Genomic DNA, 144,179 nt, shown 5'->3' with positions numbered 1-144,179 from the left:
CTTCTAAACAGTCTCAGAAAAAGAATGGGAAAAGTGACACACATTGGGAAGGTTTCAAATGGAATCCATGTTCATCATATCCTTCATAAAATTTGAGGAATGAGGCAAGGCAATTGAGTCTAGAACAGTGGTTCTCAACCTTTTTAATGCCGCGACCCCCAACCGGTCATAAGTCGAGGACTACTCAACCGGTCGTAAGTTGAGGACTACTCAACTGGTGCAGCACCGTTTGCAGCATGGGACTTTTGGCGGGCTCAGCAGGGCAGAGACAGCCTGGACAATTCCTATTGGCTTTTGAAAGCCAATAGAATTAGACTCTATTCTATTGGCTTTCAGAAGCCAATAGAATAAAAGGGAGTAGCACAGCTAAGGAAAAGGGGGGAAAAATGGCAGACTGCGTTGTTTGGCGACCCCCGTGAAATGGTCGTTCGACCCCAAATGGGGTCCCGACCCACAGGTTGAGAACCACTGGTCTAGAAGGCATCAGGTTAGAACCAGGAGATACTCAGTTCTAATCCTGCCTTAGAAAGCCAGTTGGGTGATTTTGGGCCAGTCATTCTCTCTCAGCCCAAGGAAGAAGACAATACAAACCAATTCATAAAATGAAAATTGCATGGATTTGTCCAGGCAGTTGCTAGGATTCCAGACAGACACCCATGTATGTATGTAATAAACATATTTGGAAACTCTCTGCCCTCCCCTCCAAACTCCAGGTCCAGGTACTTCTCATGCTATCTGTGCTAGACTGCTTTGCTAGATATGTCTGATAAATACATATTTTTGTAGCTATTTTGCCCTCCTAAAAAATTCTATTTTGCCCTCCTAAAAAAAAGAAAAACATTTGCTTTGTAAGAAAACAAAAAGAATCAGAAGGATCAGAGCATGAAGAAAGAGAAAGGAGAGAAAGGAGAAAGCTAACATCATCTGAACCACTCTAACATATTGTAATAGGGAGAGAATAAAAGCCTACTCTGGAAGCAATCTGTATTTTCAATTATGTGTAAATGCGCAAATTGTGAGATCAGGCTCAGTCTTCCATTCGAGGCACACACTAGGTATTGTCTGGGATTAATATGAATGAAGGTGAATATGCACGTTCCAGGATAATGTTGCAGGATCCAATCTGGGTTGGTCACTGGGACCAGAGGTTTAGTCTTCTAAGCTTTTGGACTCGGAAAGCTTGGAAGACAAAACCTCTGGTCCCACTGACCAACCTAGATTGGATCCTGCAGAATTAATATGGATCACAGGGAAGCTGTTATAGGAAAGGTGGCCAAAAGAGCGGCAGTGCTAGCATCCAAGTTTGACATCTGCTGGTGCCCCTGTTGTCAATCTTCCCTCTGGCCTTGCTGCTGTTGTGTTATTGCTTGCTCTCCCTCAGCACATAAGTAAAGAAACTGAGGCACTACATAGTTCGGAGTTGGTGGAGATTAGTTCTGAAGAAAAGGGAAAGCAGATCAGCAGTAACCATAAAGAGAAGCAAGGAGGCTTCTGCAAGGATTGTTTCCTACATTAGAACAAAACCACAATCATTTCCTGAAGAAAGGGTGGGGCAAACCAAGTGGGGGAAGTGGGCCAATGGGATTGGTGCAGTCAAAGATGATTTCCCACAATAAGGGTGGGTCTCTCCTCCTGCTCATTTCTCTGGGAGATCTGAGGCAACACCCAATCCATTGCCAAGCATCTTGTGCAAGGCTGTGCTCCTGACCTTTTACTATTCTAAGTGCACCAGCCTATATTATGCCAAAGGCCAAGCAGAGAGGCAGCCGGAATAAACCAGTTGAGACACCTGGTTCTCAGAACCATGGCTTCTGCCCTTCCATCCCCACATTTCTGTGTGTGTGCAGCATGGGACAAATAGATTATCACAATTATGGTGTATTGCTTTGGAAACGGTACCTGTGCTGTATTATTTACAACATGACTGCCAAGCTGCAAAAATCCAGACAATCAGTACAAGGTAAGAAGTTATTCAAGGCTTTGTATCGTTTTGCTGCCGTCTAGTGCTGGCTTACGATTGTAGCTCAGACCTATAGCATTAATTTCTGGAGCATTTCCTGCTCCAAAGAAAAACCTGATTGGTTTGAACTGAATTCAACTTATATTCAGTGTATATATAGGAATCTTAATTCAGAGTGAGATATCTTGAAGCCCTCGTACTAGGGCATTCATTATTTAAAATCACACATGTTAAATCATACTTTTAAATTCATGCTTCATTCAATAAGCAACAAGTGATAGGATTGACATTAAACCATAATCTATGGACTATAACCTACAATTGCTGGATTCATACCTTTCAAAAACCCCATTATGATTTTGTACAATATATGCATCCAATTAGTATGTTAGCAATGCTGATTCTTTCTCATGATATGGTTATTAGAAGGCTCCAGCAAGATTACAAAATGAAAATATGAGGCCACCCATGATTTCCTAACTGCTAATTTTCAGGTTCATTTATCTTTGGGGAGTGCGAGAAACTGCTAATTACACCAAAGAATCAAGATGGCAGCCCACTCCCACTCTATTCTTCCCATGGGTGCAGGAGTAGCAATATAGTAGGGGCACAAAAAAGGAAAGCTGATCTTTTTGGCGCCAGTTCTCCCAATATTAAAACAATTGTCTCCTTCCCACCCCAACCACATAAGTGTTTAGCCACTTGTCCCACTTCTTCTTTCAAAGGGAAAGAGAAATTGGGTGGAGGTAGTCCCAAGAAAACTGGTGCCTCCTCTCTCTCTCTCCCATTTCTCCTGCCACCTGTCAGAAAGGAAAAGGGATGAGAAGTAGAGGAACTGATCTCTCCCCCCCCTTTTTTTTTTTTGAGTAGCAAAAGATGCAGAGCAAAAGGAAACTTCATACCAGTTTCCATTCCATGGAGCAATGATTCCAAGGGAAAGAAAACTAATAGCAATGTACCCCTTCCTTTTTCTCTTCCCCCTGTAATCTTGCAACCCACTGCCTAGGATGCAGGAAGGGGAGAGAAGCAGAGAAGGACCATCCGCCAGAATGATCTCAGGGTGGAGTCAGTAAAACTATGGATCTTCAGCTTCCAATAACTGGCATGCAGTGGGGTCAGAGGAGCTGTCCCTGGGCTGCAGACACCACTTTTCCAGCAGGCACTTCAGTCTGTGGACATGCAAAGGAACTGCCAATTTATGATTTAAAGACTGAATTTATTTACACATCTCCAAAACTTTCAGCAGACTTCACTATGGAAATAAAGAATTAAAAATATTATAACAAAAATATTAATAAATATTTTTGATATCTACTCAGTAGCTGGAAATATTGAATTTATCAGACCAAACACCATAATTTTATAAAAACCCACCTGTTTGGAACTGCCTATATTCTTAGACACTACAGTAATAATTCTTAGATCCTTGGTTAGGATTTGCATTATTAAGTTTCCACCAATCTTAGACGGTGAATCTAACTGTAGATTACCCACACATAACAATATTTCCAATATATTTCTACCCAGTTCTACTCAGAGTTATTTGCCATGACCCAGGACTTTTGCCACGTGGGAGAGAACTGCGATCCCTAAAGATCAGCAAATGATAACTGACTTGTGTCGTTACTAGATTATTGTTGACAGCGAGTGGTAATCTCTGCCCGATGACCAGCCTTGGCAGGGAAACAAGTATCTCCAGGCATTTGTGCAAAATTCACTCTTTAAAAAATAAAAATCATTAAACCATTCCGGGGGTTGTAAATCCATAAACATCCAGGCATGTAATAAAAATATTTAGAAATTCCACACAGTTCCAAACAGTCCAGGTATTTCTCATGCTACCTGTGCTAGACTGGTTTCCTAGATATGTCTGACGAATACATATTTACGCAGCTAAATTCTATCTTGCCCTTCTAAAAAATTTTTGCTTAATTTTGACAGCGGGCGGGAATCCTTGCCCGGTGACCAGCGTTGGCGGGGAGAGAAATATCTCCAGGCATTTGTGCAAAAACCACTCGTTAGAAAATAAAACTATCCCGGGGTTGTAAACTCCACTCGGCCGCCTGCTCCTCTCATTAACGGTCCTCGCGACCGCTTCATTTCGAACGTCAACGAGGGAACCCGTCCGTCACGTCACGCAGCCGTCAAGTTCCACCGCCCCTTACTTTGGATTCACGCGGCGCTCGTAGCCCGGCAACCGGGCGGAAGTGGCGTCACATGGAGCCGCTGCATTCAAACTCTCGGAAGCCGCGTTCGAGAGGCCGTCAGTTCGAAGCGGAGCGGTTCTGCCGTTGTTTCCTGCTCGCCGCTCCGGGCCGTCCCGACCCTTCCTTCTGTGGAAGGGAGGGCGCGGTGCTGTCAGCGCCGCCGCCGCCGCCGCGTCTTGCCATCTTAAAGCGCTCTTCTCCGCCAGGCTGTGTCACCTAGCGCTCCAGAGACTTTGCTGAGGTGTGTAGGGGGAAAGCGGGGGGGGGGGGAAGGGGTCAGGAGCTGCGTTCTTCCGCCCTAGCATGTCGGTCCTCTTGAGCCTTTGTGGAAAGAAAGAAGATCTGCCTTGGAAGCGGGTCTCAACAGGTGTTGGCCCTTGACCGATGTCTATGGAGTTTCTCATTCCCCCGGTCATGGTAGTCCCAAAGGTGCTTTTTCAAGAGGCAACTGGATTTTCTTGTTTTTCTCTTTGAAGACGTTTCGATTTTCATCCAAGAAGCTTCTTCAACTCTGACTGGATGGTGGTGAATGGAAGGATGTATATTCCTTGTAGACAGCTGGTCATTTGCATTCTTTTAGAGAGTCATTGAAGGGGATACGCCATCATCTATCACCAATCTACAACGCAGTCCTTTCAACAGTTCCAAGAAGGCTCCATACCCATTTGCACTACTCAGGTGACCCTGAAGACACAGATAAGCCTCCAACTGACGTCAGCGACTTTTTAAAAGAATGCAAATGACCAGCTTTTTTCAAAAATTGAAAAAAAAAAGCGCCTTTGGGACAACCATGACTGGATAACTGAGCATCTCTGTAGACATCTCTCTGGCATAGGCTTCCTCCTTGGGATATAATTTAATATGGCTAGCTGAAGACAATTATTACCTGCGTATTGCAGTGTGTCTGTTTCCTTTAAGTTCCTCATAATGCCCATTTTTAAGGTTTAATGTTCTATTTGGAAAGAAGTTTTGCTATTTTACAAAAATATTCAGAGGGTTTTGAAAGGAATTTTTATTTTTCATAGTACTTACGATGGGGCAGAAGCTGACAAGTTTTTATTTGTCGGTTGTAAAATGCTGTGTTTGTATACACTGAAACTATGAATAAACGGATTAGTTGTAATTGTAATATATATTAGAAAATAATTTCCATAAACTTGTACTATTTGTGGATTTGGAATTAGAGGGATTTTTTAAAAAAAAAAATCTTGCAGATGAAGTGGCTGCTTTTTGAATAGTGCCTGATGATTTTTTGGGAGAACCTCAAGTATGACATCAAAGAAGTGGGGATTCAAGTCTGGTGATTCCAAATCTGAATCAGAATTGCAGGTGTACAAGAAAGAAAATGCAGCTCTGAAAAAGTCTTTGGAAGAAATCATTAAGGAGAAAAGCAAAATGACACCCGAAGAAAGGAAGAGGCTTCTGGAGGTGATATAAATTAAAATAATCTAACAAAACAATATTTGTTTTGCATCTAAATTAAAACCTGGATATTAAGTTTGTGACAAAGCATTTTGTAAAGCAAAGGCTTCACATTTCATCTAAATACAAAAGAAACTAATTGATAATGGGAAGCTAATCTTTACTGCAGGGGTGGGGAACAATGGCCCTTTTATGACTTGTGGACTTCAACTCCTAGAATTCCTGAGCCAGTCATTCTACCTTACTGTAATGCAGGCATGTCAAATTGCCGGCCCATGGGCTGGATGCATCATACTAAAACTGTGCGCACCCCATTGCCAGCAATGGGGGAAAGTCGCAATACGTCGTGCAATGTCTTGTGACATCACAAGTTTGACATGCCTGCTGTAATGTAATGTCTTACCAGGGGTGATAGATACCCCTGTTTTTTCTTTGTGCTCTATTGTGTAGCCTGTTAGCATTGCTTCTAGATTTCTGCAACTACAACCACATCTGACAATGGGGTGGCAAGTTACCTTCCCTAAGACGTGCTAAATGTTTGCTTTATTCATTCATATATTAGTTCCTCTTGTTCTAATGCATATGAAGTACTCAGGACAAGTAGTGTGGCTCTTTCACTGTTGCTTTTGTGACTGTTAACATAAGCATAGTAACTTTTTAAAATGATTTATTTCTTTATATTTCAGAGAAGAAATGCGTAGTTTTATGCATTTCTTTCCAAAGGTTTAGTTACCCTTCCTTTTCTTCTCATAAAGTCTGTATATTTGAAAGCCCATATGAATTAGTGTAATTTACATAGTTGAAGTGTTTTGAACTATTTAAATTCAAATTTAATTGTAAATAGCGGACAATTGATAAAGCATCATCTGAGCTGTTTATGTACCGTACATAGAAGTTATTTATATTGTGCTTTCTTGTTGAGACTTCTTTTTATGGTTAGTTAAAGTGGTGGAGCCTCTTTTATTTTTGTTTCGCTTTCATATTAACATTAAATCCCTGATTTCATAAGAATTACCTGTAGCTTTTTTTTTTAGTTCTTTGGAAGGTTTTTTTGTCTCTGCTTTGGCATCCTGGACGTAATATTATGGTAAAATGTAAACAATTTAATGAGACTATACCTACAATTAAATGGACAATTTCTAGGCAGAATAGTACAATCATATTCCAAATCCTGTGCATAAGCTTAATTTTACTATCTTTCTAATAGATTAATATTTGACAACATGATTAGCCACTTCTACTCAATCAGGCATTTGTAGCTTGGAAACTGACCTTTTTTTCCTGTTAAATGCTTGCTTGTACTTCATATAGAAAATACTTGCCCTTGAAACAGAAACAGAAGAATATAAAAATAAACTTGGAAAGAAAGATCAAGAAATCCAGGTCCTGAAAGATGAGTTAAGGAGTAGAAGCAAAAGTACAGATGCTGCTTCTCTGCAGGGGCAGCTAGAAGAGAAAACAAAAGAAGTGGCTAAGCGGGAACAGCTACTAAATTCACTCTCGGAAGAGGTAGAATGGCAGAAAAATCACATATCTGCAGTTTCTGCAAGATGTACAGATCTTGAAAGCAGAGCCAGTAATGTCCAGATCGCTCAGGTGAGTTTATAAAAAAGGTGTGTAATGTTATTTAACTCTTTTCCTCATAGTGCTATTTGGAAGTTATTTGGGACTGAACTCCTTTTGGGTAGCATTTGCCCATTAAGAGTGATATGTAATCTGGGGGGGTCTACCTGAGCTCACAGCTCATGCTGAGTAAGGAATGCCTTTGCACAACTTTATTTGGTCTACACATTATGCCAGGCATGTCAAACTCGCGCCGTCACATGACTTTTTCCCCATTGCCAGCAATGGGGTGGGCGCAGTTTGACATGCCTGCATTATGCCCTTTCCTAGATCAGAATGCCCTTCACTTTGTAGCTTGATTACTGCAACACGCTCTACATTGGGCTGCCTTTGAAGACTACCTGGAAACTTCAGCTGCTGTGCCTATGTGATTCATGAGCAAATTCCAAATGTAATTCAACATACGGTTTTTCACCTAAAAGCCATTTGTTGACTAGAGCCCGATTTCCCATCGTATCAATCTATATGGCTTGATCTGACAGGGTTGATGTACTTCAGGTCAGGGGTCCCCAATCCCCAGGCTGTGGCCCATTAATGGGCTGTGGCCTGTTTGAAACCAGGCTGCGGGAGAGATTGGCAAGTGCATGCGTGTGAAGCTCCACTTGCGCAAGTGGAGAGCACTTGTGCTTGCGCGTGAAACTCCATTCACACAAAGGAGCTTTGCACGCGAGCACTGTCCACTCTTGTGAGTGGTGCATGAGCACAAGCACCCTCCACTCCAGCGCCCTCATTGCAAATGGAGCATAGTGCGCAAGCACAAAGCACCCTCCACTTGCAAAGCTCCATTTACGCGACTGGAGGGCGCGCCTGTCCGCTGCTCTCACAATAGAACTGTGAGTGTGAGTGTGCGCCTGCCATTCACATGCCAGGCCCCCCTCCATCCCCACACCAGGCCGGACTGCCAGGCTGGAAAGGTTGGGGACTCCTGCTCTAGGTTCCCTATATCAAGCAGTGCTATCTATCATAGCACTGCTTAATATAGGGAAGAAGATATACAGTACAAAGAAATGTGCATTCTCTGTCATAGTACCTACCCTCTGGAATGAGGTTCCCCCAAGATTGGGTGGCTCTTGGCCTAATGATGTTCCAGGGAGTCTTAAAGACCTGGCTTGTAGGATGTATGCATGATGCTATTGGCGAAAGTCACCATCCTGTCCATTTTACTTGGATTGCGTATTGCTGTTTGCTTTTTATGCTGAGAGCCACTCAGAGTCAACAAGTTGGGAAAGCTCTGAACTAAATTAAATAAATACGAAAAAAATGAGTTGTTGCAACGTAATAATAGAGAAGTGGAACAAGATGGCTTAGTGATTTGCATGCTTGAAAGCTCAAAGTGACAACCACCATTTTCTAATTCACCACCCACAACAGTAATAGGCACGTCGTCACCACAATTGAAATCTTCAGAGCTAAGGTCCCGTAGTATGCTATCTGCTTCATGATGCAGTGGTCTGCAGCTATTGCAGTACCAATCTCTGGAAACGGTTTGGTCAAAATTTCTAAGTGCCCTTCTGTATGTGTCCAGTTAATTCTTTATTATTAGATGTAAGCCTGACTGCATTAAAGCCCAAATTTGACACTGCGTTCTGAGAGGTTGACTCAAACTAATCTCTGAAAGCTCTTTGGTTGCCTTAACTTCACAAGATACTATTTCCTCATGGCTAACTGAAATAAATCAAAGATAAATCAATAACTGATCTTGATTTGCTATGAAAAAGCTCTTCAGAAATAAAACAGCTGATTCTGAACTTAGACTTAAAAAGGACCTAAGTTTTACTGCAAAACCCTGTAACTTAAGCATGTTAGGGAGACCATTCACAGGTGGCATACACCCACCAGCATTTTGTGCTGAACAAAGAGAAGAGCTTTTGCATTAGCCAGACTCAGGGCTTTGCTTTCAGCTCATCTGGAAGACAGATACAATCGCACACCCGGGCAAGACTCTTTATGCCTGTGTCTCATAGAGGAAGTTGAATCAACTGCACATGTCCTTTGTTGCCCCTTTTATTTAAACTGGAATAATTTTATTCACATCTCCCTTAACAATCAGACATAGCAAAACAGATATTGTTCTTATTGTTTCCCTCCCAGTAGATATTTCAGAAATGATTTTCAGGAGAACAGTTAAATTAATAAAATAGTACTCGCATGTTCCTTCAGGATAAATTTTAAATTTGACATTTCATGATTCTAAAATCTTAATTAACAGTCAGGTACTGCTAATAAATTCATATTTATGTCTGCCTCTACAGTTGTTTGAATTTAAGATATTACTCACTATTTATGTATTTTGTTGCTTTTGTTTTTAGTAATTTCTATATATTTTGATGCTTTATTTTATTTTTATAATGCTCCATTTTTAAACTGAAATTCTGTTAAAATTGTATTTTGTGTAAGTGTTCATAATAATGAAAGTTAACAAATTATTGTCTTTAGCATCCTTAATTTAAACTTACTAGACGGATACAGTGGTCCACACAGAATATTTTAACTTTGAATTATTTTGCTGAGCGAGGTACTAGAATAAATGTCCTAGAATTTCTCCAGGGCCTCTTGTTATTTCTAATGGGAGATCAGGTTTTCATAGCATTTGAGCATTGTGGTGGCTTCTGAGTAAAAGTTAACTCATAATTATCAGTGTAACTAAGTCAACCATAAGGATAGATGAAAAATGGGCATAATTTTTATATTTACACTCCTACTAGATGCTGAAAATTACTTATGTGGATATCACTCTGTTAAAACTCAAGTTAAACAGATTATAAATTTGATTCCACTGATCTGATTAACTAAGACAGGGGTGTCAAACTGCCGGCCCGCAGACCAGTTGCATCATTCAGAGGCTGCGCTCACCCCAGCTCCAGCAATACAAAAAAAGTCACAATACGTCGCAACACGTCATATGACGTGACGAGTTTGACACCCGTGAGCTAAGAGATATTATAGAAAAGGATTACAGAAGTACCACTTATTGAAAGTAGATGGCAGTATAGTATCAATCCTATAGAATTTGAAAATTAAAATACCAAATGCCACAGTGATAAGTCAGGTGCTTGTCCAAATCAGGAAGGATGTTTATAGATATTGGGTAATTGAAATATATCAGCCATTATGCAAAACAATAAACACAGTTAAATTCAAATATATACATGCTGGCTGTATAGAATTGGGACATATTACTCTCTTATCCTGAAGCTATAATATACAAAGTTTTAAAATAATAGATTCTAGTCCAGATAATCTGTCACGTATCCAAATACTTTTAGAATTTCTGTTATCTTTTGCCAAATACATGAAACTTTCCTACTTGTAGGTAGCTCAGTAGATTCTGTTCTGGAATTTATTAAAGTCTCCTTTGAGTAACTCAACTCATAATATTTACATAAAAAAGTGTTGGTGTTGGTACAGAAACAGTTTACCATTGCCCCTTCCTTCCTTCCTTCCTTCCTTCCTTCCTTCCTTCCTTCCTTCCTTCCTTCCTTCCTTCCTTCCTTCCTTCCTTCCTTCCTTCCTTCCCCTCCTCTCCCCTCCCCTCCCAAGATGTGAGCCATAGGATTTTATGGTGGTCTCCCATCTAAATATAATTAGGTTCCATCCAGTTTAGTATTTTTAAATTTGCCAAGCCCTTTTATTTTGCAGAAGGAAATATTTATAGAAATACGATATGTGGAATCTTGAATATTTCAACAGTTTGAAAAATTACAGAAGCCCAGTGCTTGCAAGGCTTAGCGTAGCAGTACCTGCTCCTATCTTCAACACACAGACATCTGCTTTCAGTTAATGGAATTGAACTGTTTCACTATTCTGTTTTTTAACAGGAAAAAGCTGTGCACTGTGCTGGAATGCCAGTCGACATACATGAAGTTGAAATTCAACTGAAAGACGTAAGGCATTTTATCAAATACGTTATATGTTTTATTTAAAGAATAAAATTAAATTACATAAATACAGATAATGTAGAATTATCCTATATTAGCCTGTTTGTAGCTAATTGTCACTGGTTTCCCAACAAAGAGTATATGGTAACATAGCAGTAATAGGGAGATTAGGATCAAATATAAAATTTCATTTTTCTTAGTAAGCAATCAGATCTGTAGCTTCCCACAATCTTCTGACCATGGGAGTACTGGGAATGGCCAGAATTTGAGGCATAGTTGGAAATACTATTCACTGTACTTGTAATACCACCCTTGTAACTTTGAATGGTTGCCTAATTGATTGTTAACCATGGACAACCTGCATAAGATTATATTCCCATTTAAAACAGTGTTTTGCATCAGTTCAAATATTGGGTTGAGACAGATTTAAATCTGGGCCCCATTTTTTCATTCAGGGAGGAGGCAGGAATTGAATTTAGTTCCACGGACTTCATGAAAGTGAACTAATTCTAAAATGCTATGCAACAAAAGCTAATAACTTGCTGGTTTATGCCATAAACTTTACACCATAAACTTTATAAGCTCAACATTATACTATATATGAGTCGCTATCAGTAAAATTTAAAATACCTTAGTCTGAAAAGGTGCTGTCGGACTCCTTAGTTTTTGCTATGTAGGAAAACATAGATCTCCGGTGTCATGAGTAAATTATGCTTTTAGCTTCACTGTTTTGGAGTATATCCATTCATAAAGCAGCACATTACCTCATTCAAACCTCATGCAATAAATAAGTTAAATTGTAATTTCTCCATTCAAATATTTGTGTATTTGTTTGTAGGCAGAACCCTGATCTGATGTGATGTCTCCCCCACTTTATTAACTGCTGCTATAGTTCAGTCACAAAATAGCATCTGGTCAGCAGTTAAGTCTGTGCACCTGACACACATCTGAAGATTTATAATACTTCTCTGCTTTTCTGAATAAAACAAACAAATTGGAGGTATGGCAGGCCACCAATATTTCACTTCCCAGCTGGAAAAGAGGGTCAAATCATATTGAAAGTCAAACGTAGGCTTTCTGTTTATGCATTGGTCTCTTTTGCTATGGCACATCCAGTTCCAGTAACGATTAAGAATGGATGATTAAACAAAAATGCAGTTCAATCTGCTTTCTTCAAACAAGGCCATGAACTGAAAGCCTTTGACATTGTTAGATTACATGTGCTAAATATTGCTATCTTGTCCTTATCTCTGTATTCTCATTTAAGAAAAATATAAAGAGGAACGTGGAAACAATACTCTGAGCTAGGAAGAAAGTGCCTTAAATTCCATTAACAGTAACCTTTATGTCTCATGAAAACTATTCTTAAATTCAAAAACTTCTTTAATATGATAGCTATTTAAAAAATAGCTTTTTTTGAGCTATTGAAAGTCTTATGTATGGATTCAAATAAAGTTTAAAAATTAAATTATTGTTTGATCTGCCTGTTATAAGCTTTTTATTTGTAAAGAAATAAGGAATTTCTTATCAAGATCTTTTAATTTCCTACACATTAATACATATTAAATGCATTGTTTTGTGAAAATTTTATTTCGAACAATGAGCATCCAATTTTTAAAAAACCAAGCAATCACTTGTTGATACGATGGTATCATTCTTTATGCATTTATATGGCATCTTTTTGAATGCCATCTTTCACAGGTAACAACAATATATAACACTCAAAATTAAAGGAATACATTAATAAAACAATGTAATTAACATTAATAAAAATAAATAAGATGTTCTTCTTGTATATTGCAGCATAATAATGTAGTGAAGTCATTTTTGATTCCATTTTAAAGATGTGTGGTTTTGGAATCCATTGCCATAACTCTGAAGGGAACAAATAGATTCCTTGGGAGTTACATTAGGCTAGGTTTGCTGCTGAAAAGGCCCTGCCCCTAATTTTATCATTCTGTTCATTAAAACAAATATTTCAGCAATAATCAGCTTCTGGAATGTATGTTTAAAGAAGATTACAGTTCTATACACACTTCCAAGTGTCTTCAGTTGAAAATACATAAGTAGGCATATATCAATTATAATGGAATATTTTTCTGAGATTTTTTATAATCCAAATCATTTGTTTAGTATTGTTAATTAATTGAAAAATTACAAAACAAAATAAGTACCACTTAAACAGCTTTCAAAAACCTCTTAGTAGGGAATTATTCAAAATAGGCATACCTTATAAAAGATGGCATGCGTACGTTTACCATATTCTTCCATTGATCTTAAAGAAAAGTACACTTTAGGCTTTAGTTACAGTTCCTTATTTGTATTTTCTTTTTCCTGTATGCTACACCATTCATGCATAGTAACACCTTTTTACACATTGTGTATATTATTTTCACATTCAATAAAGAGGGCTGGACAGAGATCTCTATCTTTGCTCTGAAAATTACTAGTTTTAAACTTGTACTTTTGTTTGTAGGGTAGTTTTTGTATACTAAAGTTTAGAATAACCTGAAAGTAAAGGTTTCATATCCTTTTTGGAACTGGATCAGTCCTTTAGTCCAGGTTTCTAGGCAAAGCTAATATCACAAGCCAACAAATTGCAGATACTTCAATGTAATGTGTGCAGTTGCTCTAGTTTTATTTACTCTAGAGCAGACATGTCAAACACAAGGCCCGGGGGCCGGATGCGGCCCGCAAAGTGGTTTCATGTGGCCCGCGAAGCCATCCTGGAAACAGTGAGGGAACGGTCCCCGCTGGCTTGGCCCTGGCCCAGGCCAGCTGGGAGCCAATGTACAATTTTGTGGTGGCCATCTTGGCACTTGCCCTGATGGACCATGCCTTGGCACTTGCCTCGGTCCCACCCCCTTCTGCCAGAGACCTTCAGATCTCTCCACTCCTGCCGAGGCCCCCATAGGCACCCTTGATGCGAATGATGTAGAACTGACCACGCCCACCCAGTAGACACCCACTCCATTCACGCCCACCCAGTAGGCTGCACCCACTCTGGCCACACCCACCCAGGGCCCCCAGGGCAACCACAATGCTGATGCGGCCCTCAGTAAAATGGAGTTTGACACCCCTGCTCTAGAGCAAGTACAATGGGCTGATCAAGATTAGGATCAAAATATGGGACAAAGTAAGAGCCAGTTGTAGTGGTTAAGGCATTTGGTTAGGAAGCATGAGAAGGTGAGTTCTACTCCTGCCTTAAGCACAAGGCCAACCTGGTGACCTTGGGCCAGTCCATCTTTCTTAGCCCTAGGAAGAAGGTTACATCAAACCTTTTCTGCAAATCTTAACCAAGAAAACTGCAGAGACAATCCAGGTAGTCACCAGGCATCAACAATGACTTGAAGACAATCAATCAACCAATCAATATAAGGGTGAGGAAAACAAAGCAGAATAATTATTCATCCCCAGGGCTCTAACTATAGACAACAATCATACAGTCCATATGTGAAATGAGTAATAATTTTAAAAATTTCCAGTGGCACCATAGAAATAATACTCATAGAAAATTGTGTAAAACAATTGTCCTTTACCATTACATTTCCCTTCTACCAAATTAGCTACTACACTCGTATACTACAGAAAATAAAATATATGGGATAACCATATATTGAATTCATTGTGTACTTTGGCCCTAAATTCTATGTATGAAGGAATGAAAAATTATAAACTCTTTAAACATTAAGCTGTATATCTTGGGAAGATATAAAAACACTTATTTTAAATGTTTCTTTTTTGATTCTCTCTCAAGCCATCTCTCTTTTTCACTTCTCTTCTTTACCTTCCCTCATTTTTAGCAATCGTTCCTTCCCAACTTATACGTTATTTTACTAACAACTATCTTGTATGTGTGTACGACTGTACTGGCATAGGCACCCAGTTCATCTAAAAGGTGCTAGAATAGTTGAATGAGAATGTATTTGTCATGTGATAGGGCACAGTTTAATTCTAAATGTGGCCTGCACACAAGAAAGCATGATTTGGAGCCTGTGATAAATGAGTTTGTTCCATCCGGTTCTTCAAACTCATTGCCACTGTCCCACTTTTATGTGACTCATAGTTTGAACAAGCTAAGGAACAACATGTAACAAATGTACTGGGAAACCATTGGATATCTGCATGAAGCCTTGTTGATTAAATCTAGAATTCACATTTGAGTATGTATGCATATTTACTTGGAAATTGTATGATTTAATCTGTTTCCTTTCAAGTTACATTAAAAGTGGTTTTCAAATACAGTTGTGGCTAGGTACCACTGCATATTGAACCACATCAGTTTATGATCATTTGCAACAGCAGAATATGCTGGCAATGAAGAAAAAGTAATTTTTCACTGGTTTTGTGTTTGCTTCTGCTGTGGTATACTGAAATGTCATGCTAACAGGACTCATGCAAAAGAGGATGCATTTCAAATACTTGATTTACAGGAAAAGAGGATATGAAGATAATTGGTTTTTTTCTCATAGAAATTTCACTCACTTTCAAATCTCTTTACAGGCTTTGGAGAAAAACCAGCAGTGGATAATATATGACCAGCAACGGGAGGCTTATGTTCAGAGTCTCTTAGCAAGGATTTTTGATCTGGAACAGCAGCTAAAAACTGTCATCCAAGAGCAAGCAAAGGAAGCTAGGGCAGAAGGTATAGACTGATTATTCTCCAAATTGCATAGGATCAAAAAATTAACTTATATTGGTCTGATTTCCATGTTCAAAATATTGAAGCTGTGAGAAGAGCTCTTCTGAAATCTGTATTTGTGCCACTCAGTGGTGGGATTCAAATATGTGAACAAACAGTTCTCCATGTGGATGCAGCTTCCGGAAGTGCATTCTGGGCCTGGGCAACAAAAAATTAGCTACCGATTCTGTCGAAATGGTGCGAACCAGCTGAATCCCACCACTGGTGCCACCTGTAATTTTTAGGAGGGAGGGTGGGAGAGAAAATACATTCTGGTCATTGCTTAGAACCCAGACTCCCAATTTTATACATAGAAAAACAGCATTTGTTGATCTGGTCTGGCATGTAACACTCGCTTTTTAGAAGTTGATTTAAACATTCCTACTGAGTTTACAATATTTCTGAGAACAACTTCCATAGTACAGAGATGCAGGCAAGACTTCTTGATAACAAGAATTTTGGAAATTTTTCTGCTATTTATTTGTGCCTGAATAATTATTAGCATTATATTTCTTATCTATGCGATGTTTGATTAAGCATTTGTATGCCATGAGACATATTGGCATTGTGACATTAAGTACCCATTCCCTAAAATTGTCCAGAAAGATTAAAGGTGATAAAATACTAAACTTAAGTCCAGAAACATAAGGATGAGAATTCTAGAGCCGTATCTCCCAGTAATTTTTTCCCTATTCCTGTTGAAAGTAGTTGCTCTAGAATCAAGTTCTTTCTGCTCCAAGACTTATTTATTTATTTATTTATGAGACTTATATACCGCTTTAAGTACAAGCACTCTCTAAGCAGTGTACACCAGTAAGCAATGTATATATATATTTACATTGCCCCCAACAATCTGGGTCCTCATTTTACCTACCCCAGAAGGATGGAAGGCTGAGTCAACCTTGAGCCGGTGAGATTTGAACCGCTGACCTGCTGAACACAGTCAGCTAAAGTGGCCTGCAGTACTGCACTCTAATTGCTGCGCCACCTCAGCTCTTCTCCTGCATCCCTCTGTAATCACAGATTACAGAAGAATAGTGGTAATTTTCTCCTCCCCACCTTGCCATACCACTACTGGTTTTATTTTCCCAAGCTCTGCCATTAGTTTTTAAAGATGCTTTATTGTATAGAGAAGAGGAAGGGGTTAGATTAGATAGAACATCTCTCTGTGCCTGCATGCCTAAATTCTCTCTTCCTCTTGAATGATGGTAGAAATATGGGTGTGGACTAGAGTGTGTAGCCTTGTACTTTCACTGCAATGTCCAAGATACATTTTACAAATCTCATATCATCATAATGTATAATTAGTGAAGGAAGGACTCTTGATAGTCAAAAATAGCATATTAGTAGGACTTTTCACTAGAACTAGAAAAGTTGTAATAATAACATATTCAAAGATGGAATGGCAGCATGAAGGAAAATGGCAACATTGGATCTTCATCACTGACATATTGAGAGGAATATTTAAAAAGTTCGTAATCTATTTGCGCTTGTTGGCTTTAAAGGTCACTAAATGAACCTTATTAGGGATTTGAACATGTTTCCAGAGGTACATCAAGCACCGTAATACCCTTGGAATGTGCTGTAGAATTTCAGTAATATAAAGTGCCACATGGAAAGCTATAAGAAGTGTCTATATCAGAATACATTTAAATAAAGTTTCCCATTTTATATACTTATATTCGTACAAAAAGAGCAGATTGTCATGCAAAACCATATTGGTTTAGAACTATAGGTACTTTATAAACAGCAGATAAAGTGATATTCTTGTTTATTTAAAGTACTGTAAGATAATTTATGTTCATTTTAGAACATTTTACAAAACAATTGCTTAATGTTGCTAGTATCTGAAATATCCTGCAGTTTTTAGTTAAATTTTCATATTTAGATTATTGAATGTTTTTGTTTTCAATTTTAATATTCTGTAAGCAAGAAACAAGAACATAAGATGGCGTTCCAAAACAGCAAATCTCAAAATTCAATCATTTGAAGTAACTAAATAGTATTATAGTATGGGTGGTAAATTTAAAAAAAAAATCCTCAAAATCTACCATGATTATGGTTTCTGGGCTCACTATGAGGAGATGCCAACATGTGAGATACTATGATGCCATAATTCAGTGCTTACAACTAAAGTGCAACATGCTGTTTTGCTTCATATTTTCACATATTTGCTTCATTTTTTTCTTTTGTTCTGCTCTGTGTCCCTTTGCCTTTTGGTGGAATCCTAAAAGGAGACAAGCAGAGATATTATGAACAGATGTTGGCCACAGCAGAAAAGAATCTGGAAGCAGAAAGGCAAATAGTCTCCCAGCTACATGCTGACCGTAATGAATTGCAAAGGAAGTATGATGAAATTAAGCAAGAGGCAATAAATGCAGACGGTCTACTGAAGCTGCAGAAGCAAACTGATATTAAGGCTCTTCAGGATGAAAACCACCTCAAAGGACAGCTCTTGCAAAGAGTTACACATGAGCATGAAATGACCAGGAAAAAGCTGGATGAAGAAAGGAAGCGTGCACAAGCCCTCTCAGTTCAGGTCTTTGTACTGTTGCCTAGACTCTTTTTATTACAGACTTCCCAAATTGATCCTGCAGATTGGGAAATCAGGCATTGCAGGTTCATTCCATGTGGGTGGTGGAAGGTAGCGTTGGGATTAGTTGCATCTGTCTAAAGACACTTTCAAGATTAAACCCCTTTAAACGGTTCTGCTAATGTGGTTAATAGCCGGTAACAACCTGGGTGCATATCTTAACCCTGATTTTGGCAGTGAGTGAAATAAATCAGGTGGAAGGGAATTTTACAGTAGTCCTTGATTTACAGCAGTTTGTTTAGTGACCATTCAAAGTTACGATAGCACTGAAAAAATGTGACTTATGACCATTTTTCACAGTTACAACACATCCCCCCATTATCATGTGATCCAAATTCAGATGCTTGGCAACTGGTTCGTACTGATGACCATTGCTGTGTCCTGAGATCATGTGATCACCTTTTGCAATCTTCTGACAAGCAAGGTCAATGGGGAAGTCAGATTCCCTTAACAATTGTGTTAAAAATTTATCAACTGTGGTGATTCACTTAACAACTGAGGCAAGGAAGGTTGTAAACAAAGTGGGGAAAACCTCACTTAACAAATGTCTCACTTAACAACAGAAAATTTGAACTTGATTGTGGTTGTAAGTCAAGGACTACCTGTATTTGTAGCATGCACGTCTTCAACCCTTCAACCCTCTAAATATATTCATCTAATATTGCTTTAAATATCACCAAAGGTGATAACGGCATGGATACATCTGCATATTGTCTAGGCTGGCCATTGAAGACTATCTCTGTATTTGGACAAGTATAACTGAGAAGAAATTGGGAGGCATAAGGTTTAAGAAAAGGAGACATTGCTCCTCTTCATGCTGTCATTACAGTAGTAGTAAAAGTGTAGCAGAGGAAGAGCAAAATAAATCCATGAAAGTGTCTTGTATTTATTATTTAAAGTTAGAATATTTCGGACATGTGATGCAACACCCAGAAAAATATGGCATACTCCATTTAATCCTCCAGGGAAAGATTGAGGGGAAACAAAGTCCGGGAAGAAGAAGAACATCATGGTTTCAAAATCTAAGGGACTGGTTTGAACAAAATTCAGCAGCATTTTTTCATGCGGGTGCTGATAAAAACAGGATCGCCAACATGATCACCAACGTCCGATAACGGATATGGCACAACAACAAGAAGAAGATTTATTATTTGGAAGCTTTTTATGTATTGATTGTCACATAATCTCCTCTTCATATTTTACAGGTTGAAGTGCTCCACAAGTCTTTAATAAAACAGCAGGAAGAACAGTCAAGAATAGCAGCTTTGGAACAACAGGTACTAAATTATGCTCTCTCACACGTAGCATAGATCTTTGTGACTAATATCCCCCACTCTAATCTTCATTTTAATATCAAAAATTTGTCCTAATTTAGAAATAGTCTACATTTCTATGGGCCAGAAATCATAATGTTATTAATGTAATTTGTCATAGTGTCTGCTCATATTTAAGCTTTGAACAGAATATGAATTTGAAATTCATTCAGGATTAATTGTATCCTCTTTATAGTCTTTACAAGTCTTTACTTCTTTTATCAAACTATTCTTTTTATCTATAAAAAGGTAACATTTATTTTGTATATAGGCAGATATTTAAATGGAATGTGTAAAAAACAGGAGATCATTTCATTTTTCATCCAGTTCTTTTCTTCTAGATACAGTCATGCACATCAGACTTTGAGAATGAAAAACTAGATCGTCAGAACCTGCAAATCCAGTTGAACAAAGTTCTTAAGGAACTACGGAAGGCAAGAGACCAAATTACTCGTCTTGAGCCCTCAGTAAGTATTGATGGATTAAGACTGAATCTTTAGTAGAGTTGTGCAGAGAGCCAGCATGAAAGGCAAAATAACAGTTACCCTGTGATAAAATGGGCGGCCAATAAATTGGATGGATGGGAAAAGAAAGGAAGATTTGCAGCAGGTATACATGTACTTCTAGCATCTGTCAGGAATACCATAACCCAAATGAGTCTTTTTCTGAGATATGATAGTTGTTCAGTCTTGAGGAAAGGCTGAACATGACTCTGAATCATATTTCGCTCTTCAAATCTAGACCTGCACAATCCTAAGACATCCTTTTCATTTTCCACATATAACATGTGTACTGAACTACAATTGTTGTTGAGTTTGTATTTTATTTGCCAGGTGTATTGTTTTTATAACAATTTCACACAAGCTGTTGCAACTATTTGATGCTGTACAGACTCCTCTGAGAACCTTGGCCTTTAAAACAGCATCTTATGGAGAATTTAGAAACATGGTAGATAATATCAAAACAGACTTTTCCTGATATAAAACTTCAATGTCTTTTTTTTCTTTATACATCACTAGATTCTGTTACAATCCAGTCAGATATATCTTTTTAAAATTCAATTATATTTAGATATTTGACTCCTAAAAGAAATACTGTTGGTACGCATTATAAATTATATACTATCTTATTTAAATGCAACAGTTTTTTTTCCAGAAGCTTCCAGAACATGGTGGATGTTTAGAAGTCTTAGACAACTTCCATGCTGCTTTTGAAGACAAGTTGATGATACAAGATAAACGTTCTTTACCAAAACGTATAAGCCTTCTGGATGAAAGTTTCCTGGAGTGTCCAAAATGTAAAACCCAATATCCTACAAGCCAGCATAGGGAATTACTAGCTCACATTGATTTCTGTACAGTATAAGTCCTAGAGTAGGCCTGTAGCTCTGTCTCCATACACCCATGCAATTTAACAGAAAATAATAGCTTTTTAAAAACAACTCATGAAGATGTTAAAGAACTACAGCTCATATTTCAACCAAATATTTGTGCTGTAATTTAATGTTTATGAAGGACCAGAAAGTAAACAGCTTTGTGCATGGCATCTTCAGTTCTGAACTACTATCCCAAATTTAGCACATTGGGGCGTGTCTTGACTATTGCTTCCATTTTGTTTAAGATATGCTGTCATTTGCACTTGTTATCCCTGAGCTGAAAGCTTAGGGATATAACTTATCAGGGAACCTGTATAAGGAAATGCTTTTTAAAATAATAAAGTGGAATCGGCTAGGCCACCAATCCTCTACATATGTCTTTTTTAATATTAGCAATGACTGTACATGAAGTTGCTTGTTATTCCCTCTTGAATTTACTATATCCCCTCTGCCATTCTTTTGTTTGTAGCTTCTACTGTACTATTTCTTCAGTGTGGTTTGAGCTGTAATCAAGCTTCCCAGAATATGATTGGATTGTATCCCCTTCTTTAGGAAACACTGTGTCTTGGAAGCTTGTAAAACTATTACTAAACGAGATAAGAACAATATTTTGTAATCACCACACAGATATTTCACATCAATTTGAAAGCAGTTACTGTTACCATAATCATGGGGTGCAGGTAGCCCTTGACTTACGACTGTCCATCAAAATTGTAAGTCGTAATGGTCATAAAGTAGATTTTATGACCTTTTTTGGGGTGGTTGCTCCAGGCACATTAAATGACTGCTGTGGTCGTTAAGTGAACCAATGGTTCGTTATGAGTGCGGTTTTCCCCCAAAACCAGGAGTGAATGCTGGTTTTCTGCAAAACTGTCGTAAAATGCAGCTCTGTGACCCTGTGGCACTGCAAGTGGCCATAAAGGCGACCCGGTTGCTGAACTCCCAAAGTCTGATCATGTGGCTGCAGAGGGACTTGATCATTGGACTTTGAATCTGGAATTATAAGTAGCTCCCGAGGTAGGTCTATCATAACTGAACAGTTGCAAGTTGAGGACTACCTATAATTATGCAAATTTTGTGGAAAGTTCCTGTATGCCAAGGAGACATGGATAAAATGAAAAGGAGAAAGTGGTCTTGGGTCTTAGTTCTCTCTGTGCAATAGAATAATTATGAACATCAGAGAGTCAGGATCACACCTGAAAACTACTCTGTTCTGAATTAATCATCTGCTATGGAAAATATGTTTTTCTATAAATTCCACCACATTATCCTGCTAGTGGAGGGGAAAAGATTAATGAAATTAATGTTTCATAAAGGAAGACAATGATAAATAACAATGATAATTAACCATTTAATTCCATTTTTCTGAAACTTTTACCCACAATTTCTGAAAATTGAGGTTACTGTTGCCTTTTGGGAAGGAGGCACAGGATCCCTTTGAGTCAATCTTAATTCCTGGCAAGGTTTTTTGGAAGTTAGAAGGGATCTTGGAGGTCTTCTAGTCCAACCCCCTTCTCTAGCAGAAGACAATCTGTTCGATTGGTTGATGCTCTCACCATTAGGAAATTTCTCCTAAGTTCTAAATTCCTTCTCTCCTTGGTTAGTTTCCATCCATTGTTTCTAGTTTTGCCTTTTGGTGCTTTGGAAAATAGTTTTACCCCCTTTACCTCACCCCGCAAATATTGGAACTCTGCTATCACATCTCCTCTAGTCCTTTTCATATCCTTAGACTAGACATATCCAATTCCTATAATCATTCTTCATATGTTTTAGTTTCCAGCCACCTAATCATTCTCATTGCTCTTCTTTGCATTCTTTCCAGAGTCTCAATCTCTTTTTTATATTGTGATGACCAGAACTGGAGGCAGTATTCCAAGTGTGGTCTTACTAAGGCTTTGTAAAGCGGTACTAGAACTTCGCGTGATCTTGATTCTATCCCTCTATTAATGCAGCTTAGGTTTCATTGGCTTTTTTGGTTGCTGCTGCACACTGTTGTTCATATTTAAGTGATTGTCCACTGGGACTCCAAGATCCCTCTCACAGTTACTGGCATTAAGCTAAGTTTCACCTAGCCCATACCTATAGAGTTGTTTTTTCTTGACTAAGTGTAAAACCTTACTTTTATCTACACTGAATTTCATTTTGTTAGATAGGGCCCAGTGTTCAAGTCTGTCAAGATCTTTTTGGATCTTCAGCTTCTCTTCTAGGGTGTTGGCTATTCCTGCCAGCATAGTGTCATTTGCAAATTTGATGAATTCCCCTTCTATTCCCTCATCCAGATTGTTTATGAAGATATTGAAGAGTACTGGGCCCCAAACAGAACCTTGTGGTAGCCCCCTGCTTACTTCCCTCCATGTAGATGTAGTTCCATTGAGGAGTACATGTTGAGTACAATTTGTCAGCCAGTTACAAACCCGTCTGATGGTGTTGCTGTCTATTCCACATTTTTCTAGCTTGCCAAGAAGTAGGTTGTAGTCTACTTTATCGAATGTTTTACTAAAACAAAAGTATACTATGTCCACAGCATTTCGCTGATCCACTAATTTAGTCACGTTGTCGAAGAATGAAAAAAGATTTGTTTGGCATGATCTGCTTTTGACAAATCCATGTTGGCTTCTGGTTTTAACTTTGTTTGCTTCTAGGTGTTCACAGATTTGTTGCTTGATTATCTTTTTCAAGATCTTCTCAGGTATTGATGTCGGGCTGATTGGTCTGTAATTTCCTGGATCTGTTCCCCCCCCCCTTTTTTTTTTTTTTTTTGATGAAGGGAACTACATCATCTCTTTTCCAGTCCTCAGGTAGTTCCCTGGTGCTCCAAAAACTTTGAAAGATATATTTCAATGATTCTGAAATTGCATCTGCCAGTACTTTCAGAACTCTGGGGTGTAGTCCATCAGGACCTGGTGATTTCAATCTGTCCAGAGCCAAAAGATGTTCTCTTGTATCTCCATATTTGAATTTGCATTTCTAACCCACCATTTATGGTTCTGTTTTTGATAAGTTGTGTAGTGTTTTCTTTTTTCATGAAGACAGATGCAAAGTATGAATTAAGTACCTCTGCTTTCTCTCTGCTGCCTGTTACTTTTTTACTATCTCTTATTAGTGGATCGATTGTTTCAGGTGTTGCTGAGAATAGTTGGAATGTAAATTTCCCTCCCAAGATTCCAGGGCAAGAAAGGCTGGTTTGGAGAAGATTTCATTTTAATCCATGGTGATCCAATAGACAAGTTTCCTATTTCTTTGCTAATCTAAACATTCTGAATGGTAAGAGAATGATTCCTGTGAACGCCATTCTGATGCTGCAGCAGGTTTTGATAGGCAAACAAGCGTTGCCATTGCCAGCTGGTGATTACTCATCTGAAGGCGGGGAAAAGGGACAGATCTTCCTGGAAAGCAAAGAATGTTTGATGGTTGAGAATTGTGCACACAGGTCATAATGGGCAAGGTGTTCTGGAAATGGACTGGAGAAGCAAGACCATATTGATTACTTATGGACTTCTCAGCAGCTTTTGATTTCATAGTTTGTTAAGTTGTTCTAGATAGGTTTCCTAGACCAGATATTCAGGACAGGATCTTTTAAGGGGCTGTTTTATTGGGGGGGAGGGGGGGAGGACCAGGCAATTTCAGAATATAAGGTAGAAAGCTTGGTTTGTTCAGTATTCAACATTCATGCAATTGCTGAGAGACATCTGAAGGTTTATACCTGAGTCCTCAGCTTGCTAACCTACCTCTATTTCTTCTTGATAGGTAATACAACACAAGTATTAGATTTGGGTCCAAAATCAGTATTATGCTGGATGAGGGCCAATAAACTTGAATTCAAACAAAATAAAACTACTCTTGATGAAGCAATAGTTTGTTCAAAGAGTGTTCGGGTCTTCTGGATGCAGGGTAACCCCCTCCCTGAAGGATCAGTCTTACGGTCTGAAAGTGCACATCCATCTGGCTTTGCCAGTAGACAGCCAAGCATCATTAGGGATATGGAGCCTCTTAGCCCCCGAGGTCACCCCTTCATAGGGATCAGCAAGAGTGAAAGCAATGAGCTGAACCATAAAATATGCATAGTCTCATGCAAATGCCATGACTTATGTATTTATATTAGACACTGAGATGCAGGTACATTATCGCAGCATTTATGTGATGATGTAACCATCTCCAGAAGGAGTACTTTGAAGCATACAAAAATGGGCGTGAGTTGAAAAAGGTAGTACTGTGATTATAAAACAGGCTCTGGGAAAATCTTTGCTTGTCCTTAAACAACATCATTAGCTTCCAAGCGATTACAAAGAGAATTCTGCAGTTACCTCTAAAGCCTTCCAAGTATTCTGCCAGAAGCAGCGATTCACTCTTCCATTAGGTTGCCTAATGGGCACCAAGGACCAGTTCCGTAGAGAGAGGTTTTTCCATGGACCGGAGAGTGTGTGGTTTTGTGTGCTGCCTGCATCCCACGGATGGGGCCTTGCTTGTTTGTGCGGACCGGTTGCTGGCATGCTGCACCCCCTGATATAGCCCATCTTCTGAGTCCTTCTCAGTCCTCTCTCTGAAATGAGCTGTGAAGTAATTTGAGCAGCAATTTTGTCATTTATGAAATCCCTTTAGGCAATTTCCATCACAGGAGGCCTGCATATTTGAACATCTGTCCTGGGTCAAACAAAGCCTTTTAATCACTGCTGATGATTTCAGTGCGTGATTTCAATATCTTTTATTACTCTATTTTTACATAGGCAAGATATTCTGAGGATATGTCTACTTTAGGCATCTACATTTTTAGAACAAGAATACAGCCGAGTGGGAAATCACTTAATCCTTAATGGGAAGATTAAGTAGGGCAGTGAGGTAAACATATCTCTCTTAATACTAAAGTCATTCTGCAAGTAATTGTTGATTCAGCTTGACTGAACAACTGAGTCTCATAAATTTATTGCTCATTACTTTTTAAAGATACATAATTGAATGTATCTCTCTATTAGAACATTCCGCCCATCAGCATTATCCATTACAGATCCCAATTTAAATCTAGTTGAACCAGTTTATAGTTGTTAATGTTTTTCCCTCACCCACACAGGGAATTACTAAAATGTGTCCTTGCTGAATTTAGTTAAACTGAAGTCCTCAAAATCATCAACTGTTAGGCTTCAAAGGTAAGCTGTTCCTTACCTCTTCTGCAAAAACAACGCAAGGACTTTGAAGAAGAGTAGAACATAATCCAATGATAAGGGAAAAATAGTGACTTGTCTTCCAGGTAAACTTACTGTAGCTGAAACACCTGTTTTTTAGAAATATAAATTAGCCTGTGTTATAATTTGCTAAATCAAAAGCGGTTCTGTTAACAAATTATTAATTAGAGAAGTATGCAGGCCTCCAGTGTTTGGGTTGAACTTCACATATTTCCATCAAAGTGTGGGTTGAAGAAAAATACAGTTTCTATCAAGTAACTGTAGGAGGTGGCAGAATTATTTTTCCTCCTGTGTGACTGAACTCTTTATTCCTGCACAACTATTTTCAAACACTGCCGGCCTACCTCAGTCACCATGTCAACTGCAATCCATCTGCTTCTCTGTATAAAACCTCTGCCATCTGTTTGCTTTAATGTGAAAAAAAGAACTGAGCCAGCCTATTTTTATTTGCCATCTACAAATACAGGAATACATACTCTGGTACAAGAAATGCAATAAACAATCTCTTGACTCTAACTGGTCACTTGAGAGCACCTGAAAACCACCTCAGTTTCCTAATCAAACTAATAATAATGCCCATGGAACTTCACAAATATTTAAAGATGATATGTCAACACTCATCAATAAAGAATATAAAACACAAGGACATCATGTTTTCAAGGCTCCAAGAATACTTCAGCCAATGGATAAAAATATACATTTCCAGTAAAATGTTAAACCTGAGATGAGAATCTTTCCTTTCCTCCGTTTTTTGTTCGCTTGGCAAATGATTGGAGGCCGCAGGCTTATAGTTAATGAGGACTGTTCCCTTTTTTCCCAGGGCTTCCTAATCTCCAGCTAAAAATTAGATAGAAAGAAAAAGCTGAAAACAAACCAAATGCCATCATTTGTCCATCTTTGACAGGCAACAATTCAGTTCAAATGAGGGGTCCTTGGTGCTCTCTGAGCTTGATTGTTTTTTTGCAGACATTTCATTACCCAAACTAGGTAACATCATCATCACCAAGGACCCTTCATTTCAATCCTGAGCTACAAATATTCTCCTTTATTAATTTGGTTCAACTCTATGGGGTACATATGAGTAGATATGTTTATGACTGCACTGCTGGATTGTGTGATAATGTTTCTTTTCTGTTCACCCACCATACATGGTCATGGGGAACCGTCATCCCTGCAGCTCCAGCAGACACAGCCAATAAGGGATAATGAAGGATGCTGACAATATTTCTCAGCTGCCTCTACTACTAATGCCCAAATGTGTACTTCAGCAATATCTGGAGGCCACAAACTTCTTCATCTGAACCTCTGAAATCTACCATCAATTAAAGTAATTACTTAATCTAATATCTTTTAGATGTGAGGGGTCCTTGATGCTCTCAGATGATAGTTCTCTTGCAGATGTTTCATTACCCAAACTAGGCAACATCATCAGTGTTAGGTCTGCAACATCTGCAAGAAAACAACCAAGCTCAGAGAGTACCAAGGACCCTTCATTTCAGTCCTGAGCTACAAATATTTTCCTTTATTGGTGCCTTCTAGAAGAGTTGGACGTAACTCCTGACATTCTTGTTACCAAAACTACTGGTTGATCTGACTGGCAATGCGAATTTGTCTGGAAATTTCCAGAGAACACCAGGTTAGAAAAAAGAGCTAGACAATACCAATTTGCCTAGACTGTTTCTATTTCGGTATTACTCCAGTATTTAAAAGATAATGTTTCATTTCCTGTTTCTTGAAACTAAACTTTTAATGTTAAATCACTTTCTGAGCAAGCTCTTAGTTGGTGACTAAAAATCAACAGCACAAATTCAGTCTCTTTGCAAACATTAAACAGCACAACACAGTACACCTGTTTAGATGATGAATATCATGTCAACCCATTACGATAAAGATACACAGAATGGAAGTTTAATCACCGAGGGTTGGGTTCAATAAAAGTGTAATTCCAATCCCCAAATGACAGAACAGAGTAACACCTTAGGATATAGAAACTAATTACTATTTCTCTAGAGTATTTTTTCTTTTAAATGATACTATGATAAACGGCCCTCTAATGTTATATAAGAGGAAAACATGTTGTGACAATCATGCAAACAAACCAATTTCTGTGTCAGCATGTAAAATAATCCCTTTTTTGCTGTTTGAGTTCTATATACTTTTCATGAAAATGATTTTAGGGTCTCAGTCTCATTTCAACATTCTAAACTGCCTAGGGGCCAGGGGTTCTCAACCTTGGCAACTTTAAGACTTATAAAGTTGCCAAGGTTGAGAACCCCTGGAGGACATCTGAATTGCATTGTCTCAGAATTAGATGATTGCTGGAAAGCTTGATAGTGCAGTATTCAGGATCAAGCCCAGTTGATCATGTAGCTTCAAACTGTTTCTCATGTCAGTCTTAAATGAGGTGATAGTTTACATCAGTGTTCCTCAGTCAGGGCAACCTTACCACCTATGGATTTCAACTTGCAGAATTCCCCAGCCAGCCTTGCTGGTAATTATGAGAGTTGAACTCCACAGGTCTTTAAATTGTCAGAGCGAAGAAACATTGGTTTAGATTAAAGCATTCTGCAAAGTAAATATTGAGAGGTTCAATAATGAATTCAGATTAGGTTTCTCATCCTAGGCAACCTCAGGTCAACAAAGCAAAGCACATTGAATTGCAAGTAGGTGATTGTAATACAACCCTTTCAGTGCCACTTTGCATACTAGACTGTTTGTTAATCTGGATTTTGAAACAAGCAATTTATCATATGCTTAAAAGTCATCTGAATGACTGTACAGACCCTGATATTAAATCCTAAACACAATACTTGAATTTTACTTGGAGGTACTCAAGATATAACAGAAAGACATGGCTGTCCAGCGAGAACCATTCTCCCATCATGGGAAATAAAGGAAGATGGCAACTGTGGGATCAATGAAGGACATGTATGCATTTTAAGAAAGTGGAATAATACATGTCCTCTAATTAATTTCCAGTATGCTGTCCAGACACCAAGTAAGAGAGGTTGATAAATTGAATGATTCCTGAAGGCAGTTTAGCATGATTTCAATTCTGAATGGAAAGGTAAGGGAAGTCAGCGGAATACCTGGCAGTAGGAACCAATTAAGTGGTGAGACGTAATATAGGCAATCAGATCAGTGAAGTAATTGAAGGGGTAACTGTAATCTAGGTGAACATCAAAGGAAACCCACAGACTTCCTGCAGTCAGAAAAGCTGCACTCTCTTCTCCTGCAGCAAAAATAAGCAGGCCACGTGTCTATGGAGATTCTCATTCCTCCAGACCAGGGGTCTTCAAACTTGGCCCTTCTACGACTTGTGGACTTCCAACTCCCCGAATTCCTCAGCCAGGCACGCTGGCTGAGGAATTCTGGGAGTGAAGTCCACAAGTCATAAACGGGCCAAGTTTGAAGACCCCTGCTCCAGACCATGGTTGTCCCGAAGGTGCTTTTTCAAAAGGCAACTTCTCATCCAACAAGCTTCTTGAGTTCTGACTTCTTGGATGAGAAGCGAAAGGCCTTCGAGGAAAAACAAAGTCCAGTTGCCTTTTGAAAAAGCACCTTTGGGACTGCAAGCCACATCTTAGGATGGAATGGGACAACTTACCTCAGTCAACTTGCCACAGCCAACTCGCCATGGCCAACTTGCCATGAGGCAACTTACTGCAGGACAATTCAATTTAATTATTTTAAAGTAATTAAAAATATTTTAATTGTTGTCACTTGCAATTCATTTTGTCCTTCCTTTGGCATCTTTAATGATTTTATTTCACTATTTCTTCATATTAGTGTAAGTCTTGCCCCATGGAGACTTGTCACAGACTAATCTACATTCTTGCCTAGCATTAAATCATGCTCCTTTCTAAACGGGACTTAGGATATTCCCTTCTCGATCCTGCTCCTTCCTTTTTTCTCCCTACTTGCGAGCGAGCCAACTCTTACTTGTTCCTCAATCAGCTCCCCTCGCGTCCCCTGTCGCTTTCGGGGTGTGGGTGGGGATGGAAACTAACTCGGCTGGGACGCATTTTCGCTTCCGCTTTTTTTTCGACGGCCCGTTCATAAGTCCCATCGGAGGAGGAGGAGGAAGAAGAGGAGGAAGAAAACCTGTTTTAGAACTTGCGGATGGCAGACGGAAGGCAGCGATGCTCGCTACTCTGTGCCACTCACTACTCCTCGTAAAGTCCTGGCTTCCCCTCCCTGCGGCGGGACAGCGCTGCAAGCTCTCCTCCGCCTCCCGCCACTTCCTCGTTGCACAAGCCGCAGCGAGCCTCCCAGGTGCTCAGTTCACCCCAAGCTCGCCCTGAAGGAAGAGGACGGCCGATCGGGGGCCCCAATCCGGGCCCGGGTGCGGGGCTAACAGGACTGGACCGGGAACCGCTGCTACTGCTGCTGCTGCTCTTCCGCCGATGCCCCGGGCTCCCGCCTCTCCATGCCCGGAGCCGGGGCTGGCGGGAACGACACGCTCTTCCCCTTCTTTTCGGACTTCAAGGACGCGGCCGTCCGCCTGGGGCTGAGCATCGTGGAGACGGTGGTGCTGGCCTCGATCTTCGGCCTGGCCTTGGTGGCCAACGCGGGCGCCATCCGGCTGGTGCTGCGCCGCAAGGGCCGGCCGGGCGCCGCCAGCTGCCTGGTGCTCAACCTCTTCTGCGCCGACCTGCTCTTCATCAGCGCCATCCCGGTCATCGCGGTGGTGCGCTGGACCGAGAGCTGGACGCTGGGCGAGGCCGTCTGCCACCTGCTCTTCTACCTGATGAGCCTGAGCGGCAGCGTCACCATCCTCTCGCTGGCCGCCGTCAGCTTGGAGCGGGTGGTCAGCATCGTCCGCCTCAAGCCCTCCAAGCCCTGGAAGGGCCGGCTGGTGGCCGCCTGCCTGCTGTCCATTTGGGTCTTGGCGGCTCTGGCCACCCTCCCGCTCAGCCTCTTCTTCAGCGTCCAGCCGCTGCCCACCAGGGGCCAGGTGAGTTGATCCTGGTGGTGGCCGGCAACCTTGCACGACCAGCTTGGGGCCTGCAGGACCCTGATGTGGCAAGAAATGTGGTGGCAGGTGTACAAAGGCACAACTTTACTACCCACGTCCTAAGCACCACTTACTTACACTCAGGCATTTAACAGAATAACAGCCTTGGAAGGGACCTGGGAGGTCTTCTAGTCCAACCCCCTGCTCAGGCAGGAAACCCTACATACCAAATGGTTGTCCAAGCTCTTCTTCTTAAGAACTTCTAGTGTTGGAAGTTTTATTTATTTCTGATTTTCTTTAGTTAGCTTCTCTGCTCCAATAGGGTTATTTTCTTTGCTCTCCTCCATTTCCCCACATGTCAGTTAAGTTAATGACAAGTCAAGATTGCTTAGTGAATCTCAGGGCTGAGGGTGGATTAGAACTGGGATTTCCCTGTGTTAGGCCAGGCTGGAACCAAATTGTTAAACAGCAACATTCCACATGGCTCAGAGTGCAATTTAGCAGATTTCACTTCGAGTTCAGGCCCATCTTAGAGATATTTAAGCAGAGGCTGAGGGGCGCTGTCCGTTTGTCAGATGAGCTGTAATTTCATCTTGTGTTGTGGTTCACAAAGCTAATTCAACAGCCTCCAATTTCTCTTCCAAATCATTTTATCATTAGAATAAGGCTGCACATCGCATTCTGTATTACATGCGACATTGCACAAAATTCTAAAGATTCTGATGAGCAAGAATATTCAACAGATTTCAGGATGTTGGATGCTCAGGGTGTACTTTGAGAACATGCTACAGCTAAATTGGGGTCTCAAGCTGCTTTGCCTGGATCATTCTGTCCCTAGATCACCAACCCGCCATGTGTCTATCTTAGATCTTGCCAGACATCCTGCGTGTTGAGCACAGAAACCAGGCTTGGCAGAGGGATGATCTTCTCTATACATCTACTGCCAATTTATTGTGTTTCTTTGCTGAATATATAGAAGGTGAAGTCCTTTGCATGTGCAGCAAAGAAATAAACAGGAGATGGAAGAATGGTTCAGTCCATCTATTCCTAACCAGCCTGAATTTCTGCATTAGCTATACAGGGAGATTCATCAGCTTCCCTTTATCATCAGGCCTGTGATAAAGAACACAAAGAATGTTCTTTTCTTTCATTGCAGACTTTTTTGTTTCTTTTCTGGCCTCTCATAACTTCTCCATGGGATGCTTGGGCTTCTGAAGGAAGAGTTAAAGTCTCCATGTTTTTTAAAATAGTCTGCTTTATGTTGACCTTGCTGGGGAAAAGAGGTTTCTTACCATAGCTTATTATAGAGGAACAGTGAATTGATAAACAAGCCAAAACATGCACCTCTTTTCTTGTACTTTTTTCTTGCAAAATGGTCACTTACCTACTAGAAATTCTTAGTCCCCTGTGGTAGCCAAAACTAGCTTTTCATAATGAACGAGCAAATGATCTGTTTCTTGCTAGATCAGGATGTAGGGATCTCTGCATTTTGATCTTATAGGTTTCCTACTATGGAGATTCCAGATACCAATTTTAAACAGGAGAACAGTGTGGAGGATACTGAAACAAGAGTAAAAATCTCAGTAAAGGAAACTTCTAAGATAAATTTTACAAACCTCAGTCTCTTCTGTGGGAGTACAAATAACATTATGGATTAGCATGAGTCTCAAGTGAACTATCACTTGATTGCTTTTCCTTCTATTCCTTCTTGTGTGGCCAGGAAGAGAAAAAAGCCTACTTATGTGCCAATCACAAGCTCCAGTCCAGGTTTGATTTAATGATTTTCAAAAACAGAGTAATGAGCATGAGAAAGACACAAGGGATCAATTTTATTTTCTAATAGAAGGGGGTGAAATTTGCAGACCCAGACTTGTTTCTGAGGGGATAAACCCTGTCTAGGTTCTATGACATACATGCTGGAGATTTGGAGGCAATATGTTAAATTCTGCTTTTTTATAATGAGCCTTGTCTTTACCTGTGAGTTTGGGAGATAATTGTATTACATTTGCAGACATGGGTGCTTCTCCTCAGCAGATAAAAACTGCTATGCACCAGGAATGCAAAGGATAATTCTCTGCCCTCAGTCCATGTATTGATTTATCTATTTGGTAAATAATATCTACAAATAATGTCAATATTTTCAGGGAGGAAACCTGCCAAATTATAGGTTACAAATTACAAATAGGGATGCAGAGAGCATAAAGCTAGATAACTTTCTATGTTGTTTTCTAAGACAGGTAATTCTGTAATTATTGTTTTTGAATAGAATTAGAGAACCAAAGGCAAATGCCTTTTTCAAGATAGTGTGATTGGAAAACCTCTGGTAAATCAGTCCATAAGATTTGAAAGTAGACTTGTCAGTTGCTTAACTTCAGCCATCTTCCTTCCATCTCTTCCCATCTTCCCATTTTAAATGTAATGTTTCCCCCCCCCCAAACCTCTATGATTTTGTAGGACAATGTAAATGCCAGTATATATACAGAAGTGCCCTGGATGTTTTGATTTAGTTTGGTTTGCTTAATAGAGATTACAATTTATCTCTGAAGTGTGATGTAGCTGAATTCAATTCAGAGTGAATTCAGTGCATGTATTTCATCTATCTTTCTCTCCTATCTATCTATCTATCTATCTATCTATCTATCTATCTATCTATCTATCTATCTATCTATCTAGTCTCTATCTGTCTATATAGCTATTTATATTGAACCGAGGTGGCACAGTGGTTAGAATGCAGTACTGCAGCTACTTCTGCTCACCGGCTCAAAATTGACTCAGCCTTCCATCCTTCTGAGGTCGATTAAAATGACCAATATGCTGACTCTGTAAACCACTTAGAGAGGGCTGTAAAGCATTGCGAAGTAATATATAAGTCAAAATGCTATTGCTGTTATCCATCTATCTATCTACCTATCTATCTATCTATCTATCTATCTATCTATCTATCTATCTATCTACCTACCTACCTACCTACCTACCTACCTACCTACCTACCTACCTATCTATCTCTGTCAATTTCTATCTATCTATCTATCTATCTATCTATCTATCTATCTATCTATCTATCTATCTATCTATCTACCTACCTACCTACCTACCTATCTATCTATCTATCTATTTCTGTCTGTCATCTATCTGTCTATTTATCTGTCCATTGTGTATTTATTTCAGTTGTGCTTCCCCTGAAATATATTAAAAGTCCTGTAGCATAGAGACCAAGATTGTAATCTATTCTACATTCAGATCTTGCTATAAAACAAGGCCAATTACTTAGTTCCCTACTCAACTCTATTTGTTTGGAAGAATTGGTGAGATTATTAATTTTAAATACCTTGAAAAGTTTGTAAAGATGAGATACTGTGATTATGAATTGTCAGGAAAGTCATCTGAGGTTGTCTTTGCTTTCATTTTTGGAATTGATTAAAAAGATTTCACATGACAAAACTATTTGCCATGTGTGTCTGTATGTCCACAGCATGCAATACCAAACTGTTTATCAGCTGCTGTGTTATATTTTTTGTTTGTTTATGCTTATTGCATTTTATTGTTCCGATCATAATCTGCTTTGATATGTTGTCTGGAGAGCAGTTAAAGAATGATTTAAATCATAAATGCCTTCAATATCATAATGGGGTTAATGATCTTCCAGCAATTATAGTAAATGAAGGAAAGCTCCATGACAGAAAGAAGTGTGACAGTTGGGGAGATTCATCCACAGTGACCAGATCCCTTCTGTCTTTTTCTTGTTCAGATCCATGCACAATATTACATATTGGACAAAAAGTAAAATAAAATGTAGCATTGCAAATTGGAGAGCTCAACTTTGTTCACCCCAAAGTACGACTAATGTTAGCTGCCTATTACCAGGTTCACTGAGTACTTTACAGTCCTAAGAATACATAGTGTAGGCGTATCAAAGAGATTGCGTAGGCTTTGATTTAGGGATTTCAAGTTATGCAAGTATCTTGATTATCTTGCAATGAGTGAGCAAACAAAGACCAAGAAGAAAGAAATCTTTCTTTGACTTGATAATTGAGGCATTAAACAGGAAGAAATGGATAAGCATTTCCTCAAGAAAAGCAGGATTGAGGTGGACATTCTTCAGCCTCTGAATCTCACAGTTTTAACTTGCTGGAGCTCCCATCAGCCAGGTTGTTAAACAGGCTTCAAATAAAATGGCCCTTGAGTTGAGCTTGACTTCTGCTGACTTCAAGAACACCATTGTACAGTTTTCCTGGCAACAGTATCTACATGATTTGCCATTTCTTTCCTAGGCATTGCTTATGGACCTGGGCTTAGTTTACAGCCCGCAGTTCTGCAATTTCTTGGTGGCCTCCATTCAGGATCTATCTAGGTCCAGTCCTGATTAGCTTCATGTGACATCTCTCACCCAGCTGTGCATATAGGTTTAATGATGATCAGAAGCAAATAGTCTTCCCAGACACACTGTTCTTCCTTTAAAACACATAAAATGTCAACTCCAGACATTCAAAGGTGGCTGCCTCAGCTGGATACTGAGAGGGGTAGAGTTTGAAAAATTAAGTTTTTTGAAACAAAATAAAAATGTAAGAGCCTTTAGATATTTCTATATGCAAAAATACCCCAAGATTTAGATAGGGACTGATTTTATATTAAGGAATAAAGAATTTTCCCTACAAGAGCTTCTCGCTCTGTGTATGGGGTGAGTGGGAGAATCCAGACTTCACATGTTTAGAGCAGACATATTGACATTCCTAACTAATTTGATCCATTGATTTTAGTATATCTGCTTTATACCTGTCCACTAATAGATGCCAAAAGTTGACATCATTTTGTTTCTCCTTTGGTGACCAATATTCCTGTTGTTGTGATTATTTTATTGGCAAAATAAAAGAGAGAAAATACTTTTATGTTGTACTTAGCCAATTTTATTTGACAGTAAAGAACTTTTACATGCAGTAGGGAGAACAGAATGAGTTTTCTTAACCATTAAATAAAATAAGTAGAGTGAAGCTATTTTTAATTTCTGTTTTATAGAATATATGTACCCCTATAATTCCTTCATTTTTAGACCTGATAAAAAATAAAAGCAATTCTAATTTTTCAGGTCCATTTCTTGATTTTATGTTGGATTAAAATTGAAAATGTTCGTGATTGCAAGCCACCTATGCTAGTTAAATTCTCCAAAAGCCATAGAGAGCAAAAAGGACAAAATATGATAAAGTGTCTTATAGTACACTGTAACGTAAAAGGTAAACAGGGACAAAGCTTAATAAAAGTGGGGCTATTGGATCAGAGCTGATTCTAGATGACCAACAGATGGCAGCAGAGTCCAAACCTTTAGGGTTTTCTGTGTCTCTTTGCTGACATCTAGGACTCATCTATATTTTTGCAGGGAACAGAACAGTTGAGGACTAGTTTACATGGGTGGAGGAACCAGTCCAATAGAAGTGGGTTTCATGGACCTATAGTCAACTTGTTGATCTTGAAATGGGTTTCTCTGAAATGTTGGGTGACATTGCCCATGAATGCTGCCACTGCCAAGGTTCCTACAGATGTTACTGAATCGCAAATCCCACAGCTCTTCATTGTTAGCTTAGGTAGCTGGGATTGCTGGGAATTGTAGTTCATCAGTACTTTAACTGCACTTTTTCTTTTTTAAAAAAACCCCTCTCCCTCATGTTTTAAACTTTGGCAATTATAAGAAAATATGGCATAGAGAGAAATGTGCAGAAATATAAGTGTTATGATGAATTTATAATTAGAGTTTATAAAAATCTTTGTTTCCCATGCTTGAGCAACATTCCTGCCTCTTATATCATATCTAGCATGCAGAAACCAGATGAGAAATCACTTGATGGCAACAAAGTATTAGAGCTTTCTGTCTATGGAGATTCTCAGTCATACAGGTCATAGTTGTCCCAAAGATGCTTTTTCAGGAGGCAACTGGACTTTCTTGTTTTTCTTTGAAGATGTTTTACTTCTCATCCAAGAAGCTTCTTCAGCTGTGACTGCATGGTGGAGAATGGAAGGATTTATACTCCTTGCAAACAGCTGGTCATTTACATTTTTTTAGAGAGTCACTGAGGCCACCTGAACTTTTATCTGTGTCCTCAGGATCACCTGAGTAGTGTAAATGGGTATGGAGCCTTCTTGGAATGGTTGAAAGGACTATGTTGTAGACTGGAGATAGATGATGTCGTATCCCCCTCTGTTGATGTTCTGTTGAGGGAGGGATACGACATCATCTAACTCCAGTCTATAACACAGTCCTTTCAACAGTTCCAAGAAGGCTCCAACCCAATTTGCACCACTCAGGTGACCTTGAAGACACAGATAAACTTCCAAATGACCTCAATGACTTGGATGTAATGAATACAAATGACCAGCTGTCTGCAAGGAGTATAAATCCTTCCATTCCCCACATCCAGTCAGAGCTGAAGAAGTTTCTTGGATGAGAAGTGAAACATCTTCAAAAAAAAAAAAAAAAAAAACCCAAGAAAATCCAGTTGCCTCTTGAAAAGGCATCTTTGGGTTAGAGTTTTCTGTTTCTCTTTGCAGTCATCAAATGGTCGTCTAGATTTTTGCTGCCAGATATAGCAGCCTTGTTTCTTTTGAAGATTTGGTGTTCTTGCATAAAGAAGCAGGCTTCCCTAGAGAACTGCAAGATGGATGTGTAGACCAGGGGTCCTCAACCTTGACAACTTTAAGACTTGTGCAAAGCTGGCTGAGGAATTCTGGGAGTTGAAGTTCACAAATCTTAAAGTTGCCAAGGTTGAGGATCCCTGGTGTAGACCAGTGGTTCTTAACCTTTTTGAACAAATCACCCCCTTGAGCCAATGAGGAAGTTGTGATTGCCCCCCTCCCCCAACATAACCTCTCAATCACAACATAGGAAATAATTCTTCAATTTATGCAAACACTTTTTTTGTCTTCTTTAAAATTGTCATCAGGACATATGATGCAAATAATTTGTTTCCAGTCTTTTTCTCATATCTCAACTGTGTGAAAAATTTTGGTGCCACCCGTCACTTTATTCCCAAACTTCGTGATACATGTATTTCATTATTATCTTATTTATTCAAGACACTTAAATGTAATGACCACTGAAACAAAATTCAATTGCAAGAAAGTGAAATGCCCGAAAAGAAAAACAGTAACATTTAATGATTGAATTACAAGTGAAATTTAAGATGCAAAAAGAAATATAAAAAGGGCATACAAACAAATCACAATGCAGGAACTAAGAATTTCAAGACGAAAACTCTGAAACTAAATTAAGATTTGAGGAAAGTATATATAGTCACGCACACTGTAAAAAGGATTAAAAAGACACAAAGAAAATATAATATCGAACTGGAGTGCATGCTAAAAAAGTACAATACAAAGAGACACACAAAACAGCATGTGATGTTTCGAAAGAAGCACTCCCCCCTCCATCACTGCCCATTCTGGCCAATGGCGCGCCACTGTATGGGTAGAGCAGGGGTAAGCAACCCAAAACACTCAAAGAGCCACTTGGACCTGTTTCCCACCAAAAACAAAACACTGGGAGCCGCAAAACCCTTTTGACATCTAAAATGAAGATAACACTGCATATATCCTTTTTTACCTATATATATATATATATATATATATATATATATATATATCTTCAGTGTTATCTTCATTTTAGATGTCAAAAGGGTCTCTCTCTATCTCTATCTCCCTCCCTCCCTCTCTCTCCCTCTTTCTGCCCTTGGTCAGTCCTCTTCCCCCACTCAGTCCTCTTCCCCCACTCAGTGTGTGTGTGTGTGTGTGTGTGTGTGTGTGTGTGTGTATGTGTGTGTGTGTGTGTGTGTGAGAGAGAGAGAGAGAGAGAGAGGAGAGAGAAGCACTTGCACTTCCTCTCTCTCTCTTTCCTCACTCATTTTCTCTCTCTTTTTCTCCCTCTCCCTCTCTCTTTCCTCTCACTCCCTCCCCCCTTCTTTCTCCAGGTGAGGAGAAAGAGAAAGAGAGCGAAAAGCAGAGGGCACCAAAGGGGTAGGAGGGAGGCAGCAGAAGACCCCCTGTCACCACTGGAGGCACCCAGCTCCGCTGCCCACTGGGCCTGCGGGGACGCCCCAGCTCATGGTCACGTTGGCATGACCGCAGATGCCGCTGGGGTCCCCGGGCTCAAGTCGGGGCCACAAGGCATCTGCGGAATGCCCCGCCTATCAGCTGCATCGCCAAGCCTCCCCTCATACCACCGGTGTCCCCAGGCTTAAGTCGCAGGGCATCCGCGAAATGCCCCCATCAGCTGCATAGCCAAACCTTCTCCTGCGCCACCGGCGTCCTCGGTTGGAACCAGAGCAACAATCCACCTCCTGCCAGGACTAACGCTGAAGCCTCCCGTGCTGCCGGTAGGTCCGTCATGCTGGAGGAGCTGGGGCCGCTCCGCACTGCGTGGCGCCCATGGCAATCCACAACCCACCAGCGTCGCCCAGGGAGCGATGCCCCTGCCAGCCGCTGCCCCTGCGGTCCGCCGCCCCAGGGGGCAGCAGGAGGAAGAAGGGGAGGAGGAGGAGGGCAAGGAAGCCAGCGCAGGGCCCCAGGAGAAGGCGCTCCCGTGGTCCGGCCAGGGCTCTTCTGCTGCTGGTTGGAAAATGCCTCCCCCCTCCCTTTCTCTCCCCCCCATCTTCTGCTCACCTCACATTCTTCGCCGACAAAGCAGCCAGGATTCCAGCTTGCCTTCCCGGCCGGCTGGGCCAACGGTCCCGCAGCTGGGGATCGCAGGGGCTGCTCTCCCTCGGGGCCGCGGCTTGCAGGAAGGCTGGCCCGTTCAGTTGAGGCTCTAGCAGGCTGCTCCCAGCGGGGATCCCGGGGCTTCCCCATCAGTTCCCCGGCCACGTGCACCTTGGATGGGGCCAGCCAGGGAAAGGGACTTCCTGGCCACGCTTCTCCCAGGGGGGCGGGGCACCCGGGTGCAGGGCCAATCAGGAGTCCTACGAGAGGGCAAATCCGTATGAGAGAGAGAGAGAGAAGCACAAGTGCCTCTCTCTGCAAATGGCGGAGGAGGCTCGGAGCCGCAGGGGAAGGCTCAAAAGTGTCCCCGAAACTTCTTGTTCCATCGCCCCCATATCACCCCCTTTTTGTTCCTTCGCCCCTGCGTCGCCCCTTTTTATTCCATCGCCCCCCTGAAAAACAAAATTGCCCCCTGGAGGACGATATCGGCCAGGTTAAGAACCACTGGTGTAGACCATAAGAAGAAACAGGAAACAATAATCTTCAGAGAAGATCTTATAATCTTCATTTATAACCTGCAGCTGTTATTAATGTAGAAAGATTGAGGTCATAACTTCCAATGTTTGCCAAGCTATTCAGTTGCACTGATGCGATACTTTGGTTTGATTTTTGCTTTTCAAATCCTCAGAGTTGATACACCTTTATTTGGATACACACCATTATTTACAATAACAGATAATGTAATTGTTAGCTATTTCATAGCTTATGTTTGGTAAGTAATTACATCATGCGGAAGAATGGGATGAATTTTTCTGAAAGGTTATGTTGAAATCCAATGAAGTGCTTACAGAGGTTTTGTTCTTTGCTTTCAGGAAGTGTATATCTGCACCTTGGTTTGGCCGACCATTGCAGGAGAAATCGCTTGGGATGTGTCCTTTGTCACTGTGATCTTCCTAATACCAGGACTGGTCATTGTAATTAGTTATTCAAAGATTTTACAGGTATTTCTCATGGTTTTGCTTTTTTAAACAAAAATACAATGCTAAGAGTTGCCTACTGTTAAAACTCAGGCAGTGGTATTTCAAATGGATTGTCATTTTAGCAGACCACAAGAACATACCGAAGGAAGTTGATAATGCAATAAGCAACACACAACTGACTTTTTAATATTCTTAATAATCTCAGTCTTTTATTGTTAAAACCTAAGAACATAAGCATTGCCCTGCTGAATCAAACCCCTGCCCTATCTATATCTAATAATAGAGTTGGAAGGGAACTTGGAGATCTTCTAGTCCAACCCCCTGCTCAGGCAGAAACCCTATACTATTTCAGACAAATGGTTGTCCAATCTCTTCTTAAAAACTTCCAGTGTTGGAGCATCCACAACTTCTGGAGACAAGTAGTTCCACTGATTTTTTGTTCTGACTGTCAGGATATAAGTCTAACAGTCTGTTCTCACAGTGGCCAACCAACTGCACAAGGAGGTCTGTTGGTCACCCAGCAGGTGGCCTTCAGAGGCAGTCACATTGCCATTGAGGCTAATAACCTTTGATCCTCCTGACTTGGTGAATCAACCCAACTCTTTTTCTGAAGCCAGCCAAGCTGGTACCCCACTCCACATCTCAAGGGAGCCAATTCCAAAGTGATAAATGGGAGTTACAATTATTTATTCAATCTAACAAGCTTATTGCAATGGAACTCAAAATACAGCATACATTTAAAACTATAATGTAAAAAAAAGCTCAAGGCATGAGCTTATAAATATAAAAATCTATCAGAATGGGAGAAAATATCAGCTAAATCTGGGAAAGGTAAGTGTTCAGCTTCTACCTGAAAGCAGAGAGAGCAGGAGTTAGGTGCATTTGGGGCGATAACAGAATTGCTATGTAGGAACTGAAATTGAAACAAAGCTGCTTAATCTGTGTTTGTAAGCTAGGTAGATTTATGAGTAAGCAGGAAATCTTTTAACCCATAGTTTGATTCCAAGCCAGATCTGGGTTGCAGAAATCAGACAGCTGGTAGATGGCAGCAAAGTGATATAGAAAACACTCAAATCAAATTTTAATACATTCATAGACCAGCGCAATAGAAAAGCAGTTGTTCTCTGCTATCAGTTACTGATTTCTGAAATCCCAGATCTGGTGGCCAACATTTGGCCTTTAAAGGTCATAATATACATTTTAAATTAAGTCCAAAGCAGGCTGGTAATCAGTGCAGCTGAATTAATCATTGCTATAGGCCTGACCCAGTTTAGAAATGTTGATGCTCCAACATGTCTATGAGGTGGCAGCTTAAAAAAGGCTATTATAACTGAATGCTCCAAGTGGATTTTTTTTTATTTAAAGTGAGCCATTTAAACATGTCTTTAGGATGTTCTGGTTTTTTTGTCCAAATAAAGGAGTAGCCAAAATGAGAGACCATCCTGGCTGGATTTGCTGGAACTATAGTTCAGCAATTCATGGAACATCACAGCTTTCTGACTTAGAATGTACAGCATCTTTAGTGATTGTAGCATTGAGAAGGAACCTCTTTTCCCTTTTCTGTCATAGCAAATATTTTCCTATGCAGTGTAAACATTCTTCAAATGCTGGGAACTTCATGCCCTGCCTGCTTAGAATGGAAGTTTTCTTATTGTCTCTAAAGGAAAAAATTATGACCAGAAGCTAGCATTGCATCATCATACAGGTAGTCCAAAACTTACAGCCATCCATTTAACAGTCATTCAAAGTTACATCAGTGAAAAATGTGACTTGCTACTGCTGCTCGCACTTGTGACTGTTGCAGCATCCCACAATCCATGGTCACCATTTGGGCACTTGCAGCATCCTGGGGTCATGTGATTGCTGTTTGTGAACTTCCCAGCAGGTTTCTGACAAGCAAAGTCAACAGGGGAAGTCAGATTTACTTAATGGCAGCATGATTCGGTTAACAACTGTGGTGATTTGCCTAACTTTGGCAACAATGGTCATAAAATCAGATGCAACTCATGTAACAACCGTCTTGCTTAGTAACAAAAATTCTGGCCCCAATTTTTGTTGTAGAAATAGCAATGGCGCTTAGACTTATATACCACTTCATAATGCTTTATAGCCCTCTCTGGGCAGTTCACAATATCAGCATATTGCCCCCAACAATCTGGGTCCTCATTTTACCGACCTTGGAAGAATGGAAGGCTGAGTCAACCTTGAGCTCATGAGAATTGAACTCCAGGCTGTGGGCAGAATTTGCCTGCAATACTGCATTCTAACCACTGCACTATCACACTTGTAAGTTGAGGACTTACCTCTTAAGGAATGGACTTCTTTGACAGGACTTTCATATCTGACTGGCAGAAATCCAGACAATCACTAAATGGCACAGTGATGCAAAAAAAACCCCTAACAATTTGCTGTCAGCTATGGTCACTTCAGTGTTTGCAGCCCAGATATGGTAGCTCTATCAGAGTCTCACAAATACATTTAATTCCTAATTAAATGTATAAAGCTAAATCTTTTTGTTGATACCAGTACAGCATAGTATGTCTCAATTCTTTCATATTGACTTTGTTAATATCAGGGACTGGATCTAAAGTCCCCTGTGTGGAATGACTTTGTGAACTATAATACTATGTTGATATAAGTTTGATAGGTATGATAATACCTATTTAATGCTACATTATTGCCATGGCTGCAGTAGTATGAACATGAATTCTTTGCTGTTCCACATTCCATCAAGATTCCTCAGCCACAATAATTTGAGCTTCAGGGTAACAAGAAACAGAAATGGTGAGATTGATCCACCAGGCAGCAGAAGTTGAGAGACCACATGGCAGGACCCCACCCCATCTATTTACTCTTTGATGCCTCAACAGCGTTTTCTCAGTTGCAGTTTTGCTGCTCTAGCTGCTCTTAAATGATCTACTGCGCTTAGCATAAGAGAGGCTCCTTTCCCATCAACTCTAGTGAAATAACATTTACTTCAGATGCTGGTCCAGTCAGCTTCCATACTTTCAATCAGAATAGAGCTGGAAGGGACCCTGGAGGTCTTCTAGTCTAACCCCCTCTCAGGCAGGAAACCCTATACCATTTCAGACAAATGGTTGTCCAATTTCTTCTTAAAAACCTCCAGTGATGGAGCACCACAACTTCTGGAGGCAAGTTGTTTCACTGATTAATCGTTCTAACTGTCAGGAAATTTCTCCTTAGTTCTAGGTTGCTTCTCTCCTGGGTTAGTTTCCATCCATTGTTTCTTGTCTTGCCTTCTGGTGCTTTGGAAAATAAGATGAGCCCCTCTTCTTTGTGGCAGCTCCTCAAATACTGGAATACTGCTATCATGTCGCCCCTAGTCCTTCTTATCTCTAGACTAGTCATACCCAGTTCCTGCAACCGTTCTTCATATGTTTTCGTCTCCAGGCCTTTAATCATCTTAGTTGCTCTTCTTTGTACTTTTTTTTTCAAAGTCTCAACATCTTTTTTGTAATGTGGTGATGCAGTATTCCCGGTGTGGCCTTATCTTGGGCCAATTCTCACCTTTCCCTTTTTTGTCATCTTGGGCTCACCTCACAAAGTTCTGTGAGCTTGCAGAAAAATATAATTTTTTAAAAGATTAAGAAATCCTAAGCATGAAATTTTTGAAACCTTCTCAAAGAGAAGAAAGATAATTCTCAAGGCTTAACTTTCCACTGTGGAATGCCTGAAAAGATATTCTATGTTTCAATTTCAGATTGCCAAGGCCTCAAGGAAACGCCTGCAGGTGGGCCTGGCCTACTCGGAGAGGCATCACATTCGCATTTCCCAGCAAGATTTCAAATTATTTCGGACCCTGTTTCTCCTGATGATTTCGTTCTTTGTCATGTGGAGCCCCATCATCATCACCATTCTCCTCATTTTAGTACAGAAGTTCAAACCAGATGTGAACATTGCATCCTTTGTTTTCTTCTGGATAATGGCATTTACATTTTCCAATTCAATCGTCAACCCAGTTTTATACAATATAGTCCAATTTAGACATGGTTGGAGGCAAATCTTTTTCTGTTGCCAAAATCTTCTTGGGAAAAAAGAGACTACAACGGACACTTCCTTGAAGCAACAAAATGGAAAACATTTCACAGTATCTGTTATCACCAGATAACTGTGTGGTATTCCTCATAAGAAGAAGGTCAACAGTTTTTAAGAATTGAAGTAAATAGTTGAGAAAACAATCAATTTGTAGAGACTGCTGTGGTTTCGTTTACCTTGGTAAGAAACATGGATGAATAAACCTGATAGCAATAAACTTGCATTAAAACAATTTAACTGGGAGGATCTCCATATTATACCATCCTAATCTAATTAAAATGATGATTTCTTCAGGATCTCCTTGCATATATCCATGACCTAACAACAGGTTCACACAAACTGTTGATTTCATAAGGACAAGAAGGCATGCTGGCTGAGGAATTCTGGGAGTTGAAGTCCACAAGTCATAAAAGGGTCAAGTTAGAAGACACTGGTCTAGCATCTGACTCAGTGTGAGGGAGCGTCTCCTGTTCCTATTGTGGATCAAAGGACCCTGACAAATCATGTTCACATAAAATGTATGAAAAATATAAAATACTCAATAGCATACCTTCAAGAAAAATGTTCACACATATCTTGTGAAAAGATGCAACATGTGCACAACTTGCAATAATGCTTTTATGTTTCAGCTTCTCCTTCCTCAAGAAAAGTAGTGTAGTTGGTCAAGATGAGGGTATACTTTACCTGCCCATGAGATGAAATTCTGCCAGCACAGTAATACAGTATTTGTGGATCATTTGTAGAATGAGAAACAACACATAATTAGCTCTGAAAATTTAGATTTATAATTTTTAATTACTGCAAATACAACATACTAGTTCTATACCCCAAATGCATAAATACACATTCACAACACAATCATGGTACTATTGCACTGATTTTAGTTTATTAACTAGTGAAAGGATGAATTATGTAATTCAGTGTACTTAAAATCCAAATGAATCCATGAATGAATTGAAATGAAATGAAGGACGTCTCTCAAAACTACATTTTAAAATCTTTTAACTATTGGGAATATGCTTTCCTGCTTTCCATAGAATATGTTGTCTTTACTCGCAGAATCCTAAGAAAGAAAAAGATAAAAAAAAATCTGCTAAAATTCCCAGAATGCATTACAAAATAAAGGGAACTGGTTTGATTTAATATGGTATAGTAAGTTTCCACAGCTGGCAGATGGGTACAAACCAACCTGCTAAATTACCAGAGTGTGAGTGTCTGTTTAATTTCACTCTTGATGACTCAAAGAATAATACATACATATTAAAATCGACAAGTCTGAGAAATACTGGTATAGACAAACCGTCCATGTGTAATATGTTAAAGCTTTTTTTAGGATGGGTAATATTGTGTGAATGACTATAATGACAGCTGCTATAATGTTAACTGAACTAAGGAAGTGGGGAAAAGACATGAATTTCAAGATGGAAAAACAGATATTCTGTGGGTTGCAGAACTGCAGGAAGAGATTTCCTAACAAAAAGGGAGAATAATCCAAATTTAAATTAACAAGCCAGATTGCCTCTATTTGCAAAAGGACTGTAGAGGAAATCATATTTGAGAAAACTGGTAAATATTGAATTAATATGGAATAGCAGAAATCCCTCTAGGCCTCCTTTTTTCAACTCCATCATTTATTAAAAAAACACCTGGTGTTTAACTCCTGGCCACGTTTTATTTAATGCCTTTCATGAGTTTTCTCTTGCCCAATTTGCCTTCCATTTCCATCTCCCTGGTCCCCTGAGATTTTGGCCTAGGTAGACTTGAGATCACAGCAACTGGAACCTTGTATGAAACAGTGGCATTCAGGATGGATAAGTAGGTTTATACAGTAAGTTTGTTTCTAGTATGAAAAGCTCCTCAAATCTGATCATTTCATCAGATGCACCTCTTAAACTTTATGTATTAGAGTTTGCCATGAATATAACTTGAAGCAGATGCAACAAATGTGTTGGATTTACAAATTTCCCAGCCTTAAGGTCGTACTGGTTAGAAATTCTAAGAATAATAGCCCAACATATCAGATTGGTGAAAGCTAGTCTTAAAGCATATGATGATCCAGACCATTATTTCTCAAACTCACAACTTTAAGATGTTGCCTGGTGAATTCTGGGAGTTGAAGTCCATACAACTCAAAGGTTGGATGATGTTAAGAAACACTGATCTAGACAAATATATTAGGAACTTAATTTTTGCCCATTCAAGGAGATACATAATGTAATGTATTCTCCATCTTTCACTCATAGTGCTATTTTCTTCCATAATCTGTCTGGAAGACCAGTCCTGTTTGTATCAAGGATTTTAGGATGATTGTGGCATCTGTGTGCCACTAAGAATTCTAATCTCATTAGAATGAGCACTTTTCTTGTTCTTACTCTATCCTGTCCTTAGCCAGATTTCCTGTAAATTCTAATAAAATATTCCTTACCATCATGTACAATACGCCTGTATTGCTTGTCTAGGCAGAGTTCCACCTGCTTTTGCCTGACAATTTTTTGTGCTTCGGGTGCTAGCCCATCTAGAGTCCGGGAAAACAAAAACGAGTAGCTATCATCACAAGTTCCATCTTCAGTAATATTACGGCAGGAGTAGTGTAGAGCATATGTATCGTAATCCGTGGCCATAACCCAGTGATCATCATCTAGGATAAAGTATAGTGAAAATTCAGTATGTGTCCTTTCCCAGCCTATGTGAGTCCTTGTTAACTCACAAGGACAAACCCCTCTTTTAACGTAGGCTGGAAATGCAGGAAAAACAAATCCCTTTTATTAATTAGGTACAGACTTGCAAAATGTCGCAAAAGCAAAGGCAAACAAAACACAATGCAAACGGAGAATTGTCCAAGGCAAACAGAACATGATTCAAACGGAGAATTGTTCACAAGCAAGGCAAACAAAACAGGATTCCATGAAACTTGATTCCTTTGCAAATGGTTGCCTTCAGCAACCAGCATTGCCCACACCTTCCCTTTTTATTATGCAGTCTCAAGGCTTCTCAATGCCTTCTCCTCCTCCCTTGGAGTCACCCCATTGCCTCCCTCTGTCCTGCTCTTGTTGCCTGTCTGCGTTTGCAAGCGTCTATGATGTCTTCCAGCTGTGAGTCCTCAGAGTCTGACTCAGCTTCCCCACTCATTCTCAGCCTGAACACGATTGGAGGGACCTGGCTCTTCATCAGATTGTAAGTCCTGGAGTTCATCAGAGCCTTCCTCCGACTCTGATGGCTCTCCAGGTCCCTCCTCCTCCTCCTCTGATTCCCCAGATTCAGCTGCCGGGTCCACAGACTGGCACAGACTCACAACAATATGTAGACCTCAACATATATGACAATTGGGATCAGAATTTATGATGCTAAGCAAGGTGGTTATTGAGTCATGCTTGATTTTATGACCTTTTTTGCCTGGATTGTTAAGTGAATCACTACAGTTGTTAAGTCCAAATTAATAACGTTTCACAAGACCCCAAGATGCTGTAAGTGTTATATATTCATGCTGGTGGCCAAGCTCCCAAATTTTGATCACGTAATTGTGGAGATGCTATGATATTTTTAAGTGAGAGGACTGGTTGCAAATCACTTTTTTCAGTTGTAACTTTGAATGGTCACTAAACAAATAGTTGTAAGATGAGGATTACCTGCATTTTTTATTCCACCAAGCCCATTAGTTCATCACATATTGATCCACTGTCACTCACTTTAAAAAGCTATTTCACACAATCTTTCTTCTTGAGCAAAACTTATTTTGTAGGCATCTGCTTAATAATGTAAAAAGCATTGCTGTTCAGGTACTGAACTTTATCAGATAAGAGATTTATTTTGGTATTAGAAAATGCTAGTTATTCAAAACTGATTCTGAAATGTTTAAATACACAGGCAATTTAGTTGCTCACATACATGTTAATGCTGTATGTAGAAAAATTATGAATAGAAATTAGATTTTAAAACATTATTTCAGAGGCAAATGGCAAGTCAAACTGGTGAACACAACTGGGAGAATGGTTTTCAGAAAAGTTGCTAATGGTGTTTTGGTGCTGAAGAAGCCAAAAGTTTAACATCCATGGAATGGATAGGCTTAAGTGATAAAAGTCCTGAAATTTACATAGGAATCAACACTAGGAGCACATTATCTTTTAAGTTATCAAATAACTTTAGGAGGGGAAAGAACTTCTAACAGCTTCCTTTCTAAAAGACTGGAGCCAGCTTTTGATAAGATACAAAGCAGGGGATGCGCCAAATTCAGTGTTTAACATGACCAGACAAGGACACCAGCCTTTGGACTCCAGAGCTTTTAGGAAGCAGAATGTTGTGATTTCGTGGCAGACCAAAGGTTAAATATCTGTTGAAAGTGGAGATGAAAAAAGAAAACTAGAGACAAATAGCCAGTAATATCTGATGATTTCTGGAGTTAGTCTGTTCTAGCCAAAAAAAAAAAAAAAAAAAAACCCTGAAAAAAGCAGGCAATTCCATCTGCCTTTTCTGAAGACTTCAAGGGATCACTAAAACCAGATTTTCAGCAACTTAAGTAACAAAATCATTCAAATGATATGTGAGTCTATTCTGAGCAACTTCCTTAAATGTAGCTGGAGCTTCAGTGGCCAGGCGTAGGAGATTTTCTTCTGCTTTCATCTACTGTATTTAATGTTTATAGATTTGACCAACATCTCTTCACAAAGTAAAGGAGACTAGATCATAACTTCCCCCCTCCCCAACCTGGCACTTTCTAGTTGTATTGAATTTTGCACTTTGAGCAGTCCAAGATAGCAAGGGCTCTGAGTAGCAAGCTCTCTTCCTGGTATACTCACTTCCTTTCTGAAGATATGAGGCCACACCCCAATATTTCATTTTAAACTTGGCAGGGTCCTCTGTCTCGGTGAAGGTGCCAATCATATCAGCACAAATATTCCAACTACTGAAAAGAAGGAGAGATGGATGTAAGGTCATATTTGTAAATCTGTAGCTACTTGTGCTTACCAGCAAGGAATAAAGGAAGGTAAGCAGGTGGAAGAGAGGCAAAAACTATAATAGGCTGGATCACATCATTTTCTAACTTGAGTAATAACCATTTTAGTTCTTGTGTTGCACCTACCAACACAAGTCAAGGTATTTAATAATCAAGGCCAAACATGATGTTTGGCATAAGACGGAAACTAACACCACCATCACCACTGGAGTGTCCCCTGTCTTGTCCTTCTTTATTGCAGTAGTAAAACATTCTAAAACCTACCAGTTTGATGTCCCAAGGTAGCTAAGAGAGCAACCTGATCCTCCCTAATGATACCACTGGACCTTCTGTGAAGGAAGCTTGATTTCAAGACTTACCGGAAGAGCTCAACTCGGCCTCTGGCAGTGGCAGTCATTTTATCATTCTCATCCACAAAAAAGGTGGCCACCACATTATCCTGAAGAAACAGTCCTTCAGGGTCTTTCTTGGCTATGGCATACCAGGTGCCAGCATACTGCCAAAAAGAGGGAGGGAAAGTCCTTAGCAAACCTGTCTATATGAGGAAATGCAATGCAAATATGAAGAAATGAAATGCCAATGAAGACAGTTTCAATTGCAGCAGTGTTCATCTGTCATTAACATTTGTAACAAAAATGAAATTCCAAACACGTTATGCAAGGATGAACTTCAATATTTCAAGAAACCCCAAAACATTTTGAGTGGAACTAAACAAACCTTGATTCTCAGCTAATTTTGCTTAAAATAAAATTCCAGATTAAGTTGGTGAGTGCCACTTGCAAGCCATATTTTGAGACTTCTGATTATAGACCTAAAGATTACCCATGTAGTAGGGCTGTTGATATTATCCTTCTCATCTTCACATCTTTCTCATTTTCACATCTTCTCTTCTTTCCTACTACCTTCTCCTATTAGTATCTATGATTTATCACTTGTTGTTGTATTTTGTGATTAATGATTGTAACCATGATCTATTAAATAAGCCATATCAGTTGTTGTATGTACAGTGAGAGGTTATGCACCAGAGACAAATTCCTTGTGTGTCTAATCACACTTGGCCAATAAAGAATTCTATTCTATTCTATTCTATTCTATTCTATTCTATTCTATTCTATTCTATTCTATTCCATTCCATTCCATTCCATTCTATTCTATTCTATTCCTTTGAAAGAGGGGTGAACCAAATACAATAACTCTGCAAAACGTAATAACTAATCTTTGTTTTATTTACCAGATAGTTCCTACATTATTATGAAACCAGTGGGAAGGTATAAATATATACCATTCCAGGGATGACACAGATTATCCACTGATTATGAGCCAATAGTAAAGGAAAACACTAGATCCAACATAGCCATACTTTTTCCTTACATATCTAATTTTGATTTCCTTACTACACCAGGAAAAGTGATAGAGAAAGTTGCCTGCTAGTAAAAAACATCCAATGTCAGATTTGTCTTTCCCAGAAAAATCAAAGTTGAAATATTCTCTGTAATCTTAGAAAAGGAAGTCTAAAATATTTGATGACTGTTGGCTTTCAGTCCTAAAGACCTGTGCCTTATATTTCATGAAATGTGCTCTTCTACATATAAAGTAACCTCTCTATTTTATTTTTACTGATTTTTAGATTGCATCCCACACCTTTATACAATGCTTAAGGCAGCTTACAGCACTGAAAAGACCCATTACAAAATGTAAGAGTAAAAACTATATCGTTGAAGTCAAGCCAAAATTAAGATTAGTATCAAAAATAATTGCTATCCATTGGAAGTGATCTAGAAAGCTTTTCCTTTTCCTGTCATCTCTAACACGGATAAAGCAGAGATAAACTGGGTTAGATAACTGAGCCTTCTAGGATTAACACATGAATAATTTGGATGATGAAGTAGTGCCAATTCTCTTCGCCTTGTCTCAGTCTGTCAATAAGAAAATCTGGGATCTAGCCTTTATAATAGAAGATGACTCACTTGGAGTTTACATACAGGTGAAATATCTACATACATAGGCTGTCCTAGAGAAACAATAATTCCAAGAAAGAAATTCCGGTAAAACCAAGTTACTGTTGTTACTTGAAATGTAAACACATGTAATACAATTCCCAAATGCGATTTCTCTAACAGAGTGACACCCTTTAAAATTTATTTCTGAAAATAAATGGGAAGAGTTGAACAGTTTGCTGAGAAATCAACACAACTAACTGCCTTTCTCTGTTTCAAAGAGAGATAACCATGAATTAGCTTCATGCAATGTTAATACTCTTATCCATTTAGCAGCAGTAGAACACATGACATAGAAGATTACACCTCCTGCCTAAAGGATTTTACTGTTTTTTACATTTGGCAACCCAAGAAGCAGTAGAGTTATATTTAGGTATTGTTATGAATTCGAGGATAGAGATTCTATGTCCCTCTAAATGGTTTCAGACTGCACAAAAGTGTAGTTCAGCACATTCAGAATCCCATGGGTTTCTCAGTCCTGGTGTAGGGCAGGAAATTAAAGTGACAAAGTAGATTTTAGAGAAGAAACTGAAAGCAGTAAGAATAATGGTTACTTGGAAGGGATCATTTAATTCAGTTTAATTCAGAATAGAGCTGGAAGGGACCTTGGAGGTCTTCTAGTCCAACCCCCTGCTCAAGCAGCAGACCCTATACCATTTCAGACAAGTAAGTGGCTGTTCAGTCTCTTCTTAAAAATTTCCAGTGATGAAGCACCCACAATTTCTGAAGGCAAGTTGGTTAATTGTTCTTACTATTAGAAAGCTTCTCCTTAATTCCAGGTTGCTTCCCTCTATGATTAGTTTCCATCCATTGTGTCTTGTCCTGCCTCTGGTGCTTTGAAAAATAAGATGATCCTCTCTTCTTTGGGGCAGCCCTTCAAATACTGGAATACCGCTATCATGTCACCTCTAATCCTTCTTTTCTCTAGACTAGCCATACCCTATCAGGCTTACTATACAGGCAATTAAGATTCTTTCATGTAACTGGGGAAAATTTTGGAAAGTTGGAGCAGCAAAAAAAAAAAAAGCAGGGATGGGCTGTAGGGGAGCAAACTAGAATATCTGAAGAAGGAAAAGATGAGGGCAGGATACTTACTCGATATTTATCAAAGTTTTCCTGTACTATGAAGTTGCTCACTTGGCAGTCCCGCTGAGCTTGACATCTGCTATCCAATAATGCCAAGAACCCCACTAGCATCAACCAGGCAAGACTTGGATTCCTGCACGACATCTTGCTCCTTTGTCCCTGTAACAAAAATCAAATACCAATCATAATGGGGAAGAAAAGGAAGACTGTGCAGAATAACCAGAAGGAAAGATGAAGAACAGACTCTTTTAGGCATATGGCAGATGAAATGATAAATCCAGTGCTTTTTTTGTAAAAAAAAAAAAAAAAGGTGCCGGAACTCACACACGTCATACAACCCGCCTTGCCTACCCTACAAGGTTCCATCCAAAAAAGGTGCCGGAACTCCGTTCTGGGCCTTCTATGACAAAAAAAAGCCCTGGATAAATCTTATGAAGCCCCCCTAAATAGAGTACTAGAATTCTTCTAAAAGGATCTTTCTGAATCAGGATAGTATTGGGACCTTTTGAGGTCATCTTCTGTATATCATAATCACCAGAGAAAGAGGCTCCAATAATTAAAGAAGTTACTTGTCTGTGGAAGAGAAATGCAGACCCAGCAGCTAAGTTCTAAAGCAAACAGGAAGAAGACAGGCGCTTTATAACCTTGGGTGAGGTTGGTGAAGCAGTTCTTTGCTTAAACCCCCTCCCATGCAGCAGAATTGGGAGGGGGAAGCAAGCAGAGACCAGGCAGTTAGATTAATTCCAGCTGCTGGCCAAGCTCTCCTAACAAAGATCTTGCATAACTCTACAGCAGGAGGCTGGGGAAGCAAACAGCAATGACAGCAATGATCTTTGATCCCCAGCCACACATACTCTTCTTTGGATTCTAGAACAACAGGGGTCTCTCCTGTTTATGTAACATCCTTTGAGTAAAAGCCAAGTCAAGAAAGCAAGATTCACCCAGCAAGCTCTGGTTATGGTTCAGAAGAGGGCTTGGTGGCTGCAAGTGTCTCTGAGAACTGTTCTTATTTTCATGCTCATTTGGGCATGGTTAGAAACACTTCATGATATCACTGGCAAAAAGGATTCTCATTCATTCAGTGTTGTCACTGATCCTTCGAGCCTTTCTGAATGTTAAAGGATTTTTTTAAAATAGAATTGTGGTAGGAAAGAAGACCCAATATCCATTGTACAACAATATCTTTTGCTATAGTATGGTGATTGGATTGGTTTCCCCCCATGGGCAGGCCTAGTTATCTTTTTTTAAAGGGAGAATAGGTGTCTTATATGTGAATGTGAGACAGAGCAGAAGATGATCTTCCTGGGGATGAGCTGCCTTTCACGTAAGATGTATCAGCAACAAGATAGTTCTGGAGAATGATTGATTTTTGAGACTCCATCTTCTCTGTGGTCAACACAGAGGATATATAAAGAGTACAAATGAAGCAGTCGTATCAATAGATATAGCTACCAAAGCAGTTATAGAAACTGAAGTTGGCTATGGGATTAATAAATATTTCACATTCAATAATTCAGTAGTTCCTCCAGGAAATCCCAAATCCAGGGCACTTTCATATTTTTTTTTTTAATCAAATTTGTTTGCTGTCCATCCTGTATTTCGAAGGAACTCTGAGCAGCTGGGGTTTCATCCCCAAATCTTTCCCAGCCACTTTATGGACATCCACATTGGGTAGATGGGGAAGTGGGGCAGGGAAGTAACTCATGCAAATTGTGATACCAAGATGCCACTGACACATTATGCACAGGTAGTCCTCAACTTACAACCACAATTGAGCCCAAAATTTCTGTTGCTAAGTGAGACAATAAAGTGAATTTTACCCCATTTTACAACCTTTCAATTGTTAAGTGAATCACTGCAGTTGTTAAGTTACTAAAATGATTGTTAAGTGAATCTGGCTTCCTCATTGACTTTGCTTGTCACAAGGTCGCAAAAGGGGATCACATGACTCCGGGACACTGCTACCGTCATAAATATGAGTCAGTTGCCAAGCGTCTGAATTTTGATCACGTGACCATGGGGAAGCTGCAACAGTTGTATTTTGTAGTGGGAACAGTGAAGCATTGAAGACACGAGGTGCAATTAACAGCTCTTTACTAGGTTCTCACAGAAGCAAACTCTAGCAGCTGCCTGACTTATATTTATACAGACCGCCACTAGGCGGTGGCCAATCAGTTTAAATTATTCATTCGCGCCAAAAACAACTAGCTTAAAGTTATACAGTCTATCATTCAAATAATGCAATCAGTTAACCGTTTCTTTATAACAGACCCATTGAATTGCTTAATATATAACAACCCTTTCCCCTGAATCAAAACATATCCAAGAACTGTACAAATTCATTTAGGTAAGCAGGCGGTTTCTGCATTCGATTCGACTGCCTCACTTCTGCCTGAGGTTCCCGGTCTTCCCTCGGTTGGCTGGATAGACCAGAGTCTTTCTGACAACTTTGGTTGGGAAGACCAGTCTCTTTGTCTTTGGTGACCAGGTAGACCGGTCTCCCCTCGGCTGGTCTGTTCCGGTAGACCAGTATGGATGTCCGAGAGCGGAGCAGTCTCTGAAAAGGCTGGGAAATAAATCTTCCAGCATACTTTGATCTGCAGACACAGTTTCTTCGGTCGGAAGCGACCGACCCATGACTGAGTCGTCCAGCCTGTCTCTTGGAGTCGCACCAGACTCTGGAGATTGAGATGCACTGCCGCAGTCAGGGAATTCTCGGCTCGCCTCTTGGTCAGCAACGAAGGTTAGATTAGCCTGCCGCAATGCAGATGATCAATGTGGCAGCACAAAAAGAGTCCATGTTCTAGGACCATTTTAACTCCTTTTCAAAACAAATATTAACAAATTAAAAACAAAAATAATAATATAATTAAACCATAATACTAAAAATAATATAAATTTAACCATATTGAACTATTAAAAATAATCTAAAATCTACTCCTAAGCAAGATAATACTTTTCAGTCTCATATTTCTTTTGAATATAATCAATCCATCTTCTCCAAACCGAAATATATTTTTCTTGTGAATGGTCCTTCAAATAGGCATAGATTTTTGCCATTTCTGCTAAATTAGACACCTTAACTATCCATTCTTCCATAGTAGGCAAAGAGTTTTTCTTCCAATATTGCTCCACAAGTAATCTTGCAGCTGTTATAAGATTCAGCATCAAATCAATTTCTTTGACATCAAAATCTACAATAATACCCAGCAAAAATAATTGCGGAGTAAACTTTATCTTTCTCTTAAAAATCTTTTGAATATTCCACCAAATCTTAATCCAAAAAGCTTTTATATCTCTACAAGTCTCAGCTTTATCAGGATTGGCTTCTGTGGTTGTGAAGTTGGACTCCAGAGTGGAAGAAGTTGCAGAGAAAGTAGATTTCCTTGAGTATAAATTCCAAGATATGGAAAAAAAGATGGAAACATCACAAGATGACATTCTCATGTCTCAGTATAGACAAATGGAATATGCTTTGAGAATCAGGGGTCTTAAAGAAGATAAGAATCAAGATTTGATGGAGATGGTGATTAATGATTTAGCTGTTGTTTTGAATACAGATAAAGATGAATTACGTAGAGAAGTGGAAAAAATTTACAGAGTTAACTCCTGGATTGCGAAACAAAAGAATCTGCCAAGAGATGTGGTGATTTACTTCGCCAAGAAGTCTCTGCGTAATGAGATTATACAAGCTTTTTATAATAAGAGGTTCCAGATTGCTGCCCAAGATGTTATTATTCTAAAGGAAATCCCATCAAAAATTTTAAGAAATAGAAAAGATTTTGCTTTTTTAGCTAATGAACTTAAAACAAGATTGATGCCATTCAGATGGGAGATTCCGATGGGTATTGTTTTGAGCCATGCGGGGACACGATACAGACTTAATACGGTTGCCAAAGCTAAAGAATTCTATAACACGGTCCTGGGAGCAGGCTCATCTTCATCTATGACCCAGCAAGCTTTGGGCAGCAAGGAGGTGGAACAGCAGTCTGAAGGAAAATTACAGGTGGAATGGCTGCGTCAAACAGAGGTCAAAGAGCAGAGAATGACCAGTGCAGCACATAAACGTAAGGAAAAGGAACACAGAAGAAAGAAGCTAAAGAATCTTCTCATGAGAGTGTTTCAATGCCGGTGGGAGGAACAAGACCCAAGAGCTCTGCAACACACTGTTCAGTGGCAGATCTTCAGGCAGTCTTCTCCAGGCTCCTGGTTGAGGGAGATGGCAAAGTTCCTGACCTGGAATGCTAATGGTCTTAATTCCCTGCAGAAAAGAAAGAAAATCTTTCATTATCTAAAGCAACATAATAATGATATTATCTGCTTGCAGGAAACTCATATTTTACTTAAAGATCAAAAATATTTAGCTAATGCTCGCTTGGGGTCTCATTTTGTATCTCCTGCCCCTGGAAAAAAGGGGGTGTGGTTATTTATTTTAAGCAAAGTCTACCAGCTTGTCTGGTAGAATCAGATCCTCAAGGAAGATATGTTATGATTGAACTTGGCTTATATGGTAAGAAAATACTTATAGTGGGTTTGTACGCACCAAACCAGCAACAGGAACAATTTTATAGATTATTACATCAGAAAATAACTTTGCTGGACTATAGGTCTGTGATATTAATGGGAGACTGGAATGGTGTTTTAGACACACAAAAGGATAAAAAAGGTTCTTCTACTTTTTTTAAACAGGCTAAATTACCTAAAGCTTTTTTTGATTTGAAAGAGGACTGGGAGCTGAGAGACTATTGGCGTGAATGTAACCAAGAGGAAAGAGACTTCACCTTTTTCTCAGATAGACACCAATCTTTCTCAAGGATTGATTTCTTCTTGATTACAACTGATTTATATAATAGGGTGAAGAACGTAAAAATTTTTCCTAGGTCATTGACGGATCATAGTCCAGTCTGGATGGAATTGGCTGCTGAAAAAGAGGAGAGGAGATCCTGGAGGTTGAATGAGAACTTATTTAAACAAGAAAAAAATGTTCAAAAATTAAAGGAATGCTTAAAGGACTATTTTGCTTTAAATATGTATAAGGGAACATCAATGTCAATGGTATGGGATGCAGGTAAAGCCTTTATGCGTGGGATTTTGATAAAAATGAATAATGTTCATAGACAAAAGCAGACCCAGAAACGTAAAGAATTAGAAGAGGAGATTAAGCTAAAAGAGAAGTTTTTTGATTTTAAACCCTTCAGATGAAAAGGTTAAAGAAGCTATAAAGTTGTTAAAAACACAATTTAATATGTTGATGGCTGACCAAGCTGCAACTAATTTAATGTTTATGAAACAAAATACATTCTGTAATGCTAATAAACCAGGGAGATGGTTGGCCTATCAATTAAGAAAGAAACAGAGACAGAGAATTATAGATAAAATAAATTATAATGGTAAATTGGTCTACCAGAAAGAGTTGATTAAGAAATCTTTTCTAGATTATTATCAGAAATTAAATAAGAGCACCAATGTACAAACTTTAGATATAAATAACTATTTAAGTAAGGCTAATTTTCCTAAACTAACAGAAGATCAGAAACAAGAAATTGATGGTTTAATTACTAATGAGGAAATTGTGACAGCCATTAAGCAATTAAAATTAGGTAAAGCGCCGGGTACGGATGGTTTGACATCTATTTATTATAAAACCTTAGTAGAAGAAATGACTCAACCTTTATGCGAGCTTTTTAATATTACAGGGTTTAGAGATTCCTCCGTCATGGCGCAGTGCTTTTATATCTTTGATTCCAAAAGAGGATCAAGATCTTACCTTACCAAAGAATTATAGGCCTATATCTCTCTTAAATGTGGATTATAAGATCTTTGCAAAAATTTTAGCTAATAGGTTTATAAGGGTTCTGCAGCAGCTTATACATAAGGATCAATCGGGTTTTATAACTGGAAGGTATATGAAAAATAATGTCAGACAAATTATTAATTTATTAGAATTTCTAGATAAGAACAACCAAATCTCTGCAGGGCTGATATTTTTAGATGCTGAAAAAGCCTTTGACCAACTGAATTGGCAGTTTATGTTAAGATTAATTAAGGAGATGAATTTTGGAGAAAAAATATCACAAGCTTTAGGTGCTATATGTCAAAAACAAACTGCTCAACTCATTGTTAATGGGGGTTTGTCAGAGGTTTTTACAATAGAAAAAGGCACAAGACAGGGATGTCCATTATCACTGTTATTGTTTGTTTTAACATTGGAAATCTTGTTGATCAAAATTCGGGAGTCCCAAGAAATAAAAGGAATAGTAGTTAATAAAAAAGAATATAAGTTAAGAGCTTTTGCAGATGATTTGGTGGTTACTCTATCTCATCCTACTTACTCTGTAGTAAAATTATTACAATTGATTCACCAATATGGATGTGTTTCAGGTTTTAAAATTAATAATAATAAGACTAAAATATTACCTAAAAATATGACTAACCGTGATAAGCAGATTTTGGTTAATCTAACAGATTTTGAAGTTGTTGATAAGGTAAAATATTTGGGGGTCACTTTATCTGTTTCTAATGCAAAACTGTATAAGAATAATTATGAAAAGTTGTGGATCAGGGTACAGAAAGATCTGAAGAACTGGGATAAGTTACAGCTATCTCTTATGGGTAGAATTGCAGTGATTAAAGTGAATGTTTTACCAAAATTTCTTTTTTTGTTTCAAATGTTACCTATCTTAAAGAATGAGCTTATTTTAAATGAATGGCAGAAAGGTATTAATAAATTTATTTGGGCAGGGAAAAAACCAAGGGTAAAGCTTAAAATTATGCAAGATTTCCGTGAGAGAGGTGGACTCAAGGTACCGAACTTGAAATTATATTATGATGCTGTGGTTTTAACTTTGATTAGTGATTGGGTAAACTTAACAAATGTAGATATACTCCATCTGGAGGGTTGGGACTTACTTTTTGGATGGCATGCCTATTTAATTTTTAATAAAAAAGTGGATAGAGCTTTTAAATCACATATTATAAGGATTTCCTTACTTAGGGTTTGGAGGAAGTAGTATAAGAGTGATTTTAAAATACCCTTATGGGCCATACCTTGACATGCGATAGAGGGGATAAGGAAAGGAGTTAAAATGGATAGGGTTTCTTATACACAATTACTTAGATGGGATGGTCAGAGTTGGCAGTTAAAATCTTTGGAAGATTTAACACATGAAGATATTACCTATTCATGGTTTCAATATAGACAAATAGTGGACAGATGGAAGACAGATTGTAATGTGGGCTGGCTTAGAGAAGATGAAAATCTTATCAAACAAGTAAAGGACCAAAGACAAACTCACATTAAGAGGGTTTATGGGATCCTAGTGGAATTGGATTCAGAATCTGAATTAATTAAAGATTGTATGATTAAATGGGCACAAAATTTTGGTGAACCAATCCCACTGGATACCTGGGAAATTATTTGGGTGAGGAATGTTAAATTTACACAAGCCCAGAATTTAAGGGAGAATTTTTATAAGATGTTTTATAGATGGCACCTTGATCCACAAAAAATGTCTATTATGTACCCTGATTTACAGCCTAAGTGTTGGAGATGTGGCTGTTTGGATGCCACTTATTATCATACTTGGTGGACGTGTAAAAACATAAAAGCTTTTTGGATCAAGATATGGTGGAATATTCAAAGAATTTTTAGAAGGAGGGTAAAATTCACTCCGCAGTTATTTTTGTTAGGTATTGTTACTGATTGTGATGCTAAGGAGATTATTTTAATGTTAAATTTGATTACAGCCGCAAGGCTGTTAGTAGGGCAATATTGGAAGAAGGAATCTTTGCCTACTTTGCAAGAGTGGTTTTTAAAAGTTTCTTATTTGGCAGAAATGGCAAAGATTTCGGCTTTCTTAAAGGAGCAATCGCAAGAGAAGTTTTTTGCCGTATGGGAAAAATGGATAAGTTTTACACAATATAAATTGGATTTAAAAAAATATTATTTAGCTTTTTTGTAACTTGTACGTAATTTTTGATATTTTATAGATTGTTTTCTCTTTTTTTTCTTTCTTTCTTTCTTTCTTTTTTCTTTTTTTTATTTCTTTTTCATTTTCTTCCTTTTCTTTTTTTCTCTTTCTTTTTAAATATTTTTTTTCTTAATGTTTACGTTATATATATCCTATTATTAATTATTTTATAAATTGTTAAAATTTGTTTAGTTTTCTTAAAATTTTAATTAAGCCTATATTCAGTTCTGGGAAGCTCGGGGGGGGGGGGATGGAGGGGGTGGTTGGGGAGGGGTTGGGTGAGGGTTGTTTTGTTTTGGTTTTTTTGTGTTGTTATTTGTAAAAACTTTTAAAAATTTTCAATAAAAAAAAAAAAAGATTCAGCATCAAATCAATTTCTTTGACATCAAAATCTACAATAATACCCAGCAAAAATAATTGCGGAGTAAACTTTATCTTTCTCTTAAAAATCTTTTGAATATTCCACCAAATCTTAATCCAAAAAGGTTTTATATCTCTACAAGTCCACCAAATATGAAAATAGGTTGCGTCTAAGCTTCCACATCTCCAACATTTGGGCTGTAAATTAGGATACATGCGGGACAACCTTTGGGGATCCAAATGCCATCTATAAAACATTTTATAAAAATTTTCTCTTAAATTTTGCGCTTGGGTAAATTTTACATTTCTAACCCAAATTGTCTCCCATGTATCCAATAAAATGAGCCCATTTAACTATACAATCTTTAACTAACTCCGTTTCAGAATCCAATTCTATTAAAACATTATAAATTCTTTTTATATGAGCTCCTCTGTTGCAATTCTGTCTGGATGGAGACGGTCCAGCTTCATGGTCAGTCAACGTCCCCATCTCAGCTCTGCTGGGCTACAATCCATTGATGTGCATGGAATAGTGTGTTGGCAGAGCAAAAGGTCTGCCAACTTGTGATGCCAATCACTCCTGGTTAGTCTTTTGAGTGCTTCTTTGGTCATCCTGACTATCCTTTCAGCTTGGCCGTTAGAAGATGGGTGAAATGGGGCAGAGGTGGCATGTCTAATCATATTAGTCCTTAGAAATGACTGAAATTCTGCAGCAGTAAATTGTGCCCCATTATCTGATACAATTACATCAGATAAGCCATGTGTGGAGAAGATTCTGCACAGTTCCTGGATGGTCCTGGCAGTAGTCATAGAAGGGACAGGGCTACCTCAAGCCACTTTTAGTGCCTGTCTACTACACTGAGGAACACCTGTCCTTGAAAGGGTCCTACGTAGTCTATGTGAATCCTAGACTAAGAAGTTTGCGTAGTTTTCCAGTGATGTACTGGGGCTTGAGGCATTTCAGGTCTGGACAAACCTGGCATTCTTTAACTTGAGCCTCGATATCTTTATCCAACCCTGGCCACCAGAGGTAGCTTCTCGCGACTGCCTTCATCCTGACTATTCCAGGATGACTCTCATGCAGAGATTCTAAGACTCTTTCCCTGAGCATTTGTGGGACTACAACCCTGTTCCCCCATAGAATAATCCCTTATGCGCAGACAGCTTGTCCTGTCTTCTACTAAAACTTTGAAACTCTGTTCCAGGACTGGTTCTTAGCCATCCCCTCAGCACCCAGTTCAAAACTCTGCTGAGAGTTTTGTCGGAAGCTGTCTCAGCAGCCACATCTACTGCATGAAGAGGAGATTCTGGCAAGTCCTGAATTGACAGGATGCATGCAGCTGGTGCAGGGTCAGGTTCTGAGTTGGGCAGGGGCAGTTTACTGAGCACGTCAGCGTGGCTCATTTCCTTGCCCAGTTTGTGAATTAGACTGTAACTATAAGCAGCAAGAAATATGGACCATCTCAGCATCCTCGGAGATAGGATCTGAGGATTTGTTTGTCCGTTGTGAACAGACCAAGTAGTGGCTTGTGGTCGATGAATACTGTGAATGGGCAACCATAAAGGAAATCATGAAATTTCTTGATGCTGGCCATGATGGCCAGTGCCTCTTTATCTATTTGGGCGTAGTTACGTTCTGCCAGTGACAGTGCCTTAAATAATAAGCTAGGGGAGCTTGGCTCCCATCGGCCATTAAATGGCTCAACACAGCTCCTATTCTGTATGGAGATGCATCACATGCAATGCTGATAGGCAGCTTTTCATTAAAATGAGATAAGACAGAGTCTGATGACAGCAGTGATTTGACTGCTTTGAAACTGTTTTCAGGGGCGCTAGTCCAGTGCCATGGTGCCCTTTCATCTAAGAGCCTGTGCAGAGGCTCTGCTAATGCAGCCTTGTGAGGTAGAAAGGCATGATAAAAGTTAAGTAACCCCAGGAATGCTTGCAGCTCCCCTTTTGACTTTGGTCTGGGAGCCTGCAAGATAGCTTTGAACTTTGAATCAGCTGGGTGTATTCCAGCAGCGTCGATGCGGAACCCCAGGAATTCTGTGGAGTTGACTCCAATTTGACATTTTTCTCTTTTTAGCTTCAGCCCCGCTTCGCGGAAGCGCTGAAAAACAGCCCTTAAGCGTTCAGCAAGTATCTCTGCTGACTCCCCAGCAATTAAAACATCATCGAAATAAGGGCATACCCCTGGAATGTTTTTTAATGTGCATTCCATCACACTCTGAAAGAGCCTGGGGGCTGCACTGACCCCAAACTGCAGGTGGCGAAACTTGAACGCCCCTCTATGGGTAACTATTGTTTGAGCCTCAGCAGAGGTGTCATTCACAGGCAGTTGCTGGTAAGCCTGTGCCAGGTCCAGCTTTGCAAATAAGCAACCTCCTTGTAAGGATGCCAGAATGTGGCTGACTACAGGTACCGGATACACATGCTGCTGCAGTGCCTTATTAACAGTGCACTTATAATCAGCGCAGATGTGCACCTCTCCGTTAGGCTTGACCGGTGTAACTATGGGGGTTTCCCACACACAGTTGTCAATGGGTTGCAAGACTCCCTGTTGGATGAGCTTGTCTAACTCTGTATCGATTTTGGACTTAAGGGCAAAAGGCACTCTACCGTTGGATCAAGGTGGAGAGCAATTGGTGCTCCTTTGTACTTCCCTAAAGCGGGACTGAATATGTCTGCAAACTCCTGGCAGACGGCTGCCAAATCCGTTGTTTTGGTTCTGTTGATGCCAGTCACATGGGCATCAAATCAGTCTAAGCCAATCAGGCTTGTTTGCTGACCTTCCACCACCACGAGACTGAGGGGACCCTCAAACTCTTTGAATGTCACTTTTATCATAGCTTCTCATTTAACCACTATGCGGCAGTTTTGAAAATCTGTCAAAACTAAATCTGATGGCTTGAGTCTGACTCGTTTTCCGCCGTTTCTGCAGATGAAGTTAAAAGTCTTATAGGAGGTTATAGACACAGCTGATCCAGTGTCCAGTTCCATGATGTATGGAACTCCTTGCATCTTGACTTTTAGTCTAAGCTTTTCTTTTGGGGAGCGACGGGCTCCAGTTCTGAGGATGCTCCTTCTCCCAGAGCAAAACCCAACTCTATTCTGCCCCTGGGCCCCATTACCTTTCCTTGGGAATTCTTCGTGTGGCGATCCCCTCTGGCGACCCTTATAGACGGTGGAGATGTGGCCTTGTTTGCCACATTCCCGGCACACAACTGTGCGGAACCGGCATTCTGAGCGTTGGTGTTGTCCGCCACAACCAAGACAGCTAAGGAAGGGAACTGCCTTGTCAAATGATGGCTGCCTTCTTTCTGGGATCTTCTGCACCCGGTCGATCTCAATGTCAACATCTGGGTTTTCTATTCTTTCTGATTCTTCATGATGCACAGTTGACTGGCTGGGAAGATTCTTTGAGGGACGTAAAGCCTTTATGGTTCCACCTGCGGCTTCTTCTGCCATTACCTCTTTTAGTGCATCCTGGAATGTCGGGGTGTCTTTAGCGAACAGCCTTTGCTGTAAGTCTCTGCTTCACAAGCCACAAACTCGTCAGTTCCAGAGCCTGTCTTCTAGGTCAGGAAACTCGCAGAGCCAGGACGCTTGGTGTAGGGCGGCCACAAATTCAGCAATGGTTTCACAAATTCAGGGCGGCCACAAATTCAGCTGCTGCTCTCTCATCTCGAATGCATGTCTGTATGCGATAATGGACAAACGTGGCTCGAAGTGCTCTTTGAGTCTATGTTTTAAGTCAGCGAAAGTGACTGACTCCAAGGGAGCAGGAGCAACTATATCCGCTATATCAAAGGTGGCTTGGCCACACACGCACAACAAGGTTGCAGCTTTTAAGTTATCTTCTCTGACCTGATTCGCTCTGAAGTAGTTTTCTACTCTTGAGATGTACGAACTCCATCATTCAGGGTGCGTTATGTCAAACTCTGATAGCTTACCGACTTTGGCCATGGTTTGGCTGTTTTGGCGTTTCCAATGCCTTATGCTGCTAGGGCTTCTGTGAGTTTCCTAGGGACAGGTCCCTTAGGAAGGCAATACCTTCCAGCCTTTGCATACTGGCAGGTAGAAGGGGGGAACACTGTTCCAACCAGGGCACTGAAGCCTGGTCTTACCCCTTCAGTGACTTAGCTCTCTTCTTCCTAGCAGCATAATCCCACCTTCGTCGCCACTATTGTATAGTTATAACAGCGAGGCATTGAAGACACGAGGTTGAATTAACAGCTCTTTATTAGTTGTCACAGAAGCAAACTCTAGCAGCTGCCTGACTTATATTTATACGGACCACCACTAGGCGGCAGCCAATCAGTTTAAAGTATTCATTCGTGCCAAAAACAACTAGCTTAAAGTTATACAGACAGAAAGTCTATCATTCAAATAATGCAATCAGTTAACCATTTCTTTATAACAGACCCATTGAATTGCTTAATACATAACAGGTTGTGTGAAAAATAGTCATAAGTCACTATTTTTAGTGCTGAGGTAACTTTAGTCACTAAATGAACTGTCGTAAGTTAAGGACATTGTGCAATGACATTATGATGCATTAGAGCTGCATGACAAGGGGGTGTGGATTCTGGGAATTGAAGTCCACACATATTTCAAATTGCCAAAATTGAGAAATACTGGATTAGACATTACTGCAGTTTCTAGCAAAAGCCTGGGGTAGGCACAACATATATATCATAATGTTTGAAGCTTGCCAAAGTATTTCTACCTCAGCAACAAGTAGGAATCTATGCCAGTGGTGGCGAACCTATGGCACGCGTGCCAGAAGTGGCACTCACATGCCTTCACCCAGCTCCACCTCCCCCATGGCCCCCTCCTCACCAGTAGCCCCCCAGAGGAAAGTCGCCCCCAGACAGTCGCTGGGATCAGACTCTGCCCTTATGCCCCGTCGCACGCAGATGATACTGCAGGGCACCGGTGGAGGGTGTGGCCGCCATGGCCTGGGCAATCTGCAGTGGGCCGTGGAGGTAGTGAGTGGCCCTGCAGGCGGATGGGGCAGGGGGTGGGGCCGGGGGCGGGGGGCGGGGGGTGGGGGCAGGATGCGGGGTCAGGGCAGTCAGGGCAGGGGCAGAGCAGGCAGGATGGGGGCAGGGCGGAGGTGATTTTTGAGCACTCGGTCTCTAAAAGGTTCACCATCACTTATCTATGCTAGGAAACCATCAGCAGAACAAACACAATCGCATAAGGCAGCTTTTGCTCATGATCCATACCTCCTACACATACCTCTTCCTATGGCAGCTGAAATGTTGAGGTCAGTGTGAAGGGCTTACTCAATAATAAATGAGGTCTCTCTTGTGAACAAAACAACAATCATTGCACTTGATTGTGTAAGGATCTTTCCTAATTTGATACACTGAGGTTTTCTCCAGTCACCTCAGAGTTCACCCAGCAGCAGCTCTTAGAAAATATTTCACATCTAACCCCAATACTATAGTCTGCTGTACTCATAAATTCAAGATAATAAGGTAACACAATAAAAAGGCTCCTGAGTGGTTAAAATGGATTATATCAATGCCTGTGGGATATATGGATTTTGTTTTAAACTGTTTTGTTACATACAGTATGAGATGAATGCCATGTTACCAGCTCTTGATATGCCATGCTTTCAAGATGGTATCCATTGCTATGGAGGTACAATCAGAATACTGCTTTTGGTTTTAACAGACACAAGAAAAATATTAAAAGGCATGTCAAATATAGAAGGTGGTCATGGAGATCAGCAAATCAAAGTCTTTAGAATTCATGATACACCCCCTTCCCTGTCTTGTTGATAGTTTTCTTTCATTATTATATCAAAGAGTTTTTTCCTCCTTTTCAAACAGTTGGCGTTTCCTCACAGTCAATATTTATTCTGAAGTTTCAACATGTCTGTAATCATTTAGAAGAGCCTGTTAAATATTCTTTAAACAGGTAGCCTCAGTTGAACAGAATAACAACGCAGAACAAGCTGAAACTAGATAAGGCTCTATATTTGGATGGAATGACAATTCTAGCGACAATGGTGAAAATGGTTGGAAACAAAAATATCCAGGTTCTGTAGTTAATCAATTCCTTCCTCTTTCTTTCATTAAAAATTCTAAACCCTGGACAGGAAACAGATACATATTTGTTGCTCGGATCAATGTTTTTAGTCGAATCAAATAAGTTTAAAGAACAGTATCAGGATCAAGAGGAAAGCCAATTTAACTTCTTGAAAAACATGTCAGAACTCTTTATAGTTGACTCATTCGACATGCAATGCCATGATTTGCTTTAACCATGGTTTCTCGAGCAAGCCAATATGTCTTTATGCATTCATCATTTTAAACCATTTTAGCCATTATTGAGTGTTCTCAGTGGTTGTGCTCTAACAGTATGCTCAGTCAACATGAAGCAAATCATACTAAGCTCAGCAATAAGTGAATCATTAGTTTTCAGATGAATTGAATGACTGTATATAAAGTCCAAAGCTATTTTGTTCTAACAGAAACAACTTGACGTCTGATATGCTGGATCTTATTATACACGTAGCCCTTGATTAACAATTACTTGTTCAGCAACCATTCAAACTTATGACAGCATTGAACTAGTCATCTTTATGATTGGTCCTTGAAGTTCCATCCGTCCCAGCACCCTGTCATCCGATTGTTATCACTTAATAACAGAAGTTCCAGTTATCACCAGTATATTGGGTCTGTAGCCATTAAAAAAGTGACAGTGCTTAACTATGGAAATTTTGACTTGCTGCTTATTGCAGTTGAAATGTAACTATTTTTTTTAAAAAAAACACCTATATTTGGAATATGATATAACACCATAATTCCAACTAAACTATGGAGTTTATGCCCCAATTTAAAATTTTCCTACCTTAATATACTATCTGGCAAAAACTGACAAAGTCAGTCAGTAAAGGAAGGACTAGGGCTGACATGAGAGCAGTGTTCCAATATCTCAGGAGTTGCCAAAAAGAAGAGGGAGTCAAGCTATTCAAAGTATCTGAACAGGTTGGACTAGAAGACCTCCAGGTTCCTTTCCAATTCTGTTATTCTGTTAACGGTTGCAGGATTTGGGTGTGACTAGTCTAGAGAAAAGAAGGATTAGGGGGTGACATGGTAGCAGTAATCCAGTATTTGAGAGGCTGCCACAAAGAGGATGGATCAACTAATTTTCCAAGCACCAGAAGGCAACACAAGAAACAATGGATGGAAATAATCAAGGAGAGAAGCAACCTGGAATTAAGGAGAAACAGTGAGGACAATTAACCAGTGGAACAGCTTGCCTTCAGAAGTTGTGGGTGCTCCATACTAGAGGTTTTTAAGAAGAGACTAGACAGTCACTTGTTTGAAATGGTATAGGGTCTCCTGCTTAAGCAGGGGGTTGGGCTAGATGACCTCCAAGGTCCCTTCCAGCTCTGTTCTGATGGATTGATTGACTACAAATTTTATCAGAAATAAAATTGTATTTGAAGTTGATCTAGTTTGAGTATTTAAATGGTAATTAAAAATCCTTTTCCAATGCTCTGGATTGGTATCACTACTTTTTTAAAAAGCTGGATCTTTTCTTCATTCCAAATGCAAACGTTCATACAGCATAAAAGATAAAATGCAAAAGGAAATTTAAGAAGCTCTTCCTTTTCAAATGCCAGGTGCTGTAAAAGCAGTGAATGAAGTATTCATCACTTCTCGGTTGATCAAATTAACCGTAAATATCTTGTCAAGGGTTGCACTGATAATATTACAAAACCAGGGTTTTTTCTTTTCTTTTCTTTTCTTTTCTTTTTAAAAAACTGAGCCATTGAAGATAAGCGGGAGAACTTGTTGCTATTGCTATGGTTACAGTGTTTAAAAGTAAATACTGGATGAACCACTAGAACTTCATAAATACCTTTGGTATTTCCCTGGCACCTGAAACTATTTAAATAATCACTTGCTCATCTTTTATCCTTCTTAGACTATCCACGTACTACAGAAGCTCAAGGCTGAGGCATCACTAAGAATGATTCCATAAATAGTTGCATTTGCTATAGTAACCACAAACATCAAAGACAAAAAGCAACATATGTTGCTCTGGGAATGCCAAAATTGGCATTCAATAACAAGCTCTAGGAATGCCAAAATTGCCTGAAAATCATAACAAAAAGTTATGTTAGTTAGTTAGTTAGTTCTTCATTAAAATTCAAATTTAATCATGATGATGGTGGTGTTGGTGTTGCGGTGATGTAACGTCTCCCCTGAAAACAGAATCAAGACACACGAATCTCCATCTTCTCCTTAAGAATGAATTGTTATCAATTTTTTTGATTAAGAAAGTCAATAAATGGATAAAGGGATCAACACTCATTTGGAATATGAATATTTTGGCAAACATGTTTTTGGTGCTACTTGGAATTATCTGAATAAATAGACCAGAAAATAGATAATGAACTGTTATGAACATTCCTCTTATAAATACCATGTTAATAAAATAATTCTTCACTACTGATGTTCACTGGTTATTTATTTATTTCCATTGCTGTTACCTATGGGTTATTTATTTTTATTTTTTAAAATAGATTGCCTAGATTTGTTATTTTGGTTTGTTGTTGTTTTTTATTGAAAAGTGCCCTAGTTATCTTGGGCAAAAGGCTGTACAAATATGTATTTAAAAACAAATAAATATTTGAAATTGGTCTTATTACATTCTAAGAGACTTAGATCTCCGTAAACATGCATAACTCTTAAGGCTTTTTCCACTGTGGCCTTAAGCAGCTTGGCTCCCTTGCGTAAATAGGCTGGAAATGAAGTCAGCTTAAGAAACCTCTTTCCAGACTTCAGCCCCTTCCTGTGCTTTGCCTCCCAGGGATAGCCTGGGATTCTCTCTTTACCCCTCCCACTGTTCTAGGAAGGCAATCACCAATTACATTCCTTTTCACGTATGGGTCTTTGAGGACATGTGGCTTTCATTGATAAGCCTTTACGTCAGGCCTCCTCTGTTGACGCTGCCTTCTACTTGGCACTTCCCCTGTAATGTGTTCGTCAGTGGCATGGTCTCTAAGCCACAACAAAAACAAGCATGTTTTATTCTCTTTCCTGTCCCTTGTGTTAGAAAGTGAAATTAGCAGAACTCTAGTCAATTTCGCCTGCTTTTAAAACTGCATTTCATTAAACTTCAATGATGTTTTGGTGAAAATTTAAGTGAAATAAAAATTCAGTGAACTTGATTTTGATCACATTCTGTGATTTTTTTTTTTTTTAATTTAGTGTTTCACCAATTCCAACAGTCCAATTCTTTCTTCTTGGTCTTTGGTTTCTTTTCTACAAAACTCATAACTGATCTCTGGTCACTGAATGGAACAGAAACAAGGGAAAGAGAAAAGAGCTGAGCAGTGCATATCCAGCCATTTTGCTTAGTTTGTTGTCCCCCCCCCCGCCCCCGTGAAAGAATTACAAGCACTAAGATTCATTGGTTAATAGTCTACTGTGAAAACAAAGGAAAATAGAGAGATTCACTGGTCAAAGTTCCTTCAGCCCAAGTTCCAAAAGTTCCTGGCAGCCCAAGACAAAATAACTTTGGAAGGCAACATCCAGAGAGGAGGGAAACTTTCCTATCACATTCACCTTGGAGTGGAAATAGTCATCTTCAATTAAGTGAAATGAAGCAGGTGAACCAAACAGTGCAATCTCTACCAGCTGGTATACTTAGAACTGGAAAAGACTATTGGAAGTTGGCCTCCAGGTGGACTGAAGACACAAAGATAAGATAACATAAGATAATCTTTATTGTCATTTTTTTTACTGTGGGCACAACGGCACACATCAAAAATGAAATTTAGTTGCCCGCTCTCAAAGTGAAACACATACATGACACACACCTAAACATACTATGAACAACATATGTATAGACCCACACTCCTACATATACATAGCAAATAAATATTAAATACTGTCCATCTTGAATATATAACGGAAGGAGAAAGCTTGGCGAGATGGCTAGTGGCCCATATGGACATATGGACATACTTGTGCTTGATCAAACAGATCATATAGAGTAACCCTTAGTGTTAATATATCATGAGAGATACAAGAGAATATAGAAGAATTTCTAAAATCGTGTGCATGTCAAGCCATTTCAGCATCTTAAATCAATCTTGCGCATTCAGACTAGCTTTGGGGCTTCAATATGCCTGGAATTCTTTCAGAGGGGAAAACAAATTAAATAAAATGGCTGGGCATGCACATGTGTGTTGAGAAAACAGGGAGCAGCTTCCAAAAGCAGCCACATCAACCCAGGAAAAGATGTGTTTAAGTATTGTTTAAAAATATTCATACAGCATTTCACATATTCCTAAGCAACTGTTTTGAGGGATTTGCCCAGCTTCAAATTTCATTCTCTGCCAATTCGCCTGTAACAGTCATCTATCTTCTATTAGATATTTTCTAGCTCCTTTTTTGTTATTTACTATGAGTGAATAATTTGACAGAGGAGAAAAATGACCTAAAATTCTTGATGAAAGTTTGAAGATTTTTATTAATTTTCAAAGAAAATGTAATACCCCAAATCCTGACTTTAAAATAGATAAAAGTTAATATTTCATTTTGCTCACATATTATATCACAGTAAATGATACAATGCATTGGGAATTTTGTTGTACTGATATAGATCATATATGATGCATTTTATGAAATGATCATAGTTTGATTTTTGGCTTTAGTTCTAGTAATAATATAAGGCCAACCATAAGTAACAATAATAGCAAAATGTTTAGGTAAGTTTAAGCAGGAGTTGGGGTCAAAGGTCAACTGAATCATTTCAGTCAATCAGAATTTTCCACCTAACTTAAATCTAGTTTATTTTAATCTTATAATGATGCTGTATATAAATGTAATGTATTGAGTTAAAATCTGAGAATTGAGTTGCTTAAAACTGTGTAATAATGGTTAGCAGGCCACGTGGCCAACAAGCCAGACTTTCTGTCTACAGACTACTTAGTATGCATTTAAGTGGGAGAATACTGTGTTCCTATTGGCTGCCGCTTTTAGGCTGAGTGTATAAGTATGGGTGGAGCATGTGCTTGTTTAGTTTCTGTTTTGACCTTCAATAAAGAACTTCTACGGGCAGAAGCCCAGCTGAATTAAGATGGGGGTGGCGCTTGATCACAAAGCTGAATCGCTTACATCCAGACAGGATTGCTTCACAGGCACAGCAGCCAAAGGCTCCAAGGCACTTGCAAGTTGGCGACCCGGTGTGGGCGCAAAACTATGGGCAAGGGACACTGTGGGTGGTAGCTGTGGTTGGTAAGATATCAGGGCCACTCTCATACGAAGTGGTCCTGGAATACGGTCGTGTGCTTCGTAGGCACATTGACCAGCTGTGACGGAGAATAGCAGCCCAGCCACTAACTCATGACTCTGCTCAGGGGGAGGGGGAACACGATTGCGATCGTGCATCCAAGTCCCCAAGCGAGGGCGAGACTTTTTGATTGCCAAACGGGGAGTTTGCAAACAGTGAGGCCGCTCTGAACTCTGGCACTTTGGCCTCGGAACAATGCCGACAATCGGTTCCACATGTCGGTCCAGTGGGCTCTACTCCACTGCAGAACTCTGGTTCAGGTCTACTGAAACAAGCCAGCCATAGAGAGATGGACATAGGCTTGGGTCTACCAGGTCAGACCAGCCTCCAAGAATCGGCTCAACCCGTGATGAACGGAACACGCAGCCCCAGTCTACCAAGCCTGGAAGGCGAGCTCATAGACCAGGACAAACAGCAGCTCTGAGATGATCGGAACGGGCAAAGAGGCCACCAAAATACTTAAATGACTACATAAGATTTCTGGCATTGCAAAAGTGAATGCTTATGTATTTTCTTGCAAACTTGAATGTTATGTAATTTCTTACTATTGGAACAGTGTAATGTCATGCTCAAGTATATGCCATTTTTGCCTTTGTAACAATTGTAATATTTGGCACAAACATAAAAGGTTCTGTAAGTGTAAATGATCCAGGGGGAAGGGGTGTAATGTATTGCATTAAAAGCTGAGAATTGAGTTGCTTAAAACTGTGTAATAAGGTTAGCAGGCCATGTGGCCAACAAGCCAGACTTTCTGTCTGCAGACTACTTAGTATGCATTTAAGTGGGAGAATACTGTGTTCCTATTGGTTGCCGCCTTTAGGCTGAGTATATAAGTATGGGTGGAGAATGTGCTTGTTAGTTTTCTGTTTTGACATTCAATAAAGAAAGTACTGGTAGTTTTTCACCTGCTGCCTCTTCAATGCCGCATTGAACAGTAAACATAACAATAAAGTCACATAATACACTTTTAAATCATATTTCCATATTTACTAAAATAAGAAAATACAGTCAATTGTACCAATACAAGAGAATATTTATAGCTTAGGGTTGACTGTGGGGTCCTCGGTACTCTCTGAGCTTGGTTGTTTTCTTGTAGATGTTGCATTACCCACCTAGGTAATATCATCAATACTAGAAGGGAATGAGATTTGCAAAACAAAAAACAATCAAGTTCAAAGAGCACCAAGGACAGCCAATTTTTACAAGTTCCCTTAATTCTAATAGTAGAATACTATTATACTATGTGGAATGGTAACCTAAAATATTTTATTGCCCCATCCTATATATTTCAGCTTATCAGCAGATAGCAATTCCTCTCTTTTCAGAGCTGGATAGCTGGATGTTTTTTTGTTTTTGTTTTTATTTTGTTTGGGTGCCTTTGAATGAGCATTGACTCCTGGTGACTGTCTGAATTAACTCCTGCAGGTTTCTTGCCAAGGTTTTTCAAAAATAGTTTGTTTCCTTCCCAGGGCTGAGAGAGAGTGACTGGCACAAGGACACCTAGCTGGTTTCATGCCCAAGGTGGAACTAGAACTCATGACCTCCCATCTTCTAGTCCAGTGGTTCTCAACCTTTTTAATGCCGCGCCCCCCAAATGGTCGTAAGTCGAGGGCTACTCAACTGGTCGTAAGTCGAGGACTACTCAACTGGTGCAGCACCATTTGCAGAATGGGACTTTTGGCGGGCTCAGCAGGGCAGAGACAGCCTGGACAATTCCTATTGGCTTTTGAAAGCCAATAGAATTAGACTCTATTCAAGAGAGTCTATTCTATTGGCTTTCAAAAGCCAATAGAATAAAAGGGAGTAGCACAGCTAAGGAAAAGGGGGAAAAAACGGTGGACTGCGTTGTTTGGCGACCCCCGTGAAATGGTCATTCGACCCCAAATGGGGTCCCGACCCACAGGTTGAGAACCACTATTCTAGTCTGATGCCTTAACTATTGCACAAACTGGATCTCTTATTTGGTATATTAATTCCATACTATGTTTTTTAGCACTACATACTTCCTTCCATGGAGAGGGCAGTATCAATCCTTTAAAAGCATCCTAGCTTGCTTTATGTATCCAAGATCTATGAATCATTTATACTGAAAAGAGTCTGTGTGTGTGGATGTAGACCTCCAGGAAGAGAAACATTGTCTATGCAAACCCTTTATAGGAAAATTAATAACAAGAAAGAGCAAGCAAAAGCAAGTGAAAATATACATGTACACACTTATAGGTGTATTTTCTATACTGTGCATTATGTAGGAGCTGCTGGATTGGTTTATCATGCTAAATGTCTGATTTAGAATAGGCAAGTTAAGAGTGCTGAAGGGTTTAGTGTCCTGACATCTCTTTAATTAGCAGTCACTAATTAAGAAGGCATAAGCTACCAGACTGCTGTCATACTTCAAGGGTTTTAGAAGGTTGGAAAGCCCACAGAACAAATCCAGAGTCTATGGTTGCTGGAGATATAATGAACAACGTACCATTTTCCCATTAGAAGCAAAATCAGATTTTTGCTGGGTTTCAGTGGTGATGCAAGAGTAAAAACAACAACAACAACAGCAACCATCTGCCAAAGAGAAGCCAAACAGGATGGGTGAAATAAATAAAGAAGATGTTGAAAAATATTTGGAGAACAACCCACAATTTGCCAAGGAGTTTTATGATAAAAGGCTGCGCCCAGAAGCATTAACAAACCTCTTCAGAGTCAACCCTGAGGATCTGAAGGAAGGGGTCTCCTTCAAAGAGATGACCAAGGTAGAAGAATGTGAGATACTTTTTGAATTGCTTTCCGAAATCCAGGATGATGAAGCTTGTATGGAAAAGATCTCACATAAAGTCCTGCAGAGGTTGGCACAGTTACTGGCAGCTGACAAGTGTAGCATGTTTATTTGTCGTTCCCGCAATGGTACCCCAGAGTTAGCAAGCAGAATCTTTGATGTCACCCCTACTTCCAGTTATGATGACAATTTGGTGAATCCTGAAAGAGAAATTGTTTTTCCTCTGGACATCGGGATAGTAGGTTGGACTGCTCATACTAAGAAATCATTTAATGTTCCAGATGTGAAGAAGGTGAGTAGGAGCTTTTTCTGAATTTGGAGCATGGATAAAGTCATGTTATGATCTAGAATTGGGTGAAGACTTTTTAAAATTAGAGGCATAGAACTATAGACACTTCCTTAAATATGCCAAGTCCCTGAAATGGCTGGCACAACATAAATATTTTTTTCCAAATAGAAAACTATTTAACAATTCATACTCTTCAGCATCTTAAAATATATCATTTTAGAGCACTGTTTCAACTATAGAAAGAAAAGGAAAGAACCTATTATTTCTAAAGCAAATCCATATCTGAGATAGTTGGAGTTCCTGCCTAGTGCCCCTCCTGATTTCAAACTGGGCTGAAATTAATCTTATTTATTTAACAACACATAGATATCGGTTTCTGTATAATTTGAGAAGATTGCCCTATTTTACTTTGAGGGAATTCCCTATATCATGAATATTAGAAGTACTGTGCTAAGTCGAATGAGATAAGATTGTTCTTAATCTCCTTGGTCTATTGTCCTGTAATCTACTTTATGAATTAAAAGGATTATCTATCAAGCTCCCTTGTTGATAGCAACAGGCAAGGCATCAAATATCGCTTGATATTTCTCATGCAGCATCTAGGTTGATATTTGTGCTGGAGAGAGATATTTGACTAAAACAAACCACAATGGGCTAATTCTAATCTTTGACTATAATAAAGATTGATTGAATCACAATAGGCCTGTGGCTCAATTAATCTAATTCCAGTCTGTCTGGTATGTTCTCCTCCCATTATTTCTGAACCGGGGCAGAATCCATTTTCTCTTGGGGAAACCCACTGAAATAAATAGGAAGTGTAGCCTTAAACAAGGATCTACAGTATAATCTGCTTCCTGGGTATCATCCTGAATTGCAGCCAAAATGAATACAGTGGTTTTGATTTTCATAGTAAGTCTGCTTTGTGAGTCTGGAAGAAATTTATTGTAGAATTTTAAATCCTGACATCTATTCCTTTCCTTTCCTTCCCTTCCCTTCCCTTCCCTTCCCTTCTTTCCTTCTTCCCTTCCCTTCCCTTTCTGTAGGTGAATTGGCAATCAATCTGATCCATTTGGTCAGGTATATCTAAAAGTAATCCTGAACAGAATTAATCTGTCAATTTGTTGCAGCCTATTAGTTTGATTTCTTTCTTTTTAAAAAACAGTTTCATGTATTTTTTTTTTTTTTTTTGGATACACTGGGATTACTCTGTTCTGCTTCTCTATCCTCCAATTTAAAGGACATCACTTTGGGAACATTTCCCTATGAATTTTGATTGTATTTTACAGATTCTTCTACAGAAAGTGTGTATCTTTTGAACTAAATGTAAAGAATTGGATTATTTGATTCTAACAAGAGTAAGAAAGAGGTCTTAGTAACTAATGTAATCTATGAACATTATAGTACCACTCCTGTCTGCATATCCAATCCCCAATACAGGTTTTGAATGTAATTTTTAGACTACATTTTTAAATTCAAAATTTCAACATAATATTGGCATCCAATTACTGATCTCTTCCTTTTGATATGATCCCTTCCTGTTGACATAATCCTGCACTTCTGACCTGTTTCACTATTATAATTTTATTATAATTTTGAAACCACCACTATTCATACCAATAATGTCCTATCTTAAATATTTCATTCTTCAGTCAAAACTCCCTCTGCCATCATCATCACATTTACACAAGGGAATTCTGAAAATATAGGTTCTTAATTAGCATCATCACTGGAAATAAATTTTATTAAGAACTACTTGGTTGAAATCACTTTTAGCCTTATTTTTCTAAAAAAAGAATCTCTATGTAATTCATATGCATATATTTCAAAGAAAGATGTGCTTCTGGTTAAGCACAGAACATTTTCATACATTTCTTGCATCACCAATGATTACATTATGAACTATTAAAAAATACGGCAGGGACACCAGAAATTTAACTCCATCCTCACTTTTTCTGGGAGTAGGGTGAGTGAACATACTCTAAAACCAGTGGTAATTTGGAGCAAAACATTGATTGGATGATATTCTCTGTGTCTTCCGATTAATCATTGGAGGGAAACAAGGTAATCTCTGCTTGCGTAATCTCTGTAGGTGGCATGTATCGTCCTCAATCTCAAATCCTCTACCAGAGGCCTGGGAGTTTGAGAGTTCTGTGCAGTATGTTAGCTATTTCTAGCGCTGCGGTCTTCTGGACACGTTGTTCTGATACTGTTCCTGGGATCTGTTGGAGGTACTATCTCAGCTTAGGAGCCTCAGCCCCAAGTGCTCCTATCACTATTGGGACCACTTTGGTTTTTACTTTCCACATCCTCTTTAGTGCCTCTTTCAGGCCATGGTACTCCTCCAGCTTCTCATACTCCTTCCTGATTTTGCTGTCAACACTTCTTCTATCATCACTGCCCTGTCTCCCCCACTGTGTGTGTGTGTGTGTGTGTGTGTGTTGTGAAAAAAGTATGCTCTTTCTGGATGATTAGAATGCAGCATCTTATTTGAGCAGGAGATAATAAACAATAGTTTATTTAATGTGAAATTAGCCAGACAAACAGTAATATTAAACTTTTACAACTAACACAAAACCATTTTAGGAAGCTCTCCAGCGATAAAGCCATTCTTCTCCAAAATCAACTAAGCTGTGGATGCGGGAGTTCCTCCTGTGTGTTTGTTTGGTTTCTTCCCATGTGCTCAACTTGGAAATCCAGAAATAACTGAACTGTATCTCCTACTCTCTACTTTTATAGTATGTAAGATACTGACATTGCACATTGATTTGAAAATTTCCTAGTGTGGGAGACCATGCGTAGACTCCAAAATTTTATTCATATCAGTTTTCTATATCTCTTAGTGGCCATGTGGATTTTTACAGACCAGGTATGGTAATCCTATCAGGAGGAGAACAGCAAGCATTACACTTAACAACCCCTTTTTAATAAAACCAATATTGAAATCTCATAAGAAATCCCCTTTCTTAACAAAAGAAGATTAAATTTGCAGCAACTCCAGTTTTACTGCATGAATTACAGGAATTGGACTGTACAAATCTGCATAACAAATTGGTGATAGCAACCCAGAAAATTCTAGAACTTTCCAAAGCAGATCTCATACTGTATGTTAAACTCAGAATAATCCTTTATATTTAAGCAGGTACATCTTAATGGTTTTTCATACTATCTATCCTGGCCTAATTAATTGAATTTCAAAACAAAATTCCTTCCCTCGACCCTTGGAAGGAGTGGAAAGTGTATATAAAAAAAGCAAGATTGTGGCCATAACTGCACAATTGAAGCTCCTTTTAGTATTACTGCTTTTTAGCCTCCTGTAATAGGGGCCTCAATGTGTAAACTACAACTTCACTAAGGCTAAATCATCATTTAATAATTTCTTCTGGTTTAGGATTTAAAAATAGCTATTTGGTGAGGTTTTCTGAGCTTCACCGAAAGCTTTGCTATAAGAAGTTGGTTATTCTCCTGAAGTAAGTGAATCTTCCTGGAAATAGGAAAGAGAGTGTTCTCATAATAACAGCATTATTTCCACTTCTTGTTTCTCAGGGAAGCAATAACTCCCCTTCAAAGTGGGTGAGGTATGGCAGAATTGTCATGTGGGAATCCCTTATGGCTTTCAGGGTGCTTTTTCCACAGTTGACTGGATATGAGACCCTGTCCATTAAGTTGAGCTTAGGGATCCGTTGGGATTGTTGCTGTTGTTCTAGCCTTTCTGCTGCATGGCAACCTCCCTGCCTGAGTACCTTGATTTCATTTCTGGGTTGGTGATGGAATTCCCTATCTGTCTGCTCTAGGCCTGGGATCTGAGATAGATTGGGAGTTCATGGCTATCTTGGTGCCATGAGGTATTCCAGATCATCCACAATCTGATGATCTGACAGATATTCCTGTTGGAGCAATGGTTATATGATCTGAAGTGGGGGGGGGGTTCTTGATGTCTCCCTTCTCATGGTCAGATCACACCCTGATTAGCATTGGATTCTCTAGAGCAGGGGTGTCAAACTGCCGGCCCGTGGGCCACACGAGTGAAAAGGAAACTGCGCCCACCCTATTGCCAGCAATGGGGAAAAAGTTCCAATATGTCACACGATGTCACGTTACGTCATGCGACGTCATGTGATGTCACGAGTTTGATATGTCTGCTCCACTGCAGGGAGGCTGGACCCACTAGACTGGTCTTCCCCTGTGACTGATCGACCCAGATGGGTTTCAGAGGGAGCTGGGGATGATTCCTGCTGGTTGCTGCATCTGAGGCCTTGGTTGCCACCTGGAATACGAGGGCTGATGAGGCTTTTGATTGGATTGCACCCATGCAATTTGTCCCCTCTTGCAGATCCCATCACTTGCTATGGTTCATGGACGAGTTGAGGGAGATGAAAAGATGAGAAGAGACATCTAGAGTAACAATGGTGCCCAACAAAGGGTGAACTCGACCAAATATGGGCTAGATTGCTATTAAGGCTTACTTTGTGATGTTGAGGTAGCAAAGCATCAATGCTTCTGCATCCTTTTTGCTTCCATGGACTACTATCCTCTGGCCTTGTATAGGGTGAACATGCCATCTTGGGAAGAAAGGGCTCAGAGAACATCTTGCAGAAATGTATGGAAGAATTGATTCAGCATCTACAGTTTTGGACAAAATGGCTTAAATTTGTTGGGCTTCAGCCTTGTTGTAGTTCCAGAGAAGACATCTAGGGAGGATGGGTTTGCCTTCTTATTTGTGATTGTTTTGAACCCCTTGGGTCTGAGGAAATGGACAGGGTCCTTAGAACTGCGAGCACAGGTACCTGCTCTTTAGATGTATGCCCCTACTGGCTTGTGAAAGTGGCCTGGGGTTTGTCATGTGAGTGGACTCACTAGTTGTGAACTCTGACTTGAATGAGGGTTGTTCCTTTACCTCTTAAAAAGGCCTTGCTTTGACCCCTCTTCTGGAAGTCATCACTGGGTTCTGCTATACTGGGCAATTTTCATCCATTATTTAATCTCTACTTTCTGGGGAAGATGACTGAGAAGGTGGTTGAGGAGAAATTTCAGAGGAACTTGGATGAAGTGGGTTATCTGGATCCCTTTCAGCTGGGATGGAATGGAATAAAATGGAAATGGCATTGGTTGCAGTTTTAGATGCTCTTTGGGAAAGCAGGATGGGGATCATACATACATCCTTGCCCTATTTGACCTCTCTGGAGCTTTTGATACCATTGACCACAGCATCCTTTTGGATCAGCTCAGGGAATTGGGGTTGGGTGGCACTGTGTTGTGAGATCCAGTTGAGGATGTTCAGGGAAGAGAGATCCCGCTCAAGACTCTACTATGTGGGATGAGTTTGCTGCTCTATATGCTCTTATTCAACATTTTTGTGAAGCTATTGGGTGAAACTGTCACCATGGGATGAGGTATTGCAGACCCAGTGTGTAATCTGGGTCCTCCTAGATTCATGACTCCTGCTTAAGGAACAGGTGGCAGTTGTGGCTAGAAAGGCCTTTGCACAGCTTTGTGTTGCATACCAATTACACCCATTTCTGGATCGGGGATCTCTGCTCACAGTTACTAATGCCCTAGTCACCTCCTGATTGGATTATTGTAATGTGCTTTACATAGGGCTGCCCTTGAAGATTATCTGGAAGCTTCAGCTGACGCAAAATATAGTGGCATGGGCAGTTATGTGTGCTAAAACAACACGCTATACCTCTGCTCCACAAACTGCATTGATTGTCAGTCTACTTCTGGGTCCAATTCAAAGTGCTGGTTTTAATCATGGCACGGGGCCAGATTATCTAAGGAACTACGTCTCCCCAATTACATCTGCTTGTCCCATCAGCTCCAACAAGAGAGGTATGCTGCAAGGCCTGTCTTTTGGCAGGCCCAGGGAGGCGGGCCTTCTCTGTTGTACTTGTCTTGTGGAACATTCTCAACACTGAAATGAGGTCAGCTTCATTCCTCCTTATTTCCAAGAAATCCCTCAAGATCTGGCTTTGTCATCAGGCTGGGGATGGGTGAGTGTCAGGGAACTGGTGGGATCTTGAGGTGGCTCAATTATTTCTAAAACTTCTAAAATTACAACAAAGTAAAAGTATCTTAAACTATTAATATCAACAAAGTAATAATATATACAATTTAAATGAATTATGGTTACAAAGAATGTATTGTGGGATATTGGCCCATCAGGGTTTGATGGATCTTCTCTGCTTCTACAAAAGACCTAGTTACATGCACTGTATCAAGTGGTACCTCATCTACCGTAAGAGCTGCATTTGGGCATAGGCTGAATCTGGGTGACCAGGATATCTGCTCAGGAATGAAGGCAAAGATATGTGCAGGATATCTACTAATCATAGGAAACATAAATCTCATTCAGATGACTCTGTAAAAGGGGCAAAAAAGAAAAACATATCTTACAGTTCTAGAGGGATCATGTAGCAACTGCCTTACACACCTGCAGTGTGATTTTAGAAGAAGACACATTGTTAGAATGCACTAGGTGCGCATCCCTGGATAATTAGATTTTTTTATTTATTTGCTTTCAAATCCAAAGTGAAGTTATCTGGAAGACATTTGAAAACAATTGGTGTGGAACTGATAAGGGTATAAGGCAAAAATGACAAAACATGCTGTCATAATAGATCATCCCTTTCATCCTTGGGTCACGATACCACATGCAAATATGTAGATGACAGTGCTTCTGTTGCAATAATACAACATGTGTTTTATCACTGGCCTCCATATATCCCTCTTGCAGGTGCCATTATTGCATATAAATGTGCCATTCCCTCAATACACTTCTCCATGTTAAGGGACAAATGTGACTTATCTCTCAGGGGTGTTAGAGACAAGCAGCAACGATGTCATCTGGATTATCCTGAGTCACACTTGAAAAATAAACTAACTTCGTGTTTGTTTCAGAATAATCACTTCTCCGACTTTGTGGATAATCAAACTGGTTATACAACCAACAATATGCTCACTGTTCCCATTATGCAATGCAAGGAAGTTCTTGCAGTTTTCATGGCACTTAACAAACAAAATGCTTCTGAGTTCTCTAAAGAGGATGAAGATGTAAGTATGGATTGCTTTTTCAAGAAAACATGTTGCTTTGCTTAATCACACCTCTTTCGGTGAGCAGCTTGAGATCATCTTACATTTTAGTGTTGTTGAAGCCTAACATGGGCTCCGTGGATTTCTTATGCACATCAGAAGAGAAACTTGAAGCAGAAAAAGGTGTATTTCAGCTAAATGTGTTTACAGTACAGTATTTGCCATCTGCCTCTCAGAGATGTCTGCAAGGGGGAACAGGAGAGCATCCAGAAGTTAAGAAGAAGGCTTCAGCTGTGTGATTCAAGCCCTGCCTTTTTAAATATGTTGTTGTATATGTGATGCACATAAACAAAAAAAGGGCTTTAATCCAGCAATTGTGGCTGCCATCTTGATTTCACTATGCCTCAGCCTGCTCTTCCCCACAGTTCTCCGAAGCCACAGATACTGCCTCCTGGGCCTCAACAAGGTCCTGCTCCAGCTCCATGTCCTCCTCAGATTCCGGCTCGGATGGAGGCATGACACATTCTCTCAAGGTGTAACTTGTATTTCTGGCACTTGAGTCCCGAAAAATTGAAAAAAAAAGTTAAAAATCCTAATTTGAGTGATGACTTTAAGAGCCACTGAGAACCAAATTTAAAAAAAGGATGTGCCCCCTCCATCTGGCCCAAGTGGCAGTGCAAAAGATTAAATCCACAAATGAAGGTTTGATTTCACTGATTTATACTGATTGCTATACATAGGAATCTTTTTAACCAATGATCTGTACTTGGTTTGAGTTAGAGAAGGATCAGTGACATTCAAGGGGGTTTGGGTTTAATTTCTTTGTGGTTGTGTAGTGATTCTAGGCTGATCCCTCTTTTCACCCTTCCTCTGGTTCTGCCAGTCCTTCTACACCAAAACCCTGATTGCCTTCTATCTGAAGGCCAAACTCTTCCAGGAAGAGTCAGGCAACCATAAGGTTAACTTCCATATAATCTTGTTATCTAGCTGTCTATCATCTATCTGTTAAATTTATTTGCCATCCATCTCATTCTCATCAAATTGTAATTGCTTAAATTTGGTCTCAGCTTTGACAATTTTAAAATGTGTGGACTTAAACTCCTAGCTGGGATGGCTGGGAAATTCTGGGAATTGAAGTTCACATATTTTGAAGTCATCAAGGTTGAGAGATGCTGTTAGCATCCAAGAATTTGTTGTATACTTATTTATATTTTTTTTTGCAGGTCTTTAATAAATATATTCAGTTCCTTTCCCTTGTTGTGAAACAAAACCATATTACATACCTGTATAACGTTGAACTTAGAAAGAGTCAGGTAAATTATTTTTATCTACTTTAATAATCAATTAAATGTAATTATTTTGTATGGATAGTTTGGTTTTATTTTTTCTCTTACCAAGAGACCATGTTAAGCTGCCATTGTCTGTATTTGGTAACTATGTTAGTTCCAAATAGCCTATTACGTCATAGGCTCTACCAGACAATATAACAAATACCTTGAATGTTTGAACAGAAGTTATCATGTTTTTTTCTATCTCTCATTAGCCACGTATTAAAAAATTATCCCCCACCCCACCCTGACTTCTCTTCAATAGATACTTTTATGGTCTGCCAACAAAGTATTTGAAGAACTTACAGATATTGAGCGACAGTTTCACAAAGCCATGTATACTATTCGACAATATTTAAATTGCGAAAGATATTCCATTGGTCTGCTGGACATGACCAAAGAGAAGGTCAGTATAATTTTATTTACCAGCAGAAAACAATTTAACTCCTTCTCATTCCATGCTTTGAAGTAAAGCCTCTTGTCATCTAGAAATCATAACTGAGCCATAAATGAAAAAAATGAAAAGCATGACCTTTGAAAATGAATTCTATTACAATCAATATAGGTTATTTCTTCAGATAAAGCATGTTTACAACGGATATATTATTTTTCTTTCAAAAACCTGTTGTTTGAGGCAAATCTTGCCCACCCTATTGTTTTAATCATAGAAGAGAATATTTGTGTGTCAGGATTGAACTGTGGGTTCCTTGGTGCTCTTTAATTCTTGAATGTGTCTGTAGAGGTTCTAAATCATCCAGGTCATGGTTGTCCCAAAGGTGCTTTTTTTTAATAAAGGCAATTGGACTTCCTGATTTTTCTTTAAGACATTTCGCTTCTCATCCAATAAGCATCTTCGTTCTGAACTGAAGAAGCTAATTGGATGAGAAGCAAAATTTCTTAAAGAAAAATTAGAAAATCTCTGAACTTGGTGGTTTTCTTGCAGACGTTTCATTACCAGACTAGGTAACAACATCAGTGCAGAATAATATTGGTAGTGCTAATATTGCTAGTCTGGTAATGAAACGTCTTCAAGAAAACCATCAAACTCAGAGAGTACCAAGAACCCTGTTGTTTTAACCATATTAAGAGTTGTCCTGCCTGGTCCAAATGTTCTGATAAGGGGCTCAAAAATAGACTACAGAATGAGAGAAGCCCTGCCCTCTTTTTATATGCTTGGGTATGCAATGCACAAGAGACAGGATTTCCATTTCACAGCTACAGATATTATTTTCAGCCATTCGAAAATCGTCCAGACATGAAACCAAATCCATGAGTACTAAAACTATTTTTATTGTAAGATTACAGTCACAGAATCTTGCATGTCTGAAAGCATTTCCCTTCTCCCCAGTCTTTACTTTCTAGGTAAATGGGGAAGATCTCTTTTGAGATGCTTTCTGCATCTCCATTCCTTCTGCAGGTTGAGATTTCTCTCATCTGACCAATGCCCTGGCTGCGGCTCTTCCCCGTCTCCCAAGGTTATTCTTGCTACCCATCTCATCTGTCTTGTCCTTCCCTTTGGATGTTGCTGTGTACTGATCTTACAGTATATCTGGTTGAGTTTTGTAGGAATTAGGCAACCTATCGGAAAACAGATTTTCTCTTATCTAATGGCCGAAGATGAGAATTGAAGTCCAAAATACTATCTATGGAGGACACCAGGTTTTTAGAAGCTTCTTTTCTTCAGGAACCCCTTGAATAATATGCAATTATTTCCAGGAATTTTACGATGAATGGCCAATTAAATTGGGAGAAGTAGAGCCTTACAAAGGACCAAAGACCCCTGATGGTCGGGTGAGTAGATATACTTCATCTGTCCAAATTACAATATTATGAAATGTTGGTATGTTTAAGATTCTTGTATTGCTTTTTCCCCTTGTATTTAGGAAATTAACTTTTATAAGCTAATCGATTATATTCTACATGGAGAAGAACAAATTCAAGTAATTCCGTAAGTGCTTATTATTAGGTGCTCAAATAGTAAATAGCTGTAGGAGTTCATGGTATAATATGAAATGATGATTTTTGACTCATTCTCTCTCTTAAGGTCACCTCCTGCAGATCACTGGTGTCTTGTGAGTGGCTTACCAACTTATGTTGCTGTAAATGGATTTGTAAGTTCCAGATGTTACTTCCCTATAATTCTTTCTGGGGCTATGTGCTGGATATGTGTGTTTGTGTGTGTAAATCTACATGTTCACATTTGAACTAACCATTTTTATTTCACAATTTAATATATGGGAAGGAACAACATTCTGATGCAATTACTTGCGACTCTCTTTTACTTATACATACTTAGGCTGTTTGATTGTGATAAAATTAATTATGTTCTGTGGCACAAAAACATACCATTTATCTATCTAACGTAATGTTCTTTACACTGAATGACAGTAGCTCAAGATTCTAAACCAGGGCTTCTTTCAGCTCTATTCATGAAAAACTGTGGCTTATGCTTAAAGCTGTTGGCTTGCAAAGTCCTACTATCTTACTATAGCTTTCCTGCTCTAGCTTCTAGATCAGGGTTTCCCAGATTATGAAGTTTACCTCCCTTGAGTCCAAGGAGATTTGTAGCTGTACACTGTTACAATAAATCCACCTTTCGCAAAATTTCATTGTATAGCTTCATTCTTCATTTGTATTGATTTTGGACCTTAGATTTTTAGAAGAAAGTTTGTATATTGAGATTACACTAAAGGGAGGTGGCAAAAGGTTTAGGAACTCCTGTTCTAGATAATGTGTTTTGTGAGTGGTTAGCAATTACCTTCAGGAAGTCTTTGACTTACAACTGAAATTGAACCTGGAATTATAGTTGTAAGTAATGTTGTTCATTGTGTGGGTCACTATGTGACTAACCCGATTTTCAACCCTTTAGTTAATTGTAAGTAGTTAAGCAAATACTGGAGTCATTAAGCAAATCTATTGTCTGCAATGGCCATTTTTTTGCCGGAAACCGGAAGTAAAGACCGGTTTCCGGCAAAAAACATCATAAATCATAGTCACATGTCCATGGGATGTCTGTAAATGCAGGCCAGTTGCCAAGCACCCAAAATGCAATCATGTGACTGCGAGAAGAGCAACCGTTAGAAAAGATCTCCTCAGAAGGAAAACCATATCAAGGCATGGAGTATGGAACTTTGAAATCGGATTATAAGTACCTTGGGGGGGGGGTCCATTGAACTTTGAATGGTTATTAAACAACCAATTGTAAGTTGAGGATTACCTATACTACTTTGTAGCATCCCCATGGTGACATAATCAAAATTCAAACACTTGGTAACTGATTCATATTTACGACAGTTGCAGTGTCCTGGGGTCATGTGATCACCTTTTGCGACCTTCTGACAAGCCAAGTCAATGGGGGAGCCAGATTCTCTTAACAACTGTGTTACTAACTTAACAACTGCAGTGATTCGCATAACAACTGTGTTTGAATTTTGATCACGTGACCATGGGGATGCTGCTATAGTTTTAAGTATACAAAATGGTCATAAAGCTGATGTAACTTCAAATGGTCACTAAACAAACTGTTGTAAGTTGAGGACTACCTGTACAATGCCTTTTTGAAAGGTAGCAATAGGACCAACCATCCTGAACACTCGTACTTGGTTAGTGGTAATGAATGCCAATATTTAAATGTAGGAACAAATCTTTATTGTTTATTTTCTCCCCTAGATTTGCAATATGATGAATGCACAAGCAGACGAATACTTCGCTTTTCAGGTAATATCATTTTTACTGGCTCCGCAAGCAAGCAAGGAAATAGATAAAAACATTAATTCTTATTTTATTTAGTTGGACCCACTGCCTTTATCCTATGTACATGCACCATGCGTAACCATGCTGGTCTCCATAAATACTCTAATAGCCTTTCTTTTCCTTTTGTTTAGAGAGAACCTTTGGACGACTCAGGCTGGACTGTAAAAAATGTCTTATCTTTACCTATTGTAAACAAAAAAGAAGAGATTGTAGGCGTAGCTACGTTTTACAACAGGAAAGATGGAAAACCATTTGATGAATATGACGAACAGATAACTGAAGTAAGTTCAAAGTTGGTTGGTTTTATCAGCTTACAGTGAGGCACCAGAGGAAGAAAATTCTCATAGAAATCAGTAAGAATGTATACTTGTTAATGTCTCTATCTAATCATCCTTTAAATAGAATTTACAAGCTGTGGCTTACCTCGCAAGCAAGGAGTTAATATCTTGACTATGTCCTTAGGTACAACTCACTGTTATAAACAATGATAAGAAAGGTGGTGGAATACAGTAGCTATTAATATATTGGTAAGGGTAAAGGCAGCATGAAAGTCAGTGTACCATCCACAGCATCCCTATCTGTCAGATCTGCCTCTCAGCTTGAACCTCTATGTAAGGACGATCCTTAACCCCATTTATCGAGAAAGGTATTGTTTACTAGAAGTCAAGTGAATTACAACAATGCATAGCCAGAACTGAGAATTGCGCACCAAAATCCCAAGTCGAACTTTTCCCTCCCTTAGTTGCCTCCCATCACTGGGCCCCCATGTCCAATCAAATTCAAGCAAGATGTTTTTAGAACAGTCACTTCGGGTGTAGATTTGGTATGCAGCTGCTTTCCATTCCCAGCCGGTTGTTCTTGCAGCCCATCTCGGAGATACTGAATGGCTGCAAAGCGCAAGCATGAAGTGGCAGCTGACATGATCCATCATTAAGAGATCATTGGAAGTCCACTACATGGCCAAGAACCCTTCGTTCTACCCCTGCAGTGAACTAGCTTGTTGGGAACCATATAGTAGTAGCAAGTTTCACCTGTTTCCGTTGAGTTGCACTGGTTGCACTAGTTTGTTTTTAGCTAAATGCATATTGCTATTCATATTAAGATCATAGGCATGCATGTCTGTGTGGGTCAAAATAGTCAAGATGACAGTAGGTGTCATCTTTTGTAGGTGTGTAAACATCAGACATACACAAAAGGGGTGAGGCATTTATAATTGCCAACGTGGTTCTTTTGCCACCCTTTTCCCCAGGCATTGCTGGTTATTAGCATTTGTGGCTCTAAATGACTTTGAGGGCATAGCATTCCCTACATATGATTCCCATCCCCTACTTATTTCTGCAGTTTCCTGGTGGTAGGAAAGTGGCCACAAAGTTTGACATTGCCTCCATGGCTCCGCTGAGTCTTTAGCATGCTAACAAGAAATAATAAATAATAGTTAATTATCATAAACAATATGTTAATTAATCACTCGATAGTCTTCTTCTTACTAATATATATTCAATGTTACATATCATATTCCTTTCTCTCTAACTCATGTTTCTAGCCATTGATAGAAATTATCCCATGTTCTAAAATACACTGAGTTTTCTTTCTCGTTTATCTTTAAAGTCAATCTGTCCATTTCTGCACACTCTAAAATTTTCTTAATTAATACTTCTTCAGTTGGTAAATTTTCATTTTTCCAATGTTGGGCAAATACAATTCTTGCTGCAGTTAGTATGTGTAGAATTAAATATATGCAATCTTTCTCATAATTTGCTCCTATTATTCTTAACAAAAATAATTCTGGCTTAAAGTCTATTTATTTTTTAGTTATTGTCTCCAACCATAAATGTATTTTTACCCAAAATCTTTTTGCTTTTGGGCATGTCCACAGATATGATAGTAAGTACCTGGTCTTTGTTTACATTTCCAACACTTGTTTGAAGTATTTTTAAACGGTTTTGCTAATCTCACTGGTGTCGTATGCCATCTGTAAAACATTTTATATAAGTTGTCTTTACATGCCACTGCTTTAGTTAATTTAACATTTCTTTCCATTACTTTTGCCAGTCTTCTAATTCTATATTATATCCAAAGTTTTTTGCCCATATTATCATCATTTTTTTAACTTGTTCTTCCTCCATCTTTAAGTTTAACAGAAATTTATAGAGTTTCTTAATCAACTTTTCATCTGTTTTTAACAGTATCTGATCAAATTCTGTCTGTTCCTTATAGAATTCCACTGTTTTAACATCTTTTTCATATCTTGTTTGAATTTGCAGATATGGCCACCACGATAGATCAATACCTTGTTCTTGTAAATCTTGTCTGTCTTTCAATTTTCCTTCATTTTCCAAAATTTCTTTATAAGTCACAACTTTGTCGTAATTAATTAAATTTGGGTAAGCGAAAGTTTCCATTGTTGAAAGCCATCCAGGTATCTTAATATAAAGTTTTGCTTCTTTTTTTCCCCATTCTGAAAGAAGTGCATTTCTTATAAAGTGATTTTGAAAGTATCTATGTGTTTTATTCTTCCCATACCACAGAAAGGCATGTCAACAAATTTGTAGGTCATGCCCCTCTAGGTATAATGGTCTTTTGTCTCTAAGCATTATCCATTCTTTAAGCCGTGTTAAAATAGTTGCTTGCTAGTATAATGCCCCATCTATATCTAACAACAGAGTTGGAAGGAACTTTGGAGGTCTTCTAGTCCAACCCCCTGCTCAGGCAGGAAACCTATACCATTTCAGACAAAAGGTTATCCAATCTCTTCTTAAAAACCTCCAATGTTGGAGCATTCACAACTTCTGGAGGCAAGTTCTTCCACTGATTAATTGTTCTAGCTGTCAGGAAATTTCTCCTTAGTTCTAGGTTGCTTCTCTCCTTGATTAGTTTCAATCCATTGTTTCTTGTCCTGCCTTCAGGTGCTTTGGAGAATAGGTTGACTCCTTCTGTCAATTTTAATGTAATCGCATTATGCAACTTTTATTGCATAATTTATTTATTTATTTATTTATTTATTTATTTATTTATGAGACTTATATACCGCTTTAAGTGTAAGCACTCTCTAAGTGGTGTACACCAGTAAGCAATGTATATATATATTTACATTGCCCCCAACAATCTGGGTCCTCATTTTACCTACCCCGGAAGGATGGAAGGCTGAGTCAACCTTGAGCCGGTGAGATTTGAACCGCTGACCTGCTGAACACAGTCAGCTAAAGTGGCCTGCAGTACTGCACTCTAACTGCTGCGCCACCTCGGCTTGTTGCAGGCCACTATCCAATTGTTGCAGGCCACTATCCAACCACCAAAAATGGTGCAATCTTTCCCTCTTCTCCCAATATTTCTGTAGTTTCTTCTTCCCAGCCTGCTTCAATAGGATCCCTACCTTAGAAATCCTATAACAGATGAGAAGGGGATCTATTCTACTAATGGTGTTATTTACATGGTATGCCTACAAAACTGAATAAAATCCATAAGACATTCTGTACATAATCATAATCAGACAAGTCTCTTCTATAGACATGCCAACTTCTTCTCCAGCATACTTACATACACACAGGGAGATGTTCATTGTACATGCGAAAACTTACATATGATAAAACCTGGAGGATATCATGTGTAAAGGTTTCTTGATGTGTAACATATAATATGACGCCTAAATGGGGGCTGTGGATTTGATTTCGAGTCAAATAGAATGACTCATAGAGTCTTCTTTCATATGAGGGAGTTGCTAAAAATTAGCATCTATATCATTCAACATTTTTGGTTGTTTTTAAGAAATCCTAAACAAAAGCTTAAAAGTATTGTTGGATATGTGCCTTTCCAAAATTTGAAATATATTGAACGAGTCACACTGAAAACCCTAAACAGTTCTACTTCTTTATCAATTCAGATGCTTACACAATTCCTTGGATGGTCTGTTTTAAATCCTGAGACATATGAGAAACTGAATAAGATGGAAAATCGGAAAGATATTGCTCAGGAAATGCTCATGTATCAGACAAAAGCAACACCTTCAGAAGTTAAAAGTATACTGGTGAGTGTTCCTTCTGCATCCTGGGTGGAAGTGTGAACCTTATTGTTGGATGAACAGAACTTAAAATTGTTTCTTTCCTTTGCTCCTTACTTTAAGAAATGCAAAGAAAAATTGAATCAAGATAATTTTGAAGACTGTGATGAGAAAGAACTTGTTAAAATTCTGGTAAGTAACCAACTGTTTTCCTAAAGGTCAACTTCAAGTCTATACAGACATAGTTCCATACTGTGGAAACATTCTTGATGATTTATTTATTTGCCAGCTAGGGATTTTTAAACTTTATTTGTTCAACTTGTGCCTGTTGGTTTCACTTGACTTTAGTTATTTGGACTAAAAGAGCATTTTACACACCAGTAACAATGAGTTAGGATATAACAGATGCCATTATAGGGAATTCAAAGTTCTGAGCATCCCCCCTCCCCAGGTTCACGTAGTCACAAAGCAACCAACCAGCCCATATTTATGGCCCATTGCAGTGAGCTGCAGGCATATGACTGCAATTTCAATGTGGTTTTTTTTTACAGGAAACTGACATTTACTTCTGGCTTATGGCCAAAAACACCCAATTATGGACAATGGTTTTGCTTAATGATCACCACAATCACTTAATGGCTACTTCATTCACTTAACAGCCGCCATGTTTGCTTAACAATCACGGCAGAAAAATATAACATTGGGTTGGTCACCTGGGTGTCTTGACTCATGACTGTCATGACATACGACAGAAATCCCAGGCTCCATTATAGTTGTAAGTTAAGGAATATCTGTATATAGAACTCTCATTTTAGTAGTGGCCTATCTCTATTTCTATATAATGTTCTATTTTATCCTGTCCCTTCTCCGACTAGCATCACATTTCAGTGTGTTTCCTCTTCTTTGGACTATAAACTGTATTAATTCACAAACATACCATAAACAATAAGTAAGAAACATTTTCAGTTCCTAATGTTACCAATTACCTGTAATAGCTATCTGGGGATTCTTCTATTGCTACAGTATAAATGGTTACTATTTCTGCCTTTACAAAGTAGACTTTATAACATGTGGGTGTTTGTTCCATCTGCCTCTTTCATGATTGCACGGTATTCAAAGCAATATCCTAATCTAGTTGAATCTTTGGGTATAGAGCATGTCTCAGTCACTCCCATTGGACCATCCTATCTAACTCTATTTTGGTAAGTCACAGGATTAATGTTGCTCAGGTTGCAATGATTATATAGTAAAACCTCCTGCTCTTAGGATCCATCCAAGGAACTTATTTAAATGTTTCGGTGTCACTGTGAGCTGACTTGATTAAGTCAATTCTAGACTGAACATTCACTGAATGAAGGTTACTCCTTCCATTCACAAAGACAACTGGAGCAATAGCACCTGTTAAATCTAGAAATCTTATCAGAACAATGAATATACATTTGCTGGAAAGCAGACTTTCTGAGGTTATTCAGGAACCAACTGTCACAACACCAAGTTAGCTTGGTGCCATGCTCATGTTGTGACATCATGACTCATGTATTAAAGCAGCAGAATTTGCATTGTGATTTGTGTTTCCTCATTGTATACCCTCTTATTTTCTTCTGATGGCTTTTCATGAATCGGAGGAAAGGGAATACATTTTTTATATTTCTTTTCCCTTCATCTGAATTCTCATGGTATTCTCGCTTTATACTGCACTGGTAAGACCACATTTGGAATACTGCATCCAGTTTTGGTCCTCATGATACAAAAAAGATGTTGAGACCCTAGAAAGAGTGGAGAGAAGAACAAAGAAGATTGGGGGACTAGAGGCTAAACTATACAATGAATGGTTGTGATAACTGTCTGAGGAATTCTGGAAGTTGAAGTCCACAAGTCATAAAAGGGCCAAGTTTGAAGACCCCTGGTCTAGCCTAACAAAAAGAGGGACTAGGGGTGACATGATAGTAGTCTTCCAATATTTGAGGGGCTGTAACAAATGCAGGACAAGAAATAATGAATAGTGGGTTATCAAAGAGAGCTCCAAATTAAAACTAAGGAGAAATTTCCTGTCAGTGAGAACAATTAATCAATTGAATGGCTTGCCTGCAGAAGTTGTGGGTGTTCCATCACTGGAGAGTTTGAAGAAGAGACTGGACTGCCATCTATCAGAAATGGTGTAGGGTCCCCTGCTTGAACAGGGGTTTGGATTAGAAGACCTCCAAGGTCCTTTCCAACCAGTGGTGGGATTCAGCCAGTTCACACCACTTCGGCAGAACCGGTAGCTAATTTTTTGTTGCCCAGGCCCAGAATGGACTTCCGGAAATGGCATCCACACAGAGAACCAGTTGTTCACCTATCTGAATCCCACCACTGCTTCCAACTCTGTTATTCTGTAATTCTCAACTGGCAAAATTTGACAGCTGGAGAGCATGACCTGGAAAGTGCCATTAATCCCCTGCTTGTCAGGCTTCTTAAAGCATCAGACTGCTCACTGTAATAAGAAACTGGATTAGGGAGACCTTTACAGTGATGAGGAATAATTTTCTTAAGAGGCTAGTCATAATTTTCCATTCTGCTTCTTTTCCTGAAATTGCAGGCCTTAGGGCAGACATGTCAAACACAAGGCCCGCGAAGTGGTTTCATGTGGCCCGCGAAGCCATCCTGTAAACAGTGAGGGAACAGCCCCCTCTGCCTTGGCCCTGGCCCAGGCCAGCCGGAAGCCAATGTAGAATTTTGTGGTGGCCATCTATGCTGAAACACATTCAGTCTTAGCTCCAGAAGGCTGTCTGGAAACAGCGAGGAACCAGGAGAACTTTAAGGAGCAGCCTTGAGGAAGTGGGGCTGGGCTTGGTGCCATGGGTGCTCAAGAGCCAGGCTGGGCATTTGACCTCTGCTGCCCAGGGCTCCAGACAGCCCACACCACCATCCAGCCCCCCCACATGGCCTGAGAAGAACAGTGAGGCTCGTCCAGTGGACCATGCCTTGGCACTTGCCCCAGTCCCACCCCCTCTGCCAGAGACCTTCAGATCTGTCCCACTCCTGCCCAGACCCCCACAGGCACCCTTGATGCGAATGATGTAGAGCTGGCCATGCCCACCCAGTAGGCCACACCCACTCCATCCATACCCACCCAGTAGGCTGCACCCCCCTGGCCACACCCACCCAGCCCCCTGAGGGCAACCGCAATACTGATGCAGCTCTCAATGAAATTGAGTTTGACACCCCTGCCTTAGGGCTAAAAGTTGAATGCCATATCCATGCATAAGCAGGATATATTTGATGGGCCAGATTTTGTCTGAAGGGGCACTGATTTAGCCAATTTGTTGCAAAATATATGTTCAACCTACAGCAAATGATCCAGTTATTTCAGATGATCTTTTCTTTAAATTATATCTCATAGAAACTACCAGGTAGCAATACATTTCACTGCCATAAAAATATTTCCCTTGCAAAAATAATTCATAATTATTGAAAAGGTTAGTTTTTATCAGACATGCCTCTTGAAATATGAGAATTCTGCATAGGTGATAATTCCAAGCAGATAGCAAGGCACTGCTCCCCTTAACAATAAATGCTGAAAAAGGTAATAAATAAAAGATGCTCAAAATATCTTCTACCTGTCCAAGTAAGATTATCTTGCATTTCCTCCTTCAACAGGCAGAGGAATTACCTGAGCCAGGCAGCGTTGAACTCTTTGAATTTCACTTCAGCGACTTCCCTGTTACAGATCATGACTTGATCAAGTGCGGCATACAAATGTTCTTCCAGTTAAAAGTTGTAGAGAAGTTCAAAGTACCACCAGAGGTCAGGTTCATTTTGCCTTTTCCCCCCCATAAAGATAGTTCAGGATAAAATCTATGACATATCACCTTTGCCAATGGATATTTATTTCACAATAGCAATGGCCTACTTCAGGGGCAAATGTATCAGAAAACACATTCTAGACATAACATAAAGGGGGCCCTGTGATGAGACCCCGCTGGATTTCAGAAAGAACTTGGAGTTATTCCTAAGGCTCTGATGTATGATTCACCTCTAGTGTTAATCATGCCCTGGTATGAGAGGATGTGATGGCCTTACATGGGAATGTGCCTCGGCAGACACTGGAAAATCCCTGGATTTTAAAGGCATTTATGGAGATGAAGTGAAAGAGCACTTAGAGTGTTGCAAGAGAGAACAATGAATGGATCCAATTGAGCTTTTAAGAAGGGTTATCCTGGCACGATAAGAATGGCAAAATCTAATTATTTTCCAACTCCTATTGTATCCATAGGGGGCACAATGGCTCAGTGGTTAAAGCTGCTGAGCTTGTCAGCTAGAAAACTGACAGTCTGGGTTCAAGATCTGAGTGTCGCGCAACGGGATGAGCTCCCATTTCTGCCCCAGCTTCTGACCACCTAGCAGTTTGAAAGCATGCAAATGAGAGCAGATAAATAGGTGTCACTTCAGTGGGAAGGTAACAATGTTCTGTGCATCTTTGGTGTATAGCAGTGCTGGCCACATGACCATGGAAAATGTCTTTGGACAACACTGGCTCCCTTGACCAAAGAGATGAGCACTCCATCCTAGAGTTGGACATGACTGGACAGGGAAACCTTTACCTTTTATTGTATGCATAGGATGCCAGTTGGTAGTCTTATTTATTGATCATATTAATTCATGCTGTTTGGCAGGATCAGGATGGGATAATGCATCCCTCCTGTCCCTCCTTGATTTCTCTGTGGCCTTTTGGGCTGACTTCAGAGATTGGGAGTGAGGCCATCTTCTACTTGCTGGGACAGATTTCAGTTGTTGTTGGTAGGTAGGGAAAGATTTATCCTTAGATCCCTATTTTATGAACTTCCACATGGTTCTGCACTCTCTACTCCTATTTAATATTCACATGAATCCACTGGGTGATGTCATCCATTGGTATGAGATTAAGTATCATCAGTATGCAGAGGATAATCTGCTATACATCTCTGCTCCAGGCTGCACAAGTGATGCCATCAAGGCTTTTCCTAGCATTTGGAGACTCTGGCCTAAACTTAGCAATCTAAGGGTGCACGTGGAATAAAGGATCTGAGGGGCCTTCCAACTTTAATTTTGGATGATGTACCATTCACCCAGATAGAACCGGTATACATTTTTGGGACTTCTCTTGAGCTCTTGGTTCCTGTTTGAACAACTGGCAACATGACCAGGTGACTCTTGTACAAATCCATCTTCATCTATTACTGGACTGGGATGTGGCCATGATCTTGGGAGGAAGGAAGAGCTACAGACTAGATAACAATCAGATAAGAGGCAGCTGAACCAGCAGAGTGAACGGGGTGCATCAAACATCTCAGATGTACTTTGCAAGATTCTGTTAATGTAAGATTAAAATAAAGTCAGAACTAATACTCTTACATGTCATTCTTGTCTAGACTATCTGGCAAACCTGACATCAATTTTGTTATCAGCCTTATCATTTCACTGTGACCATTAAAGCTGTTGTCTTATGTAATGTTCACAAGTACCATAGGAGAATGGAATATCTTAATTTTTCACAGGTACTCACAAGATGGATGTATACAATCAGAAAAGGATATCGTGACATCACTTACCACAACTGGCGGCATGGATTTAACGTTGGACAGACCATGTTTGCTCTTTTAATGGTACCAGTTGTTTCTTTGGATCTAAGCCTTAATTTGCTTTTCATTGTGATGGATGGATACAGAGGTAGACAGAGATAGAGATAGAGCTATGTATAGATGAGATGTAGATGTAGATATAGATGATCAACTGTATAGAGATGTAGATGTAAATATAAAGAAATGATTTTAAAAGGTTCTCTTTTTATAGACTGGTAAGTTAAAGAAATATTACACTGACCTAGAAGCCTTTGCTATGGTAGCTGCAGCTTTTTGCCATGATATTGACCACAGAGGAACCAACAACTTATATCAAATGAAGTGAGTAGCATATTTCTGTGTATCTTTGATTACTAAATGTGTTATTTTATGTCACTGTAATCCTTTCACACTTAAACTAGCATTCTTGTGTATCCTTGACTGTAAACAGCACACAATGCCCTGGGAAGTCCACAAGCAAGTCCAAACAATTCTATCTAGTTGAACTCTACAGCAAAAGCAACCCAATACATATTAATCGTGGAAATTACAGCTACTAAATATAGAGTTCTATTTATCTAATGCATTCTCTTTGATTCTTCAGTCGTCTTTGAAACCCTTGGACAGAAGATATTGTTGGACTGTCCAGGACAGTTCCATCCTTACTTGCAGAACTGTCCAAGGTGTGGCAATAGATTTTTGCTTGGCCCATGTCACCCAATTTGTGGATCTCACTGGATTCAATTCTCTCCCCTTTGTTATTTGATACCTACATCTGCGCATCCTCATATTTGGAGTTCAGTATAATTAATATAGCTCCATCTCTCCTTTCCATCTGAATGAGGAAAGGCTGTGCAGTTGCTTGTCAATGGTCTGGATGCAATGATGGATGAGGCCCCAGGAACTGAAGCTGAATCTATATCAGACAAGAGATATATGGCTATATGATATTGTGAAGTCAATTCTCTTGGATAAAATCATACTACTTCTGAATGAACTTGGCAAAGCTAATGAGCTCTGTCCCTTGTATCCTCCAATTCATTCAGCTGGAAAAACTTTGGGCTTCAGCTTTTTGGTTGCCAGGAGTAGAGCATATCCACAGCAAAATCCTTATATAATAGGGATAATATATAGGAGGCTCAGCTGGGAATAATTAAAAAAAAAACAGTTAAAAGAGACATCCATCCACTCAGGAATTTGTGAGATAACCCATCTGAAATTGGATGATTTTTAGATTATTTTAAGTTTGTTTTAAAGAATGAAGCCACTATTCATTTTCTTGCCAGTTTTATTGTGTGTGTGTGTGTGTGTGTGTGTGTGTGTGTGTCCACTCATGTGTGTGTAATTTTTATTTAAAAAATTTAAAAGAATAAAAACAATGCAAATTCTGAATGAGAAGAGCCAGGAAGGCAAAATAATAAGTAAAAAGGTAGAAAGAAAAGAAAAACAGTTATAAAGAAGCAGCCTCTGCTCTTGTTAACAGCAGTTACGAGTACATTGATATTTTACCCTATTCTCTACACACACACAATTTCCTTCTTTCATAGATTTTTCCAATCATCAAATTCTTAAATCACAGGTTGGTTTTATTTATTTATTTTCCCCCTTAAACTTCTCTGAGCTTCCCTGGAAGTGAGAAAGGTATAAATAATAATCATGATGAGGATGATAATTTGCTGAATTCAAAATAACTGAAATGAAAACAACTTTGCATTAAGATTGCTCTATAATCTGACACATCCATTACATTTCCGAGGTTGTGAGTGGTGTAGAGCAGACCATGACTAATCTAACAGTCACTGTTGGTCCAGGAAACCTGTCTCTGGGGTCTCCAGTGATGATTGCTGAGATCTTCTGAGCTTTTGGCAATTGCCCATGCTGAGCTCAAAAGTTCTGGAATCAGAAACTGACTAACAGGAAGATCTGTTGCTGGGACTTCGTTGATAAGAAACAATGAAAAACTCTATACCAGAAGTGGGTACACAGCAAGCTTAATATTAAATAAATACATAGATGGCACTTGAGGGATGTCAATGAACTTTTAAGAATGGGCAAATTGCTTTGCCGTATAAAGACCATCAGAAGTTAAGGGGCAAAATATACTGTAAGTTGTGAGCTTTGCAAAGCTGAGAGCACCTATTTTGTTCCTCATAATCTAACAGATCAGCTTACTTTTGGGTTAAGTTTCCAGGAATTTTAAGAGATAAAATAAGGTATATTAAACAAAGCCCTAATGCGTCTATTTTGCCTCTGATCTCCTCAGATAAGGAGATATTCCAGGGACGTTCTGGGCATGCCAACAGAATGTTGCCTATATTCCACAGGTTGTTTGTTATCTGTTCTAAAATGTGCAAAGATTTGGGTAAACAAAACCCCTGAAGTATTCTAAATTCTCTAATTTTTCACCAGGTCAGCAGCTCCATTGGCAAAGCTCCATGGCTCTTCCATTTTAGAAAGGCACCATCTAGAGTACAGTAAAACCCTGCTACAGGATGAGGTCTGTGCTTATTTTCATTCATTTGGTACAGAAAATATTTCTACCAGCTATAGCAAAACAGTAGCATTCCTACGTGGAGGAAATGCTATTTTCTATTTTGGAAGCAATACTGACTTGCAAAAAAAATCTTTATTCTGCAGAGTTTAAACATCTTCCAAAATCTGAATAAACGCCAGCATGAAAATATTTTGCATATATTTGAAGTTTGCATCATAGCAACTGACTTGGCTCTGTATTTCAAGTAAGTCCTTTATTTCCTATTATAAAACAACAAAGTCTTCTTATGCACATTAACATTACTGCATTTTGTCCTACTCTTATTTTAAAAATGATCTCTTTTTTTTTGCTCTTTTGTGGTTTTAATCATCATTAAAGGCAAGTTAAACGATATAAACATTAACAATTGAACTTATTGGTGACTGTCAGATTTGAACTTTTGCATATCTATGCATCATAAAAATGATTGCTTTCCAATGTACTCTATGTAATATGTATATTTAAAAACATGAAGTAAATATGATACTGAGATTTAATAAGAAATCTCATAATGATCAGGGAACTATCATGCTTAAAATACAGCATTATAAACATCATTCCTTTCTGCTTTGTCAACTAATCTGTTGGCTGGACTCCTGAAATCTATGAATTAAATTCTGTGGTACAATTCTGCTGATTGATCTGCATCTATCAGAGGTTTTCACTTACCCACACTTCTCTCAAATGTGACCCAGCAGAAACCATCCAGCGCAAATCTGGATCATCCGCAGGGAACTGGAGGAGAGGGAAGGGGAAAGTTAAAACCAGTGGTGGGAGTCAACTATGTGAACAACTGGTTCTCAGTGTGGATGTTGCTTCCGGAAGTCCATTCTGGGCCTGGGCAACAAAAAATTAGCTACCGGTTCTGCTGAAGTGGTGCAAACTGGCTGAATCCCACCACTGGTTAAAACCCTTCACATAATATTGATGTTGAAGCAGATCCTCAAAAAAGACGACACGTGTATTACAAAAGTTACTATTTTTCACAGAAAAAGGACTATGTTTCAGAAAATAGTGGATGCCACTGAAAAAATGGAAGATGAGAATGAAGCAATTAAATACATAACTATGGACCCTACCAAAAAAGAAGTAATCATGTAAGTAAATTTAATTTTTCTCTTCCTGCAATATGGAATGTACTGATTTTTCTATATATTCCTAAATCTATTATTTTTATTTAAAGGGCTATGATGATGACTGGCTGTGACCTTTCTGCCATCACTAAACCTTGGGAGGTGCAAAGTAAGGTGGGCACCATGAGAATCAAGCAAAATTCTGAATTTAATTTATGCTCTTTAGTCTACTTGTTGTTCTTGCAAAGCAGTTTAGGTATAATGCAACAAAGGAGAAAACTGACATTTTTTTTAAGGAACCAAAACTCCCTTAACAGTATTTCCAGTTCAAACCAAAGCCCAGTCTAGCCCTGAGCTACACCATCTATTTCAGACTAAAGGCCATACTGGATTCTGAATGCTGGCAACTGTATTTCCAATGCAGCATGATTAGATCAAAACCTAATTTGGTGTAATACAATTCAAGTTAATTCATTTATTGAACTTAATGATCCCCTCCCTTTTGTGTAATTTAAAATTGCAACTAAATGGCATATTTTACTTGAGCTCAAAGATGGGGAAATTCACACTCAAAACTTTTCAAGATCTGCCTGCCCTGAGATGCCTGTCATCAAACATTTCTGCTAAGCCCATTGTTAAGAAAATCTCTTCTTTTGTATTGTCCCATTGTGAACTAGGCCTGTCTTTGGCCATTTTTCTATCTGTCATGCCAATCCCCCTTTCAAGCTATTGATCGCGCAACTATGATTTGGATCAAATTGTCTGTGAAGACCACATTACTTATTAATCTGGAACATGCTTGACAATCATCTGGTCACTGTTTATAGGAGGATTCATTTCTAGCAGTGGTAACAAGAAACACATTTACTACTTAGATTTATATCCCATTTACATGTTCGCTTAAGAAATAGTCTCCACCCATTTTTACCGACCATACATACACTGTATGTGTTTTCTTTTTGTGAACATTTTCTAAAAATAAAACAAGGTCCTAAAGGGTTAGCATTTTTTTCATAGAAAAGATCTTTTTTTCTGCCCTTTTCTACAATATTCTTTTACATGGAGCAATCAAATATACCAAATCTGGCTACATTAAAATATAGACAGAATTATGTTCCTGGTTACTTCCTTTTATTAACAAACTTTGAGACAGCTTCCCCCTGGTTTTCAGCACTGCAAGCAGACCTGGTAATTAGCAAGGCCAAGGTCAGTTCCCATATGCCCCTGCCCCCAGTATGTACCCCATTTAAAACAAAAGCATGATTAATTTTAAACCAAATACACATTTAAAAACAATTCAGTTCCATTTTAATTCTGCTTGAAAGCCTTCTTCTGTGGCAGCTTTAAAAAGATTTTACAAGTAAGGATATTGAGTACTATGGTACTTACTTATATGTAGTATATGTTAGATGTGAGAAATGTGACTATGATGGGCAAATGAATGCATTCATTCATTCATTTTCTATAGCTATCTATCTCAACCAAGTGTTTCTGGGCAAGTTACAATTCTAAAATTATAAAGCAATTAAGAACATTAAAATAATAAAAAATATCCACAAAATAAATGCATGCTTTGATGAGGACATGACTAATTACTCTAGTAGCTGACAACTATTGCAAAAAACATAAAATTAATTATTATCCATTCTCAGGTTGCTTTGATGGTTGCAAGTGAATTTTGGGAGCAAGGTGATCTTGAACAAACAGTCCTACAGCAACAGCCAATTGTAAGCAGTTTATTATTTTACCCAGCATGGTTTCAATCTTAAAAATAATCCAGTTACATCCCCACTAATTACTTTTTTCAATCCTTTCTAGCCTTTGATGGACAGAGCCAAGAAGGATGAATTACCTAAGCTTCAATGTGGTTTCATTGATTTTGTATGTACCTTTGTGTATAAGGTAAGAGATAACTTCATATTATTCCATTTTGTTATATATGTTCTTATACAGAAATACAAAATATAAGATTAAATTTGCACAGAGCAGTTTTTGATGAAAAGACATTAAATAAACAACCATTGTACTTATAAGCTCAAATGTTTGTGAATGCCCTGAAATGTTGAGTCTCTGGAGTATTTCCTACAAGTGTTAATGTATTTTCCAGTCAAGATATCAAACCACATGCATTACATTCAATAAAACCAAAATATGCTTGCATTAAAACAGAAACGGATATTAGGAAAACATTCCCAATTTTCAAACCTACATCTTCCTCTTGACTGGTGAGTTCAGTATTTGATGCAGGTTGAAACAAAATGGCAGTAGAGAGACAAATTATCTCCTACATTTTTCTGATAGAAATGTTAGCCTCATTCTAGTGTTGTGGGTTGGAATCAACAATAGTACCTAAAAACAGTGAAGGATGGAACTCTAAGTGCCAAAGGAAAACCTGCCGTTATAAATTTTCCTTGTGTAATAAATGTAAGAAATGCGTCCCTAAAGAAAAATATTGGGCTGATAAGATTTTTCAGTCCTCTTTGTTTTCTAATAAAGATTTTTCTATGTTTAAAAATGCATATATGCTACTGCTAATTTTCCATTTTAATGATAAATATATGGAACTCCACTATTTCTTTAGGAATTCTCAAGGTTCCATAAAGAAATTACACCTATGCTTGATGGTCTTCAAAACAATCGAGTGAAATGGAAAGCGCTAGGTGATATTTATGACGAGAAGATGAAAGCTCTTGAAGAAGAAAAGAAAAAGCTAGAAGTTGATGGCAAGAAAGGTTAGGCATATAGAAATGTGCTGATTTAGCCAATCCTGTACATGCAAATATTTCTGCAACATTGAGAATTGTTGCTGAATTTGGAACTTAAGGTACCAAATGTAGTTTTAATTTATATAATTTCATGGTCTGCAGTACATACCACCAGTTCTTTGCTGCAACAGATTAACTCAGTTATCCTTTAGGGGATTAGTGTAAATAATGACAGATCATTATGGGCAAAATCTAAATATCTCAGGAGCCCACTAATTGAAAAGAGTTTAAATTGGTTTAGACATAAGATTCAGGAATAATATGAAGAAATAAAGCAAGAAATCAGCCAAAATTCAGAACCTTTCATTTTAAAGTGTATTCTAGTTTCCAGACAGTATCTTCAGAGGGAGGGAGGGAGGGAGGGAGGGAGGGAGGGAAGATACTGATTCACTTTGGGGTGAATCCATCTGAATGCAGTTCTAATGTAGTTTCTTTAGTGGGACAGTAAGCAGCAAATTAAAAAAGAGTGCAGACAAACCAAAACTACAGAAATAAGGCATACCAATTTTAAGCCACTATATGTTTATCAAGATCATATTTAAATAAATCACAGTTGAAACTTATTATCTGGTAACATTTTGAATCAGCCAACTTTCTAACTTCAAAAGTTAAAACTCTAAATTAGTCTAGATTTAAGATTTTGGATCAGAAATTATGCAAATGGTATGATTTAATGAGAATGGAGCTGCTGAATCAATTCTAATTTGTGCTACAGTAGTTTTTTTTAATATTTTATTTTCTTGCTGTATCTTGCACGGTTTGAGGCCACAATCAAGAGAGACTATCCTGAAAATGCGATTGGATCAATAATAGCTATAATTTACTTTAACATTTTGTAGACTGTTAATGACATCATAAAAAGTCCATTGGCCCCAATCTAACCAAGGAATTCCCATAAATAGCCCAATTTGTTTATTTTGCAATGGAAAGCATAAATCAGCTACCAGTAAGAAATCAATTCACTTATATCTCTTTTTGTTATGAGTGAATAATGAGTTCTGAAGTATATTATTTCCCTGGTCATGATCTCCAATTACATTTTCACTTTGCTGATATATAATTAGTGTTAGATTAGGGTCAATAATTATGCTGCCTTATTAAATAATAGCAACTGAAAGTTGTGTAAACTATTATTCTGTCCTCCCTTTTTGGAGACCACCAGTGGTCTGATCTTGAAAATATTCTACACTCTTGAAAACAGCAGCTTGCAATCTGCCAGAAGGAATGAAGACTTTCAAAGTTGGCAAATTTGAACATTCTCTCTTTCAGTTCTGAAAAAAGTTTTCAGAAGCATATATATCTATTATACTAATAGCAACTGGTAAAAATAACAACTAGATCAGGGGTTCTCAACCTTGACAACTTTAAGACTTGTGGACTTCAACTCCCAGAATTCCTCAGCCAGCTTTGCTGGCTGAGGAATTCTGGGAATTGAAGTCCACAAGTCTTAAAGTTGTCAAGGTTGAGAACCCCTGAACTAGATGGATACTGGTAGTGGCCTAACTTCAAAGTCACATAAGCTAAAGGCAAAATCAATTTACCTAGTGGAATTTAATTTCATAAATTAATTTTGTGAAGAAGTACCATCTTTGGCCTACTCATAACCTACTCCTAATCAATTCTATGGGCTGACCTAAAATGTATATTTTAAAGAAAATGTTCTCACATAGTTTTATTATCAGTTATGATGGCACTTTTTCATAAGTGCTTTACATGATGTTTTTTCTATTAGCATTGCCCATCAGTTTAGAAAGAATGTAGATAATGGAAGTTCTTCATTTTCTATCAGTCTTCTCTTTCACATGCAAAACTAAAACAAATTGTAAATGCTTATATTATAATATTTTTAATAAACATTGTTTTTCAAAATTAAATATGTTTTAATGGAATATCTTTAAAAAGCACATCAGAATAGATGAACATCCTAATTTTTCAAAAGCTATTTTTGGGAACTATAATTCAAACATTCTATAAAATATGCATAGATCTGTCTGTAAAATCTGTAGTTAAGCATTACACTCTTCCATTATTATACCATATTAAAACAGTAAGGCAATTATATATAAACTAAAAAAAAATCAGGATATTTCTATGTGGGTTATCAAACTATCACTGAGATTAATTATATATGGAAATATAAAACAATTCTGTAATTAACATATAGTTTGTCACCAGATTTCAATATGGCATTGATTATACCAAATATTTATCTTTGGACCACCCTATTATACAATGTGTAAAAATAACTCACTGCTCTGACAGCTTAAGGGAAGATAGACTAGACATGCCAGCAGTTCTCAAACTTTTATCTAGGAAGAACCCTTAATATAATTTTCAGGTCTCAGGGAACTCCTACATTAAGCTTATATCTACAACTCACAGCATGTGAGAGTGATCAGCAAATAATGTCAAGCCTGTTTTGAGTAGAGAATGGCATTTTTCTGGTTTGGTTTATTTTGGACAACTGATCAGCCTACTCTGGTTGGTTCTCTCTTCCCCCCAAATGCAAAGCTGTGTTTTGGATTTTAATTGTGTCACTGAACCCCTAACAAAACAGTAGGCTGGTAGCTGAGTTGTAGAATGTAAAAATTCCAACACTAGCATTGCCCAGGGCTCACCATCAAATTCTCTCCCCCCACACCATCTTTTGTGGAACATCTAGCAACCTTTCTGAGAACCCCAGTTGTGAAAGGCTGATATATATTAAATGTACTGTTCTGATAGCTTCCATATATTCTTTCCTTCAACCACTGAGTAGCAGGTTCTATGCAGCTCCTAAAGTTAATGCCCTGTATATACATTAGTTATCTAAAGTACAAAGGTTTGAAACCCCACAGAATAACATCAGGCTACTCACATCTGACAAGGCTCAAATAGGAGGGAACCAACCATGTAGTGCTTCCTGCTGTTCAATGTAATTAGGTTGTGCAATGTAAACGCTTTAAAAATAAATGAAATACAGTTAAATGAACCATTATAGTGGGAAGTTTGGGAGAAAAATAAATACAACACCTCAAAATTCAAGTAAAAATTATACTGTTAATTATACTTCAGCATTTCAGGAGATAGGCAATAGATAAAGTTTCCATACAGATGAAAAAGAACAAAAATAACCTAGTAACATAGTGATCCCCAGTTTTGAAATTTAAGTTTAATTCTAATGTTGGTAATTAATGCAAGTAAATCAGAAAAGAACCAATTGTCATGAAAAAAACCATAACCAATACAATCTTGTGTGATCATTTCAAATTAACTAAGAGAAAAGCTTATATTGGTCAAGTATGAAAAAGGATTATATTGTCCTATCACTTAACTTTATGTTCCAAAATGTCCACAGAGAAATGTTGCATGATGTTTATACATCTGATAATTAATAATTGGTTATAATGAAAGAATGTACCAGAGTGCATTCAATGATGTCAGCAGTGAAAATGTATTGAACTTTCAAATGATTAGATGATTCTTCTCATGCTAAGATATACACCAAAAAACCACTTCAAAAATTAAAATGCATGCATATTTATACCTCTTTTTTGCATTTTATTAGCAGAAGATAGTGGAAATGGAGACTCAGCAGATGGCAAATCAAAAACATGTATAATTTTATAATTAAATGCAAGAGGTGCTACAATCAAGAAATCTATCAACATCTTCAGTGAGGTCAAGGATTTCTGTCAATGTATGGAACATAAACTGTTCAGTCTTTGCTTATTTACCGGTACTAACTAAAAGAATGGAAGTGGAACATTTCCACCAAAGGAAAATGGAAATGGTTAAAGAAATGAATAACCTGAGATTACTTTGTTAAAAGTGATTGTGGACTCATTTCTTGGTTGCTGCTGTTCTCAATTAATACTTTCTTTATTTAATGTATTAAAACTTGTGAACTTTCAAGAAATTATAATTTTACACAACTGTCAATTAATTTCATGATAAACTCTGTATTGCACAATACAGAGCACTGTAATTGTAGCACTGTAATTATTAATGCACAGAAGTAAGTTTTATATTATGTCTAGTTACTTCCCCTGGAATAATTTATATTCTTACTTTTACTATTACCAATAAAGTTATAGCTCATGTCATTTTGAAAGCTCTATCTTTAGCATAAGCTTATGGCTAGAAACGGGCTTACTTCAAAAATATCTCTAAATTCAGAAAAAGGATTCTAGTACAGAGTCCTCAACTTATGACCGTTGGAATTATGATCGTTAGTCATTGTGTTTGTAAGTCGAGGCATCACATGATCGGACATGATTTTTCAATATTTTATTTGCGGCGGTTAAGTCAACCATGTGATTGTTAAGTGAATCCATTTTTCACAATGGGCATTTTGCCAAAAACTGGAAGTAATGCCACAAATGGACAAAAAATATTGCAAATCATGGTTATGTGAGTGTGGGATGCTGCAAACAGCCATAAAGGTGTTTGGGGTGATTTTTCAGTTTAGCCTACAAATATTGTATTTACTCAGACAAATGAATTATATATTTTATGATTATATATACTGTATATAATTGTCTCTTTGGTAGTAATTACACATTATTTCCACATTAAGGGTGTTTAAAAAGAGTCCAAATGGAAAATCACAAGGTGGAAGTTTTTCAATAGTAATTTGTCTTTCCCCAAACTAAAAAGAATGGGAAAACCTGCTAACCATTTTTAGCTGCCTGCCCATGAAATCTAAGGCCATGAAATTCAATAAAGGATTATGTCTCCATATTGATTGCATTTATCACCCGACCTATATGGATGAATCATTTTCAGAGGTAGTTTAAGACAACAGGGAAATGGAGAGATTTTCATTAAGATCTGCTCTGTAATAAGTCTCCCAATATAAACAAGGTTACAGAACTGACAAGACTATCCAAGCATGGCAATACCCAACAGTTCCACCATTTTGTTTTTCTATCTTGAAATACAGAACATCTCCTTTAGAATAAAGATGGAAATATCTCCCTCTTTCACAAAGGGCAACTAAATGTTTCCTGTTATCTTTTAAAGATAATGACCATGAATAACCAGGTTATAGTCTGTTCCATTAATTTGTTGCTGTTGTAGTTCTATACTTATTTTATTTGTTCATTCCTTTATCTGTAAGCTGCCTCATCTAATGATTCTAGGTGGATGGGACAACTGTATAATGCAGCAGAGATATAAATATCCATGTTTTTCTTTACTAAATATAGATACAAGAGTATATTTGCTTGTGCATGATGGAATTAGATCAGCATGTGCAGATTTGTTTCAATAACCACATTACGAAGTTCTACAAGAAAGTTAGCATCCAAAACAGACAGATGTTTAAGAGGGTTTGGATAAGCAACTATCGCAAACAGCTCCTCTAAAGCTCTCAAGAGACCAGTTAGATAGATGTAAATGGGCTGCTGCTTATTGGATTTGACTGCCATCTTGCAAGTGTCAAAGAATTAACCTTTAAATCCATCTTCTTATGTAAAGAAGCCCTGAAAGAAGGCTACTTTTCTTTGCCATTTGAGGACACCCTTGTTTAGCCTTGTTTCACCCTTACTTCTGTATGCATGATCTGTGAAAAATGCAGTTATTTTAAGTAGCTCTTTGAGAGTCAGTCCTTTGGGAATATGGGTGAGGAAACAAACTCCGCAATGCTACTTTATTGTTGTAGGGTATAGAACAGCACATCAACCATTTGCCAGGATTTCTCTCTGCCCCCTCTTATCCCATACAGAATCAAAGAAAAGCTATTCTCAGTCTATTTCTTACCCTCTCTCCCTTCTTAGGTCTAAAATGTCATTTACTGCATTGTTAATCTGCTAAAAGTTCTTCAATAGCCAACTTTTTCTGTGGTTTTTATATACCACAGTGAGTGAGATATTTGAACATTCATCCAAGTTCTGCATTATGAAACAAGTATGGAATCAGGAATCTGATTAGATGGCATATTCAACCCTTAGTTTTAAAGTGAGTATTATATTCCTTTGAATATAATTGTATGTTCATAGGTGTGCCCTATGTAGATTTCAGTTGTAATGAAAGCACTTCATCTCACTTTGGCTCAAGATACTAGGGCTGTGCAAAGCATTCAAAAGAGGGGCTTCACGTGTGTGTTACTGCAAGGAAAATAGCCCATGATCTTTTCCATAATTTTCAGCTCTGCTTTTGTGGAGACATCTTCAGTTTACCATACCTCCCAAGGGAAATCACATCTTTCTAAGGATTATGCTGCATCTGCAGAGAGTAGCTGCAAGATTCCAGGAAAGATGCAATTGCATCAAGAAGTTGCAAAAAGGGACTATGCGATTTGCCTTCCGCGAAGCATCTGTTTGCCTTCAGGACAAATGCAAGTAGTATTAATCATTCCCCTTTAATGCCAAACCCAGGTGGCTGACAGCCAATACAACAGTAGCCAACAGAATTGCTGAGAAACCAGAGGAGACGATCAAAAGAAAGGAAGCGTATTCATCTGAGCAAAAAGGGAATTGAAAATATGGTGGATTCTGGTAAAAAAGGGATCTATAGACTTATTTATAGATTCAAAAAGGTCAATGAGACTATCTAGGATTGTTTATTATTATTATTCACAATATGAACTCACAGCTTCCATTTTGGCAATTCTGGAACTGCTGGTGTTGGCCGTCATATGCATCGAGTTCGTCCCCAAAACCTAGGGTGCATTATACATCGGCATAGTATACTGTGCCTGCATCTCAAGCAATGCAGCCTTTTACAATTGACAGAATGTGTATATTTTCTAAAGGCTATTCCAGATTTTTGATATAACACCCAGTGTGCCGATAGCCACTGGGACCATCATAGCTAGTTTATGCCATAATTTTTCCATTTCAATTTTTAGTTCTTAATACTTTGTGTTCTTGCCTAATTCTTTATTTTCTATTGGAATATTTTTTATTCACCAATAAAGTGTGATTGGCCACACAAGGAATTTGTCTCCAGTGCATAAGCTCTCAGTGTACATACAAACAACAAAGAGATAAGTCATAAATCATAAGATACAAACAAGTGATAATTCATAAGATACTAATAGAAGGTAGTAGGAAAGATGAGATGAGAAAGATGAAATATTTTACCATCTCCTAGTATTGCCACATCAATTATCCACACTTTCTTCTCTTCAACCAGTTAAATCTGGTGTATTAAGTGCCAAGACTTTACCAGTTTGTATTCAGAAATTCCACTATATTTTAACCTGTTCATCTTTGACTATTTTTTCAACTATATGATCCCACCAATTTTTCATTACTGGCACATGATAATTTTTAGATATTCTAATGAATCATTTTGGTGACTATGTTATATCATTGTTTATAATCAATTTATGCAATCTTCTTATGCAAAACAAGTATAAGGTCTTCTGTTTCTTTGCATAATCTCCACTTTGAATCATATGATTTTTCATTTGTGGCCTAGCTTGCATTAGTTCATTTGAGCTGTCAAATTCAACAGTTGAGTCTCTTTTATAAATGTTCTAATTGTAAGCCAAGTTTTATCTTTATCTTTATCCACCGTCCGCACAAGCTTTTGTATAAATTAATTCTGCAATAGCTATTCCTTACCAGCATTGTTTGTTTTTATTACGTTCTTTCAACATTCATGTTTTGTTTCCTTTACATTCAATAAGTTCCAATCTTTAATTTGCGTCAATATATTTTCTTGGCTGTCTTTTACATAATCATTCAATGAATGCTTTTTCTTCTATGACAATTTGACTTGAAGTAAACCTCTGCCTCTATTTTTGTGAGGCAGGTACAATCTATCCATATCACTACAAGGATGTAATTTATAGTGAATATTCATCAGTTTTCTTGTTATTTTGGTCCCACTCAGTTCAATTGGTGTACAATTAATAATTCGAGTAGCATATCATATCACACTGTGGCCCAAGTATTGATGGTTTTGATGGTGTTTTCACCATTCAATTTTGTCTTTAGCAATTGTCTCACTCTTTGTATATATTCTTCACTATTTACATTTTTTACTCGCTTATGCTTGATATTATTCAACTATAAAATGCCCAGATACTTGCAGGTTTCATCCTTCCCATATATATGTCTGTAGGTCTTTGGTTATTCGGGTTTTCTCCCGTGTAAAATTGGAAGTGTCTTGGCGACGTTTCGACGAAGTCCCATTCGTCATCTTCAGGCTGGTGTTTTCGGCTTCGTGCTTCTAGGAGCAATGTGTGATCGTAGCTGTTTCTTCCTTTTAACTGCCAGTGGGGGTATGAACTGATTGGGTGGGAGCTTGGCTATGTTCTGATTGGGTGGAGGTGTGTTCTGATTGGTTGGGGGCTCTGATTGGATGGGGGAGTGTTCTGTTTGGGTGGGGGCTTTGTTGTGCTCAGGTTAGTCTGAGTTGCGGGGGGATTTGAGATGGTGAGCTGCAATGCTGTTGTTTGGCTTCACGTTCGTGGTCGTGCCTCATCTTCATGGTGGGTGTCAGTTTGCTTCATGTTTGGATTGGAGGGGTTTAAAGTGGCTAATGATGCAGCTGTGGTCAAATATCAAATAAGATCAAACTAGAATTTGTTTAATAAAATGCTGAGCTTTCGTCGGCCAGCACTGCCAACATCATCAGAGCATAAAAAGAAGTCAATGGGAGTTCCCTTTATGTAATGCCGGCCAATTTTGCTCACAGCTCCTGGACCTAGTCATCGGTCCATCTGATATCTCTAATTGTTTCATTCTTGGAAGGCACGTAATCACTGTTCCCTTGATGGTTTTTAAAGCCGCAGTTCCCTTATCCACTTTCTTTTCTCCAATCCCCTCCCTTGTGCACCCCCTGCTGTCTGTTATTGCCCCACTAACTTCTAGGGCTGCTGCTCCCCCTTTCTTCTTCTTTTTGCCCATTGCTTTCTTCATATGTATCCAATTACCCAGATTCGTTGTTCCCTCCTCCCCCTTCCTTTTGACCGTTTCCCTCATCTGCTCACAGCTATCTGCTGTAGTCTCAATGATTTTTAGGGATGTTGCTCCCCCCTCCTTTTCCCCAACCATTGATTCACTCGTGTGTCTCCAACCACCCCCTTGTGCTACACACTTTCGTTTATTCCCTCTCCTCATCTCTACCCCAAGGCATAACCGTTCCGTCCCTAGCAGGCTGTTAGCAGGATGTGTATCCAATAGAACCCTCTTGCTTTCTCGCCCCATTGCTCCTGCGCGTGTGTGAGTGCTTCCAAGATGGTCCGTCAAACGGGTCTGAATGTTTGTCCAGGAAGGCTCTAGCACGCCCGTTCCTGTCTCCATTCTTCTGTTGGAGGACGTTGCCCCTCTCAGGGGATGCCCCAAGGCATGTTGAAAGCCTCCTTTCTGCCATTCACTCCGATCTTCCATCGCTCGTAATCCTCGCGCCTGCATCACCAAACTCTCTGCAAGATGTGTATTGGATTCTACTCCACCCTTAATTAGCTCTCTTGCTTCTGTACAGACTCCCAACGGGGGGTCCCCTGTTCTTTCTATTGCTATACCCCTCTGGTCCTGTAAAGGGTGGATAAATTGCTTTAATTGGGAATCCTGGCGTTGTTTTTCCCATGTTCTCAGCATTTGGTGTGCTGAGCAGAGTTCTACATGGCGGTCTATAGAGTTTTCATCAGAAAGCCAAGCCTCTTTAAGTAGGCAGCCTCCCTTGGTGATATCTCCAGACAAAATCTGTGCATTGGCAAGACCAAAATTGACCATATGTGTTCATGTTGTTCGTGTCTTTTAACAGCCAGCGCGTGTTCATGCACCCTGGTCTTTAGCCTCTTAGATGTCTCCCCAACGTAGTTGCAGGAACAGTCCTTGCATTGTATCTTATATATCACCGAAGATTTTTCTTCGTTGGGGAGGGGGTCTTTAGGATGCATGATTCTGGCACATAATGTCTGGTCCGGTTTATAGGCCACTTTGACCAATGTATGGCAGGGAGATACATACAGGTTGAATTGTTGTTTTGTCGATTTGTGGATCTTCCCGAGGTCTGGATGGTCTGCTGCAATGCCTAACAATTTCAACTGGGTAACCATTATACTTCTACAGGCCCAGAAAAGATGGTTTCTTTCCTTGGTTTTTGCCCTGGCTGTGTTAGTGTGAGCCTATGCGTTTGAATAATGTCTTGACGCAACTTACTTTATGGGCCACTGGATGATTACTTTTATAGTGGAAGATTCTATTGGTGTGAGTTGGTTTTCGGTATACTCTCGTGTGCAAGGTCCCATCTGGTTGTCGACTAACTAGCACATCCAGGAAAGCTAGGGAACCTTGGTTCTCCTCCTCTGCTGTGAAGCCAATATCTGGGTACACCGACTTCAGTGCATCCATAAAATTAACCTTGTCGCGTCTCTTAATGACAACAAATGTGTCATCTACATATCTGGCCCAAAACTTAGGTTGGTATTTAGTCATTACTGTGGCCTCCAGCCGTTGTAGAACCACCTCTGCTATTATACTCGAAATAGGCGATCCCATTGGCGTCCCTTTGACCTGTTCGTATATGGTTCCTTGAAAGATGAAGTATGTTTTTAGGCATAGCTTTGTCAGTTTTATCAAATCCTCGGAATGAAGGGAGTCTTGATGCTGTCCTAGTCCCTCTTCATTCAGGTGATCCTTTAACACTGTGATCGCCAGATCTTGTGGGATGGAGGTGAAGAGTGAGGTGAAATCAAATAACACCATCACTTCATCATCCTCCACTCTTAGAGATCTAATTATTTCAAGAAATTCCTCTGCTGATCTTACTGTGCGCAAAATTGGCCGGCGTTATAAAAAGGGAACTCCCATTGACTTGTTTTTATGCTCTGATGATGTTGGCAGTGCTGGCCGACGAAAGCTCAGCATTTTATTAAACAAATTCTAGTTTGATATTATCCTGGTGTTCGTATTTATTTGTTTTTACTACATACATACATACATACATACATACATACATACATACATATATATCTTTTGTCTTTTGAGCTAATTGTTACATTTGTAGTAAAAATTCTTACTGTATGTATCAATGACTGGATTTCAATTTCTGGTTTTTCATTAAGCTTCAGATCATCCTTATATATATATATGTATGTATGTATGTATGTATATGTATATGTATATATGTTTGTGTGTGTGTGTGTGTTTTGTCTTTTGAGCTAACATCAGCTTCTCTAAACTGATTATCTTTTCACCATCAGTAATGCTGAATCTTACCAAACCATGAATTACATCTAATTACAACTTTTAAACATTGCCATTATTATAATTTAAACTAACATTTATGGTCGATATGAAAGACATACAGAGGATAATTCCTATTTCCTATTCAAGTAAAAAACATTTAAAAAAACATGTTGAATTAAATGTGAAAACCTGCTTTTTATTTGCAGTTTTTGATGAATATGAAGAAACACATTTCAGATTTTGAGATCTCATTTCAGAGAAACAAGTCTTGAAAGTATTCGTCGAATTCTTCCTCCCTATAAAACAAAGGAAATACATAACATACATTCTTGAATCAGAACAAGACTACAGCAGTTTTTCTTCACATATGCAGAGAATGCTTTACAGCAAAAGTTCCACATTCTATAGATATAATAGCAAGGGTGCACTGACAATATTTATCTGACTAGATAACTCAAGCTTTAAGTGTTTCTCATTAGGTCAAAATGTATTCACTGCAAACTATCCTTTCTACTTCTAGTAAGATAAGGCTAGTAAGTAAGCCCTGCTCTGGAGATTAAATAGTGAGGAAGGAGTCTGATAGAGACTTTTGTTCTATTGAGTTTTCTAGAATTATGGAGGAGGAAATAAAGGAATCCTAACACAGATCAAATTAAGAATAAGAAACTAACCCATCCAATCTTTCAAATACAATGAATAATTATGTAGAGTTCGGTTTTATTTTGTATATACTGCAGCTAAGTGCCTATTTCCCTTCAAAAGTAATTTTTCTCTGAAATCTAATAATCTTAGACTAGCCTCCTAAATATTTTTAAAAATTCTTTTATTGTTTTCAAAATAAAGACAGAGAAACAGCAAAAAATCACAAAGATAAAAATACATGCATTATCAAAGTAAGGAAAACGCGTACAAAGTGTTTTCTTAAAGGTGAAAGAATGCAACAAAAGAAAAAAGGTATAATAGATCAGTTTATCTATAAATATAATTCTATATATAGTGATCTAATGCAATTATTCAACTACATATATATTTCTATATTTTTACTACTCAAAGATATATGTATGTATGCATGTATATATATGTGTGTATAAACACACACATGCAAACATATATGTATGTACTGTGTACTCTGTGTGTATATGTATACATATATATACAGTATATATGTATACATATATATATATATATATATACACAGTCTATACTCACACATACATACATGCTTTATGTCAGTGTTTGTATAAAAATAAAAAAATGCTTTTGCTTGTTAATTAAAATTCTTTTTCTGTTTAGATAAAATTTTAAGGAAACCACAGAACAGACCTCGTTTTTTCTTCTGCATCCTGTGGTGGACCCCTCCAGAAATCTGCCTCAGAGGGACCATCTTCCTGATCATCACTACCTGAGTCTGTTAAACAAGATAACAATGTTTAAAATAGAATGACTTTAAGAGCATTTTCACATGTTGAGCTAGACTTCTTTAAAAAGTTTTTTTAAAAAAAAACAACAACATACAACATTAAAAATAAAATGGGGAATAAGCCATACATAATTTAGTTAGGCAGATATTCCTGATCACTATCCATTGGGATTATTATTTTTACTGGTGGCAAATCAGGAACTTAAAAACATGTTCATAAATACACCCAATTTTTTGTCCTATATTAAGGAAGGGTTTGTGTAGGGTAAAAGACACTGATTATAAACACAGACCTTAAGTTCTAATCCCTCCTCTGGCACAAAGCCAGCTGGGTGACCTTGGGCCAGTCACATCCTCTCAACCTCAGGAAAGAGATAATGGCAAACCAATTCTGAAAATGTTGCCAAGAAAACTGCAGGAATTCACCACACAGTCACTGGGAGGTATAGCTAGTTTGAAGGCACCCATGCACAGAACCACAGTTTATATTGTAGTGTTGTGGCTTTACTACATTTTGAATGATATCTCTCATACTTCTTTTGACCAAACTATATAATAACGATGAGCCTTCAGGTAAGATTTTCTGGACAGAACTGATTTCATCAAAACTAATACAACTTTAAATATATATATTTGTGTCCTTGTCTCCGAATGCTGTATGATTTTAGTATATATATATCAGCCTTTTATTTACTTAACCGGTCCACATTTCAGGTTACCATCTGCTTTAAAAAGTCATTTTCATTTCAGGTATTTGTTTTATAGCAAAAAGGAGCTGCATTTTAAGCTGAAACGATGAATTGCACATTTCTTTGGATCTCAGAAATCAGGCTGCCTCCTAATTAGATTCTATAGTAATACATTTCTTCTTTCCATGATGTTTTTCTCCAGATCATCAGTTCCTTCTTTTCTGCTTCGCATATTAGATGGTTCGTATTCTAAGATGCTTCTAAGTTTCTCTACTGAACAAAAATGATTTCCTACATTTTTTTAAAAAAATACTAACCGTCATCAGTTTCATTCGATTCTTCTAATGATGTTGCACCTAAAAAAAAGTCATTTTAGAAATAATTATTTGCATTCCATCACGTTACACCTACAGGTGTTCCTTAACTGATGACCACAACAGAACCCAGAATTTCAGTCGTAAGTCATTGTGGTCATAAGTTAAGGTGCCACAAAACCGGATTCGATTTTATAACTGTTTCTATGATGGTCATAAAATAAATCACCATGGTTCTTAAGCGAATCATGTGCTTGTTAAGCAAATCCAGCATATCCAATGGGAGTTTTTTACTTGTAAATGTGAGTTGGTTTCCAAGTACTTGAAATGCAATCACGTACTCAAGGGGCAGGGGAGGGAGTGCAGGTGTCATAACTCTGAGGAGTTAGCTCTTTTGAAATCCGTCATAACTTTGAATGGTTATTAAGCAGCCGGTTATAAGTCAAGGACTACCTGTATCTTCTTATATCTAGATTTAAATTGTAACCTCACAGTCAGATATCCTCCTTTTATAAAATGTGGAATGCACCTGTTATTTAGCTAATTGTGAGCATAAAGGTAACCTTAAATCTTGAATTTTTTTTTTTTAATTTTTTTTTACCTTCATGGATCTTTTTTTTCTTTGCCCTGTGCCTGTGCGGTGAAGATGTTCTTTTACCCTTTAAAATTTTGGAAGTTTGTTCTTGGTTGTCTTGCTTCTTTCCTGGTTTGACCTCCCTTTTCCTTTATAAGAAGAAATAAATAAAATGTCCATCCAGCTTCAAAAATGTGTAAAAATGGATTAGAACTATAATAGTTTAAACACATATTTGCATATAATAAATCAATCTTCCATAGATGATAGTTTAAATATGAACTTTTTAAGCTGTCCAGACTTTGTCTCTAGCCTGCACAAAATTAGAATAAGGAATATAAACTTTTCTCTGCTTGTATTACAGATAAATGTGACCCAATCGTTCTGATTTCAGTTGAACTGAAATATGCTACACTGATTCTAAAGCAGAATTTACTGAATTTTAACCTGAAAAATGTCTGGAAATGCTAGCACTTAGTCCTTTGGGTAGGAAATAGGGCTCTGGTTTCTATCAATCTGATACCACCTGGGAGGGGAAAGACTGACTACTTACTAACCACAAAGACAATTGTCCTTATGCAATTAGAGGCTATACACATACAGGCAAACTTGTGCACTTGTGTAGTTCTATTTCATGAGCAAGCAACGGCTACATAATACACAATTTCTCTGACAAATTGGTATTAAAGATACTAATTTTCTTCTTAAAATGTGGATGAATGAAATATAATGGTGTTACCAATCAAGTAATAAGGCAGTAAAAATAACGGTTCTGTTTATCTTTCAGGTAAATTGTCTGCTAGTTTTCCTTAAATTATGCAGCAATAATAAATAGGTTGGCAACACGAAACAGGATGTGGTCAAAAGTGGGCCAAAGCCCCAGGAGGAAGGGGCTCCTTCCCAGAGAGTAAAGAGACAAAGTATCTTGGAATGTCTGGGAGGCAGGAAGAGGGTGGAGGACTCTCCCTAACAGGGTTTATCTAGTAGTTATGTGGATAAGGGTTTTAGACTGGCTTGATTTCTGTAGGCGAGCAATAACAAAGAAACTACTCTAAAGTAACTCTTCATGTTGTTCTTGGTTTCTGGGACATAGGCTTGCCTAACATGGCATTTTACAATGGGTTAGAGCAGTGATGGCGAACCTTTAAGAGACCGAGTGCCCAAAAACTGCCCCGCCCCCATCCTGCTCCACCCCTGCCCTGCCCCCACCCACCTGCAGGGCCACCCAGCACCTCCACGGCCTGCCGCGGATCGCCCAGGCGGCCCAGCAGTGCCATGGTGGCCACGCCCTCCACCCACGCCCCACAGCATCATCTGTTTGCAACGGGGTGCAAGGGCGGAGTCTTGTCCCCACTGCCTAGCTGCCATGTCCTTGGCTGCGCTGCTCCAGGTGGGCCGTGCCTGGTGACAACTTTCCTTTGGGGGGGCTGGTGTGGAGGGGGCCACGGGGGAGGCGGGGCTGGGGTAATGGCACGTGTGCCCACAGAGAGGGCTCTGAGTGCTGCCTCTGGCACTCATGCCATAGGTTTGCCACCACTGGGTTAGAGTATACTTCTTTTATCCATATTGGCTAGGATTATGAAAGTTGTAATCAAACACATCTGGAAATATATTCTAAATCAGGGTGTCAAACTGCCGGCCCACGGGCCGGACGCGTCATACGGAAGCCGTGCCCACTGCATTGCCGGCAATGGCAAAACTCTGATACATTGCACGACGTCACATGATGTCACGAGTTTGACATGTCTGTTCTAAATAGTAAATGATAACAGTAATAATAACAAAAAGTCAGACTGCTGGGAACTGTACATATACTATACTAGTACATTATGACATCCTAGGTTCTTGTGAAGAACTCAATGCATAAGAAGACCAATTTAAGCTAAAAATCTGGCAACTGTGATTTTTACTGAAGGTGAAAGATTATAGCATAAACTGACAGTGGTGATCCCAATGGTTATCGACACACTGAGTGTCTTAGCAAAAAGACTTGGATGGCAATTAGAAAATCTGCACGTTGATAAAATTTCCATGTGTCAATTACAAAATCTGTATGTCTTGAATCTACACATATACTAGGTTATATACTGAACTGATACAGTACAACATCCTAGGTTCTTGGGAAGAACCCAATGAGTAAGAAGGCCAACACTAGCTATAGAACTGGCAGCTGTGGTTTCACATTTTTATGTATGTAATAAGTAACAGGAGCCTTGGGTGAAATCCCAAAACAACAGGAGTACCACTTGAAACCATCGGCCTTGATAAAATCACTATTAGTCAATTGCAAAAGGCAGCTTTACATGCAACAGTTTATATCCTGAAACCCTTTAATACCATCACGCAACAACATCTCCTTATCCCAGGTCCTTGGGAAGCATTTGATAGAAAGATCGAAATGCCAAATCCAGTCTAAACATCTGGCCGACTGTGTGACAAACCATAATAATAATTCATTGAAAGGTGCATTACCTGTGATGAAAATTTAATTTGAAAGAGCATTCTGGACAGAGTCCTTTAAAAAAAGAAGAACATATTTTATTTATATGCACACAGAGAGACATACAGATAGATTGGAAACCACCTACAAATAGGAGGGATACCAATAACTATCATTAAATGCATACGTAATTAAAAATTAATACAATTTTGAGAGCCCATTCAGTATAGCAGTTAACAGCACTGGAATAGAAACCGGGAAACCGAGTTTTAGTCCTTCCTTGGACACAAAGCCAGCTGAGTGACGTTGGACCAGTCTCTCTCATTCAGCCCTAGGAAGCAGGCAAGGGTAAACCACTTCCACCAATCTTGGCAAAAAACCTGCACTGGCTTGTCCAGGGTATTGTCAGGAGTCAACACTGACTTAGCGGAGCACGGTGGCTCACTAGGTTAAGATGCCGGGCTGGTGATCAATAGGCTCGCATTCAAGACCCAGTTGCTGCCGCGGGGTGAGGTGAGCTTCCATCACCCATTCCAGCTCCTGCCGACCTCGCAGTTTGCAAGTGAGCAACTGCGAGTAAATAGATGGCTACCACTTTGATGGGCAATTTAACAGGGACATCAAAGGAGCCCAACTAGGCAACGATGATTCCATCATTCAATTCTTTCAATCTGGAAGCACTTTGGTGCTCTCAACATGAATGCAGTAGTAACCCTGACCTGAAGGCACATATACACACATATAAATATTATTTTTATACTTCAGGACTGCCATATAGAAATTTTTTACTTTGCATTTCTATAGGCTAACTCAGGGGTGTCAAACTAGCGACTCGTGGGCTGGATACGTGATGCGTCATGCGCAGGCCATGCCCATCCCTGCTCCGCAAAGGCCAAAAATGTCACGATACGGCACATGACAAGATCGAGTTTGACACCCGTGGGCTAACTAACCAACACAAATTGAAATAAATAAATAAATTGAAATAAATAATGCAAATCTCAATTGGAGATTCTTGGGTCACCTTTGGCCAGAATGGTTGTGTATCTGCTTGGACTATGTGATGGCTAAAAGCCAGCTGGCTAATTAACCTTCCTGATGTCTTTCATTCTCAAACTCTTCCACAGATCAGGAAAAAGTAGTAGTTTGAGCCACATGGGGGTGCAGCTGATGCACCCAGAAATTAACTGTCAATCTGTCATGGATTATAAGCAGACTTAACTGCACTTTCTTTTGGATATATTGTACTTAAATTTCTCTTCACCTATATTTTTAAAATACCTAATGTTATTTTTCTACACATTTAAGATCCATTGAAAAGGAGATAAATATTAACTACATGACGAACTTACTTAATTTAACAAGTGCATTTTTCTTTTGCTCATGTTCAACATAACCAAAATTCACCTCCCAGCTCTTTAAGCCTTCTTTTTCATCACAATGTTTGCTTCCACAAGAAAATTGCCCTGGAGAGAAATTACAAGTGAAATTACCAAGATCATAAGAATTTGTACACGATTTGTACAAGTAAATAACTTGTCGAGATTTCCATTTTTAGGGACATTATATTTAAAGATATTATTTAAGAATATTATATTTATTAAATGCTACGAAGCATTAATAACGGAGAAAAGAAATTTAACATATTCATACACTCATATGCATACAGATCAGTCTGATCTCTTTGGTATTTTGCATAGATGGGGAAAGGAAAAAAGAATTAGATAGAAATAAAAAGCATTATATTATTGATAATTAGTTATCAAAAATGAGGATGAGCCCGATTCACAGGTGTTTCTCGATAGCTTCCGGCACTATAAATACGGTAAGAATACATTGTCAATTCATTTAATTTTTTCACCTTAACACATTTTATCTGTTGTTCCAAGGTTGTTGGAATTTCTGTGAATGAGATAGAGTATTTTATACAAATCATGTCTTGTCTGGAAGCCCTCTTAAATTCTCCATAATTATTTGCTTAGGGAAACATAATTGCCATAAATAAGATGTAACTTTCAATATAGTTTATCAGAAATTAGCATATTGAAATATATATAAAATAACTGAACATTCTATCTGCAGGAATAGGCACTTATGACCATGATCTAGATCGGTGCTTCTCAACCAGCTGGATGTGGGAATAGAGAAATAATCTAAATTGCGGGTGTCCAACTTCGGCAACTTTAACAACTGTGAACTTCAATTCCCAGAATTCCCCAGCTGGCCATGCTGGTTGGGGAACTCTGGGAGTTGAAGGCCACAAGTCTTAAAGTTACCAAGATTCGACACCTCTATACATTATACAGATGTATAATGTATAATTAGATACGTGACCCAAGATCTTTTAGGTACTCAACCTGAAATGTATTCTCAGCTGCTATGGCTTGAGGTGAGGAAATATCTGGTTCTGATGTTCATTCATTTGAATACCTTCCAAAAGGTCTTTGCAAACAGAGACAAGAAGCATGGAAAGCTGTGCCTTGTCATTTACTTTACTGTTGTATCTCCAACTTCAGAAGAAACATCACTCAAGCATTCCAAATCATTTCTACTCCTGTCTGTTCTCAAGCATTTCTGCCTGTAAATGTTGAACACAATTGCCCTTGTATTTTAGGGAACGTTCTCCGCACCTCAGTTTCTCTAGTTGCCTTTGAAGCTTCTTGACATTATTGCAAAACAGCAAAGGTCTTGTAAAGCACAGGTCCCTTCTTAGACTTGCTTTCTGCTTTGACATTTAATCACCGAAGGGATATTTTAGTTAGTATTTTAAAGCCACAACAGTAAAAACTGGCTTGAACAATTGTTCCTTTATTCATCACACTTACGTCAAATGATAGATGTTATCATCTTGGAAAGAGCTGTTTAAATCGTCAGGTCCAATACAAGAAATAAAGTATAATAATTGAATTAGCTATATGTTTTTCAGAAAAACACATCTCAGTATGCTTCTTGTTTCTCTCAGGGTGAAATTCAGATTCCCTGACTGAGTGACTGATGATGCATAACATGTAATAGGTGGAGAATCACAATTCTAGATCTTCAATTCTTCTTCCTGGCGTATTTTGACTTATCCTCAAAAATGACTCCAAGCATTTCCCCAAAAGCAGATTGCTGTGATATGTAGGCTTTGCTATAGTAATATAATGAGTGTAACGGGACAACATGGTTCAGTCAAGTCGTGCTATGTAACACATTTCATATTGCATTTCCTAGATGTTATCTGCATTTAACGCTAATAAAGTACAAGTGATATGCAGCCTCTTGGAGGGATTCATCTGGATGCCTTTAGAGTGATGCCAATTTGTATTAAAAGGCTCACCACTAAGCCTTTTTTTTTTGGGGGGGGGGGAAGATTAACCTCAGACTGTCCAGCTTAGCTGGACTGACAATATCCTCAGAAACTTCCATTCTGTGGTATAAAACCAATTGTAATCCTAAGATTGACAACAAAAGGTACAGAACTAAAACATTTTTTTCCACCAAATAACGCTAAGTTCTTGTTAAAAAGGAAAAAAAAATTGAATCAAAGTCCTGGGTTTTGAATTTCTACCCTCAACAATAACTACCAAGAAATAATTGATTTTAAGAGTCAACAGTAAATGAGTTTAACCCATACTAATGTGAATAGCTATAAGATACATACAAAGTAAAATAACCACATATGTTTATTGGCAAATACTGAGGAAAAAAAAACCTGAACTAAATGATTTTTAGAAAAATACACTCTTCCTAATTCTATCAATGGCTTCAGCTGCTGGTCTACAAGCAAACTTTGGGGAAATTCAGCAGAGAGGATTTACTTATGGGATTAGCTGGTTACATTTTTGAGGTGGGAATGTATGAAGGAATTTTGATCAGCTTAGCTAATATCCCAAACCTGATTAACTTTCACCTACAATTATGCAATATAACTTGGAATATCGCATTAGCACAATAACCAATAATCTACAAGAAGACATGTAAATAATGCATGTAAATAAAAGCCCAATCAATAACCCACAATTAGACGCACAAATAACTTTCAGGATTTGGCAATTACAAAAATATTTGGTCTTTGTGTCTTATTTTGATTTCCTCTCTGGCTGCTCAGATTACATGAACATTGCTTGTTGTTTTAAACAAGCCAGGATTCATCGTTGCAAAAATAAATTGAGTATGCATTAATGTATTGTTATGTGTGATTGTGATAACACTACTGTAAATTGGACAGTGTGCATTGGTTTAGACCAGAGACACTGAAATGCAGGTTACTGCTTAATTGTGGAATCTGTTAAATGACTTGTAGGCCAACACTACTGTACAAAGAAAAGGTAACACAATCTCCCCCCCCCCCCGTGTACCTTTTTTTTTTTAGTAGAATACAGTACAGGTAGTTCTTGACTTACAGCAGTTCATTTAGTGACCGTGTGAAGTTACAACAGCACTGAAAAAAGTGACTTATGACTGTTTTCACACTTATGACCATTGCAGCATCCCCCATGGTCACATGATCAAAATTCTGACACTTGGCAACTGACTCATATTTATGACGGATGCAGTGTCCCGGGGCCACTTTTGCGATCTTCTGACAAGCAAAGTCAGCAGGGAAGCCAGATTCATTTAACAACTGTTATTAAATTAACAATCGCAGTGACTCACTTAACAATTGTGGCAAGAAAGATTGTAAAATGGGGCAAAATTCACTTAACAAATGTTTTAGTTAGCAACAGAAATTGTGCACTCACTCAATTGTGGTCATAAGTCGAGGACTGCCTGTATATTTTACTTTCTTTTAGTTGGCAAAACTAACTATATTACGTACCATTGTGTAGTCAAAACTGCACATTTAGCTCTTGACAAACAATTTGAAGTGGTAAAGATATATATATTTCCTAATGATATAACATCTACTTGAAGAGCAAACAAAAAACCTGACTGCAGGTGGTCCTCGACTCACAACCACAACTGAGCCCAGAATTTATGTTGCTAAGTGAGAAATTTGTTATGTGAGTTTTGCCCCATTTTATGACTTTTCTTGCCACAGCTGTTAAGTGAATCACTGCATTTCTTAAATCAGTAACATGGTCGACTTTGACTCTGCTTGTCAGAGCATCGCAAAAGGGGATCACATGACCCTGGGACACCGCAACCGTCATAAATATGTGCCAGTTGTCAAGCATCCGAATGTAAATCATGTGACCACGGGGATGCTGCAATGGTTGTAAGTGTGAAATATGGTCAACAAGTCGCTTTTTTCAGTGCCATTGTAACTTTGAACAGTCACTAAATGAACCGTGGTAAGTCGAGGACTGTCTGTACTTAATAATGGAAAAGTTCCATTGCTGGTTTCCACTTGCTATTAAAGTGAGACTCTTATCAAAATGAAGACTGTGTAGCTCAATGAATTAATATTTCAATCACTGAAACTTAATTTTCTAGCAATACTGGGTAATTTATATTATTTATAAGTTACATTTATTATCATTTACACCACTCAGTAACTACAGCTCAGTGCAGAGTTTACAGGGTGAGATTTTAGAAGTTGTAACTAGGCTAGCAAAAGTGATATAATAGCAGAACAATTACATCTGAAATGAAAAATAACTTAATTAAATGGTGGCAGATAGTTAAAATCATAATAGAGGCATGTCATATTGTAATGATGTTAATACAACCATTTGCATTACAGGCAGTCCTCATGTCCACAGTTAAGCCCCAAATTTTTGTTCTTAAGCAAGTTGTTTGTTAAGAGAGTTTTGCCCCATTTGACGGCCTTTCTTGCCACAGTTGTTAAGTGAATCACTACTAACTTGTTACGTTAGTAACACGTTTCTTAAGGGCAAGGGTCTTCAAACTTGGCCCTTTTATGACTTGTGGACTTCAACTCCCAGAATTCCTCAGCCAGTGTGCCTGGCTGAGGAATTCTGGGAGTTGAAGTCCACAAGTCATAAAAGGGCCAAGTTTGAAGACCCCTGGTTAAGGGAATCTGGCTTCTCATTGACTGTGCTTATCAGAAAGTCTCAAAAGGTGATCATCTGATCCTGGGACACTGCAAGGGTCATAAATGCTACTTGCCAAGCATCCGAATTTTGATCACATGACCCTGGAGATGCTGCAATGGTCATAAGTGTGAAAATGAACATAATGGTCACCTTTTTTGGTGCTGTTGTAACTTCAAATGATCACTAAATGAATAGTTGTAAATTAGGGGGTCTCTCTCTCTCTCTCTCTCTCTCTCTCTCTCTCTCTCTCTACCCACCCACCCACACATAAGGGGAGATATATATATATATATATATATATATATATATATATATATATATATATATGTTTTCTGAGATTTTCGCGGGTATTTGTATGTAGGTCTTTGGTTGTTCGGGTTTTCGCGGGAGAAAATTTTACGCGGGAGAAAACCCGAACAACCAAAGACCTACATATACCAACAAAAGGAAACTGCAAAAATACATCCAAGAAAACTTACAACTGCATCTCACAAAAATCTTGCATGCTTATGCCTCTTAGTGGTAAACTATATTATTGCTCTCTAACAATGATGTTTAATGATTATAATAACCTTAACAAGCCTAATAGGAAGAATAAATTATTATATGACCAAATCATGGTATTTTAGAAGGCTAGAGTACAATTAACAATGATAAACTCTGTTGCCTGAAATCAATGATATAACTGGTAAACTATAAATAGGTTTTTCTAAGTCTGTGAAGATGCCAAATCAGGGGTAGGCAACCTTGGCTCTTTTATGACTCGTGGACTTCCTAAAAGAGCCAAGGTTGCCTATCCCTGTGCTAGATCAACACCTGGTGTTAGGAAGGGCTAACAAACATAAGGTGAATCCCATTTTTACCTGCAGTTCTTCAGTCTTCAAAGCATCAGATTTTGGGAGCCTCAAGAGGCTGCAGTGACAGGTGAGGAAAAACCCATTCCATAACAGAATTCTATTCATCTAAGTTAGGTTCCAAGGCTCAATAAGGAACAAAAAGAAAACTTGCCTTTTCCTGATACAACTTCTTGCTCATGCCTCCATCTAAATCCAAACTGTTGGAAAGATTTTACAAATAAACAGTTATGATTTTGCATTTAAAATTCAGCAAACAAACAAAGGAAAAAGTGGCCTCTAGATCTAGAAGACATTTTTTTTTGTTAGAGTAAGCAATGAACAGTAATTATCAATTCTGAAAACCAAGTCACATGATTCCATATGCTGATTAGGAACGTGGTACGTGAAATCAGAAATGGTAACAATAAATACAGTTGTGCTTTATTGTAGGTATTTTAATGTTATTCATGTATTTTATTAGATTTTTTTTAATCTGCTGAATTTTGGATAATCGATATAAAACGTCAATATAAAGAGATGAGGTGACCACGAGGGTACTATGACAGCCGGCGTTTCAAGGAACTAAGTACTAATACTCCTTGTTCAGTGCCACTGTAACTTTGAACAGTCACTGAATGAGCATCATTAACTGAGGACTACCTTTATATTGAACTAGATTCAACAGGCTGGCCATTCAGCTATATTTCCTTTTAATCATCCATCACACTGGAATAGTTTTCCGAAAACAATCAAATGCTAAGAAGCATTGTAACCAATAAAATTCATAGCCAGTGCTATATCTATTTTCATCTGTGCCAAAGGCTAATTTTAAGTCTCTATATTGATTTCAAGAGGATGAAAGAGAGGATTGAGGGTCATGTCATTCTGCTCTCTAGTTTTGTACTTAAGAAGTACGCGGGATCAAATTAATGCTATATTTCAATGCATCTCAACCATAATTATATTTGCTAATCTCTCTGAATCCTAACTGCTGCAGATGCTCTGTGAGTGACAACTATGGCATTGTGACTTTTCATAAGGACACCACAAGGAATCTGTGCACCCACTTCTGGAAACAGAATCTTCTGCTATGTGGTTTGCTCTACAGGTGTTCATTCAAAGAAAGCATGAGTTTGCCACTTGCAGGCATGGTGTCTATTCATAAACAAAGGAGCTACATCAAACATGTGCTATGGTTCTGCAACAACCATTGGGAACAAATAGATCAACACTGCTTTGTTACTTAAACAAAATCTCTAAAAGCAAGTTAAGTGTCCTCAAATATCGGATTCTCATGCACTGACCATAAGCAATAATGGGTTTGTAAAACAACCCTCTATATCCGTGGTGGCGAACCTACGGCACACGTGCCACAGGTGGCACGCAGAGCCCTCTGTGGGCACGCGCGCTGTCACCTCAACCCTAGGCCTTCATCTGGGTTTTATAAAACCTTTTCGCTTTAGGCCTTCGCTGCCGTGTGCAAAAAAAAAAAAAAAAAAAAGGTTCAATCAATTTCAACTTCTCGCAGGAAAAAAAAAATCTCGCAAAGTTGGAATTGATTGAATTTTTTAGTTCCACACAGTCTGCCGTTACCACCGCAGCCACGCCCACCCAATGGGCCATGCCCACCCAATGGGCCACGCCCACCCGGCACCCGATGATACATAAGGGGTTTTGGATTGCAGTTTGGGCACTCGGTCTCTAAAAGGTTCATCACTGCTCTATATTGTCCCATTCCCTGAAACAATTTGCTAAAGAACTAAGTATTACCTTCAAAACTTTGGGCCAAAACCTAAAAATTACCTTGTTCCCTTTGTATTTTCTCAGATCTGCTATACAGTATTCTTTGAATAATTTATCATAGTATTTCTTGCTCAACCTCTTCTCCCTGAAAGATAGAATTATTGATTGAAGAGAAGAAAAAAACATACGGACAAAAAGAGGAAAGGTATTCCACTTTTAGCAATGGATAGGCAGAAATGCCAACAAGTTTATTTGCCACTGAGTATTAGTTGCAGCAGAAAAAATTAAAAATGGGTGGCATTTATTGTTCAATTAGCTTGCTATTAATTGATTTTTATCATGAGCTGCTTTCCTACAGAATGTTTTTATTTCACACTTCTTAAATGTCTGGAATTATCTTTTGGGGTAAAAAAAAAAGGCAGTATGTTGTAGTTCAGTGTTCCCCAACCTTTCAGGTTTTGAAGAAGGGATGGTTCCACACGAGCGGTGTGTGCATGCAGCTCCATTTGTGCAAGCGGCAGGAACGCACGTACGCCACTTGCACAAATGGAGCTTTGCCCGTGCGTTCACCCGCCACTTCCGCAGCATGGTTCCAAACAAGCTGCGGCCCAGCTGTGGGCCATAACCCAGGGGTTGAGGAGCCTTGATGTAGTGGTTAAAGTATTAGGCTAGTGATTGGGAGACTGAGTTCAGTCTTCTTGCCTTAAAAAAGACAGCTGGGTGACCATGGGGCCAACCACTTTCTCTCAGTCCTAAGAAGCAGGAAATTGTAAAATTCTAAAATTTTGCCAAGAAAACTGCAGCGACTTATCCAGGCAGTCACCAGGAGTCAAGACTAACTCAAAAGCATCAAATATGTAAGTAAATAAAAATATTCAGTAGAGGAGACTTAAGAATTAAAATGGGAGTGAGAGGCCACATCCACACAATTTTGACATGCAGCCATCCCATTCATGCCACCCTTAATCTTGCTGACCCCATAGTGCTTTAATTTTTTTTTCATATACTTGGAATGGGTCTATGCTATACTGCTACATATACAGTTTTAATAGGCAACGTTCTAAGGGCCATGATTTCTGTTTCCATAGCAAAACTTCAGTCCCATCCTATGTCATTCAATATATAAAAGGCCTCCTCTATCTGGCACGCATAATATCATGGCTACTCAATGCACTGCAACTTTTTTCTTTCCTTTTGAACACGGATCCATTATTTTTTTTTATTCTTTACTTTCTTGAAATTATGGGTCAGCTGGTAGACGGTAGACTGCAACTTTCAGAGTTTTTTTTTTTTTATTCTCTTGACTGCTACCAAGGGGCCACTGGGATTTATGCAGATGAAATGCAGCCATTGGATAAGTGCAGCTGAAGGAATTTTAGAAAGGGACTTAGAGGAATCTGTAAAATATCCTACGAACATAGGATGATGAGGGGAGACAAGAAGTTAAAGCTTTCTCAGTGGGAGCAGCACTACTGGGAAGGGAATGCCTATCAGTCAGGCCACCGAAGCTCAGTTAACATCCTTTCAACTGCATATCTTTACCTAGAATGAAATTAATAAATTTCAAGCCCTTGGAGTCTCCACTTTACCACCCCATTTTAAAAAAAGGTATCTGTAGAAGCGGGAACACTGATCTGCCTTTAGGCTGGTCTATAATCATAATAAGATTTGAGCTGATCTGATCTGATTTGCCTTACAGCCAAAAGAAGACTGAGAAGGTGAGCAAAGAGGTCAGGGATTAGTCTGAAGGAAGTAATCCCAAAGGAGTTACAAGACTGCTGGCATCGCCCATTTCAGCCAACACACAGAAATTTCATTTCAGACTGCTTCCCCAATGCACATCAGTGGGCCCTACATCACCTGCACAGAGCATATGAGGTAGAACATAAGGAAAAACACTTCTGAATTATTCCTATGACTTGGATGACTGAGAATCTCCATAGACACTTCTAAATTATCACATCTTAAGAAACCCTTGGGCTGTCATGGGATACTGAGATACAGGGGGAGACAAGCAGACATGTGCTTAGGAAGGGGTTAATGGGCTGTCCTTGGGCCACACCAAAGAGGTTGTGGGAATCGGTTTGCCCTGACAGAGAAATTAAAAAAAAAGCTCAAGTTACCAGTTCATATCGACTTCATCCTCTTCTCTCCACAAGAATCTGTGGTTCTCCCTTATAACATCAAGATCAGTCTTATCATTTTCTCTATTAAAAAGAAAAAAAAACCTTAGGGCTAATAATCAAAGAGCTGTTTTTAATTAAAACTAGTAATAAAAGCTGTTCATTCTTTTGCAGTTTTTGTGAAGTTTTTACCATATCATTTTTTCCCCTAAAAAGCAGCTCTTAATCAAAAAATCCCATCCTTGAGACTACCTTACACGACATCAAAATGCTTCTGAGATTTTTTTTAGATTCAGAAAAAATGGCAAGACAACTGTATTCAGATTCTTTTATAACTTAGCAATGTTATTTTATGCATGTTCATGCATAAATACTATCCACATTTAATCTAGATAATACAGTTGAAGTGTGCTTTTTAAGTCAAAAACAGAATCCAATTCAACAATATTCTATTTATATATACCGTAGCTTTCCACTTTTAGTTCTGAATTACACAATTGGCATAATTAAAAGAATTTGTATTTTGCATATTTAATTCTTAAATATATGATAGGAATGCTCTGCTGAGAATTAGTTTAAGCATTACTACTTCTTATAGAAACTGTATAATCTCCAGATATGAAAAGTGTGCATTTATTTACATAGGAACTTACTGTACTTTTGATCATCAACATATTCAATATGAACAAGATAAGTAAAATATAATAAGGTAATCTTTAATTATCCAAGAAGTACTCATGCATAATTTAATCTTATATTTACATATGCCAAATAAATTTTGATTGTCTTCAATTATTGATGATTTCAGCCTTTTATAAATAAGATGTACTTACCCTGAACGTTTGAAGTCTTCTTTTTTACCACCATAGTATAAAATGTAATCATTTACAAACTTCTTATGTCTTGCATACTGACAGAATTAAGAAAATTAATGTTTTTTAAATGATTGCCTAATAACAACTTCATCTTAAGATCAATTCATAAAAACTATTCTCAAAACATTTCTATAATACAATAAGGTGCAAGAGAGGGCAATTCTAAAGTGATGATTATTGTTAATGATGAATAGGTACATACCTGTTATGTTACGTTATGTTAAATTACATTATATATATATAAATATATTTTATATATTTGAACACTTTCATTTCTCAGGTTACACATTGTTGCTACAACAACCTCTATCAAAACTGAAGGTTACCTGCAATAGTTGTGAGACCTGGAAAACTCACACAACTGTTTTAAAGAGTTGCTGACTGGTGCTATATTTACACTGAGTGTCTTGAATAATTTATTCTAAATCAAAACTGAAACACTGCAAAATTATATAAATGTGAATTCTGTAGTGCTGCAGTTGTTATATATTTAAATACATACAGAGAGAGAAACATAGACATTAATCATAGCTCACATATTATAAGTATGACAGCTTCAGAAATGGAGGTAGTTACAATTCTTTGACTTCTTTTAATTGCTCATCGTAATTAATATTTGAAAAACACAGCCTTATGACTGCACAGGAAAGAGAAGGAACATCTAAGACATAAAATTAAATAAATGTATCTGTGTATAGGTGAATAGCAAAGAAAAGATAGTTTTCTCCTTATTAAATTAAATTTTCATATTTGGAAATATTGAAGTCATAGTATGAAAATGCATCCTATTAATCTTCCAGACTGATCTTTGACAATTTTCTAATGTGATTTGTCTGCCAGTTCAGTTTCCTTACTATTTTCTTTTCATTTAAAAAGAAACACCAATCTAACCAGATATATTGTTTTTCTTTCCTTCCCACAAAATCAAGATAACCAGAAATTGTCCATGCTTGAACTCTGCCTTAAGAAATTTAATTTAAAACATACTTGAAGAAAACCACAAAGACAAAAATAAAACCATACACAAAAAAATGTTTGAGAATGTTTTGTTCAGGTTTTTTCTTTTTCAATATTAGAAACAGAGTATTTTTGCTTTTCATTAAAATATTAAAGGATACGGCATCCATTGCTATTAAATGGAACCGTCTATTTCTGGCTTCTTCCCTAGAAAAAACGAAAATGTTATTCCAGTAATTTGGATGCTTCATGCGATTCTGACAATGTTACACCAGTGTAATGAGGTACCTGTCCCACTCATCCATTGCCACCTGTCTGTGGGCCACCTTGCCGTGCTTGTCCTTCTGGAAGGGCTTTTTGAGTAAGGCATCTTCACTGGTTGACGGGCAGAATGGAGAAGAAAAAGGAAAGTATTTCTTAGATATTGAATTTAATTTTTAAAATCTCTTTTGAAAACTACATGCATATAATAATTGTAAAATACTCAGATAATTACTAGAATCAAGAATGATAACTAGAATCACAGTTTCCTCAGACACATATTCAGATGCCAGGATTCATATATCTACAAAGATCAAAAGTGTATAGACTCTGTTTTTTCCCTGACACTCTGTGAAATCTGAAAAAGCAGATAGGAAGATTATTGGCCCTTGGATTATTGAACCCTTGGATCAATGAACAAATCAACTCATAGTTTCCAAATAAGACGCAAATGACCAGATTCAAATTATCATATTTCAGACACATTATGTCAGGGGTGGGGAACTATGGCCCCTTTATGATTTGCGGACTTCAACTCCCAGAATTCCTGAGCCAGCATGGGGGAACTATGGCCCCTTTATGACTTGTGGATTTCAATTCCAAGAATTCCTGGGCTAGCATGGCTGGCTCAGGAATTCTGGAAGTTGAAGACCACAAGTCATAAAGGGACCATAGTTCCCTACCTCCGGATTATGCAAAGACCTAGCTCTCTACAGAAGGCTCTAATGTTGAGAAAGGTGGAAGGAAAGAGAAGAAGACAAAAAGCTGCAAAGTGGACAGACTCAATTATGGCAATAGTGGCTACACACTGATCAATCAAAATCAAGATTTAAGTATCCTGGTCATTTTAAGAAAATCCCACTGTAATGACTATTTCTTTTTTTCTTTCTTGATTAGCAACTGAAGGCCATTTGAGATCAAGATCTGAGAGAAAGATCTGATCCTAGGACTTCTAGATACCAACCTCTAGATTACAGCAAGCTTGTTTATTTCATGTAGTCCGTTCATGTGCAAACAGAAGGAATTAGGTTGGGAAGACTGCTTGAAATATTTGGCACTATGTTCAAATCCCTATAATAATCATTCTAATAGAGGCAAGTGCTACAGGAGCAAGAATGCAGCTACTTATCTGCCTCTCTTTAAACCAATTGGCTACTTTAAAGAATTGCATAAAAAATGTTATGTTTCTGCCCTTGTGTCTCTGAATCCAAAGCACCACATAGTTCTAATGGATTTTTTTTTTTTTTATTCTTCAGGGCAAGTGAAATTCTAATGACATTTTTAAAAGGTTGATAACCATAATCTCCTTCTGATTATTCAGGCGGAGTTGGTTTAGATTTTCTCATTTCACCATTTTTAATAGGTCTCCCCTCTATTTTCTAAGCAACCAAGATAATGCTCCTGAATGCCACATTTAATACCAGTGTTACTTTAATTAAAAAAAAAATCAGCATAAAGGACTGAACCTATTTATAAACCTACTCCCAATCAATGAGCATAGGATTGCAATACATGTCACTTCCCACTCAGGCAGAAAATCTATCTGTATGGTCACAAGGAGTTGAAAAGGACTTGATGGCAAGTAATCAATCTTTTCCCATAAAGACAAGTTGGTAAGAAATAATAAGCAACAGTTCATTTCTTTTCAGTAGGTATCCTTTCCCTCAACTTCCTGGCCTCGACTTGCTTTGATTTCTTGTTCAGTACAGGTAATCCTTGACTTATGGCTACAATTGGGACTGCAAAATTTCTCATTAAGCAATGTGGTCATTAAGCAAGGCATTGCATGACTGTACCAAATTTTACAACCTTTTTGTCATTAAGTGAGATATCACGTGCCAGCTTCCCCGCTGATTCTGCTCGTCAAAAGTTGGCTATAAGGTTGCACGTGATTACATGACCCCAGAAGGCTGCAACTGTTGTACATGTGACCCAGTTGCCAAGCCAGATTGCAATCACACGACTGCAGGGAAGCTGCAACAGTTGTAAGTGTGATGCCTGATCATAAATCACTATTTTCAACATCGTCATTAACTTCTGTAACTAAATGAACTGTCATAAGTTGAGGGCCATCTGTAACTTGATGTAGCAGGGGATTACTAGCCAGCCTTTAATGGGGCTCTGGGTCTTCTGAGCTGAAGCTCAGAACTACAAGGAATGGGATGCCAATGGATACTACCAGTGGTGGGATTCAGCCAGTTTGCACCAGTTTGGCAGAACCGGTAGCTAATTTTTTGTTGCACAGGCCCAGAATAGACTTCCGGAAATGGCATCCACACAGAGAACCGGTTGTTCACATATTTGAATCCCACCACTGGATACTACAGTGTTTTTTAGTGTTGTTTCGAGACAAGATACTCACACTTAAGTAAAAAAGAAAAGTCTGCTATTTGCACACATACAAATTATAATGCTACCAGAGCAATATGTTACCTATTTTTCTGTTGGCAAGATTTCTCCACTGTTTCATCATCACTAAAATCAGAGTCATAGTCCCCATGGCCAAGTATCTGGAGGAAAAAACATACAACATGGATTCTGGTAAATTTATGGATTACAAGGCATTGGCTTCAAAAGGCAATTTCCAAACTGAAATAACCAGAAACACATTTTGAGAAAACAAAATGAAATGGCTTCATAAACAAAGACTTGGTCTGAACAATGGAAAAGATCAGCAGATTTCTCTGTATCCCTCTTCTCAATAGGCAAAAATCCATTATCTGCAACCACAGATTTCAGTATACAAACAGTGAAGAATAACATTACAGCAGAAGTGACTATTACGTTTGGTCTGCATATACTTCTCCCTCTTCAGGGAGATCATATCCCTTTAGAGCAAAATGAGAGGAGGGCTTATAGAGTACACCAAGGTGGGCAATTATGGCAACCTTATGACCTATGGACTCCAATTCCCAGAATTTGTGCATGCTGGCTCAGGAATTGTGGGAGCTGAAGTCCACAAGTCATAAAGTTGCCATACTTATCCACACCTGGAGTAGACTCACAGAGAGTCACTTGTTTGCTCCCCTTCCTTCCTCTTCTTTTCCAGAAAAGAGGGGTATAAAAAAAATGTGGGGACTGCTGCAATGGCTAAGATTTTTACAATGTGGCTTCCCATTCCAAACAATATATATACTGGTGATCCTCAACTTATGATCATAATGGAGCCTGCCCATTACAGTCATAAGTCACGATGGTCTTAAAGCTAGTCATCACATGACCAACCCAGTTTTATGACTTTTTTGCAGCGGTTTTTAAGCAAATCACCATGGTCGTTAAGTGAATCTGCAATCGTTAAGTGAATCCATTGTTCACTATAGACATTTTTGCTGAAAACCAGAAGTAAACACCGGATTTTTAGCAAAAATGTCATAAATTGTGATCACATGACCATGGGAAATTGCAAATGGCCATAAATGCAGGGTGGTTGCTGAGCATTCAAAATGCATTCGTGGAGTGTGGAATGGCCAGTGGAACTTTGGAACTGGATCATAAGTACCGTCGTAACTTCAAATGGTTACTAAGTGACTGGTCGCAAGTCAGGGGTATCCTATAAAACAACGTTGAAGGCAGCCATCCTTTGCTACCTATAAAGAACCAATAATTGCTCACAAACTGCATGCCCAAATCTATTCTCTGTATTGGAAACAATTTAAGTCCACCCCTGGCTTCTTCAGATCCTAAGGTCCTAACAGTTGTGTGACTGACCCAGGTTTGTTCAGCAAAAACCTCGAATAAAAAGTATAATTGACAAAGTTATACTTTAGCCCACAGGTCGGCAACCTGCGGCTCCGGAGCCGCATGCGGCTCTTTGAGCCCTCCCCTGTGGCTCCCAGCCTCCTCTGCCTTTGCAGAGAGAGACAGAGACAGAGAGAGGAATTGCACTTCCCTGCTTCTCTCTCTCTCTCTCTCTCTCTCTCTCTCTCTCTCTCTCTCTGTGTGTGTGTTTGTGTTTTTGTGTGTGTGTCTGTGTATGTGCGTATGTGTAAAAGAGAGTGCACTCACAGTGTTCTCCGAGGAGCTGAGAAGCTTACTGGGCAGAGCTCCTCCCTTTGCTGCATCTCTGCAGGAAGCAGGAAGGGCAGGAGAGAGCTAGCTAGCCCAGCTAGGCTGACTCAGGAATTCTGGGAGTTGAAGTCCATGAGTCATAAAAGAGACGAGGTTGCTTACCCCTGAGCTTGTTGGACAATAGCTTGAAGCTTGCCAGATGAGCAGCAGATGGGGGGAGGGGAGAAAGAGAGAGAGAGAAAGAGAGAGAGGGGGAGGGAGAGAGAGAGAGAGAGAGAGAGATTGAGAGAGAGAGAGAGGGGAAAAAGAGAGAGAGAGAAAGAAAGAAAGAGAGCGGGGGAAGAGGAGTGGCAAACCAAGGGCAGATAGAGAGGGAGGGAGAGAGAGAGACAGAGAAAGAGAGAGACCCTTTTGACATCTAAAATGAAGATAACACTGCATATATCCTTTTTTTACCTGTGTGTGTATGTGTATGTGTGTGTGTATGTGTGTGTGTGTGTGTGTGTATATATATATATATACACATATACATACATACATACATATATATATATATACACAAACACACACACACACAAACACACACACACCTATAATAAAGGTAAAAAAGGATATATGCAGTGTTATCTTCATTTTAGATATCAAAAGGGTTTTGCGGCTCCCGGTGTTTTGTTTTTGGTGGGAAACGGGTCCAAGTGGCTCTTTAAGTGTTTTGGGTTGCCTACTCCTGCTTTAGCCTTATTTAGCCAAGTTTAAAAAAGACCATTCCATGCTATGCATCAGACAACAAGGCACCAAAGAGCAGGATTCTAAAATTTATTTCCAATGTCCTCTTTCAACCAAGCAGCTACAGTTCTTCTTTAATGAGAAGATTTAAGTTCATGGGGGGGGGGGAAATCAGCAAGAAAATATGGAATTTATTAAATAGGGTGTTTTTAACGATTGCATAATATCCCTTTCTTACAAATGCTTTAGCATCCAACTTCAGTTTTGTTTATGAGAAAAGGAACTTTCTTCCTTCTTCCAATACCATTTTCTGTAATTTAAGTTTCAAGAGTGATTTCAAAAATGTCACATGTACCTTAAACAATCGTAAAAGTATAGAATTTTTTTCAACTTACTATGCAGATTTAAGGGTGAAAGTGGCATTTCTAATCACGAACATTTATGAGTGATTGTACGAAACAGACATGATAAGTTGTTCCATGCTGAAGTACTTAGAATACAAGGGTGATATCACAGTAAATGGAATTGGCAACCAGTTTCTAACTGAGGTTTTGGAACCTTGCCAACTAAAGAACACGGAAGAGCCCTGAATGTTTTCTAATCTCTGATTTAAAAAATGTGTTCCTCTTGCAATTTACTTTAGAACAAGTTTTCAACCAACAATGTCAAACTACCAATATGACTCCTTTATCTGCAACATTTATGATACTGGGATAAACTTATGATGGGGACAAACACATTTACCAGCCATAAACATTATCTAATGGGTCATTATCACCATACTTACAACATATTGCAAAGGTGGACCAAAATAGAGAGTTTCTTCAGCCTTTTAAATTATGCATACAAGTTATTTCTTATCTGGTTTAGTAGTTATGAATTCAAAACCAGACAAAAGTGTTACCTGTAGTTAAAAGTGACCATAAAAACCATAACTGCCATATAACTACATTTTTTATTAGATTGAATAAATTGATGGAGAATAATCTATTAATTCTATTTTAAAGATTGAAATTAAAAAATAAAATAAAGGTAAAATGATAAAACATGGGGAAGGACTCTTTGGGAGAAAAAACTATATAATGATTCAGGAAAAAAAAGGGAAACATCAGCCAACTATAGGCCAAAGACCTGTTTACCAACAACTTTCAAATTGCTAATTGGTATGTTAGCTGATGCAGTCCAATAGCATCTACACGGAATCCTCAATATGGAACTTCTGTAAAATCAAATGCTCTTGCTGAATTTAATAACCGTTTCAGCATATAGATTATTGATGAGCTACCATTTAGTAAATTCCATTCAAGCACAACACATATTATACACTACTACTCCTGGCCAATGTATACTTTACAATAAAATTATTTATTAGTTAAAAATTACAAATTTGAACCAACAAAATGAAAAAATAAAATGTGACAGGGACAATAGGCACATTAGTGCACTTATGCACACCTCCCTAGGAACCTCTTAAATATGGGATGAGGACCACAGAAATCACAGTTATGATTTTAACACTGCGATAAACACTATGGAGCTAAAAGTCTATCGAGATTCTCAGTCATCCATGCTTTTTTCAAAAGGCAACTCTACTTTGTTTTTCCTTGAAGATGTTTCGCTTCTCATCTGAACTGAAGAAGCTTCAAGGATGAGAAGTAAAACATCTTAAGGAAAAACAAAGTCCAATAGCCTTTTGAAAAAAAGCACCTTTGAGACTAGAGGTAAAGTTCTCACACTCAGCCTTCAGACTCAAGAAATGCAAATACAGGTAGTCCTTGACTTACAACAGTTCCTTTAGTGACCATTCAAAATTACAACAGCACTAAAAAAAGTGACATGACCCTTTTTCACACTTATGACCATTGCAGCTGCCCAATGGTCGTGTGATCAATATTCAAGACACTTGACAACTGACTCATATTTATGACGATGTCCTGGGGTCATGTAATCCCCTTCTGCAACCTTCTGACGAGCAGTCAATGGGGAAGCTAGGTTCCTTTAACAACCATGTTACTAATTTAACCCTTGCAGCGATTCACTTAACAAGGGTGGCAAGGTGGTAAAATGGAGCGAAATTCCCTTAACAAACGTCTCACTTAGCAACAGAAATGTTGGGCTCAATTGTGGTTGTAGGTCGAGGGCTATCTGTACTATCACAGCAATTCACCGTCGCCTATAACCCGATTTTTAAATTCAGCAAACGCATCTAGTTTACAACGCCCGGGAGGTCTTTCCCAGCCGGAGTACCCAACGCAGCGCCCCCCACTCCACCCCGGACGAAACCTCGCGCTGCCCCTGCTGCTCTCCCTCCCTCCAGAGCGGAGGACCGCTACTTACTGCTCTGGGCAGCTTCCTCTCGGGAGCCTCCATGTCACTTGCCAGTCAGTCCGCCTTCCCCGGCGCGGCCTCGTTCGCCACTTGGCCGGTGCGCACCGACGCTCCTCCGCGGCAGCGTCCCTCAGCCAGAAAGGCTCCGTCGGAAACCGCGGTGAAAACGAAAGGAGCCGTTCAGCAAAGCGGCCTCCTCCCTCGCCGTTTCTTCAGCCGGCGCTCCCTGATCGCGGGCGGGGGAGGCGGCGGACCTTCTTCTACTCTCTTAACCGGGGGAAAGGAGAAGAGAGGGAAGCATTACAGAGCCCCTCCTTTGTAGTCCCCAGAAACCGAGCCTAATGCTCGATTTGTTGCGTTCTCTAATTTTGGGAGAGAAAGAGATCCAGATTCATAAAAGGTGGACGCCCTTTCTGATCGCGTTTGGTCTGGAGCTGAAAGAAAGGGGGGCTGTGAGATATAAATTTAATTCAATGATGGACGCTAATTTGGTTGGGGGGGGTGTTTATATTTGTTTGTTTTAGCCCTCGAATCGAAACCCAGCCTTCGGGATGAGTTGAGTTGTAAATCAAAAGATAGGCTGTTAGTGCTGGCTTTTGGCCAGAGTTGGGATCTTGGACACAAACCAGAGCAAATGTGAATGTCTATAGTATTCAGGTGCATGGAAAACATAATATAAACCAATCGTAGTAAAATAGTAAATAGTGAATTTCTGCTGAATCATCATATGTATCATCATTTACATGAAAAATGGCTGATAGTGTAAGACACCAGGTGTTGCTGGGTTCTACAGTTTTCTTGTATCTCAGCAAATACAGCCAGGACTAATACAGAACAAGTCCCCATTCCTGGGGTAGAAAGAAAAATCAGGTCCAGTTCCAAGCTGGGAATAAAATGGAGGCTGCTTTTGAAAGAAGGTTCTTGTTTATTGATTTATTAGCTCCATTGAGCTCTCTTTGTGAATCAACAAGCCTGATTCAATGTTTCTGCTTTTTACAATAGTCAGGAGTTTCCTGATTGAAACATTGCTTCTGTATTTCTTTTCTTGAGCTTTATTCTTGTAATTTGGGAGGCTGTAAGTTTGCTCATAACATAGGGTCTCCGGGAGAAAAAAGGTAAATATGTATGTCTCTGGATAAATTTCAAGATTGTATTGATCGATCTCCAATTTAGAGGAACTTTGATGTAGAGTGATTATTTGCCATCAAGTCATTTTTGACTCTTTGCAGCCACATTGATAGATTTTTCTCCATTACAAATTATCCCTAACCTAATCTTTCACGTCTTCCAATGTTGTACCCATTGCCTCTATTACTGAGTCCATCCCCCTTGCTGCTAGTCTTTTTTTTTTCTTTCCTTCTATCTTTGCTAGCATTAGAGCAGGGTGTCAAACTGCCAGCCTGTGGGCCAGATGCATCATGGTGAAATTGTGCCCACCCCATTGCCAGCAATGGGAAAAAAGTTGTGATACGTCATAACATGTCACATGACATTATGAGTTTGACACCCCTGCATTAGAGCCTTTTAAAGAGAGGTTTTGGCTTTCTGAGGCTTTGCATAATCTGTCTGAAATAGCATCATTTGAGCTTGGTCATTTGTGCCTCAGGAGACAACTCTGGATTGGTTTGTTTGATGATTTACTGGGTTGGGGTTTTTGGGGGGGGGGCTTCCACAGTATTCTCAGGAGTTTTCTCCAACACCAAAGTTTAAAACCATCAATACTCTTCCTATCCTGCTTCATCAAAATCCAACATTCACTTCCCATGGAGTATCACAGGGAAATATCATGATGTACATAATTTTGACCTTTGTAAAGTAGTTCCAAGTTGCATAAAACTGTCCTCCTTTCTAGTCCCAATCCTGACTTAGTTGCATCTAGTGATGGATTGAGACCGCTGGTTTACTGCCTATTCTGACTCAAATTTAAAGTGCCTTCTTTTAAATTCAGTCAGATAGATAACTCAAAAGAAAAGATCTTATAATAAACAAAAATATATTTATTAGAAAGATTACTTGCATTCACGCTGTGGTTGATACTCCCGGAAAATACATTTTTGTCCATTTCTTTAGACCAGTGGTTCTCAACCTGTGGGTCGGGACCCCATTTGGGGTCGAACGACCATTTCACGGGGGTTGCCAAACCACGGTGTCCGCCATTTGTTTCCCTTTTCCCCAGCTGTCCTACTCCCTCTTATTGGTGGCCACACCCACTTGGGGGTCACCACAACATGGGGAACTGTATTATGGGGTCACGGCATTAGAAAGGTTGAGAACCACTGCTTTAGACCGTCTCTTTAGGTAAGAGAATGATGCTCTTACATACCATCTTTATAATGACTCAGGCTCATTGTGTGACCTTCCATGGCCCATGCTTCTTACAGACAAAGAGATTCCCATGTGGCTTGTGTCCAGGAAGTCTCCCAATGACCTTTGAGACTCCGCCCACTGACCCATCAACATACGTAACATTTAACCCAATAACTGCCAGACACTCCAACACACTGATACCTGCTCTCTAATTAGGGCTACGTAGAGCTATATGGTCCATAGAGCTATATGGTCCAGAATACTCCCCACTTGGAAATTTATATTTCCACTACTAAAATAGTAAAAACATAGCATCAAGGCATGCAATACTCACAGTTCTGGTATGCAGTCTTGTCTCCCAGTGAGACAAGGTCGTCTTCCTGTGAAGGAAACTGGAACAGAAAACCTGGAACTGAAAATTTCTCAGGAACAAAGGGAACTGGATTAACTAACTTGTGACTAAATAGGTAAAACTTGGTATCAAACATGCATAACTATAAGGTAAATATAAAACATGCACAATTATGCAAAAAAGGCAAGTGTTACATCAAACAATGCATAAGACAATACATAATTTGAGGTTTAATCTTCTGGTTCAGCCTTCATCAGCAACGGGACCAAATCGGTGATCAGCCTGGTACAAGTGTTTTTGAGTCACAACCTGACTCACGTGGCTTCACGATCTGGACCTCAGCTGGGCGAATTAGTTCACCAAGTGGGTGGGCCCGGTGCGCAAGTCCCATGGGCCAATAGTTCTGGTATGCAGTCTTGTCTCCCAGCGAGACAAGGTCTTCTTCCTGTAAAGGAAACTGGAACAGAAAACCTGGAACTGAAAATTTCTCGGGAACAAAGGGAACTGGATTCACAGGATACTCAGGAACTGAAGAACCTGGAAAAACATGAACAGCTGGATCTGGAAACACAGGAACAGCTGGATCTGAAGAATCAGGATCAGGAACATCTGGAAACTCAGGAACAACTGGAGCTGAAGAAGTTCAATTTTCCAAGTTGGTCTTCTTTAGCAACAGGACTAGGTTGGTGATTAGTCTGGTGTAGAGCTAGTTGCTTGTTGTGACTCCTTAGACAGCGTCTTAGGTTCTAGGTGTAAGGCTGCTGGGTGCTTGTCACTGTCACACAGGTGGCATTTCACCTTAGCTGTGCAGTCTTTGGCCCTGTGATCCATAGAGTCACAGCATTTGAAACATATCCCATTCTCTTTGAGTAGGGTCTTTCGGCTATCTAGGGATTTTTTCCTAAATTCCCTGCAATCGTTTAGAGAGTGAGAGGACTTGTGTATTGGGCAAGTCAGGCCTCTAGTAGGTGGATGAGGATTCGAAAGAACGCTTCTCGGTATTCGTTCGTCGGGAGACTTCTTTGGGGAAGGCGTGATGTCTGTTTTATACACCAAAGGGATGGTTCTGTCCGTAGCTTGGCCAGATCCCTTGGTTACATCAGGGCTGTGTCTGCTTCGACCGGTCATCGGATAGTGTGCTTCTCTGACGGGAAGGTACCGGGGGTCATTGTGGAGTTTAGCCTTCTTGCTGATAAATTTAGCGAGAACCGCAAAGGGGAGAATTTTGTTATGATTGTCTTCCCCGTAAGTTTGAGAAAACTTGATCCATTGTTCACATATCAACTGTGGTAGTTTTTGGATGATAGGAGTTTGTATTCTAAGCAGGTCGAGGCAAGCTAATCCCGGCAAGGTAGGGTCCTGTTGTGCTGACCGTAGTTGAGTAATGAGTGATGAGAAAGTCTTCAGCTG

At 38.8% G+C, this 144,179-nt stretch overlaps 4 protein-coding genes across 15 annotated transcripts; 2 read left to right on the top strand and 2 right to left on the bottom strand.

Annotated features, from left to right (window-relative positions):
- The first annotated feature begins 4,178 nt into the window (after positions 1-4,178).
- CEP55 (centrosomal protein 55) lies at positions 4,179-21,423 on the top strand. Of its 5 annotated transcripts, none has more exons than XM_039336026.1 (9): positions 4,179-4,408; positions 5,382-5,595; positions 6,901-7,185; positions 11,031-11,096; positions 15,594-15,735; positions 18,006-18,310; positions 19,570-19,641; positions 20,019-20,144; positions 20,836-21,423. In XM_039336026.1, the coding sequence occupies exons 2-9, from the start codon at positions 5,437-5,439 to the stop codon at positions 21,040-21,042; spliced, it is 1,362 nt and encodes a 453-aa protein (XP_039191960.1). In that variant the 5' UTR covers positions 4,179-4,408; positions 5,382-5,436; the 3' UTR covers positions 21,043-21,423. The 5 variants fall into 5 exon arrangements, with proteins under 5 accessions (XP_039191960.1, XP_039191959.1, XP_039191962.1 ...); XM_039336025.1 differs by having other exon boundaries at positions 20,833-21,423; XM_039336028.1 differs by having other exon boundaries at positions 4,180-4,408; positions 5,497-5,595; positions 20,821-21,423.
- Positions 21,424-30,086: 8,663 nt separating this feature from the next.
- Positions 30,087-108,209, top strand: PDE6C (phosphodiesterase 6C). Of its 5 annotated transcripts, none has more exons than XM_039336015.1 (23): positions 30,088-31,186; positions 40,738-40,866; positions 82,547-82,699; positions 83,902-83,991; positions 84,272-84,412; positions 85,723-85,797; positions 85,890-85,954; positions 86,051-86,117; positions 87,676-87,723; positions 87,891-88,040; positions 91,640-91,783; positions 91,880-91,948; positions 95,396-95,542; positions 97,273-97,380; positions 97,568-97,677; positions 99,745-99,832; positions 99,973-100,073; positions 100,858-100,965; positions 101,052-101,115; positions 102,594-102,668; positions 102,760-102,843; positions 103,523-103,673; positions 107,257-108,209. In XM_039336015.1, exons 1-23 carry the CDS (start codon positions 30,659-30,661, stop codon positions 107,313-107,315), a joined length of 2,754 nt encoding a protein of 917 aa, XP_039191949.1. In that variant the 5' UTR covers positions 30,088-30,658; the 3' UTR covers positions 107,316-108,209. The 5 variants fall into 5 exon arrangements, with proteins under 5 accessions (XP_039191950.1, XP_039191949.1, XP_039191948.1 ...); XM_039336014.1 differs by having other exon boundaries at positions 30,089-31,186; positions 107,254-108,209; XM_039336016.1 differs by lacking the exon at positions 95,396-95,542 and having other exon boundaries at positions 30,087-31,186; positions 107,254-108,209.
- Positions 45,677-53,638, bottom strand: RBP4 (retinol binding protein 4). Of its 4 annotated transcripts, none has more exons than XM_039336020.1 (6): positions 53,505-53,638; positions 52,945-53,094; positions 50,212-50,348; positions 49,695-49,801; positions 47,327-47,539; positions 45,677-45,964 (listed from the first exon to the last, which is right to left on the bottom strand). In XM_039336020.1, exons 2-6 carry the CDS (start codon positions 53,077-53,079, stop codon positions 45,951-45,953), a joined length of 606 nt encoding a protein of 201 aa, XP_039191954.1. In that variant the 5' UTR covers positions 53,080-53,094; positions 53,505-53,638; the 3' UTR covers positions 45,677-45,950. The 4 variants fall into 4 exon arrangements, with proteins under 4 accessions (XP_039191954.1, XP_039191953.1, XP_039191956.1 ...); XM_039336019.1 differs by having other exon boundaries at positions 53,471-53,626; XM_039336022.1 differs by having other exon boundaries at positions 49,695-49,798; positions 53,471-53,626.
- A 6,794-nt stretch (positions 108,210-115,003) lies between the features above and the next one.
- On the bottom strand, positions 115,004-140,479 carry LOC120304913 (protein FRA10AC1). The gene is made up of 14 exons (XM_039336012.1): positions 140,120-140,479; positions 135,482-135,558; positions 133,076-133,162; positions 132,949-132,994; positions 131,789-131,865; positions 130,956-131,039; positions 128,893-128,977; positions 127,262-127,307; positions 121,625-121,738; positions 120,305-120,347; positions 117,860-117,981; positions 117,262-117,300; positions 116,159-116,243; positions 115,004-115,131 (listed from the first exon to the last, which is right to left on the bottom strand). Exons 1-14 carry the CDS (start codon positions 140,150-140,152, stop codon positions 115,089-115,091), a joined length of 981 nt encoding a protein of 326 aa, XP_039191946.1. The 5' UTR covers positions 140,153-140,479; the 3' UTR covers positions 115,004-115,088.
- Between the last annotated feature and the right edge of the window lie 3,700 nt (positions 140,480-144,179).

The sequence above is a fragment of the Crotalus tigris genome, unplaced genomic scaffold (genome assembly GCF_016545835.1).
Source record: "Crotalus tigris isolate CLP2741 ecotype Arizona unplaced genomic scaffold, ASM1654583v1 scf7180000017663.5292952, whole genome shotgun sequence".
In the NCBI taxonomy this organism is placed as follows: Eukaryota; Metazoa; Chordata; class Lepidosauria; order Squamata; family Viperidae; genus Crotalus; species Crotalus tigris.
This window is presented reverse-complemented; position numbering and strand designations above follow the sequence as displayed.

Excerpts from the sequence above, each read along its gene's own strand:
- CEP55 (XM_039336024.1), top strand. The coding sequence starts at position 5,437 with ATGACATCAAAGAAGTGGGGATTCAAGTCTGGTGATTCCAAATCTGAA. Across the intron at positions 5,596-6,900 it reads AAAGGAAGAGGCTTCTGGAG|AAAATACTTGCCCTTGAAAC; the intron begins GTGATATAAATT and ends TACTTCATATAG. Across the intron at positions 11,097-15,593 it reads TTGAAATTCAACTGAAAGAC|GCTTTGGAGAAAAACCAGCA; the intron begins GTAAGGCATTTT and ends ATCTCTTTACAG.
- PDE6C (XM_039336014.1), top strand. The coding sequence starts at position 30,659 with ATGCCCGGAGCCGGGGCTGGCGGGAACGACACGCTCTTCCCCTTCTTT. Across the intron at positions 86,118-87,675 it reads ATGTTGCTGTAAATGGATTT|ATTTGCAATATGATGAATGC; the intron begins GTAAGTTCCAGA and ends TTTCTCCCCTAG. Across the intron at positions 100,074-100,857 it reads GACTTGGCTCTGTATTTCAA|AAAAAGGACTATGTTTCAGA; the intron begins GTAAGTCCTTTA and ends TATTTTTCACAG.
- RBP4 (XM_039336020.1), bottom strand. The coding sequence starts at position 53,079 with ATGTCGTGCAGGAATCCAAGTCTTGCCTGGTTGATGCTAGTGGGGTTC. Across the intron at positions 49,802-50,211 it reads GGCCGAGTTGAGCTCTTCCG|TAGTTGGAATATTTGTGCTG; the intron begins GTAAGTCTTGAA and ends CCTTCTTTTCAG. Across the intron at positions 47,540-49,694 it reads CTCATATCTTCAGAAAGGAA|ATGATGATCACTGGGTTATG; the intron begins GTGAGTATACCA and ends ACTTTATCCTAG.
- LOC120304913 (XM_039336012.1), bottom strand. The coding sequence starts at position 140,152 with ATGGAGGCTCCCGAGAGGAAGCTGCCCAGAGCA. Across the intron at positions 132,995-133,075 it reads GCAATGGATGAGTGGGACAG|GGAAGAAGCCAGAAATAGAC; the intron begins GTACCTCATTAC and ends CGTTTTTTCTAG. Across the intron at positions 120,348-121,624 it reads AAATGCACTTGTTAAATTAA|GACTCTGTCCAGAATGCTCT; the intron begins GTAAGTTCGTCA and ends CTTTTTTTAAAG.